Consider the following 144,179-nt stretch of genomic DNA (forward strand, 5'->3'; position numbering starts at 1 on the left):
GAGCGTCTGACTCTTGATTTCAGCTCAGGTCATGGTCTCGTGGTTCGCACTGACAGCACAGGGCCTGCTTGTGATTCTCTCTCTCTGCCCCTCCCCACTTTCTCTCTAAATTGTATCAGCAAGGAAAAACAAGACCCCATTACACACCTACTAGAATGGCTGGAAAAAAATTGACAATATCAATTTTTGGTAAGGATACAGAGCGACAAGTAACTCTCATTCATTGCTACTGGAATGCAAAATGGTACAGCCACGTTGGGAAACAGTTTCTCCACACAGCCAAACTGGTCTTATCATATGATCCGGGAATCATGTTCCTAAGTACTTATCAAACTGATTTATGTAGATACTCCATCCATGGGGTGCAGTATAAATCTCCCCTCCTTAAGCCTGGGCAGCACGTAGTGACTTCCTTCCAAAGAACACAGCAGGAAATGGGGCTGGGGAAGACTAACTTTCACAGAGAAACTTGACAAAACACCTCAGCCACGTAACAGAAGTCAACATCCGTAGTCGGGCATGTTGAGAGTAGGTACCCTTCATACAACGTGATGGAAATGGCTCCTGACCTCCGTGATCTTCCTCCCCTAAACCCGTAACTTCAGTCTCGTGAGAAGAGCAAACAAGTCCCAGCAGATGGACATTTTACAAAATCCCTGACCAGCACTCAAAGCTATCGTCAAAAACAAAGTCAGAAACTGTCACGGTCAAGAGATGCCTAAGGAGACATGGTGACTGAATGTAATGTGATATCCAAGAAAAAGGATCTTAGATAAAAACTAAGGGGATCTGAATAAAGCACAGGCTTTAGTTAACACATTCAATTCAGTGAAATGTTCTTTAAGTGTGTGTGGGGGCATGTGTGAGAGTGAGAGAGTGTGAGAAAGTGTGTGTGTGTGTGTGAGAGAGAGAGACAGGGGCAGAGAGAGACAGGGGCAGAGAGAGAGGGAAAGAGAGGCAGAGAGAGGGAGAGAGAATCCCAAGCAGGCTCCGTGCTGTCAGCACAGAGCCGAATGCAGGGCTTGATCTCACGAACCGTGAGATCACGACTTGGGCTGAAATCAAGAGTTGGATGCCTAGCCTACTGAGCCATCTAGATGCTCCTATCTGTTATTTTAAAATAGGATCTTCCTGTTTTATGATTCTTTTGTGTATATTTGCAGATATAGAATTTAATTTTTAAAGATCATATAAAAACATGAATTTTTAATATTGATGGTGTAATGGGTGACCATTAGTATCTTAGTCAGTCTAATAATTTTGTAGTTGATTTTTCCTGGGTTTTCAATGTAGATGATCTTTTCATCTCAATGGTAATTTTATTTCTCATCTATTAGCTTGAACTGGGATCCTCTTATTGTTAATAGTGGTAGCAGCAGGCATCCTTGTCTTATTTTAATGAAAATGTCTACAGTATCTCATCAAGAACAGTGTTGGTTGGGGCACCTGGGCGGCTCAGTCGGTTAAGCGTCCGACTCTTGGTTTCAGTTCAGGTCACGATCTCACTATCTGGGAGTCCGCGCCCCGTGTCAGACTCTGCGTTGACAGCATGGAGCCTGCTTGGCATTCTCCCTCTGCCCCTCCCCCGCGCTGTCTCTCTCTCCAAATAAATAAAATTAAAAAACCAATGTTGGCATTTGAGAGAAGTTAGATCTTTTTTAATGAGTTAATAATGAATCCTATTCTGACAACTTTTTCAAATCAGCAGTAGGTGCTGAATTTTATTGAATGCTTTTTGCTGTCGGTGTTAGCCAAGGTAGCCTAACTGCTGTAACAAACAATCCTCAAAATCTTAGTAGCTTAAGAAACTGTTATTCAGGGGCGCCTGGGTGGCTCAGTCACTTAAGTGTCCGACTTCGGCTCAGGTCATGATCTCACAGTTTGTGGGCTCGAACCCCATGTCTGGCTCTGTGCTGACAGCTCAGAGCCTGGAGCCTGCTTCGGACCCTGCGTCTCCCTCTCTCTCTGCCCCTCCCCTGCTTGTGCTCTGTCTCTCTCTCGTTCTCTCTCAAAAATAAATGTTAAAAAAAGTTTTTTAAACCGTTATTCACGTGACAGGCGCAAATGTTCTTGAGGTATCCTTCCAACGGATTGTTCAAGGACCGACCACTTCCATCTTGTGACACAGCCATCTGTTACGGCTGCAGATGCTTTGCAGGACCGTCTGCACCCAGCCAGTAGGTGGAGGAAGAGAGGGTAACTGGTTGCACAAGAAAATTGTTCTGGATCAGAGCGGAAAGCGGCACGTATCATTTCCAGCTGCATTCCATTTGCCAGAACTCAGGCACGGATGCACACCGACCTGCAAGGGAGGCTGAGAAAGGCAGTCTAAAAAGCGTGTGCCCGGGAGGCGGCAGAAACACCTTGAGTCAGTACCTGGCCAGCAATGTTTCCAGGTACAAAACTAATGTAGTAAAACAAATTTCCTAATATAATTTCATTCTTTGGATAACCCAAGGTGATCATGGTGTAGCATTTAATATACTGCTAGATTTGATTCGCTAGTGATTGAAGATAAAAATGTAGAGCTGTACCTACCTACATTCTAAATGACTTCCCAACCATGAACATATTTGTAATCGGTAAGCTTAAATGTTTTAATCATTCTTTTCTTTTTTTTTTTTTTTTTTTTTTTAATTTTTTTTTTTTTTTTTCAATTTATTTTTGGGACAGAGAGAGACAGAGCATGAACGGGGGAGGGGCAGAGAGAGAGGGAGACACAGAATCGGAAACAGGCTCCAGGCTCCGAGCCATCAGCCCAGAGCCTGACGCGGGGCTCGAACTCACAGACCGCGAGATGGTGACCTGGCTGAAGTCGGACGCTTAACCGACTGCGCCACCCAGGCGCCCCTAATCATTCTTTTCTAACAGCCAACTGCAAGACCATCATCTAATTCAAAAGAAAACAGCAGTTTCTCTTTTTCATGAGACCCGTCTGTGATGCAAAAAGAGTCTGTGGCTTCAGAAGCAGTGATATTAGTTTTATATGAACACGAATTACATGGTGTTTTTTGACCGAGAAAATTGACCTAAATTCCATGGTTTACTCGTACTTAACAGTTACAATATTGGCACGGGCAATGTGCAGCTAACCTCAACAGCAGAAAAGACACGAGAAAGCAGCATTTCACCTTGACTATCAGCCACAAATCCTCAATAGGATTTTATGGAATGCTGTCTTTCAGAAAGACGGTGCGTCTGTTGGGATCCGTCTGCTAGGCTATTTATGGCAGTGGAGGAATCTTTCCTAGACTTTCCTCGAAAAACTAGACCAAAAACAGCTTGTAATTGCCACCTATCATCAAAATCCCAGTTTTAGTGTTTCCTTACTTCTCAGAAATATGCCACTAGTGGGCTCTTCCAGGTACTGCTGGAAAGTTCTAATGTTGCCAAGGCAGGCACTGACCGGTACTCTCAAGAAAGGAAAGATAGAATTTTTAACAACTCCCAGATGCCTTGCTGTTACTTATGGAAAGCATAATCTTTAAAACCTCACTGCCCCCAGCAGGAGTCAAAGACTTAAAGTTCCAGATGCTCAAGGTTTTTAACAGTGGCCACTGTGATCGGTATGTGCAGAAGAATCAGCCTTTCATTAACTCCTAGTAGCCTCGAGTCAATGAAGAGAGCAGACGAGAAAAGATTAAAAGGTTGATCCAAACTTCTCCAAAAACATTGGCACCCGCGACTCAGCAGTAGGGGAAAGTGACCTAGGAGTCATGTGGACACCTCAAGGGGCAGGGGAGCAAAAGGGAGCCGTAGGAAAGGAAGTAGGATGAGAGGAAAAGGAGAAAGGACTGCGAGTGGTAAATACTAGAAATGAAAATATGATGCTAAAATGCATACATTTTAGCAGCCAAATCTGAGACTTTTATTTTCCATCCCTAAATGGAGAAAAGAGACATCCAGAAAACACTTCTAAGAACGGGTTTTTCTAATTGTCCACCAGAGAAGGAGGGGTGAGGGAGAGAGAATCTACTTAAGTTTTTGACAGAAACATCTCAAAGGAAGTTTTTCAGATACATCGTTTACTCCAAACTCGTGCCGTGGTTCATCTTCACTTACGTTATCATTATTACAAATATTCCCTACTTATTTGGTTCTTAGACTAGGGTTTTTTTTAACGTTTATTTATTTTTGAGACGGAGACAGAGCATGAACGGGGGAGGGTCAGAGAGAGGGAGACACAGAGTCTGAAACGGGCTCCAGGCTCTGAGCTGTCAGCACAGAGCCCGACGCGGGGCTCGAACTCATGAGCTGTGAGATCGTGACCTGAGCCGAAGTCGGACGCTTAACCGACTGAGCCACCCAGGCGCCACTCACTTAGACTAGGTTTTGACATTAAGTGCAAAGAGTCCATTAAACTGGACAGTTAACACCTATGTGTATAAATTTACATATGAATTACATTTAGAATATGTTGAGAGAAGAGGCACAAAATCAACAGATTCAGAAAAGTTCCTAACCCCAAAAGAAAATAATAGATCTTAGTATTTTCTTCATCTTATTTTCCAAGGTGCTAACTAAGGTAAAACTGGCTAGTTTGTGGGTTTATTTTCTTGGGGGCCTATTCTAAGATTTAATTCGTTTCACTGCCAGGAAACATGGAAATTTGAATACATAGATTTTAGACGTTATCTGGAACTTCAGCAGTAAAGTACAAGCTCCCCTAGCGGTTTCATTCCTTCCGAATGGCCAGTTCAGTGGTCCCCGTGAAGACTTTCATAAAACAGAAACCTCCAGAGGCGGTAAACAAAGTTGACCACTGGCAAAAACCCTTGCTGGCACATGCAGCCCCGTTCAGGCACCTCTCTTAGCACAGGCTCCAAGTGGAGGAGAATGGACCGCTGTGTTTCTAGAGCTGACCTTGCTGGCAGGCTGCGGGCAAATAAAAACGACAGTAAAACAAAACAGGAGGACTGTGTTTCCTCGACTGACAGTCATCACTGCCTCTTTGTCACTGGTCCTCAGACTCTGGGCAAGGCTCTCCAGGCCCGCCGTGCAGACCCTGAGAGGTCCAACTGCCTTCTTGATGAAGCAAAGACCAGGAAAGGGGTAGGGGACACATCCAAAACTGGGAGGAGGGAGCCTTGGGCGGCAGGGCAGAGTCTGGCTACCCTGGAAGGACGCCTTGAAGACAGCTGAAAAACATAAAAACCTGTTCTTAAGGGCACCTGGGTGGTTCGGTCAGTTAAGCATCCAGCTCTTGATTTCAGCTCAGGTCGTGATCTCACAGTAGTGACGTTGAGCCCTGCACTGGGCTTCGTGCTGAGCATGGCGTCTCCTCGGGATTCCCACTCTTCCTCTCTCTGCCCCTCCCCTGCTTGTGTGTGTGCCCTCTCTCTCAAAACGAAACAAAACCTGTTCTCGCTACTGAGCAAGTGTAAAGAGTGATGGAGGAGGGGCGCCTGGGTGGCTCAGTCGGTTAAGCGTCCGACTTCAGCTCAGGTCATGATCTCGCGGTCCATGGGTTCGAGCCCCCCCCCCCCGTCGGGCTCTGTGCTGACAGCTCAGAGCCTGGAGCCTGTTTTGGATTCTGTGTCTCCCTCTCTCTCTGACCTCCCCCATTCATGCTGTCTCTGTCTCAAAAATAAATAAATGTTAAAAAAAAAAAATTAAAAAAAAAAAGAGTGATGGAGGAGAATGAATCTATGTGGAAGAGAATGAATCCGCGTGTGTAAGAGGCAAGAACACGTTAAGAATTAGCAGTTAAAAGGAATGAAATCCAAACGCCTGGACATGGAAGGCTTTAAAGGCATTGTTATGCCCAAAAAGGATGTCTCAGAACTATACTTACAGAATAATACCGTATATGTAAACAACCCAGACCCCACAGGACAGTCCTATGTTTTCTATTGTTACAAATACATGTATCTAAATGCATAACGATACCATGCGTGTAAACAACCCCACCACACAGAAAAACCCTATAAATGCTACATATACACATATATGTAAATACATCAGAGAAGACTCCAGAAAATGCTGTAAATGAGTCAGCTCTAGGAAAGGGATCAGCATTGCAGGTGATGATCAGAGCAGACTTGAGCCCGGTCAGTAATGTTTACATTTTTATAAAGAGAATCTATTAATACATCATGTCGTATAATTACAAACTAATTTTTTTTTTCAGGACAATTTACTGAGGGCACCTGGGTGGCTCCGTTGGTTAAGCGCCCGATTCTTGATTTCAGCTGGGGTCATGATCCCCCTGGTTTGCGAGGTCGAGCACTGAGCCTGCTTGGGATGGTCTCTCTCTCTGCCCCTCCCCCAGCTCTTTTTTTTTTAAGTTTTTATTTTTATTAATTTTTGAGAGAGAGACAGAGGATAGCGAGCAATGGAGGAGTAGAGAGAGAGAGAATCCCCAGCAGGCTTTGCACTGTCAGTGTAGAACCTGACACAGGGCTCGAACCCATGAAACCGTGAGACCAAGACTCGAGCCAAAATCAAGAGTCGGATGCTCAACTGACTGAGCACCCCAGGTGCCCCCAGTCTTTCTTTCTAAAAACAAACATTTTTTTAAAATAAAAAACATTAACTGAGCACAAATCTAGCTAATGGTGATGCAGTAGGTCCAGCCAATCTGCCTGAGGGGGTCGGAGCCCGAAGGCAGTCAGGGCCTCACTAATGTGAGCTGCACACCCACAGTCCAGGGAGGGGCAGCCCGCTCCGGTGAGACCCACAAAGACCAACGGTTTGTCTACTTCAAACTTCCTTTGGTTCCTCCCTGCTGGGCTTCTCTGTATCCCCCAAACCACTTTCTCCTCAGCGGGCAGTCCCCCGTGTGTTTTGAGAACGTGTGTGCCTACTTTTTGGCCTGAGTCCCTTCCCCAGGCTCTACTCTACCCCCACGAATAAAGCCTCGGCCTGCTTACTTGATCCCAGCACTGGGAGATGGAAGAGGCCAGAAGACTACCCACTCCCCAGATGTGATATTGGGGGGCACAAGGGAAGGCCGAAGTCAGCAGAATAACCACCACAGCAAATTCTTGCCACCCACCACTCCTCCGCCTCCCCCAGCCCAAATAGACCGCTACCATTTCAAGTGCCCCCGGCGGTGGATAATTCATCACTACAGTTTGCTTCTGTACTCACCAACTTCAAAAGTGATTGCAAGAGTCTGAGGTCTGACGGTCAGGGATAGTCCGGGGCGTTGGCGGCTTTCAGCAGAAAGTAGACCTTGTCCTTCTCTAGAGACGCCCCCGGTGTGTTCACCCACGCCCCTGAGAGCAAGGCAGTTGGCCCAGGCTCCTCCTGAGTTCTGGACTGAGGGATGGGAGAGGGATGTTGGCTGTTTGTAATTGGCTCCGTTCTTGCAGCCACGATGAAGTAGTCGGTGGAACAACCCAGTTTTGATCAGCAGCTCCTTCCTGGCTGGGTAGTTCCAAACTTAGGCTGATCTGTGAAGGGAATACGTCTCTTGTCTGTACCTGCCTGCTGCCTAAACTACTAAAAGATTAGGTCTTGAGTTTAGAAAGTGCCCTAGTCCTTTCTCTCCAGAGCACGAGTCAACTTTTCCTCTTAATGTGTTTGCCCAGAGCAAAACTAACGTTCCTACCCATGTGACACTTAAGCCAGAGATTTGTTATTTTTAATCAAGAGGGCATCAGCCAAAGATAAGGCCCAGCTGTATCCTGGGAGACGACGGGAACTTTCCGAGCGATTCCTTTCTTGCTACCGAATCTACCACTCACTTCTAGAATACAGCCAAGAACATGTGAGCTGTATTTTGACAAGATTACATACACACTATAGATCCTGAACTCGGTGACTCCCGAGAGCTATTTTATTTCTACATTTTGGGCAGTTTTACGGTTTCTGCAGAACAAGAAGCTGGTGTCCATATTGAATTGTGTTCCTCTTATGAGTTGAAGTATGTGTTGCCGTCCCCCGCCACTCCCTGCCATCATTTCCTGTGGGATGCAGGCTGATAAAGTCAGCTGTTTGTACTTCAGGCTGCAGGCAAGGTCCTCATGGGGTGGAACTCGAGATATAACAAGTTAAAATCATGTGTCTCGTATAAAGAACAAGGGCCCATGACAACAATACAACCTTAAACTTCTTTTCACATTTTACTGAGATGCCTATTCCATATTGCTCTGGATTTGGAAACAGGGACATTTTCTGGTTCTAAGGACCTTCTACTAAGGCAAACTAAAGGGTGTGCTTAACATTCTAGGTTTTATTTTAATTTTTAAATATTTTTTAAATTTATTTGAGAGTGAGAGTGAATGGGGGAGGGGCAGAGAGTGAAGGAGAGAGAGAATCCCAAGCAGGCTCCCCACTGTCAGCACAAAGCCTGATGTGGGTCCTGAACCCACGAACCATGAGATCATGACCTGAGCTGAAACCAAGAGTTGGTTGCTCAACCGACTAAGTAACCTGGGTGCCCCAGCATTCTAGGTTTTAAAATCAATATCAAATGCGCGTGTTTGGGAGGCTAGTAGGTGGAAGCTGTTTTCCCTTAGGTGGTCTGTTTTAAGGTCTAAACTCGGGGCACCTGGGTGGCTCAGTCGGTTGGGCGTCTGACTGCAGCTCAGGTCATGATCTCGCAGTCCGTGAGTTCGAGCCCTGCGTCAGGCTTTGTGCTGACAGCTCAGAGCCTGGAGCCTGTTTCAGATTCTGTGTCTCCCTCTCTCTCTCTGACCCGCCCCCGTTCATGCTCTGTCTCTGTCTCCAAAATAAATAAACGTTAAAAAAAAAAAAAAAGATTCTTCCTCTCTCCACCCCCCCCAAAATAAAATATATTTAAAAAAAAAAAAAGGTCTAAACTCAGTAGGGTTAGATGGTCAGGAGCCCAAGCAAGCCCATTTGACTCATAATAAGGCACTAGGTGCAAGCTTAACATGAACAAAAGTAGGGTCGTTGTTTTCACCTGCCTGACTCTTGTCAACTTCTTAATTGCTTTTAAACAAAGTATCATTTATTCAGGACCCTCAAACACAAAAATTGGCATACAGTCTCAAAACTTAGGGGAGGTAAAACTCAATGAGGAACAACCCAAAGAAGCCATAGAGATTTTTGGTAAATCTATTGATAAATCAAATGGAAAAGGATAGGTTATACTTTCTTCTCAGTTCTGTGTTTTTAAATTTTTTTTTTCAACATTTTTTTTAAAATTTATTTTTGGGACAGAGAGAGACAGAGCATGAACGGGGGAGGGGCAGAGAGAGAGGGAGACACAGAATCGGAAACAGGCTCCAGGCTCCGAGCCATCAGCCCAGAGCCTGACGCGGGGCTCGAGCTCACGGACCGCGAGATCGTGACCTGGCTGAAGTCGGACGCTTAACCGACCGTGCCACCCAGGCGCCCCTCAGTTCTGTGTTTTTAATCACAGTTGGTTGGGAAAGAAATAAAGATTGAAAGAACTCACTCCAACAATGTTGGAACAACTGGACATTTACATGCAAAAAAAAAAACAAAAACAAAAAACGAGTCTACACAAGACCTTAGACCCTTCACAAAAAGTAACTCAAAATGGATCCTAGACCTAAATATAAAAAGTAACTCAAAATGGATCCTAGACCTAAATATAAAACCTAAATATAAAAATATATATATAAATATAAATAAAAATATTTATAAGATATAAAATTAAAACTCCTAGGAGTTTTAACATTGGAGAAAACCTGGATGACCGTAGGTTTGGTGATGACTTTTTAGATACAACACCAAAGGCACGATCCATGAAAGAAACAATTGATGAGCTGGACTTCATTAAAATTAAAACCTTCTGTTCTGTGAAAAACACTATCAAGAGTATTGAAAAACAAGCCACAGTGTGGAAAACAATATTTGCAAAAATACTTCTGATAAAGGATTGTTATCCAAAATCTACAAAGAGCTCTTAAAACTCAATAACAAAAAGACAGACAACCCAAGCTAAAAAATGGGCAGAAAACCTTAACAGACACCTCACCAAAGAAGATATACAGATGGGTGGTAAATTAGCTATCGGATCCTACCAAGAGCAAAGGGGTCAAAGGATATGAGTGATCGAATGTGTCCTGGCTCCCCACCGACCTCATACAGTCAGATAAGTTGCCAAGAGGAAAGGAGCCTCTTGGCAGTGGAATTTCTGAGATCTGAATGGGTTCCTAATTTTCAAACTGTGAATTTTTCAAGGTTTTAGAGAAACAGAATCTCCACGAGGGCACTGCGTAGGCGGGAAGGAGTTGTAACTGGCTAAGCCAGGCGACTAGGTAGGGAGATGGCCAGAAGTGTCCACCTTATTTCTGGGTTGTCCTCGGATCATGGAAAGGATCTAGAAATATCAATATGTTCCCAGTGATAACAACAACTGATATTATCTGTCAGGTAGTGTCCCAGGTGCTAAGGATATAATTGGGAACAAGGGACAAGGCATTCACAGAGCTTATATTCCTGGGGTGGTCAGACAATGAGCAAGGAACTCAATACTCAAATAAGATAAATTCAGATAGGAATTAGCATTGAACCTATTTTTCAGTGATATTAATTGAAGCATCATTTCAAACTGAAACTTAAGTCTCTATAAATATGCAACTAGTTATAAAATGTATTCCATTCATTAGAATGCTATGAAAATATTATAAAGCATAATGAGGGACTATAAATGTTCAGAGGGAAAGATGTCCAGGAAGTATCATTAGTGAAAAAAGCAGGTTGTAATATGATGTGTTCCACTGTTTGTGTGCTTTTTCAACACCATCCAGCATTTCACACAGTTCTGACACCACCTGCCTAGAGATCCCACTGTAAGGGTTCAGTCCTAGAAGACTGCCCCCACCTCAGATGCTTGTCACCTGGGCTTCCGACCCACTGCTACAGTTGGAGGTTTCCACAACTCTACCTCCATAGTTTCAATTAATTTGCTAGAACCACTTACAGAACTCAGAAACACTTCCCTGTGTTTACCAGTCCATGACCAAGAGTAGTATAAAGGATACGGATGAACTGCCAGATGAAGAGGTACATAGGGCAAGGCTTGGGGGAAATGGGCATAAAGCTTCCACGCTCTCTGAGGGACACTCGGCACCTCCATGAGTTCACCAACCGGGAAGCTCTCCAGACCCCATCTTTTGGGGTTTTTATTGAGGCTTAATTACATAGGCATGCTTGATTAAATCACTGGCCGTTGGTGACCAATTCAACCTCCAGACCCTCTTCTCTCCTTGGAGGGCAGGAGGTAGGACTGAAAGGTCCAACCCTCTAATCACGTGGTCTCTTCCCTGGCAACCAGTATCCATTTTTAGGTGCTTTCCAAAAGTCATCTCCTACGGGAGGGAGAATTGTTGAGCTCTGGACGATCGCCAGTGCCATCTCCCTCGCCCATCCCCCAGCCAAAATCCCAAAGGGAACCAGTTCCTGCCAGGGAACTTGCTCACTCCTCGAAAACACCCAACTGTGTGCTTCTGCGGATCCATCCCTCCGGTGGGTCTGACTCCCTCCAGGTGCCACAGAGCCCCTCCCGAAGCGGACCTCTGAAGGAAAAGCCAGCTGAGCCTGCCCCTCCTGCCCCTGTGCACCTTGCCGATCCACCCCAGCTAATACGCCACATCCCCAGCACCACAAGCCTGGCAGTGTGCAAGTAGCCCAGATGGGCCACGCCACCTCACAGTGAATCCCGCCCCTAGGAGAGGGGAAGAGAAGGCACACACCAGTCTGACTGTGGACTGGGGCAGACATCAGGTCTGACTGCGGCCCCGCCCACCAACGCAAGTTATTCAAGACAGCACAGGGGAAGTGCCCTGCAGTTCTATCCAAAATGATGAAATGGAAGAATTCCCCTCAAAAGAATCTCCAGGAAATAACAACAGCTAATGAACTGATCAAAAACGATTTAAACAATATAACAAAGTGAATTTAGAATAATAGTCATATAATTAATCGCTGGGCTTGAAAACAGTATAAAGGACAGCAGAGAATCTATTGCTACAGAGATCAAGGGACTAAGGAACAGCCAGGAGGAGCTTAAAAATGCTATTAATGAGCTGCAAAATAAAATGGAGACAACCACGGCTCGGATTGAAGAGGCAGAGGAGAGAATAGGTGAACTAGAGGATAAAATTATGGAAAAAGAAGAAGCTGAGAAAAAGAGAGATAAAAAAATCCAGAAGTATGAGGGGAAAATTAGAGAACTAAGTGATGTACTAAAGAGAAATAATGTACGCATAATTGGTATTCTAGAGGAGGAAGAGAGAGGGAAAGGTGCTGAAGGTGTACTTGAAGAAATAATAGCTGAGAACTTCCTTGATCTGGGGAAGGAAAAAGGCATTGAAATCCAACAGGCACAGAGAACTCCCTTCAGACGTAACTTGAATCGGTCTTCTGCACGACATATCATAGTGAAACTGGCAAAGTACAAGGATAAAGAGAAAATTCTGAAAGCAGCTAGGGATAAACATGCTCTAACATATAAAGGGAGACCTATAAGACTCGTGACCGATCTCTCTTCGGAAACTTGGCAGGCCAGAAAGGAATGGCAGGAGATCTTCAATGTGATGAACAGAAAAAAAATGCAGCCGAGAATCCTTTATCCAGCAAGTCTGTCATTTAGAATAGAAGGAGAGATAAAGGTCTTCCCAAACAAACAAAAACTGAAGGAATTCGTCACCACTAAACCAGCCCTACAAGAGATCCTAAGGGGGATCCTGTGAGACAAAGTACCAGAGACATCGCTACAAGCGTGAAACCTACGGACATCACAATGACTCTAAACCCATATCTTTCTATAATAACACTGAATGTAAATGGACTAAATGTGCCAACTAAAAGACAGGGTATCAGAATGGATAAAAAAACAAGACTCATCTATTTGCTGTCTACAAGAGACTCATTTTAGACCTGAGGACACCTTCAGATTGAAAGTGAGGGGATGGAGAACTATTTATCATGCCACTGGAAGTCAAAAGAAAGCTGGAGTAGCCATGCTTATATCAGACAAACTAGACTTTAAATTAAAGGCTGTAAGAAGAGATGAAGAAGGGCATTATATAATAATCACAGGGTCTATCCATCAGGAAGAGCTAACAATTATAAATGTCTATGTGCCGCATACGGGAGCCCCCAAATATATAAAACAATTACTCACAAACATAAGCAACCTTATTGATAAGAATGTGGTAATTGCAGGGGACTTTACCACTCCACTTACAGAAATGGATAGATCATCTAGACACACGGTCAATAAAGACACAAGGGCCCTGAAGGATACATTGGATCAGATGGACTTGACAGATATATTTAGGACTCTGCATCCCAAAGCAACAGGATATACTTTCTTCTCAAGTGCACATGGAACATTCTCCAAGATAGATCACATACTGGGTCACAAAACAGCCCTTCATAAGTGTACAAGAATTGAAATCATACCATGCATACTTGCAGACCACAATGCTATGAAGCTTGAAATCAACCACAGGAAAAAGTCTGGAAAACCTCCAAAAGCATGGAGGTTAAAGAACACCCTACTAAAGAATGAGTGGGTCAACCAGGCAATTAGAGAAGAAATTAAAAAATATATGGAAACAAACGAAAATGAAAATACGACAATCCAAACGCTTTGGGATGCAGTGAAGGCAGTCCTGAGAGGAAAATACATTGCAATCCAGGCCTATCTCAAGAAACAAGAAAAATCCCCAATACAAAATCTAACAGCACACCTAAAGGAAATAGAAGCAGAACAGCAAAGACAGCATAAACCCAGCAGAAGAAGAGAAATGATAAAGATCAGAGCAGAAATAAACAATATAGAATCTAAAGAACTGTAGAGCAGATCAACAAAACCAAGAGTTGGTTTTTTGAAAAAATAAACAAAATTGATAAACCTCTAGGCAGGCTTCTCAAAAAGAAAAGGGAGATGACCCAAATAGATAAAATCATGAATGAAAATGGAATTATTACAACCAATCCCTCAGAGATACAAGTAATTATCAGGGAATACTTTGAAAAATTATATGCCAACAAACTGGACAACATGGAAGAAATGGACAAATTCCTAAACACCCACACGCTTCCAAAACTCAATCAGGAGGAAATAGAAAGCTTGAACAGACCCATAACCAGTGAAGAAACTGAATCAGTCATCAAAAATCTCCCAACAAATAAGAGTCCAGGACCAGATGGCTTCCCAGGGGAGTTCTACCAGATGTTTAAAGCAGAGATAATACCTATCCTTCTCAAGCTATTCCAAAAAATAGAAAGGGAAGGAAAACTTCCAGACTCATTCTATGAAGCCAGTATTACTTTGATTCCCAAACCAGACAGAGACCCAGTAAAAAAAGAAAACTACAGGCCAATATCCCTGATGAATATGGATGCAAAAATTCTCAATAAGATACTAGCAAATCGAATTCAACAGCATATAAAAAGAATTAGTCACCATGATCAAATGGGATTCATTCCTGGGATGCAGGGCTGGTTCAATATTCGCAAATCAATCAACGTGATACATCACATTAATAAAAGAAAAGAACCATATCATCCTGTCAATTGATGCAGAAAAGGCATTTGACAAAATTCAGCAAACTTTCTTAATAAAAACCCTCGAGAAAGTCGGGATAGAAGGAACATACTTAAACATCATAAAAGCCATATATGAAAAGCCCACAGCTAACATCATCCTCAATGGGGAAAAACTGAGAGCTTTTTCCCTGAGATCAGGAACACAACAGGGATGTCCACTCTCACCACTGTTGTTTAACATAGTGTTGGAAGTTCTAGCCTCAGCAATCAGACAACAAAAGGAAATCAAAGGCATCAAAATTGGCAAAGATGAAGTCAAGCTTTCACTTTTTGCAGATGACATGATATTATACAGGGAAAATCTGATAGAGTCCACCAAAAGTCTGCTAGAACTGATACATGAATTCAGCAAAGTCGTAGGATACAAAATCAATGTACAGAAATCAGTTGCATTCTTATACACTAATAATGAAGCAACAGAAAGACAAATAAAGAAACTGATCTCATTCACAATTGCAACAAGAAGCATAAAATACCTAGGAATAAACCTAACCAAAGATGTAAAAGACCTGTACGCTGAAAACTACAGAAAGCTTATGAAGGAAATTGAAGAAGATATAAAGAAATGGAAAAACATTCGGTGCTCATGGGTTGGAAGAATAAATATTGTCAAAATGTCAATACTACCCAAAGCTATCTACACATTCAATGCAATCCCAATCAAAATTCCACCAACATTCTTCTCAAAGCTAGAACAAGCAATCCTAAAATTCATATGGCACCACAAAAGGCCCCGAATAGCCAAAGTAATTTTGAAGAAGAAGACCAAAGCAGGAGGCATCACAATCCCAGACTTTAGCCTCTACTACAAAGCTGTCATCATCAAGACAGCATGGTATTGGCACAAAAACAGACACGGAGACCAATGGAATAGAATAGAAACCCCAGAACTAGACCCACAAAACTATGGCCAGCTAATCTTTGACAAAGCAGGAAAGAATATCCAATGAAAAAAAGACAGTCCCTTTAACAAATGGTGCTAGGAGAACTGGACAGCAACATGCAGAAGAATGAAACTAGACCACTTTCTTACACCTTGCACAGAAATTAACTCAAAATGGATAAAGGACTTGAATGTGAGACAGGAAACCATCAAAACACTAGAGGAGAAAGCAGGAAAAGACCTCTCTGACCTCAGCCGTAGCAATTTCTGACTTGACACATCCCCAAAGACAAGGGAATTAAAAGCAAAAATGAACTACTGGGACCTTATGAAGATAAAAAGCTTCTGCACAGCAAAGGAAACAATCAACAAAACTAAAAGGCAACCAACGGAATGGGAAAAGATATTTGCAAATGACATATCGGACAAAGGGCTAGTATCCAAAATCTATAAAGAGCTCACCAAACTCCACACCCGAAAAACAAATAACCCAGTGAAGAAATGGACAGAAAACATGAATAGACACTTCTCTAAAGAAGACATCCGGATGGCCAACAGGCACATGAAAAGATGCTCAACGTTGCTCCTCATCAGGGAAATACAAATCAAACCCACACTCAGATATCACCTCACACCAGTCAGAGTGGCCAAAATGAACAAATCAGGAGACTATAGATGCTGGAGAGGATGTGGAGAAACGGGAACCCTCTTGCACTGTTGGTGGGAATGCAAACTGGTGCAGCCATCTGGAAAACAGTGTGGAGGTTCCTCAAAAAATTAAAAATAGACCTACCCTATGACCCAGCAATAGCACTGCTAGGAATTTACCCAAGGGATACAGGAGTACTGATGCATAGGGGCACTTGTACCCCAATGTTTATAGCAGCACTCTCAACAATAGCCAAATTATGGAAAGAGCTTAAATGTCCATCAACTGATGAATGGACAAAGAAATTGTGGTTTATATACACAATGGAGTACTACATGGCAATGAGAAAGAATGAAATATGGCCCTTTGTAGCAACGTGGATGGAACTGGAGAGTGTGATGCTAAGTGAAATAAGCCATACAGAGAACGACAGATACCATATGTTGTCACTCTTATGTGGATCCTGAGAAACTTAACAGAAACCCATGGGGGAGGGGAAGGAAAAAAAAGAAAAAAAAGAGGTTAGAGTGGGAGAGAGAGCCAAAGCATAAGAGACTCTTAAAAACTGAGAACAAACTGAGGGTTGATGGGGGGTGGGTGGGAGGGGAGGGTGGGTGATGGGTATTGAGGAGGGCACCTTTTGGGATGAGCACTGGGTGTTGTATGGAAACCAATTTGACAATAAATTTCATATATTGAAAAACAAACAAACAACAACAACAAAAACAAAAGTCATCTCATTAACATAAACTTGGGTGTGGTTGAAATGGATTTGTTATGAATATCAAGACACATTTAAAACTCTTATTATGGGGCACCTGGGTGGCTCAGTTAGTTGAGAGTCTGACTTCAGCCCAGGTCGTGATCCCACAGTTCTTGAGGTTGAGCCATGCATCTGGCTGTCTGCTGTCATCACAGAGCCTGCCTGGGATCCTCTGTCTCCCTCTCTTAATTCTGCAGAAATTCCAAAAGTTTTAGAAACTCTGTGCCAAAATGGGGACCAAGACCAAATAGAGATTTTTTATTATAAGTCACAATATTACACATGTATAAAATAATCCTATTTAACTTGTATTCAAACACTATCTCATGTATATATTTGATGATCAGAGACATGCACTAAGCTATAGACAATAGTTATTTTAGGGAGTGAGATCATGGTGAAGGTTAATAACAAGGAAACCTTGTACTTTCAGATTTATACATTTCAATATTGTTTGACTTCAAAATGAGCATATGCTACCATCCACCTCCAAAATTGGGGGCCATGGGGCATGCTCAAAGTGGTAAGAAAGAACAGCCTTTTGTGCAAACTTTCATTACTTGTTTTATTTCACACTTCAGATAAGTGAAGGTATATTGCAGTTCAAGATATATACATCCATATGAAGATAAGCGGCTTCATGCATTTTGTTGTTATCAATATTACAGTAGAATTTTCAAAATTATTGCTCACCAGATAAATATTTCCTTTTTTTTCAGTTTTGTAAAAGACACAGTATGCTTGTGTTTTACATGCATGAAAATGTCTACATGACATGTAAACTATCATTCATTCCATAGATGATATTAATGTATAAAATACATAGTTGGTTTTACCTCCTACTGTAACTTGGTTTGGAGCTTAACTTTGATGAAGGATCTGTATCTCTGGGTGGAAATCTTAGAAATGTTTAACAAGTTTTAGTCCTATACTGAATTCTAAGTTAAATATTTCAAGATGGCTTTGGTCAGTCAAGCCTGACTGCTGGTATGCAGACATGAGCAAATCACTAAGGAAAACAATTAAAACCCTTACTTTGGATATGCAGCTTGGAAACCAGCATATCTGTTGAATGTATTAACAGTGACTCATAACCACATGAGTTAAATATACTGAGGAATTAAATGTTTAGCTCATAGTCCTGGATGAGCTGAGGTCTAGGATTACCATAATTCCAACAGAAAATTGGAATTGACTTAGGTATACTGGGCTTGACTCCTAACTTCAGGGCCAAGAGTTTGCTAATAATGCACCCTGTTGGGCTCAGACAGAAGGGGAACCTCCCTGTCTCCCTCTGCGTTCTGTTTTCCAAAACTCTGTCAAGTAGGAGGAGAAAAATATCTTAGCAGCTGCCCGTGGTATAACTTGAATTCTTGCTTCTGATGCAAAGTTCAAGAACAACAGGAGCCCTGGGGACAAGTTATAAGGGGAGGGAAACCTGCCTTATTAGGGAATCCCCTAGAGCCCCCAGGATAATCCTACTTGAGTCTGGGCCCCCTCCACCAGTGGAAGCAGCCGGGGGTGCTCACTGGCACACTGTCATCTTCTCTCAGCACATTCTTGGCTCGGGGGTCATCTCTCTGCAGTAGGAGCACCTCAGAGCCCCCGGCTCCAGAGCTCCAGCAGCCAAACCCTGCTGTCTAGAAAGGAGCTGATATACTTGTTCACTCTCAGCTGTAAATGCTGAAGGGGTATAATCTTCCCAGATGACTGGGTAAACAGACTTTGGAATTTTGCTCAGTGATAAAAAGATACTTGCAGTAATGAATCCATCTAAAAACATGCTCACCAAACGAAGCCAGACACAGATAAGTACACAACAAGTAAATAGTCTAGAAGTGGCTGAATGATAAGGCGAGGCCTGCTGAGGGGTCAAAAGGCTGTATAGGCACGTCCAGCATCTCGCCATAGCATGTGTGGGTGTTAGCTGCTCAGCTCTATTCAGAGTTCTAAGGAAGAAGGAACAGTCATCTTGAACATCTGGTTATACATATCTGTATCCTCAACCAGAAGCTGTTGGTTACCAACTCAGCATTCATTCCTCCCTTCCTTTTTCATTACAGAACCCCTGTCTACTCAAGTAGCAATTCTCTTCTACATGGTGTTTCTTCTTAATTGGTTGTTATGGTCATCTCCTCCTGGTTAAGAAATATTTTAGGGTTGGATCTGTGACCCCCTTCTGGCCGATGGGATGTGAAAGGGCAGGGGGCTCCTGGGAAATATTCTCTTCCTCTTAACAAGGAGATACCACAAAACTTGGTCCTCTTCTTCTCTAGATATTACTGCCTCCAGCAGGGGCACATGGACCAGCTGTCTCCCCAGGGGGGAATGATGACATGGGGATAAAAGCCAAAAGCCTAAGAGTTGCAGAACATAAATATTGAAAACATTTGAATTCTTGATGATGTGGTTGGGTCCCTGAATTAACCAACCCTGGAGAAGCCCTCCCTCTGAACATCACGTTAAGTGAGAAAATAAATCTCCTTACTTAAGCTACATTAAGTTGAATTTTCTGTTACTTACTGAGGGAAGCATCTTAACTGATATAACAATCAACTCCTTGGGGGTGGTACATAGCCCCAGTACAGAGTGTCTGTCACATACAAGACACTCAATAAACGTTTGTTGAAATATTATAAGAATGTGTATCTCAGGCTTTTTGAAGACCTCAACTAGAGTTGCATTATTCCATCCAAACCAGCCTAAATACGAGCTTCTTTATACTGTAAAATGAATAGCAAAGTAAGAAGATATTGTAGGATACATGTGGAGTTGTGTACATCTGGGAATCGCTGATGGTCAAGAGTCAGCAGGGAAGGCAACGGTAACCATCTGGCTGGGGAAATGTGATTTATGTCTATAGGGACCTCAACCTTCAGTACAAAATCCTTGAAAATTCTGCTCTAAACATGGGAGAATGATGGCAGCACAGGATAATAAGTGATAAGCCGAAAGATTTTCCCATTCTGGGGTCTGGTAAAGACAATGAAACAGATACTGAGCCTCTAGAACAAAAGGTTTAAAGTTTTTGGTTATGCCCTGAGTTCCTATACTCTTTCGTATTTAAAGAAATGTCACTTCCAGTTGGATTTGCTTTGCACATTGCCACAGCCAAAGTGATTTTTACAGTGGAGAAAACGGCAATTCTGGGAAGCCGTTGTTCAAACAATGACCCAGAACCATCACTTTATGGGGGTCTTGGTCAACTTGTACTAGTCCATCCAATCATACTCATCTTTTTTTTTTTTTAACAGACTCAATTTTTAGAGCAGCTTTAAGTTCACAGCAAAACTAAATGGAAGGTACAGAGCTTTTCCACATACCTCCTACCCCACACATGCACAACCTCCTCCATTATCACCATCACTCAGCAGAGTGGTATACTTGTTACAGTTGATGAACTACATTGACACATCATTAGCACCGCAAGTCTATACTGTATATTATAGTTTATTCTTGGTGTTGTACATTCTATGGGTTGACAAATGTGTAATGACATGTATCTGCCATTATAGTTTCGTACAGAACAGTTTCACTGACCCAAAAATTCTCTGGGTTTTGCCTATTCATCCCTCCCCTATCACCCCTGGCAGCCAGTGGTCTTTTTACTATCTCCACAGTTTTGCCCTTCCCAGAATGTCATATAGTTGGAATCATACTATAATATGCAGGCTTTTTGATTGACTTCTGTCATTTAGTAATATCCATTTAATTTTCATCTGTGTCTTTTCATGGCTTGATAACTCGTTTCTTTTTAGATCTGAATAATATCCCGTCTCCCAATGTACCACAGTTTATTTATCCATCCTCCTACTAAAGGACATCCTTGGTTGCTTCCAAGTTTTGCCAATTGTGTATAAAGCTGCTATAAACAGGTTTTTATGTGGACATTTTCAACTTACTTCAACTCATGTTGAAGAGTGTAATAGCTGGATCACATGGAAGAAGTATGTTTGGTTTTGTAAGAAGTGGCCAACTATCTTCCAGAGTGGCTGTACCATTGCATCCCCATCAGCAGTGAACGAGAGTTCCTGTTGCTCTACATCCTCGTCAGCATTTGGTGATGTCAGTGTTCTGGATTTCGGTCATTCTCATACATGTGCCGTGGTATTTCATTGTTGTTTTAATTTGTAATTCCCTAATGACCTGTGGTGGAGCACCTTTTCATATGCTTATTTGCTATCTATGTATCTTCAGGTCTGTGGCCCATTTTTTAATCAGGTTGTTTGTTTTCTGAGCCAAAAATTGTAGAGCCAAATTTTTAACTTCATTTTGGTGACCTATTTGAAAGACATTGATCCTTTTCCCAACCTGATTCTATCCATTTATTCTCTGAAACTCATATGAAGGCAAGCTGAGAATTTCAGTTCAATGCAATATGCGTTAAACATCACCATGTTATGTGCCCAACACATTGTTTTAAATATTGTGGAAGTTACAAAGAAATGTCAGATACAGTCCCTGGCATCCTGGCAATCTTTGGGGAAACTAAAAATATGGCAGTGAAAACAAATTAACTACTAAATGTGTGTATGCTCTCTAGGTACTTCCAATGAAAATCTTTAACCTAATTAAAACTCAACATTTTTAGGGGAGCCTGGGTGGCTCAGTCAGTTAAGCATCTGACTTCAGCTTAGGTCATGATCTCAAGGTTTGTGAGTTCGAGCCCCCTGTTGGGCTCTGTGCTGACAGCTCAGAGCCTGGAGCCTGCTTCGGGTTCTGGGTCTCCCTCTCTCTCTGCCCCTCCCCTGCTTGTGTTGGTCTCTCTCTCAAAAGTAAATATTAAAAAAATTTTTTTTAGGTCAAATTTTCCAAATACATATATTTAAATGTTGTTTTATGAAAGGTGACAACCAATTGGGGAGGTATTTTACTGAGACCCATTAATCTGTAAAGTTATAAACTGCATACACACCTTATTTTTACTGGTGCACTAAGTACAGCAGGCAGAATAGAAGAGGGAATGGAATAATCATCTTACTCTTCTTTAAATAAATAAATTGGTGGAGAACTCTGTAAATGAAGAAATTTACCACAAGGGTTCATACTTTTTTCTTTAGTGTGGAAATAAATACCACACCAGTGGAAATAAAAACCAGTGTGGAAACAACAAAGTGAGCTAAAGTGTGATAACAATCATCATAACAGAGGTATGGTAGCAATCATTGATAGCAGCTTGGAAACAAATGCCTAATAATTCGGTTTCTGCCGATAGACCAATCCTTCAGGAACCCTAAAACTATAACAAGTCTAGCAGAGAATACAAGCATCATGAGAGAGCCTAAATGTCATTTGCGAAATTATCAAGAGATAACAAAATGCCTGTGGCAAAACGACTAACCTGAAAACCTGGCTTCTCTGTGGTAGTTTCCAGATTTACACAAGGCTCCTCAGTAAGTAGGGTCCCATGAATGATCATCCCAGGAGGGAAAAAAAGCACATTCCATGGAGATTAGATCCCTGGGGAGGCAGGAAGCAAACATTACAGGCAAGACACTGAGTGAGCCAGAAATTTGTGTAAGCTCCTTGGTCTTTGCATAAAACACTCATGAAAATGGATCCTCTCAGGGACATTCTACTGAAACCACACTGAGATGGGGCTACTTCCCTGAAAAACAGAGCTGGGTTCTCTGATTAGCCTTTCCGTACTAGGAAAACTACCGGTGCAAGAAGAGAGTAGAATCCTAGGTTGATATCTGTAAATGGAAATTTGCAACACATCCTTTGAACTTAGAGGCTTACTTTCCCCAGTGTTGTATCCTAAGCCCGTTTCCTGGAGGTCTCCCATTTCCAAAAGGTACCCAGAGCTGAAATCAAGGACAGTAGATTGTATAAACAAACCAAGGGCTTTCCTGTGGGTGACAAGATTGGGAAAACGGTAAGATTATCACCCTGAGGGAGACTGTATTCTGGCCGACACTCTCAGCGGTCTGCTGAATAGTCAGCAGGGCCACTGGCCCTTTTTCTTTGCTAATAGAACCCAAATGTTGCTCACTGTCCTCCAAGCAGCCACGTCCTTCAGGGAAGGCATAGTCTTTTTCTAGCCTCGTGAGCCCAATGTCTCTTGCCAAGTGATTTGTTTTAGGCAACAGGCATGTGCAACAATCCTGGCCAATGAGACAGCAGGGAAATGTGCCAGAAGGACTCTGGAAAAAATTTTCTCATTCTTGAAAAGGGGACACAGCACAGGGTCATTTCATGTCTCTGCCTCTGGAAGAATGCTAATATTTATTTATTTACTTACTTATTTATTTATTCACTCATTCATTCATTCATTCATTCAAGAACTATTTATTGCCCAGTGTGTGTCCTGAAATCCAAAATCCACCTATTCTTGAACTGGAAATGGATGGCTTTAAAATTATAGGTGAGTTTCAAAGGCATATTCCCATGAAGTCCTATACTTTAGAGTATAAGTGTAAGGGAAATAGCAGACCAGAAGAACTAAGGGCTGGCTAAGCAGTTCTGAAGGCCGAGATTGGTATAGAGGTTGGGGAGAAGGAAACGCATGCTGTGGACAAAGGTTAAAGGCAAGCACATAGGAAAGAAAAGAACAGCACTAGGGCTCCAAGAAACTAAACAAACTCCATAGCTGAGGAGATCCCCAAAGAGTCATAGGAGGATGTTGTGCCAAAGTCCTGGGTTGAGGAGCAGGACCTTACAGTCCAAGAATCTGGAAGCCCAATGTATGCTTGAACAGGATGAAACTTCTAAACTTCTACTAAAGATGTTTGCTCTCTGCCGTGATTTTAACTTCTCCACTGCCAAGGCACATGGATGCTCACCCGTGTGCGTGTGGTCAGAGAGACTGAATTCAACCCAGCTGGCTGAATTCTGATCAGAGCACAGACCAAGGTTCTTCTCCTGTTACAAGGCCTCCCTTGGATTTCCTCCTATTTCTCTGGCCTCTTCTTTGGGGCTTTTTTTCTTCTGCCCATCCCATCAATCATCTGTTCTCAAAGCGTGGTCCAGAGACCCTTGGGTGTGCTTGAGACACTTTCAGGGAAAGTGTGACATTGAAATGATTTTCATAATAAGGTGTTATTTGTCTTTTTCACCCTCATTCTGTCACGTGTGCACAGCAGAGTTTTCCAGAGGCCACATGATGCGTGATACAGCAACAGATTGAGTACAGAAGCAAATATGAGAATCTAGCTGCAAAAAGATTTGCAAAGATGCACAGTGGTGCTACTCTCCTTGTTAACTTTTTGTTTTAGAAAATACAGCTATTTTTCAGTAAAATGTTATTTATTCTACCATATAGTGGGGCTAATTATTGCTGTTTGAAAATGAATTGATGAAAATTAAAATCGGACCAAGCAGCCTAAGAGCTTGTTAGAAATGCAGCTTCTCGGGCCCCTCCCCAGACGTCTTGACTCAGAAGGTGTGGAGGTGGGGCCGGCAATGGGCTTTGACGAGTTTCAGGTGATGCTCATGTTCACTGAAGCTTGAGAGCCACTGCTCTAGGACATCGGTCCGCCACCATTTCTCCAAAGTGAGGAGAAGCACGTGCTGAGTCTCCTCCTGAAGCTAAGTGTCGAGAGGTCGTGGCCCCGGTGCTGGGTTATGGACCTTAGTCTGCTTTGGCTACTGTAATAAGATACCAGAGGCGGGGTGGCTTAAACAACAGAAATTTCTTCTCCCACAGCCCCGAAGGATAAAAGTCTGAGACGGAGGCGTCAGCAGCTCTGGGTTCTTCTGAGGCATCTCTCCTTGGCTTGCAGATGGCCTCCTTCTCGCTGTGTGCTCACACGGCCTTTCCTCTGTGCGCCCTGAAAACTGTTTCTTTGGCTGCGCTTATGACTCACCTGGGGGCATCCCAATCCATGAGCTGTCACTAGAAATCCTGGCAGGAGAGGAGATCCCTCCTCACTCTCTCACATCACCTGCTAGGACCACTTAATCACTACATCCTCCGATTGCATCTTCTAGATTTTTCTCATCTTCATCATCCCCTCCTCACCAACCCAGCTATCAGTGTGCAAATCTGGATCCCTGCATGGGGTACACACAAAATAGGCTTCAGGTCCTGGGCAGTCTCGTGGACCCTCGCGGAGCTCGTTCTCACATCGAATCAGGACGCGGTACCATCGCGGAGAGCTGCTGGCCTGAATGATCTTTCACCTACCATCCGGCTCCCTCAAGTCCAGCCCCCACGTGCAGCCCCAAGGTTCTGCCTAAACAATCTAAAACCAGGCCGGTCCTGGTTACAAAGCATCTGAGGCTTCTCACCAGCTACAGAACAAAGCCCGATCTCCTCTGCCAGGAATACCGAGCTCGCTCTAAACCCTGCCGGCCTCTCCAGCTCATGGCGGGTCACTCCCCACCTGACACCACAAGCTGTGGCAACCCCGTGGCTGTAGTTCCCTGAATTGGGGGCTATTCCTTACCTCTGTGCCAGTCCCCAGGCCGTCACCTTGACCAAATGCTCTTCCTTTCAGTACTCTCCGTGCCATACTCTCTCAAACAGCCAGACGTCGTCTCCTCCAGGAAGCCTTCCATGGCAGCGCCTCTTCCCTTCCCCCTCCCCATTTCAGGCAACCTGCACTCACCTCTCCCACGGCATTCATCACCCTGTTCTGCATTCTTATGTTTAGAAGCTGTCCTTCTCAGCAGACTCAGACCTCTTTGAGGACAGAAACTGTGCCTTTTTCTTATTTTTCATTCCAAGGGTCTAGCACAGGGTCCTAATTCATAGTAGGTGCTCCATAAACATTAAATGAGTGACTGAATGACTTCCAGGAATAATGGAGCTAACTCAGGGGGCAGAGTCAATCCAAAGTGAAGGAGAGAGTTGGCAAGTTGTTGGGCAAGGCGGGGCTGGGGGGGCGTGGGTATCTTCAAAATTAAAAGTCCTGAGATACAGTTGAGAGGAAAACGGTGTCTCTGAGCCCTGCTTTATATAAAGCTTGGGGCCTGCCCCCCACACCCTTGTGACTCTTAAACTGGCCGCACCCCAAGACGGTTTCAAGAGCTGGTATCCAATTTCAGTCCCAAGACACTCACTACCTATTAGGCTCAGTTTTGGGGATTTAGACATTGCCAATTTATATCCTATTTCTGGGATGTAGTAATCATTGTCTTCTAGAATCAACCGACTGCCTATGCAAACTCCCCTCAAGTAGAGGCCTTACAAAGCTACCACTGCACATTCGGCCTCTGCTCACCCCCGGGGGGCAACTGGACTATTATTACGATGCAAACAGCACCCTCAATGATCACTTCCACTCAGCACTTCCTGGAACGCTGCAGAAAATCTCAGAGAAGTTTATACCATCCTCCTGAGCGCAGTACATCAAGACTCCCTTTCAAGACAGCCCTTGTCTCCTCCTTGCCACCCTGCTCCGATTTTCCAACTGTGCCTCTCTGGGATGATTTCTGAGCTCCCTCCCGATCAAGCTCACTCTGCTGAGAAGCATCCCATACTGTATTTGCCGAGGTTCCTCTTAAAATGTGTTGTCTGGGACTGAACACCACACTCCAGCAGGGTTCTTGACCATGCAGGATCGTTGATGTCTGTCAATGCCTTTATTTCTTCTTGTGGTTACGGTGTCACTAAGATTGCCTGGGTGTTCAGTAGTGAAGTATAGAGAAATAGGATTACCCTCAAAGCAGGAAGCAGGACTTTGGCTTTGTCGGTGAGCATGAGTATGGGCTGGCAAGGCATGGGGATTGGGACACAGCCCCAGGCTGTAATAGTCCAACTCTACCTTGACATGCCATCAGACACTAACGGATGACCAAGAAGCAGAAGCTCCTGGGGACCTGTCAAGCAGATGCAGAGTATGTGACCTGGCTCTTAGAGGAATTCTACCTAAATGAAAGGGGACGTGGGTGCAAATTTCTTCTCATGCCCAGAGGAGAAATCATCTTAAAAATTGGGTGAAGGGGCTCAAAAGGTACACATTCCCAGTTATAGAATAAGTCCTGGGGAAGTAATGTACCACATGATGACTATAGTTAATAATACTGTGCTGCATATTTCAAAGCTCTGGAGAGAGTAGACCTTAAAAGTGGTGATCACGAGAAAAAAAGTTGTAACTATGGGTGGTGGTGGATATTAACTAGGCTTATTGTGGTGACGGTTTTGCAATATAGGCAAGTATCCGATCATTATGTTGCACACCTGACCGTGATTTCATGTTCTATTATGTCAATATAACCTCAATAACAAAAAATCAGGGCCCATGGCAAGGACTCCAGTTAGCTGATGAGATTTTGCCATAAAACCATGAGGGGATCAAGCTCTAAGATATCTCTTATCACCCCTGGTGTGGGAGTCATATACAACTACATGCTGCGACAATTACCTGGTGAACTTAAGATCCAAGAGAAGATTTCCATATGGTTGGGGTCGGTGGATGTTTATATCTGTTTAATGGATGTGAGAATTTTTATTGTCTCTCATTCAATTTCAGGTGACTTTCTTCTGTATAATAATTATCTGGTTTTCATTTAGCAAGTGGCTAATTCAGTTTTCCCTCTTGTCCCCCACGCCTGAGACCTATCCAGTCAGATCTTTTCCTCAGAAACTGATGCCAAACAGATCTTTTCCATCTGGCTTTAGTGCAAGCAGTTTGACTACCTCTTCTGCCTTTAGGTCATCTATAAATAGCAAATCATGTCTTCTGTAGAATCCGTAAATTTACGAGGAGGTCAACAGTCCATAAAAATAGGAATCACTAATGTAGCCAAGAGTTAGAAGGAAAAGGGATGTTTCTGATAATGCTGATAATTTCGTAATACTGATAACACCACTAAAGTATCTGATAATATCATCAAAGGGTTATTTTCACATCATGGTAAGGAACATGGGAAGAGAACTTGCCATGATACTTTTCTACATGGTGGTTAGCAAATCATATAACTTGTAACTTCTATGCCATAGTAAATAGTGAATTTTGGGGCGCTTGGGTGGCTCAGTCGTTTAAGTGTCCGACTTCGAATCAGGTCATGATCTCGTGGTTCGTGAGTTCCAGCCCTGTTTGGCTCTGTGCTGACAGCTCAGAGCCTGGAACTTGCTTCAAATTCTGTGTCTCCCTCTCTCACTGCCCCTCCCCCACTCACACTCTGTCTCTTTATCAAAAATAAAGAAACATTTAAAAATATTTTAAAAATAGTGAATTATTCCATTAACTCTGTTTTTCCTTTGGACAGTTATTCGTTTCTTGATTTATATCCAAACCTCTCGATCTTCTCCCTCCTGCCACCAGTCAATTCCCATGTTATCACTGTTTAGCATTCTCTATTGGACTGTTTGGGGACAGGTGAAACTGCATTCAGCTTGCTTGGTCATTTACTAAGAACTCTGATAGGAGAGGGAAGGAATTAATATTATGGGCTCATTTCAATTTTCATTCCAATGACCCGACTTTATGTCAACAAAGCAATCTCATCCATGGAACTGTCAGGAGGAACTGGGGAAAAAAAAATAACCAGAAACCTTGGTTTAGCTGATGGGGGTGGAGATCTGTGGAGGGAAACAGGAGACCTGGATGCATTTTGTAAACCTAAATGTTTTAAGATGTAATTCCAAATATCCTGCTTACTTTGGCTTTCTTTTATCATAAAACAGGCAGCTCTTTGTGCCTTGAAAGAGACACACAGGCTGCAAAGAGTCATCTGAACTGCCCAGTGATGTCTTTAATCTTGACCATTTTGAAACACAAATCTCCATCGTGAAACATTTTCTAAGGAATTCTTACAATGCAGCATCTGTTCAGAGGATGCTGATTTCAAAACCTCTGTACACAGGGCATAATGAAGAGGGGAAGAAAGTGCACGGTTTCGGGTAACTTAAGAAAAGGAAGAAAATTCGGCAGGAAATGAACGACTACCCAAGTTGAAAGCATGTCGCATGCTATGATTCAGAATAAACGAACTGTAACTCTTCCAGGTTGAACACAGACTACCAGTGCTTGCCCTCAAGCCCTGCAGAGCATTCCAGCTTCCAGTTGTATAAATTTACACAAATAAAAAAGAATGCATGAAGAATGCACTTACCGTAATCACAGGCAAGAGACTTAATGCTTCTCTCTCATCAATAGTTTAGGTTCTATAATTTTCCATCAACTTTTCTTCTCTTAGAACTATAGAAATTCCAATCACTCATAAACATGCTGTATGCTTAATGTTTATCAGCGCCGGATGTGGAAAGATTAGCCGTTTAAGACCAATCCAAACAGTCTGGTAATCTAGGCATTTCGGATTGCAGAAGAAGCCACTGCAATGTTGGATTTTAGAGCTGCCTGAGTGTACACATGTGAGTATAAGCCAGTGGAGGGGGGAATTCAGCACTCCCTTCAGGACTGATGGGTGCTGTTTGCCCTCAAATCATTCTTCAAGCTTCTCCGGCTCCACTCTCTATTATATGAGGCTGACCTCCGCAGGCTGTTGCCCAGGCTCCCGGTTCAGGGGACCTCTGGCTGGGTTTGAGCAATCAGAGATTGGAGGAGGCAAGAAGGGAAAAGCCAGGATATGCTCATTTTCCTTCTCTGGCAGTGACTTCATCTCTCATGGTTCCAGTTTCCAATGGAGAAACCCAACATGATTCCAGGGACACAGGGGTGGCTCAGTCGGTTGAGCGTCCAACTGCGACTCAGGTCATGATCTCACGGTTCTTGGGTTTGAGCCCCATATGGGGCTCTACTATGACAGGGCAGAGCCTGCTTCAGATCCTCTGTCTCCCTCTCTCTCTGCCCCTCCCGCTCATATTCTCTCTCTCTCTCTCTCTCTCTCTCTCTCGAAAAAAAAAAAAAAAAACAACAAACCATTAAAAAACAAAAAAACGCAACATGATTCCGGCTTTGACTGGTCACCTTGTGTCTCTCCAGCTTAAGGGTGGCAGTAGTTTATGGCTAGGGCCAATTTTGGGTTGCTTCACTGTCCCCTGTTGAGCTTCTAGCCTTTGTAGTCAATTTCCTTCACTAAATCCCTTTCACTTTAAATACTCAGCATGGTTTCTGTTTCCTAACTGGATGCTGAATGATACAACTGACATATAGGTTAAGTGTCATCTGTTGAATCATGGCTTCCTTTAATTTTATATGGGATCTCCAACTTTTATAATAAAAATGATAATAGCCAATATAGAGAGAGCACTCCATAAGTACCCAGTGAAAGTACTTAGTAAGTCACTAAACAGAGGATAGCTACAGCTTTAGCCTCCAGCTTCTTTTGATAGCAGCTATTAAATCTCCTCTGCTTGAAATATGTAGCATGATTTATGTTATTCTGACTAGACCTTGACTGGCACATAGACTCTTCTAAATTAATTCCAGTAAGTGTCCCCTCGATTCTTTTTTTTTAAATGGTACTTTCAGCCCACTTATGTCTGTATTTATTTCAGCCATACTAAATTTATCAGTTCTTATTTACATCACTGCCTTTCTTTTCCCTTTGGCTCTTTTTTAGAAAATAATAAAAACAGATACAAACCATCCAATTGCACGAATACTGTTTACGGAGTTAAGAGATGCTGCTGAAAAGGAATTTTTGACCAGCAGGCCGTGATTACGTGACACTTTGAAGTGTTCATCATCAAGTGATGCATGGAAGATGCACTTGGCCAAAAAGGGTGATTGAGAGGTATGTGAACACTTAACAGTTTAAAACTTGAGGACTTCTGTATTTGCTTTCCTACCAGGGAAATACAGAATTCTGCTGGCTGGCTCCTACCACTAGTGTGATTAGAATACTTTTATTGACCATTTTGATCTTCTTGCCACCTGCCATATCTTCTTACGTTATAAAACATAACTTTTCATGCTATAAGGAAACAAGTGATGAAAATCAAATGCTTCCAGTCACAGCCCATTGACACACGTGTAGACAGCTTTCTAAGACAACCCCGGAAAATTTCTGCCTGTGGTATATAATCCCCTCCCCTTGAGTATGAGCAAAGCTGAAGATGATGGATATCACTCCCACGATCATGTTATATTAGACAGCAGAAGCGATTTTGCAGGTGTAATTAAGTCCCCTAATCAGTTGACTTTGACTTACCCTGGATGGGCCTGCCTTAATCATATCAGACCTTAAAAGGCACTGTCTCCTTCCTGCCACAGATTCAAAGTGTTCCAGGGAGGACCTCTGGAAGGAACCACGTGGTAAAGACATGAGAGGGGCCTCTGGTAACCGAGAACAGCCCCCAGATAACAAACAGCAAAAAAAAAAAAGCAGGGGTCTTAGGCCTACAACCACAAGGAAATGAGTTCTGCCAACAACCTAAGGAAGGTTGGAAGTGCATCTCTCCCTAGTCAAGCTTCCTAATGAGGACTCACCTGGCTGATCCCTTAACTTCAGCTTTGTATGACACTAATCCGAGCTGGATTCCTGACCCACAAAAGTGGGAGGTAATAAATTTGTGTTGTGTTACTTCACTGAGCTTGTGGCAATTTGTTACATAGTAATAGAAAACTAGTATAGTCTATTGGGATAGCAGCAAAATCCATAATAGCCATATAGCCATAATAGCCATATAGCCATATTAAGAAAATTATAAAATTTTACTGATGCATAAAAGAGGATTTGGAAAACTGGGAAGATATAGTATGTGCCTAATGGGAAGATTAAATGTTTTAAAGATGCCAATCTCAAAGTAGTTTTTATAACAGACAAGAAATGCATTAATAGTCCAAATATTTTAGGGAAAAAAAAGGAAAATATTTAAACAGAAAATGCGCAGAACATTTGGAAATCTGTGAGAAAGGTCACTCTGGAAATAACACCCAAGGCACTAATCCATACTCTTTAATTGGAACTAACAGTAGAACAGACCTAAGTTTTGGACCAAGAAAACTCGACTGGACTGAGATAGTAAATTCCAGAGGTGGGAGGATAAATGACTTTGCAAACCAACACAGGTATAAAAGTAAGCACAGAGAGAGTGAGGTTAACCAAACCCATAGTGGGAATAGATTTGTGATAATTTTAGGACACAGGATATGTGAAATCTCTCTGTATGGTGTAAAGGCACTTATACATTATTATAGATTATCTTTGAAATATGATGATATCTGGTTTACTCATCTTACAGTGTACTTTGATTAGTTATGCGAATACGTAGCTTACAAATGCACGGATATGGGCTCAGGTCATGATCTCACAGTTTGTGAGTTTGTGGGACTCTGGGCTGACAGCTCAGAGCCTGGGGCCTGCTTCCGATTCTGTGTCTCCCTCTCCCTGCCCCTCCCCACGCAGGCTTTGTCTTTCTGAAAAATAAATAAATAAACATTCTTTAAAAATTCATGGATGTTAGGTGACAGATGGAGCACAGCATAACGTATAGAGTTGTCAAATCATTATGCTGTACACCTGAAAAAAAAGCATGGCTGTTAATAGAGGATTAGCTGTTTGCTGAAACCTGAATCTGGACCCAAAATTTACAGAGAGGGGCCATTTGAAGTCCCTGGGTGGTAGCAGCAGCAGGAGTTGCCATTGGCTAGAAGCCAGACTCTGGCGGCGCCCTCCCCTCCTCTCCAGCCTGTAGACTGCTACCACCACGGTGGTTTGGCCACAGAAAGGCACCAGCTGGGACCTTGTTCAGCTTCACACAGGGCTGTTTCATGGGTGAGCGATCTGTGTAGCTTTGCTTAAAAGAATCCCACGCTTGGTGTCCGGTTCTGTTAACACTGTCTTGAAATTCTTAATTTTTTTTTTCATCAAAGGACCCTGCATTTTCCTTTTGCACTGACCCTGCAAATTATGTAGCAAGTCCTAGCTTCAGAACCCATTTGGATTTTTGCCTCTTTCTGACAAACAGGAATGAAACTTACTTGTAGTTAGACACTGGCCCACTAGTGAGCATTCCTCCAAATGCCCTGACTTGCTCCCTTTCCACACGGTTCCTTCTCTCTAATATCCATCAGCTGAGTCCACTATAACTTCCAGGAAACTGCCTGGGTCTCTAAAGAGACCTTGCTGAGTTGAATTTCGCCTCCGCAGCATTGCCATTCTATGAATAATCTCCACCTTGTTACAGGTGTGGCAAAACTGTCCTGCCGGATTCCAGCCAGTGGCGTATAAAGGACCCTACCTGGTGGGTGGCCTGGGTCCCCTGGGGATGCTTTCTTCCAGAATGGACAGAGGAGGACAGATGGGGTTAGAAAAAGATAGTATCAGTCAGAAGTCAAGAATGATCACTCAGTAGTGAATTTCTACCACTGCATGTAACTTACCCTCCCTGAACCTCAGTTTCCTCATCTGTGAATGGTGTAAATAGAGGAGGTATCAACCCCCCTAGGATTGTCCAGAGGACACAGAGTATGTGTAAAAGACTTCATGTGGTTCCTGGGGCTTAGTGAGTGTTAGCACTTATGAAACATCAGTTCTTTTTAAATTTTTTATATTTAAAAAAATGTCTGCTGAAGTATAATGACATACAAGGTTATATGAGTTTCAGGTGTACAGCATATTGATTCAAAAATTCTATACATTACTCAGTGCCCACGGCAATAAGTGTAATCACCACCTGTCCCCATACAATGCTATTTCATTGTTGACTATATTCCCTATGCTGTTCCTTTTCACCTCTGTGACTTATTTTATAACTGGAAGTTGGTATCTCTTAATCCCCTTTACTTACTTCACAGATCCCCCCACCCACCTCCCCTTTGGCAACCACGAGTTCTCTGCATTTAAGAGTGGGGTTTTTTTGTTTGTTTGTTTGTTTCTGAAACATCTTGGGGTTTTTTTTAATGTTTGTTTATTTTGAGAGGCGGGAGGGGCAGAGAAAGAGGTGGAGAGAGAATCCCCAGTAGGCTCCCAGCTCTCAGGGCTGAGCCCCAGGCCCCCTGGATCCCAACTGTGAGATCATGGCCTCAGGGGAGATCAAGAGTTGGCTGGCTTAACCCACTGAGCCCAAGCAGGCGGCTCTGAAACACTGAATCTTAGTCATTTGGGTCATGGGCCCCTGGGCGAACCTGATGATACCTATGGTTCTGCGCCTCCCAATGTCACCTCCTAAAAAGAGCTTGCCCGCAGTGCCAGTTTGACAACCCCTGAAGGTGGTTCGTGGACCCAGGTTAGGGCACTTGCCTCTCAGGGGTCACTTAGGCGGTGCCGTCTCCACTCCCGCCCTCCAAGCTTCCACCTGTGGCCGCCGGAACGCCGCCACCGGCCCGGACTCGGCAGGCGGCTTCTCCGCAAGGGTCCGGGCGGGCCGAGCGGCGGCGCCGGAGGGGGCGGGCTCGGCTCTCGGCCCGCCCCGTGTCGGGCTCGGGGTAGGGGCTCTGGCCTATTACAGGATGGAAACTCGGGTGTCCAGAGGGGCGGGAGGGAGAGGGAGTCGGAGGGAGGCGCGCGGGTGAAAGGGGCATTGATGCAGCCTGCGGCGGCCTGGGAGCACGGCGGGGCCAGACTCTGATCAGGTCCCGGCTCCGCGTCTCCTCCTCCTTCTCCTCCTCCTCCTCCTCCTGCTCCGCGCCTCCCCGGGCCGCCGCGCGCGATGCACCCCCACGGCCCCGCCGCGGCCTCCCCGCAGCGGCTCCTCGGCCTCCTGCTGCTGTTGCTGCTGCAGCTGCGGGCGCCGTCGAGCGCCTCCGAGACCCCCAAGGGGAAGCAAAAGGCGCTGCTCCGGCAGAGGGAGGTGGTGGACCTGGTGAGTGCGGCGGCGGGGACAGAGCCGCGGGCCGCACCGGGAGGACGTGAGTCCAGCTGTTGGGGGCGGGGTGGTCTGTACAGCTGTGTAGGTGGGTCGTGCGTGCGACTGGGTGTCCCGCTTTGTCTGCGTCCACGTGTAAGGTAGGACCTGCGCTAGGCGTGCGGTGAGGTCGTGGCACTCGCACGGGAGACCCTAATGGCAGGGCCATCGTGGAACGGAGATGCGACGTGGGTCGGGTGGGACGCCCCAAAATACAGGGAGACGCCCAATAATTTCTGGCCTCTGAGGGCCCTCCACACCCCAGGAAGATGGAGAGGGTTAGGGCGGCAATGAGAGTAGGAGGAGGAGCTTAGGTAGGTTGGAAGGTGGGCCTGGGAGCTGCCTGGGAGACCCTAGACTCGCTGATCCCTTGGGTGGGCCTGGCCCAGAGCCCTGTGACGTGTCCTGTGTTGGGGCTGGTGGCCACGTCTGCCTGCAGGAGAGAATAACAACCCTTACAAAGCATCCGTCCAACTCTTTGTAACTTGAATACTATGAGTCATGTGGGTCATCTTCCTAGGAAGTATGGGCTGCAATTTACTTTGCTGGACGACCACAGCTCAGGACCGGAATGGTTCAGAGGGATTAAGGCCAGAAGGGGAAAATGAAGGGACCCCGCACTAACCCTCCAAGGACCCATTTCATTGTTCTGTTTAGACAGACAGGTAGTCAGTTCTTCCAGATACCCTCAGTCCCCAGCCTGTGGCCACCAAGCTGGAGCATCACAGTGGAGCTAAGGGAGAAGACAGTTTCCAGGACAGCAAATAGCCCAAGTGCTTTCTGAAGGGCTAATCTATGGGAAGGTCTGTTTGCTTAAAGCTCTTTCCCTCCGAAAATCAACAAACCTAGCCCTGTGTCTAGAGCTGTCCTTTCACAAGCTACCATATTCCTTGGCACATAATAAACTTAAGTCCTTAAGCCAATCTTATTTGCAGACAAATACGGTTTACAGGCATTGCAGGGCATAAAGTGGGGGCATTGTTTTGATAAAAACCGTTTTGAATTTGTTAAGTTGCCATTATAAACTGAGCTAATAAACCAAACTCCCTGGCAGCTAGTTCTATGCCAGATTCAAAGGCTCTGGAAAAAAATTCCTGCCATTGCACACTGCACTTTTTGGTGATGTGCTATGTAATTTTGTTCCACAAAGCAGACAATGTGTTCAGGGCTACAGTTCTATTTTAAGTGTCTAAGTTGTTTAAAACTGTACCAAATGGTTGTGGTTCATCTGCAGTTTGCATTTATGAATTTGCAATTATGATACACAAAATACCCCTTTTCTCCATAAAGCTAGCAATTTTTTCTTTTCCTCCATGGATTTTCAGTACCTGCGGTTTCCCACAAATCTCGCCCTGCTTGGAAAAGCTTACTGTGCAGCCAAGCTCAGGTGCATCCTGTAGATTGGATTTGGTTTTGCTGGAGAAAAAAAATGTTCATGTGGTCATTAAGAAGGTTTCAACAGATTCTATAAAGCAGCTTCTTTGTACAGAATCTCTCAAAGCGTTCCTTTCAAGCTTCCAGCAAGCTCTGCCCCCTGGTGGCCATGGAGAGAAATAGGGGCTCATTCTACCGACATTTATAGAACCCCTGCCTAGTACTAAGCATGTGCTGGGATAGCATTTCATTTTATTTTATTTTTTTTTAACTTTTAAAAATTTATTTTTGAGAGAAAGTGAGAGAGAGACAGAGTGTGATTGGGGGAGGGGCAGAGAGAGAGAGGGAGACACAGAATCAGAAGCGGGCTGCAGGCTACAGGCTACAGGCTCTGAGCTGTAAGCACAGAGCCCCGTGCTGGGCTTGAACCCACCAACTGAGAGATCATGACCTGAGCTGAAGTTGGTCACTTAACCAACAGAGCCACCCAGGCGCCCCAAGGGTTAGCATTTTAAAGTGAGAAGACAGATGTAATACCTGTGGAACCAAATTCGATATAATTATGTGGTCACTGAAATGCAGATTATTTCTTTATTTTTTATTTTTTTGAGAGAGAGAGAGAGCACACGAGTGGAAGATGGGCAGAGAGAGAGAATCTTAAGCAGGCTCACTCAGCATGGTGTCCAACTTGGGGTTTGATCTTACCACAGTAAGATCATGACCTGAGCCAAAATCAAGAGTTGGATGCTTAATCAACTGAGCCATCCAGGGACCCCTGTTTTAGAATATTTTGTATTTTAGCGTGTCTTCAAATACTTTTGAAATTTTATTAAATACTTTTCTTACTATTTCCTTGGCAATAAATAAATAGTGCTTTTTTTTTTCTTACATCAGGAAAATGACAGTGGCCAAAGTCATGACATAAATCATTTATGAAAACATAGGGCACCTGGGTGGCTCAGTCAGTTGGGCATCCGACTTTGGCTCAGGTCATGATCTTGCGGTCCGTGGGTTCGAGCTGTGCTTTGGGCTCTGTGCTGACAGCTCAGAGCCTGGAGCCTGCTTTGGATTCTGTGTCTCCCTCTCTCTCTGTTCCTCTCCCACTCATGCTCTGTCTCTCTCTGTCTCAGAAATAAACGCTAAAAAAAAAAAAAAAAAAAAAATTGAAACAAAGATGAGGGGCCCCTGAGTGGCTCCAGCATTTGAGGATCTGACTTTTGATTTTGCCTCAGGTCATAATCCCAAGGTCATGGAATCCAGCCTCCCCTCCCCCCCCCATCAGCATGGAGCCTGCTTAAGATTCTCTCTCTCTTCTCTCTATACCCCTCTGCCCTTCTCCCCTGCTCTCATGCACTCTCTCTCTCTCTCTTTCTAAAATAAATTGTAAAAAAACAAACATAAAGCTGGCGATGGGAAAAGAAATTGATTGGGAAACATTATATACATGAGGATCCTTCCTAGGCAATATCATTACTGGATTTTATAATATGACCATGTCTAATCCCAGATGGCGAAATTGAAAGATAAGCTTTGAAGTTATTTTAATCTATAAGGAATCTTGGGTTTTTTTTTTGTTGTTGTTGTTGTTGTTGTTGTTCTCACTGGACAGGATCTTTATATAGAATGACAGTATAATTTACACAAATAGGGGAATGTTAAAGTAAAAATTTAAGTGGATCGCATTTGTGGTTTGGAGGGCCCTAATAAGTGGACGAATTCAGGAATAGACATGGGAATTAGACGGAGATAAAATATCACCCTTACCATTTATCCAGCTACATTGGTATGAGTGGCTTATGTGTGCTGGCTGGCAGGTTTGCTAATGTTGCCTTTCCCAGCTCTAGACCCTGGCAAGGTCCACCCGAGGGAGTAGACATTCTTGCCCAGTATCACTGCCTCACATGGTCTTGGGGGAATAATAAGAATCCTTACGGCTGACATACACTGCTTACTGTGGCCCGCACTGCTCTAAGCACATTTTATATATTATCTCACTTCAATCTCATACGAACCCTACAAGGTAAGAATCTTTACTATTTTCTTCATTTGACAGGTAAGCAAACGGGCACTGAAACGTTGAGTCAGTTGCCTTATCTCACAGAGCTAATATGTGGTTGAGCCAGGATTAAAATCCAGAGAATCTGGTGCAAGAACTCATGCTCTTAACTTCTACCTGACACCGAGAAATAATCATAGCACTTAAGAGGTTGGATAGATTCCTGCCACCCTAATGAAAACCAGCGGTCACCTGTAACCATGTCATTCACTCCTAAGAAGGAGTGAGGTTGGAGGCCAGACGTGTTACCCTAGTGACACTCCCTTCACATAAAAATAGAAGCAGGAGATGTGCGATCCATTTCAAAGGTTTCGCCCATTTAAGATAATTATTAACTAAGCTTTTTAAATAATTTTATCACTAGGAATATATCTTAGGGAGATAATTCAAAAGATGAAGAAAGCTCTATGTATGAAGATTTTCATTACAATAATATTAATGACAGACAACATAGGAACAGCCTAAGTATCCCCAAATAATGCAATGGTTGCATAAAAATTTTTTAAAGTATCATTCTGAAATCCAAGTCCCTTTACAGCATATAAGGTCAGAAGAAAATGGCAGTGTATTCAATTATGTTCACGCTGAAGTACAGCTATTTAAAAATTGTGTATACTTTTAATAAGCAGTAGAAAAAAGCAGGCAAATGAAAACATTGTGTCATCTTTGACTTGTGTGTGTGCATGCGTGCCTACAGTCTGTGCAATGAAAAGAACAGGAAAGAAATCTTAACATTTTAGAAATCGTTTTAAAATCAGTTCTCTATAACTCATTTAGAACATGAACCAGTAGTATGAAGAGATTCTGCACTCCAGGTGCTCAAAAATAAATGCAATTCTAATCAGAATGAGTCTTGGAATCGTAAGTGGTGAGAGTTTGTCCCTATTTCCTTTTTCTGCTCTAGTATAATGGAATGTGCTTACAAGGACCTGCAGGGGTGCCTGGGCGAGACGGAAGCCCTGGGGCCAATGGCATTCCTGGGACCCCTGGGATCCCCGGTCGGGATGGATTCAAAGGAGAAAAGGGAGAATGCCTGAGGGAAAGCTTTGAGGAGTCCTGGACACCTAACTACAAGCAGTGCTCGTGGAGTTCACTGAATTACGGCATTGATCTTGGCAAAATTGCGGTAAGTGAAGTCTGAATTATTTTAAAGTTGAAGCAAAACTTAAGAGTTTTCATAGTTGAGTGTGAATTTTGGATGAGATTTTATTTTATTTTTACTAAAAGACTTTTTACAAAATTAAGGAGTAGGGACCCTGTAGCTTTTAAGTTAGGATTAATGAAAAAAAAAAGCTAACCTTTCAAAATTGATTTTATAAAGGTATTTCTAAGACAAATCACCATGTTATTTTAGCCCGGATAATATCTAACATAACTTACTCTCCCCTTTTTAAATGCAAACAAAAAGGGAGAGTGTGAGTGTCTGTGTTGGATGGTAAGCAACCTTCCATTCTTGTCCTAAAGTGAATTTAAATTTAAATTAGTGTAAGAAATTCTGCTGTGGCTCCAGACCACGAAAGAGTGGGAAAAAATTTCCAAGAAACTACCCTGTGATAGGAATTATCTCGAAGTGGGAAGTCTATTGGTATTTGTCCTTATTCTGGGTAGCAGGTGTGGCTTAAAATTGCTAAGCTTACGGGAGGTAGAATGGACCAGAGATATACTACAGTGAGCATTTAAAGTTTGTCTGTGAGGGCACCTGGGTGGCTCAGTCGGTTAAGCGTCAGACTGGTTCAGGCCATGAACTCACAGTTCATGAGTTCGAGTCCCGCGTCGGGCTCTGTGTTGACAGCCTGCTTCAGATTCTGTGTCTCCCTTTCTCTCTGCTCCTCCCCAGCTTGCACTCTGTCTCCCTCTCTCAAAAATAAATAAACATTAACAAAATTTTTTTAAAAAAATTGTGAGGCTCCTGGGGTGGCTCAGTCAGCTAAGCATCTGACTCTTGATTTCAGCTCAGGTCATGATCTCACAGTTTGTGAGCTTGGGCTCTGCACTGACAGCGTGGAGCCTGTTTGGGCTTCTCTCTCCCTGTCTTTCTGCCTCTCCTCTGCTCGCTGTCTCAATGAATAAATAAATACATACATACATAAACAAACAAACAAACAAATGAACTTAAATTAAAAAAAAAAATTGTCTGTAACGGTGAGGTGGGGGAAAAGTACTCAAAAGAGCCTGTGTGGCAGAGCATTTTGATTCATGATTCTAGTCACTTTAATTAGTGTTTGCTTCAAAAGCAATTGGCAAGACGATCGGGATGGCACAGAGCTGAAGAAGCTTGGTGCTATTTCTAAGCCTCTTTCTTCTTTTGTTGCCCAGTGCCGTACCTGGTTCTGTATGTACAATGTATTATTCCTTGATAGTAACTACTCCTACCATCAGCCAATGCAAATAGAAGAGACTGTACTTTCGGAACACTCTGAGATGCTCCTCACCGCAGCTTTTTCACGTCTGCTCGATTGCAAACCGTTCAAGACTGTCTGTTCGGACGGACTGGTTACTTACAGTTCATCAAAAGTCGCTGAGTTCTACAACTATCCGTGTGGACTCTACATATTTAATATGTTTTTAAGTTTCTTAGGAGCGGTCAGAATGGGTTTGGGAGTTTTCTGCAAGTGAAAGATAGTAGACCGTGAGCCAGTGGGGAGACAAATTTTGCAAAGAGCAATGAGAGAAAAAGACCCGGGCTTTCTAATTGTGTCAGATAGGTAAAGACTAAAACCCCCACCTGTGCTTCACCCCTGGTACTGTTTGCTGTTGCTCAAAAAAAGAAACTGGTCAAGAATAAGTATATAGAGACAGGGCTAGTCTAGAATATGGACAGGGCTGGTCTAGAATATAAAGTCCACGAGGGCAGAGATTCTGTTTCATTTACTGCTGTGACTGTAACATCCAGCATAAAGGGCTCAGGACATATTTTTTGGAATGGACAAAAAAAGTCAATATATAGATTGGTTTGGTTTAAAATACGGAAGACTAACTGTTTTGAGTAAAACCAAAAGATACCTTCAATGGCGTGAATAATTTTAAGACTGCTGTAATTTGATTTTCTGAGAGTACCTCATATCAGACTTTTATCTATCTTGCAGAGAACCTCTCTCCTTCTGTAAAAGTTAAGCTTTTTAAAATGTAATTTGAGGGGCACCTGGGTGGCTCATTCAGTTAAGCGTCCAACTCTTGGTTTCGGCTCAGGTCATGATGTCACGGTTTTGTGGGTTTGAGCCCCACATGGGGCTCTGTGCTGGCAATGCAGAGCCTGCTTGGGATCCTCTCTCTCCCCCTCTGCAGGGGAGGGGCAGAGAGAGAGGGAGACACAGAATCCAAAACAGGCTCCAGGCTCTGAGCCATCAGCACAGAGCCCGACACGGGAGTCGAACTCATGAACTGTGAGATCGTGACCTGAGCCGAAGGGAGACGCTTAACCGACTGAGGCACCCAGGCAGCCCTGAAAGCATAATTTTAATGAAAGTTGAAAACGCTAACAAAACCTTGTTTCTGTGTTTGTGACAGGAGTGTACGTTTACAAAGATGCGCTCCAACAGTGCTTTACGAGTTTTGTTCAGTGGCTCACTTCGGTTAAAATGCCGAAGTGCATGCTGTCAGCGCTGGTATTTCACATTCAACGGAGCTGAATGTTCAGGACCTCTTCCCATTGAAGCCATAATTTATTTGGACCAAGGAAGCCCTGAACTCAATTCAACAATTAATATTCATCGCACTTCTTCTGGTATGTAGAATAGTGACTGCATGATGTGCCTTACGTCTTTAGAGACCAAAACTGGTTTTGAATCCGCTGGCATGTTGGCTCACTAGCCTCTGAGAAGGAGACCTATAGCAGGTTTTCAGCACATGATTCTTCATCCTGGTTGCATTTCAGAATTCCCTGAAATGGATCTTTTAAAAAAAAACCATGCAGATGCCTGGGTCCCACCTCTGACCAACTGAGTCAGAATCTCTGTGGATCAGACTGTATTTTTTAAAAGATCCCCAAGGTTGAAAATTACTGAGTTAGATGAAATGGCAAAACAGTCTCTAATGCCATAGAGCAGTGGTTTTCAACCACGGCTACGTATTCGGCTCAACTGGGGCACTTTAAAAAAATCCTTGTACCTGAGTACTACCCCTCCAGGGGGTCTGACTTAACGGGTATGGAGGCTGCTGAGGGAATGGATTGCAGAATCTCTTCCAGTTATTTTAATGCTCATGAGATCCACTAGCATAGACTGATAAGGAGATTACTTCTCTGCCTTGTCCTTTAAAAGGATGGATACGGTCTGCTGAACTTGCAGAAGAGAACATGGCCATATTGCATTCTCTGTTTCTGTGAAAGAATGACATTCATTTCAACCAGTGTTTGCTTAAACTGTAAGGGAAAAAACTTGGTTGGTTTGTTTTGTCTTAAGGCTCATTCACGAAAATTTGGACGATACCAAGAAATAGAACTGGGGGGCTGCCGATTAAAGCCATCACCCAGACGTACCACTATCAATATTTGGTTTCTTGAGTTGCAGTGAGATCGCACAGCATGACCGCCCATGCTGGGAGAATCACAAGATGTATATATCACCAGCTCCATTTCCCTGATTTCTTGCAAGGATTTCTCACTAATCTTGCACTTAAAAATGGCAGAGGGAAGAGAAGAGATCCCTCCGCTGTAAACCAGAGGAAATTATATTTCAGCATGCTTTGGGGATTCAAGTCAGATACTGAACCCAGAAACCAGTATCTCACATTTCTTATTCCTAAGAAATTAAGGGCGTCCCTTCCACATTCTTCCTCAGATCCCCGCCATATCTTTCAGATATAAAGAAGATATTTTAATCCCCTCTTTTTGCACATAGAGAAGGTCCAGGGAAATAAAGTGTGTTACCCAGGACAGTAGAGTCAGTGTCCAGGAAAGCAGAAACCAGCTCCTTGCCTGCCCTCTTGTCTCCCCAACCCGCTCTTTGGTCCGGTTAAAAAGCTTCATCACTAAGTCCTTAGATACATGTGCTGGAAAGGATGATATGTTTTGCATCTTGAGAAGCAGTCTCTAAAAGAAGAAAAATCTGGATATAAAATTAAGATTTGATTAGGAAGTGATATGTGTTAAATAGTCGTTGGAATGAGTAACTTACTTTCTATTGTATTACCTTTAAGGTGTTTGAGCTAATATCTTGCTATGATATGGGCCCTCAGGCCCATGAACTGTGACCTATACGTGCATATGCCTTATAAATTATTTAATATAGCATTTCCCAACCATGTTGTGGAAACTCATTTGGTGTGATCCGTTGGGTGGAATGTCAGAAGTAATTTGTTACTCATAACAGTTTCTGTGTTAAGGTTATGGAAGGTTACCCCTATAATAAAGTCACTTTCCCTCTCACACTGTTACTCTTTCTTGAGAGAAAGGAGACCTACTTAGCACATTGAGGTTGACTGAAAGTCTTGGACATATCCATGGGAGTTTGAAAACATTTGAATGCTACTTTGTTACCTGGGTCTAGGAGGAAAATAGGTCTAGAACTCCCAATTCCAACATATTTTAGATGCTTAATAAATTGCAATAGTATATTATCATTGCAAAAATGTTCATTCATTCAAAAAACATTATGTTATATGTTAAAGACCATGAAGTGACCCTTTGACTCCTCCTGCAAGACTGATGCTAGACCCCAACTTGTCTTATTACAAGTGTGAGGTGAGCAAGCTTCTAGGCCGTGGATCTGCAGAACTTGGGAGAACACGAGTATTATTTCTGGGCATTTTCACCAAGTGTGGCCCTAGGTTAAATGGAATTGTGGCCACACTGCTTAGTTCTCCCCGCTTTGAAAGGGGCCTGAACCACAGTCATATCACTGGATTCTGAGGGACTTACCTTAGATTCACTGATGTGTCCGCTAAAAGAAGGAGATAGCTTCAGATCTACATTACTGAGGCTCAGCTGGATTGTACTAACCTACCAAATGGGAAATCTGACCAGTCGCATGATGGCATCCCTCCACTACTCATATATCGGGACCCATTTTCTTAAAGAATCTGGCAACCTTTGGTGCCTTTTCCTCCTTACACAGACACATATCTTTTTGTCTGTTAAAATGACCTTGGGGATTTTTTTTTTTTTTTAATATAGAAGAACCATGGTAAGATGGAATGCAAGTTGTATATTAGCATGTGAAAGTCCAGAGACCCTGAGAAAATTTGTATATTTATAAAGCAGAAGAACACAGAGGAAAAACAAGGCTGCTTGTTTTTTCACCGTGAGGAAATTCTATGAAAAATGGGATTCCCAGATTGGAGGACTGGTATAATGATTATGCTAGAATTTCTTTTAATGTTTTAAAAGTCCTTTCTTCTCCGTGAATGCCGTCAAGTGTATAGGTAAGTGTTGGAAAAGACTTCCTTTAAAAAAGACCTGCATATCAAATAAAACTCTTGGCTTTCAAAAGTGTAGGCTTCCTTTGTTTAGTCAAATAAATTGCTTTTTTTGTTTTCAGTCACCTAAACAGTAACTTTCAGGAACTAAACAGACTCTGCTTTTATGGTCAAAACCTGTAAGAAAACTATCTGTTAAGCTTATATCATCGAATGGATAGGTATACATCTCTTAAAAATATTTACTTGGTAAGAAAAAGAGAACTTATCTTTATGAAGTCCTGATTAAGTGTTAGAATTTTTAATTCATCATACATTAAATAGATTCGTTATCCAGCTTGCTAAAGCACTAAAATTTAGATGAAGATTTTTGCTTTTCGTTCTAAAGAAAGATGTACCTTTCATCTCTGTTCTGCAGTGGAAGGACTTTGTGAAGGAATTGGTGCCGGACTAGTGGATGTTGCTATCTGGGTTGGGACTTGTTCGGATTACCCGAAAGGAGATGCCTCTACTGGATGGAATTCAGTGTCTCGCATTATTATTGAAGAACTACCAAAATAGATTCTTTAATTTTCATTCCCTACCTCTTTTTTATTAAACCTTTGAAGGGTTCATTTTAGTGGCGTTTTATAGAATGTTTAATGTATACATCTGAATAAAAAACAAAGCTAAATGTGTTTACAGACCAAAGTGTGATTTCACACTGTTTGAAAATCCAGTATTATTCATTTTCCTTCAATCAAAACTGGTTTCAGGATTTTGTAGTTGATTAGAATACTTTCTTCGTATTCCCCATTCCCTGAACCCGTAATTTGGGACGTCATCACAGTCTTGAACTTTTCCTGTTGTCTTAGGATAGCACCTTTTAAAACATAAGGCTACCAGTTTTTGTATAAGTTGTAAATGTTCAGAACTGTTTTATATCTGTGAAATAAAACTTGTTTCAGACTATTTTAATATCTTTAACCTAATTGCTACTAAAGTTAGAGTCCTTAGTACTTTATATCTGAAAAGTTGGGTTCAATTAATAATCATATATATATTAAATTTTAGTACATGTATTGCTTCATATTTTGAGGCGTATAAAGGAAAGGGGGGTATTTACGTGTCAGGAAATACATTAACGAGTACTTTAGGAATTTTATCTCTAACAAAGAATAAAAAGATGTGAATTCTGCCCTCCCAACTGCTTACTTCCAATTGATAGGGAGGATAAAATATATACACAATTAACATTAAATCAAAGATCAATATGTTGATTGTCATAAAAGTTGTTGAAGGGGTTGGCATAATTCAAAGGATGTTGTATTACCTGTAGCTGAGGTCATCAGAAAGAATTCATGATGAAGGAAGTACAGGTATCAGACTGATAAAATTAAGTGAATCCTGGTTCACTAAAGTACTTTATCTTAAATAAGGCTATAAAACAATAACAACAGGGGCACCGGGACGGCTCAATTGGTTAACCACTCGACTTTTGATTTGGGCTCAGGTCATGATCTCATGGTTGTGAGATCGAGCCCTGAGTTGGGCTCCACACTGAGCATGGAGCCTGCTTAAGATTTTCTGCCCCTCCCTCACCTATGTGCACACGCACGTGCTCTCTCTCTCTTTCTCTCTTAAAAACAAAAACCAAAAAAACAAAACAAACAAAAAACAATAACAAAGTCTCCTAGTTTTTGGCCTGCAAACAATGGCCTAGAAATGATGACCAGTCTAGTAACACATTCCATTTCCTACTAAAAGGAACTAAGGCTGCTTGGAGAAATGGGTGATTTCAGCTCTGGGGCAGGAAATGTGCAGTATGAGTCTGGAACATCTTGGCATAGTGGAAAACAAGGCAACTATGAAAGATAACTGAAAAGGAGCCAAGAGCCAACTTGAATTGATTCCCACTGGCAAAGATAATACAATTTAAGGATCAGTAAAGATAATAATGGCAATGGTTTGGGGCGCCTGGGTGGCTCAGTCGATTGAACGTCCGACTTCCACTCAGGTCATGATCTCACGGTTCGTGAGCTCGAGCCCCGCGTTGGGGTCTGTGCGGACAACTTGGAGCCTGGAGCCCGCTTCGGATTCTGTGTCTCCCTCTCTGTCTCTGCCCCTCCCCAGCTTGCACTCTGTCTTTCCCTCTCTCAAAAATAAATAAACATTAAAAAAAGGGTTTTTTTTTAAAATAAAAAAAATAAATGCCAATTGTTTGCAACACATCAAATGTGTTTTAATGCAGGAGTTCATAATGAGATGAACATAAAATTCATTGGTCAACTTGGAGGATGCCAGGAAACCAACTTGTCACTGTGAAAATTGGCAAATAGGAAAAAACCAAGCATTTATTCTGCTTTCTCTATATGAACTGTATTTCTGGGTAACCAAACTGTTGATGAAGGGACATTTCCCCTTATAGAAGTGTGTGTGTGTTTTATAGTATTTTATAGGGTGTATTGGCATAGGTAACAAATGAAGAGTGATAGAATTAGAATATCAAATTTTTAACCCCTCATGTATTAAGAGATCTGGCAACGATCATCAATGACTGATAACATTCCAAAAAGTGAGGCACCAGACTATGTATCTCTTAATGAAAATACATAACACCACTCAAGAAGTAGTTTTGCCAAGAAACAATCAAACTTGGATTGATTTAGTCTCCAGATATAGCCGTTAGATTTTAGGAAATACAAGGGATAGAAGAACATGCTAATTGACATGACAGAATCATAGCAAATCTAGACTATGGGAAACTTGAAAGACAACTTGGTTTCTTCAACAAATAAACTGCAAGAAAAGAGAAAGAAAAAACATGTATTAAAAGAGATTTACTATCATCTCAATCCATTTAGATGTTTTTACTTTATTTGGATGCTTGAGATAGTTGAAGACATTTGAACACTAACTGGATATTTGATATCAAATAATTACATATTTTTTAGCTGTGATAAAAGTATTGTGGCTATTTTTTAACTTCTTTTTTAAAATGTTTATTCATTTTTGAGAGAAAGAGCATGAGTGGTGGAGGGGCAGAGAGGGGGTCAGAACAGAGGATCTGAAGCAGGCTCTGCACTGACAGCAGAGAACCTAATGTGGGTCTTGAACTCACGAACCTGAGCTGAGATAGGACACCCAACCGATTAAGCCACCCAGGTGCCCCTTTAAATTCTTTTTTTCTTTTCTTTTATTTTAAAGTAATTTCTATGCCCAAGGTGGGGCTCGAACTCACAACGCTGAGATCAAGAGTCCCATGCTCCACTGACTGAGCCCACCAGGTGCCCCATATTGTGGTTATTTTTAAATAGTGCTTATCTTTTAAAGATAATAATACTGGAATATTTGAGGTAAAGTGATATGATGTCTGGAATTTGCTTCAGAATAATCTGGAAAGGAAAAGAGGGTGAGAAGGAATCCCGATAAAATAATGTTGAAGACAGACGTTAACCAAGATGGGTAAACATTTTGAGAAATGGGACTGGGATTACGGACATTTTGGGTGGGGACAAGAACATTAGTTCAGACGTCTTTGAATTGGCAAAGGTTGTGAAGATATTTATGTCCCATGTGAATGCCTATCAAAGGATGTCCATTGCAGAGGAGGCTCTTAATACTGAGACGGACAAAATAACACACTGTCAATGTCAGCTTCTTTCCCCAGCCACTCCAGTGCTGGTTCAATGGACCCACGAACAAAGAAGCCATGGTGGCAAAGATGGAGGCTATGTTCAACAACACAGAATCTTAAAGGCTAGCCTGATGGAGTACCTGGGTGGTTTAGTCGGTTGAGCGTCTGACTCCTGATTTTGGCTCAGGTCGTGATCTCAAGGTCGTGGGATCAGACCCCTCACCAGCCTCCATGTTGGGCTCCGTGTTTCTCGAGGAGCCTGTTAAGGATTCTCTTTCCCTCTCTCTCTGCCCCTTCCCCACACTCTTATGCACTTGAGCACTCTCTCTCTCTCTTTCTTAAAAAAAAAAAAAAAAAAATGCTGGACTGGCTAGTGTTACTGCTGAGTAGAGACTAGCATTGAGTATGTAACACTGGCACCATTCCCTGAGGGGACAAGTGAGCCACTTAGTGGACCTCTTCTACCCTAGAGGGGAGAGATTCATTCTCATGGAAATAGACATATATACAGGATATAGATTGCTCTCTGTGCCCATGATACCATTCATGGACTCACAGAATGCCTTAACCACTCTCATGACGTTCTACCCAGCACTGCTTCGGATCCAGAAACCGCATTTTACAACAGAGAAGTGCAACAATCGGGCTCACCCCATGGAATTAACTGGCATTACCACATAGCTCATACATTAGACTATCAGTCTAGTCTAAATGAAAGGTGAAATGGCTGACTGAGGACTCATCATGGTACCAGTTGGCAGACAATATCCTAAAAGGATGGGGCTCTGTCTTACAAGTTGCAGTACATGCTTGGACCAGAAATCATTACGTGCTGTTCTCTCTCCTGTAGCCAGAATGCAAGCACTCGAAATGAGAATAGCTTCTCTCACTATTATACCTAATAACTCATTTGCAGAATTTTTGCTTCCCTTGCTGACAATGTTGAACTCTGCCGTTTTGGAGATCTTATTCTCCCTGCGGGGAATTCCAGCCGGGGACACAATAGTTCCACTGAATTGGAAGATGAGACTGTACTAGTTTTCTGTTGGCTGCACAACTAATGTAGTAGATTGAAACAGCACAAATTTATCTGTCTCATGGTTTCTGTGGGTCAAGGGTCGAGGTACAGATTAGTTGAGTCCTCTGCTCACAGTGTCACCAGGCTGAAATGAAAGTGTTGGCTCAGTCATCTCATCTGAGGCTCAGGATCCTCTTCTCAGCTATATGATTGTTAGCAGAATCTGATTCCCTACAGTTGTGTTAAGAAAACCTTGTTTTCTTGCTGTCAGCTGAGGACTCCTTTCATCTCCTAAAGGTCCCTCCCAGGTGCTGGATATGTGGCCCCTCCTCTTACAACATGGCTGTTTTTCTTCCAGACCAGCAAGAGAGTGCTTCTGCTTTTAAGGGTTGCCTATTAGGTAGGTTGGACCCACCCAGAATAATCTCCTTTTGGATTACAGCCAACTGATTACAGACCCTAATTACACTTATAAAATTCCTTTTGCCATATAACATAGTCATGGGAATTTATATCCAGATATATTTACTGGTCCCAAAGATACATAAGCAGAAATAGGTTGTTTACATCAGGGGGCAGGGATCATGGAGTCCGTGTTAGAAGCCTACGTATACACAGACTGCCACCTGACCATTTTGCACTCTTTAGACCACTGAACCAACAGGTGAAAAACAGGTTAATCTATTGACTTTACTGACGGCTCCCAATTACCAAGGGAAATTGTTTGCTGCTTTGGTGGAAGCAAGGACTATGTTTGGAACGCAGGAGACTTTCCCAGGTTCTCCTCCATGCCCACGATTAATGGAAAGCTACAGGAACCAAAAAAGTCAGAGTGATTGAGGACCCAGACCTTTTGGGAAGGAGGATTTGGATCTACTTCACCAGGTAAAGAACCCAGAGCTGTGAGCTCTGGCTGTGGTCAAGGAAAACGTGGAATGGGTAGTTAAAGGCAGAAGCTATAGATCTCGACTATGACCTTGTGAACAATGACAGAAACCAAGACTGTGGTAACTTTGGATGTTTTCTCTTTGTTCTATGCATGTTTATTTATATGGGCTAATCCTTTTCTCCCTTTCTCCCCTTCCCATTTTTATTTTATATAAAAGTTGGTGGAGGTCAACTTTACAATGTAATCTTCAGTTAAGAAAATATTCAGTGGGGCCATGACTGAATTTGAGGAGGAATTAATATATCCAGCAATGGATTCACTGACTGTTGTGCTTTGTGTTTTCTCATTTGGGGGAAGAGCAAGCACTTCACCTATCAGGATAGCTCTATCATGCTAGGCTAAAATACAGAGTTAGTTGCTTTGTTGTTGGGCAGGAATTAGATTGTGTGTAAAAGGGTGCAAATGGAAGCCAAATACTCAAAAGGGTCAATTAAGCTACTTATCCATTTATTACTTCGGAGCTCTAAATTCATTCTTCAGTACCTACTCTGTGACAATGGACTGGACTCTCTTTCTCCTTTAGAATGAGCCTATCAATGGGGCACCTGGGTGCTCAGTCAGTTGAACGTCCAACCCTTGATTTCGGCTCAGGTTGTGATCCCAGGGTTGTGGGATCGAGTCCTATGTTGGGCTCTGCGCTGAGTGTGGAGCCAGGTTGGGAATCTCTCTCCCTCTCTCTCCCTCTCTCTCTCTCTCCCTCTCCCCTGCTTGCACTCTCAAAAAAGAAAAGAAAAAAAAAATAACCCCGTTAAGTAGAGCATACTAGAGGAACATCGCAGAAGAAGGAAGCTGGTCTTCCTGGTTTCAGAGTGCTGCCATTTGCATTTTCTTGCTCGTGTCAGTAGGGTGTGTGTCTATCTGGTGGTGCCTCGCTCCAGTTGCATATCCAGAATGCAGTCCTTTAACTACCTTGCAGCCCCACCTCAAGAGGCCTAATTATCTTGCTGCTGTTGAGAGGGTCACCACAGAGTCCTGGCTTCTGCCGTGGCAGCGCCCCTGACTCCCCAGTGCGCCCATCCACAAGTCTTGGCTTGCTTGCCCCTACAGAGTTGTTCCTGTAGACTTTCCAATGTGAACAAAGTCTGCCCTGGTTTTGCACCTGCAAAAATGTCCCAACTCCCCTGGCAACCTGCTCACTAGCCTTGGCTTGCTTGTGTCCTTGGGGATCCTTTCCTGTTTGTCAGGTAATTCTAAACCAGCTCAGGCCCAGGAAACCCAGCAGAGTTTCTCATCATCCAGTGCTTTGCAAGTGCACCTTCTTCAAGAAGTCTGAATGTCAGAGGGGACCCTCTTCCAAGCTTGTCCTTCCTTGGCTACTCTCTCTCGGCCTTCGGGTACTGTTTAGAGTTCCCATAATGCATTTACTTAATCTTCTCCTGGTTAAATTTGCGGTCTGTTCTGTCTCCGGGTTGGACTTAGACTTGACAGGTGTGACTTACCTGGTTGGAGTTGGGGACAAGGAAGGGAGCATGAGTGGTGCTTTCTCTCTCTCCTCTTGGGGGACAAGCTGCTCACAGAGAGCATGACTTCAGCCCCATTTCTCCTTTCTGTGTTGTACAAGGACAGGCTGTAAGAGAGTCTCGGTTCAGTGCTGTCTGTGGCTGGATAGGTATATCTGTATGCCTCTGAGGCTTGGTTTAAGGAAGGCCTCTTTCCCACAGACACAGAAGTCTCATTCTCTAATTTCAGCCTTACTACTACTAAGGATAATATTTCATGCTCCGCTTACCTTGTATATTTATGAATTAGTTTAAATCCTGGGTGGGAAAGAGGTTAATGTGAATCACTTTAACAAAAGCATCTTGTTGCTTTTTTGACATGCCGGGTGTGAATTAGTTTTAATATTTTCTAGCCTTGAATAGAACAAGCCTAACATCACAATTAACATATAGTGAAACTCAATATAAACACAAAATCTTGTAATATCTGATGTCAGAAAATATACTGGGGACAACTTTCAAATCATCTATCTTTTGTACAGTTGGGCCTTCTACTGTAAGCAGATTTTATCTAAGTCTCCTGGTCAGTCTTCCTCTTTTATGCTTTTCAGAGTGAGTTGAATACTTTTTTTTATAAATATTAAGTAACAATGTTTTCTATTAAAGATATAAACATTTTCAAGAACCTATACAACATATGGAAGGACCACAAAGTGCTTTTTCCTAAAGGTGACATCAATTTCCATAGAAACAAGATTTCAACATCATGATAGCTGATGGGCAAATGACCTATAGACTTCAGGGACTGGATCACAGATTCTGTGTCATCGGGGAAGTTTTCAGTTGCAGTGAGTAACAGACCTTAGAGTGGCTTAAAAAATAAAGGAAATTTATTGGTTCACTCAATGGGAAACTATAGAGGTACATGTAGCTAGGGGTCGGAACGGATCTAGAATCTCCTATAACATGACTTATGACCTAGTTTCTTTTCTTTCAATTCTTATTGTCCTCTCTTTGGTGTTGGCTCCATTTTGGACAAACTTCCTTTCCCCAACTTATGATCTTAAATTGGCTTTGAGGAGGGCTGTGAATTACACAAATCCTAAGTTGTGAAACAGCAGAGAGAGAATCTTTGTCACTATACACAGAAAAAAAAAAAATAGCTTTTAAGAGTGACTCTGACTGGACCAGTTTAGGTAATTGTGTCAATTCCAAACATTCATTATGAACAGAGATTGCACATTGAGATTGGCTCTGCTCATCAGGGCCATCTTCTGGGGCAGGTGAGGCCAATTCCGTCTAAATCTCAAAGGTGAGAACGGAGGGAGTGGAGAGGTTCTGACAAGAAATTCCAGCTACTAGTCTCAGAAGGAAGAAAAACAGATGCCAAGCAGCCAATAAGAGGTATTCATGACAGGTACTTTCACAGTCTGTTTCTTATTCACTCATTTGAAAAGAAATTCAAGACTCAACCCAAAGTAACCCAAAACCTCATATTTTCTGCATGTTAAATAACACATTTTTACAAAAGACAAAGGTTAAATAAATCATTTCACGGTATTTTATTTCTGTAAGCAATTTTATAATCACCAAAGAGGCCTTGCTATTGAAGGGGTAATCATACTCTACCTGGAGGATTTTACATTCGGTGACATGTCCACATTCAAAAGACAAACCTTGCTCTGGTGCCTCATGAACTCGAACATATTTTTTAGTCGGTACCCTTTTTCTAGTATGGTGTTTAAAAAACATGACTTTCTAAAATTGCCATATTACAAAAGCACATAAGGAAACATAATATAACCTTTTCACAAGGCATGGCACCCAACACAATCTTGGGTTCACATTCTACCATATGTTCGTTCTCTGATGCAGAGCTCCGACAAGCTTTCTTTTGGTCCGTATCTTAATCTTCAAGCATTCTTACAATCATGTTCTGGTTTTCCCTTGGCCAACCTCCCCCCCCCCCCCCCCCACCTGCACCCCTTCCTAGACTCCCAGCACTTTCTTTCAAGCTAAAGTTCTCTACCTTTCCTTTATCTGCTGAAATCCAAGAGCGAGCCTAGAGTGAAATGGATACTTGCAATCTGCCCCACCCGGATTAGCTGCTTGCAATCTGTCTTCAGCCTCTACAGTTTGAATCTGCTGAAAGTTATCAGTGACACTCATCTTCAACCCACTAGAATATTTACACCGTTGATAACCCCTTCCCTCAGAGTTTGCTCCTCTTATCTGATTGGTCTTCTTCTGTCACCCCTAGATGTAGCCGGGTCTCTCTGTTCTGAGACTCACTTCTCTTTTATCCATCACCTAAAACCCAAACACATTTAGCGAGACTCTGAAAGTTCTCATGTTCTGGTCCCGATCTTTCAGCTGTCTCTTCCATTTCTTCCTTTTATTACCACATTGACAACACACTGCTCAAGACAGGTCACCTATGCTTTCTTTTTTCCCCCGTGGTTCCCTTTGAAATCTCTACCTTCAAGGCCAAGCTTCAAGTTTTCCCTTCCATGAAGCCTGCTCTAGTCTCCCCCCCCCCCCCCGCCCCCACCCCCAAGCTATAAACTACCTCCAACTCCCATCAACCAGGTCCACGCTACCCACCAGGTCTTGACTAGGTATTTGTGAAAGCTTCCTAACTAGTTAGTAACCCTGTTTCTTGTCTGTCTCCTAATCGTTTCTTTAAAAAAAAATTTTTTTAATGTTTATTTTTGAGAGAGAGAGAGAGAGAGAGAGAGAGAACCAGCGGGGGAGGGGCAGAGAGAGAGAGAGAGGGGGAGACACAGAATCTGAAGCAGGATCTGAGCTGTCAGCACAGAGCCTGACGCGGGGCTCGAACCCATGAGCTGTGAGATGATGACCTGAGCTGAAGTCGGATGCTCAACCGACTGAGCCACCCAGGCGCCCCTCCTAATTGTTTCTTCATACAATCACTAGAATGATCTCCCCCACAATCTAAACCCCTGACCATGGGCTAGAAGATCTGGCCCATGCTAATGTTTTTTGGCCCAGGGACACTGCTAAACACTTTACATGGATTAATCCATTTAATCTGATCAATAATCCTATGAGCTACATACTTTTAATAGCCTCATTTGTAGATGCTGTTGACCCACCAAATTCCTTTTACAGGGTTGGTGCACCCATATCCCAGCTGTTAACAGCTGTCCCCTCCCCTTCACCTTATTTTGGAGGATTGCTCTCGACTGAGGAAAGGGACCTAGCCTTCCCTCTTCTGCCTGATGTAAGAACATAATAGCCCAGGCTCTCACCTCAGGGCAGGACAACCTCTGTGGTCCAACACATAGTGCATTGTCCCATAGGGTCAGGGTGATGATAAACTTCTTCCTCATCTTCTAGAGTCTCCTAAGAGCACTCCCTCAATAAATCACTAGCCCAAGCATCCTCATATCCTCCTTATCCACAAAGAACAAATCAAATCACCATTTTACATATGAGAAAACTTGAGACAGAGAGGTGAACTATTGGCCTGAGGCCAAACAGCAAAGGGGAAAGCTGAAATTTGAAGCCAATCCTGCATTTCTTTTCCACCACACAGTATGGGCCACCCTAACCTCACTCCTTCCCTCTAGCCAAATTAATTCCTGCCTCAGGGCCTCTGTATTTCCTATTTTCTCTGCCTAGAAGACTGTGTTTCCTCTATCCCATAGTGGTTTGCTTTCCTCACTTCTTTCAACATGTTTCAAACACTACCCCTTCAAAAGAGATCTTTCCTTACTCTAACCATCCTAAGATAGCAACACTATTCCCAACTGTTTTAGTTCTATTTATAGCATTTAATATCTGAAACTGTACTATGCATATATTTGTTTTCTGTCACTCACACTAAAATGAAAATTCCCTGAGGGCAGGAATGATGTCTGGGTTATTCCCTGCTGTATCTTCAGTGCTTGGTAACATACCTGGCACAGAGCAAGAACTCAGTTACGATTTGTTGTTGAATGAGTTCTCTTTTCTCAGAACCCTTAGAGGCCTTGTAGAAATCTTCTTGCCCGTTCATCTAGGGTTGGAGTTATTTAACACTTATTTATTTATTTATTCTGCAAACTTATATGCTCTTAGAAGACAGAAATTATGTTTTATTAATTTGGGGGTACACAAGAAGCATTCAAATAATGGCACTACCTCTAAAATTCCAAACAGCAACTGCAGCCAGTATTTTGTATAGGGACTAACGTCAGGGATTCAGATGAATTATAGTAGTAAACCCAGAAGGATGAAAAAATACATCACATTTAATTTATAAAGTATTTCTGTGCATGTTACAAGAGATTATAGTAAATACAATTACTTACTGTTCCACATTTTTAGAACAATGCCATTTTCAAAATATAAAAAATAGACCTATCTTCAAAGAACCATTTAAATATGGCTTTGAAAACCACAATGTTTTATTTACAACTAGATGGAAGTGCAACAGCATTCATAGAAGTTTATGATAAATAAAAATATTATTCTGGCATCCTTTGGGGACAGGCTTTTATAGATATTTATAATGACTCATAAAAGTTAAATCAATAATGGCCATTAGTGTAACCTGTATTTAAACCTGAATATGAGCAACTAATCTAGACTAATCGTTTATTTGGGATCTGGACCCATACATCTCATAGTTGAAATAAGAAGTTAAAGTTTCCCATTTCCACACAGTTTCTCAACATACAGATCCCAATCATTCCAGTATGTGTGTGAGGTGATCTATTTGTGATTTATAGCCAATTAGTGACTTATAGCCAAATATTCTAAATAAGGGCAGACACAGCTGCATCTGAGTTCAGATTCTGTTAAGAAATACCAAGTATCAATGTCAAAAAATATAATAATTGGATCCACAATTACATTTTAAATTATGGAAGAGCCCCCAGGGAAAAAATTAATGACAGAATGACAACAAATATATTTCTCAAATGAAGAGAAGTATATACGTCTCAAATTTCCCTAGTTAGCACGTTCCAACTGAATTTAAACTAACGCACATTTACGGTGTTGTTGTTTTTTTTTCCCCTCACCAAAATTTCCCAACTCAAAAATGGTCTGGATTTAAGCAACAATTTTTCCAGCAAATCCTTAAAGTTTAATTTACTCTTGAAACAACGACAATTCTTTTCAGAAGCCATTTTCTTGCTATTGCACACAGACTGATTTTAAAGCCGATCCAGGCAAATGAGTTCACAAAAAGAAGCACATTCATCTAATCCATTTAGCAAATGCTGTGATCAGCTTCTACTTGAACACTAAAATAGAGAAATTTGTGAAATTCTCCACTTGACGTCAGTTTTACTGTCATGTGGATGGGAGCCATTTCTGGCAGAGGTAGCCAAGTCCCAAACATATGGGGAAGGCAAAGAGCAAAACAACATTGCAAAGTCTTAGCAGTTCTTTGACTTCTAATGATGATACACCAATTTCCATTATGAACCATGTTGCTGTGCAGCATTCTTCTGAGGTTTATACCTCAAACACAAAGGAGCAACTGCCGCGTTAAGCAGACGAATTGAGATGATCTTCTTCTAGCTTACTTTTTTTTCCTCTCTGAGGTCAAGTAGAAAATGTGAGACATTTTCATATACCACAAAAGTAATACAGCAGGCTGGGGTCACTCTAATCAAATTGGGGGCAATTCCTTTGTAAAATCCACCGATGCCTTCTTTCCTTTAAAAGGAAACATAGATAAATGCTTAATTTCCTACATAGCTGGTCTGAAGACACAAACGCTTAATTGACATATGGCATGGAACCAGCAGTCAAACTTCCTTGTGACTGTAGTCCATGTTTTCAACATCCTGAAGCAAGGTAGTTTATGAGCCATTTTACATTCCTTCCGTGGACTGACTCGGGAAGAGAGGGTAGGGACACTTCAAAACTGAGTAGTGCTTTAATGATAATCTTTCAAATGTCTCTAAATGTATAAACATGCAAGAGTATTAACTGATCTAATATAGGCATTAACAATCTTACAGCTTAGATAAATGGCAGACAACACTAAATATAGCACCCATAAAATAAAACTTTATTTCCTTAATGCCTAGAGTAGGAACTTGTCACTTGGGTTCTCGATAAATATTCAGTGAACTAAATTTAAACATTCTAAATATTCTGCTCTGGCCTTTTAAAGAGAAACATGGGGATATCTACCTATAAACGTTTATCTACATGCTGAAGAACAAGAACCTCCTTAATACACAGAGACAAGTATTTGCAAGTTATTGTGCAAGTAGCAGCTTAACTGCATTCAACTACGTTTTTTTATGACTTCCTATATTCATTCAATGCCATTCAAGTATTTTATAACCACTAAATTTTATTAATTTGTACAGATCTCATTTGGTTCTTATAGCAACCCTGTCAGCCTAGATATTCTAAATTTACAAACGAAGAAATCAAGCCTCAGAGAGATTAAGTCTGTCTTTCTATATGTAGTAAATGGGAAATGGAAAAGCAGGGGCCACCAGCCGTGTTTTCACCACAGCACGCCGGCCTTTACTATAAAACTAATGGCAACAAGACATTCTGAGATATGCAAGGTACCTCCTAAGAGCCATTCTGATATACCGCATGCTCTCACCTCCATGTCTTTGTGATTACATCCAACATGCCCTTGTAAAACATGTGTTGATCCTGAAGACGAGCTCTCACAACTTGATATGGGTATGTTGCCGCTACGGCAAATATTTTCGATAGTGCTGCAACAGATATATATTCTACTGTGCTCTAAAATGACAACACAAAACATTTGTTTTTCCTTAAAACAGGATTTCTTTAAAAATACAGAAATAAAAACTATATAGGAAAACATGTAAATGGATCTTTAAGTGAAAAATATGGTTTCCCCCCTTAACACAAGCTCTGTGCAAATAAGGGGTTTTATTATTAATATCTGTGTGTCATTTGCCTATAAAATATTTAACCATAAATTAAATTAGTGGTAGTCATCATCATAGCAACATTACCAAAGTAAACGTGATAAAATTGCATCTATTAAATACTCACAAAAGTAAATGATATCTTTTTTTTTTTTAAATTTTTTTTTAACGTTTTTCATTTTGAGAGAGAGAGAGCGTTAGCGGGGGAAGGGCAGAGAGAGAGGGAGACACAGAATCCAAAGCAGGTTCCGGGCTCTGAGCTGTCAGCACAGAGGCTGACGTGGGGCTCGAACTCACAAACCATGAGATCACGATCTGAGCTGAAGTCAGATGATTAACCGACTGAGCCACGCAGACACCCCAATGATATCCTTTTTTTTAAAAGAACCATCTTACCAACTGGGCTTCTGGTAATCTATTGATATGCTGGTTGTATTTCAACTTCAACAATTCATATGCCATAAATTGAAGGGCACCATGTGATGTTCCAAACAGCCCAGGAATAAATCCCTAAAGGGAATGATGAAGGAGTATGAGGCAAGCTGAGGGCAAAGTACAAGTTAGTACCCGCCCCACCCCCCATCCCCCGTTCCAGGTGGGACATGTGTGATATTCCTTGGACACTCCAGGCTTTCCAAAAACAAGAAAGGACAAACAACAAATGGTTAAACTGGTAAGAATCTCCACCAGTTTACCAGAAAAAGGCAATCCCATCAAAAGCCTAAAGTCCAAGAACTCCCTACTGTCTTAATGTTAATGCCTTGCTGGAGGGAAATATAACCTTAGCTAGACAAGTCTTCAACATGTGAAAGTCTCTTTGGAAACTCCCTCTTGACTTTATCTCCCTGAACTCCATAAAATGGTCACCCCCCACAACCCCAATGCAGCTCTTCCTGCCCATGGGTCCTGTCCCCACACTTTAATAAAATCACCTTTTTGCACCAAAGACTTCTTGAAGAATTCTTTCTTGGCCATCAGCTCCGGACCACATACACATACACACACACACACACACACACACACACACACACACACACACACACACACCAACTAAGCACCAAGCAAGTTCCCAAGGGACCACAGTTTCTAGGGAGGGTAGTAAGGAATGAGTGACTGTGATGTGTGACTTAGTGAATGGTTACTGTCCAAATTTTAGACAGGCCTTCTTGCACCCACCAGGGTCATGATGACATACCTTACGGTAAGGAGGATAAACAGATGAAAGTACAATTTCCATATTATATAAACCAGAATTTCAGTTTTCATTCAATTGCTTCTTGCCTGGGTCTGGTCTCTTTTCGGGACTGACTACAGGTTTTTCAGAACTCAGACAATAGAGCCAAGGGAAGTTACAGTGTTCGGTTATCCAAAATACATTGATAAGTCATTACCTTATACAATCCTCGCACACCTTCATACTTATATATTTTCAGAAGTGTATCAAACATTCCTTTATATTGTCGTTGTGAGGAGTTAACAACACCATTGTACTGTAACATAAGGCGAGTTTTTGTTACCCATAATGGGTTTGTAATGCAGAGGGTCATGGCTCCTAAAACCAAATTTAAATAAGATTACTCAGCATACAGGTAATTTGCCACTTGTGACAATCCAGATTAATGACAGTCCAGTAATATAAACAATGGGGTTGCTCAGGGGCTGTACCTACAACAGTGAGAGCAAGTCTCTGAGGCACAGTCTTAGGGTTAAAGCGTAGCCATAGTTTTGGTGGTCAGAAAAAGTTCCTCAGTTAGTGGGAAGTAGATTAAAAGGGAGCTGGAAATGTGAAATGCTTTCCTTTTGAGGTGTTGAGGACAGCAGAGACATCCTGGCTCTTAACCAATACAGCCTGGAGTAGAGAAACAATGAAGTCCTGGGAAGCAGACTCTGACAGCAGATATAAACATTTAGGAGAAGGATATGGTATGACCCAGATGGGCTGATGATCAGGAGAAAAGGACCAGGAATCCAACACCTCAATAATCTCTGCATGTGCACGCATATCCACCCCGACTTTCCCACAGCCCTCCTCAAATCCATTCAAAGTAGCTACGCATCTCAAAAATTAAAGAACTATAAAATAAATTTTACATTCTTTACAGAAAGTGACAATTTTGTATATGTTAAGTTTTCCATTTGCTGAGTTTCCTCAATAGTCTGTTATTCATCAAACATTTATTAAGTCCCATGGTAATTCAGGTCTGTGCTAGCAGCTAGGTATTCAAAATGAGATTTTTTTCGGACGAGAGCTATCAGTAAATAAGGTGTCAAAGTATGAGTTATAAAGACATGAGTCCTACTTTGCTTCTCTCTTTGAAATATTACACATCCATGAGGCAGTTAAACAAGAGTACTAAACTGTCTAATTTAAAAACTGAAATTATACTTTAATTGAAGAAAATATACCAAATTATCTTAAACTATTAGGAAGTTGTAACTTTTCTAAATTTTACTTCCTTTGTGATAACTAAAATTCTTGCAGTCTGTCCAGAGTAACCAATAAGAACAGTTGCTTTCTAAGATATTCCATGTGATAACTGATTAGATAGATAAGCATAATTAAACTCTACCGTTCAAAGGGGGGAAAAGGCAAATAAAACAAAAACCCAAAGTGAAAATCAAGTTAGAAGTTAATGTTTTAGGGGCACCTGGGTGGCTCAGTTGGTTAAGAGTCTGACTTTGGCTCAGGTCATGATCTTGCAGTTTGTGGGTGTGAGCCCCACATCGGGCTCTGTACTGACAGCTCGGAGAGTGGAGCCTGCTTCGGATTCTGTGTCTCCCTCTCTCTCTGCCTGTCCTCTGCATGCACTCTCTCTCTCAAAAATAAAAAAGTTGATGTTTTATATTTCACACACTGCCTTACCAGCTTCAGCAGCCGAGACGAGGTATTCTGTTGCCTCTAAACGATCAGCTCTTCCTTCTGTCTTGTATGATTTGATGGCATTGTAACTAAAAGAATTAAAGATGAGCAGTTTGATAAATATTTGAATAGGTATCACAAAGCAGTAAAGTCTGTTTGAAAATGTGTGTAATTTAACAGCAGTACCCCAAAAGTAAACGTCCATGCCCAAGGCAAGAACAGTTTCAAGAGTGGATTTGCTGGAAATGGTTTACCGTAAGAGTTTGCCACCCCTTCCTGCAAATGTACATGGGTAGCACTACACATGCAAAATATTTTCATCACGTACTCATCACTTAAGAAAAACAATAGGAAAACTGGGAGGCGGAAGGCTGTAGCAGTGGTGAGGCAATTGGGCACACAAGACAAAACGATATGTTCAGGGACTATGGAGCAGACTACAAGGACCATAAGCAGCACACAAGTAATCATAATAAAGACAACACAGACGGTGTCATAAGAGATTGAGAAACTACGGCTGAGATCACAGAAGGCTTGTGTAGGAGGTGGCACTGGCCGGGCATGGAGACGGGTAGTTTCAACAGGGAAACAGATGAACATGAGCAAAGGTTGTAATAAGGGTGGAGGGAGAAGATGGAAAATTGAATCACACTTGAGTGGCACACTGACATTTGGGCTTTACTTGGCAGAAAATCGAGAGGCCACCCAATGTTTCTCAGCAGAGAAGTCGAATCAGCCTATTCTCTCTAGCTCCAATTTCCATTTTCCTCTGGGAAGAAGACTTCAGCTACAAAAAGCCTTCCAAACTCTACCAATACCATTCTAACATGAAGCAAGCATACTTTTATAAGAAATTCTCATTACACACACCTTGCGTTCATAGGGCTTGTCCTTAGAAACTCTCTTTGGAGAGCCTACACAACTCCAAATTCATAAAAGAAGAAATTTTATATGTATAGTTTCACATCTAGGTTTGTCTTAGAACTGCAGAAAAATACATTTTTTAACCATACGAAGGTTAAATGTTACTTTGCATTCACTTAAAAACATCTTCAGGTCGTGGTTTGCATACTGCCATAAAATTATTGGAGGGCAAGTCGAATATGTAACACAAAAGAGAAAAAGGCCGATAGACCAGGTATTGATGTTCTCTTAAAAATGCCATGTATTAAAACAAAGAAAAGCCTCTCCATTCCTGGATTCAGTTTCAAATTATTAGAGGCATCTGTGGAATGCCCACACTCGGGCACACTCACTAAGCTCAATGTACCTGTCACAGGTGCTTTCAGTGGCTTCTGCAATGGACATGAGGACGGTGAGGAGACCTGACAGGTGAGGGAGGAAGGAAATGATGAAGGAGGGAAGATGACGGTGCAGGTCAAGTTAAGAGGCAAGATGGGACGTGCCTCAAACTCTTTTAGCCAGGCACTGGCTTTTTACTTTCTGTTCCCAAGAGGGAGCTCCCTTGGTATGTGTTCTTATGGGGACCCCAAGGCCTGTCCTCCTCGGCTTTCTTACTTCATCAGGAATCCGAAGTATTTTGGTAAGGCATCTTCCTGAACTCAACTCACAGAAGTGGCTTCTGTAGGTAAGAGCATTTCTCCATCTCACCCTTTCACCTTCTTCCTATTAAGAACTTTCTTCCAGACCAAATGCCTCTGATAATAGCTGACAGAGAATGAAATAAACACTGTGCTCTTTCTGACCCTTCCCATTCAAAGAAACTGATTAAAGGACTCATCTTGCTTCATCAACTGAAATGTAAAATCACTAAAAACAAAGTTTCTTTTTAATACTGTAAAATCTCCCAGATCTACTCACAAGAAAAAGTAGAGTCCCCAGGATAAACCTGCACCCCACACATTTGGGGTTACTCCTTGGTAAAGTCCCCGTAGTCCATCAAGTTTCCAAATGGTAGTCAAGCAATGCACAATTCCTTTATATTTTGGTCTCAGTTCCAATCCATCACTCACTGCAGTAAAGGCACAAAATTAGGTGAGAGGAAAGTTCTAGCCCCGAATCACATATAAACATAGACATCACACAGTCATATTAAGGAGGTAAATTTAGAAGAAAACTCTTTTTAACGTTTATTTATTTATTTAGACAGAGGGGGCAGGAGAGAATCCCAAGCAGGCTCTGCGTTCTCTGCGCAGAGCCCCATGAGGGGCTCGACCTCCCGAACTGTGAGATCATGACCTAAGACAAAATCAAGAGTCAAATTCAAGACGCATAACCAACTGAGCCACCCAGGCACCCCTGGACTGAACTTCTCTACTGACAGTCACGGCTCCTCTCAAGGTGGCCCTCTCTCAATGACTTTCTCCCTTTGACCTTTGGCCCTTCAGGTGGCAAGAGCCCAAGCTCTTTCTAGCTCCAGAATATTGCAGTATTCCCAGTGGTTCTGCTATAATCTCATATCTTTGTAAATAGTCTTTTCAAGCACCCCCCATGCCCCAGAATTATCTTATTTTGATTGTGCCTTCTGTTTCCTACACAGAAATGGAATGAAAGACAATGTCAAATTTATAATCTAGATAATATTTTTATAAAACTGATATTTTACTATATATAGTTTTGCATACTTTTTTATTCACTCAAGAGTATATTGTGAGAGTTCCTGTTATTAAATAGGCCTCCAAAAGATTTTTAAAAATGATATGATGGTTTTCCCTCTCATAGATACCCTATCATTTGGTTAATCATTCTCCTAGTTGACCTGAAAGTTGTTCTCACTTTTTTACTATTAAGAGGTCTCTAGTGAATATGCTGTATAACATTTCATACAAATTGCTATATCCTTAGAATTAACTATTAGAATGGGCACTAATATGGGTCAAAGGTTATACATACATACTGAAACTGCCCTCTATAAAGCTTATACAAATAACAGTCCTCTAGCCATGTAAAAGTATGCCCAGTTCACTGTCCCCTTTGCTGCTACTTCATTGTGCATAATGGAGTCTGGCTGAGAATCACTGTTTACCATTACCAGGGAAAGGGAGAAAAGCCAATTTCTTTCATCATTAACCTGATAATGTTACACCATGAAATGAGATTAAAGTACATGAGGCTTTGTCAGGAGACCTGGGTTTGAGATCTAACTTCCCTAATTAGCTACACGATTTTAATCTTTCTGAGTTATAGCATCCTCATTAAAAAAAAAAAAAAAAAGGGGGATAAATATCCCCTAACTCACAGGTTGTTGGGAAGTTTATACAAATTTAAAAGCAAGTAACAGAGGGACTAGCTCTCAGGAAATGTCTGGCTGTGTATTTCATAATCTTTCTGATGCTTCCCTTGAATTTCACTTCTTTTAGTCTTCTGATAATTTTTTTCCTAAGTACCTTTCCACTTCCTTTAAATAATAAAATCACAACATAATCTCTCTCTTGAGGTAAAAAACAAAACCATAAAAAAACCATCTTTGCCTTTTCATAGGTATGAACCACTGATTTCTTCATTATTTTGACAAGTCACTTAATTTGTAAGACTTTTTAGTCTCAGTAATAGGCAACACTATTCTGTACCTTATACTTACCCCGATACTATAATCTTATCTACCCTAGTTAGGGACAAATCTTTAAACATGAAAAACATTCATTTGTACGCATATTATTTTATTTAAAAAAACTATTTATTGACTCCTTATATTGCCAGGCAAAGGGGCAATATAAACTTAAGTAGGACACAAATCCTGACCGTGAAGTCAGATACAGTCTTCAAGACAAAACAGAGCAGCAACAACACGGCAAAGTTATGAGCACTATGGTAAATGAAGTGCTACAGGATTACAGAAGAAACACAAATAAATGTTCTGTACAGAAGGAACTGGGGACATGCAGTCGAGTGACGGGGAAAATGAGAGAGAAGACGTTAGCATAGAGCCTTGAAGATTGATGAGAAACTTGTCTTTGGGGAAAGGAGAGAAAGGTTTATCTCTAGACAAGCTCAAGAGCTGGTGTAAATCCAAGGAAGCACCGCAGTGCCTGGCACTGTTCGGGAGAACATTAGGGACTTGGTATAGCTACAGTATACAGCTGGTGGAGAGAAGGGATGGTAGGAAATTTGGCTGGAAAGAAGGGCAAGAACCTGTTACAGTCTGAACTGTGTCCCTCCCAATCCACTGAAATCTGATTTGGGTCTCCACCCCACTACTGCAAGTGCCCCAAAGACCCCAAAGAGCACTTTGGGAGTCCTCTCTTTCTCACCAACCATTTAGTAGCACCTACGACTGTCTACCTCCTAAACATACTTTTGTTGGCTACTTTTACACCACACTCTGCTGATTTTCCTCTCTTTTTTCTCGGGCCACCAAATTTCCTTTGCAGCCCCCTTCCACTGCAACACTTAACGCTGTGACCCTGAGTCAGTTACTTGATTCCTCTGTGGCTGAGTTAGCTCATCCACAAAATGGGAAAAATAACAGAACCTAACTCTAAAAATTACAATGGGTTAATAAATATAAAGCCATTAAAATCATGCCTAGCAAACATTCAGGAAGTATTAGTTTAAGCCACTGGGTCTTGCAATACTATATATACATAGGCAAATCAACTATTTTGATTCATCTTCCTAAATTTTCCTTTTCTATCACCACTTCACACTTTATTTATTTATTTTTTTTTTCAACGTTTTTTATTTATTTTGGGGACAGAGAGAGACAGAGCATGAACGGGGGAGGGGCAGAGAGAGAGGGAGACACAGAATCGGAAACAGGCTCCAGGCTCCGAGCCATCGGCCCAGAGCCCGACGCGGGGCTCGAACTCACGGACCGCGAGATCGCGACCTGGCTGAAGTCGGCCGCTTAACCGACTGCGCCACCCAGGCGCCCCACCACTTCACACTTTATTATGACAAAGTCCTTTGACTCCTAGATCTTTAATTTTGTCTTCCCATCTAATCTCAATTATCTTACCTGCCAATCTTGGCCACACTGGTCTCCTAAGACTTTCCCCGAAATGGGAAGGTTACCGATCTTTTCAGACACCATGAATCCCCTTTCTTCATGCACAATCTTCTTCATAGCACAATCTTAAACTCACCAAGCCAACACTATTCCTCCATGATCATTTCAACTGTCACCTCTTCTCCTAGACAAAACCCTAGAGACACCGAGTCATACAAGCCTACAGCCATGTCCAAAATTCTTCTCTTCGTGTTCAAGCCACTGTCTACTTGGAATTCTTAGAGGTAGAATGGTGAATGGTTAAGAGTCAAAGGGTTCTAGAATTAGACTGCCTGGGCTCAAATCCCACAGCTACCAGTATAAACTTGTGACTTCAGCAAGTTAGTCAACTTCTATTATTTTCATTTGTATAACAGGGATAATAAATTCACAGGGTTGTTCAGAGTAGTAAATCAGAGAATTTACTAAAAACTTTAAGTTCATTGCCTTGCTCTTAGTAAATGCTCAATGAATGTTACTTGTTATAATTTTTATTTGTGCACACTTCACAAACTCCACGGAAGTTACATGCCTTTCTGGGTTTTCTTCTAGGGAGTATACTTCATAATTTTCACTGACTGTCCTTCATAGAATGGCTTGTCTTCTTTCCAACTATCAAATTATCAGTCTTTCTACGTGGAACTTCAAGATCTAATGCGACCCATACAGATGGTCATCAGCAATCTATAATTTTCTTGATAGTCTACTCGTATTTGGATTTATTCCATTTTGCTCTTGATTTCATGTTGTCTAGAATTATCTTTTATGTGACTAAGACTCAAGCCTATAATTTACACTGTAAGTTCCCTGAGGACAAGAACTTTAAGTACTTTGTATTCCATACAGCGGTCGACAAATATTGAGAACAATACGTATTATTGTTCTGACTCTTGAAGATGGACCACTTCTGCAGACCTAATTCTCAAGGCAGAACTTGTGGTAGTAAGAAAACCAAACGTCAGAAAACAGTTTCCCAGTAGTTATCAAGACCTTCTCTGAAACTATCTCCTCCAGAATTTACTGTTGAGTTTAACTTCTAAAGTACTTTGCAAAAACTCAGATTCACTTAACTCAATGCACTTAATTCAAGAAACGTAAATTTAAAACACAGTATTTGGATTCGAGCTAACTATTCCTTCATAGGATCTTGTACCACACTATAAAACACCAAAAACCTTCAAGAGAATCCTATCCCAAACCTATCCCTAAGCACCTGCTGAAGATTACGCCCTACTCTAAGCAACGGTTCCGCAACTGCCAAACACGTGGCTACCTTAAGATTTCAAAGTACCTCCAAGGGTGAATGATTTGCACGTGTGAGGGCTAAGCCCTAAAACGTGACAATCTTTTTCTTATTTTACAAATCAGGCGTGGAGTCCCGCATCGTACCCAATATGAACTTGTCTCAGGCTTTTCTACCCCTGCTCTCCATCCTTTAGATTCGGGGAGCGGGACGACGGCGGCCCGATCCCTTTCCCACGCTCCCCTTCCTCAAACCTAGTTCCAGGTGAGCCAGAACAGCATTTTCTTTAACGCTCGCTTGGTAGTATGAAGGAGGCAGGGGGGAGCAAGGCTTCCTTTTGCGCTTTTATCACCCAGTTCGGGATACCAGCAAGGATAAGGAGCCCGGGGTCTGAGTGGCCTCTTACCGGCGAAGCGGATCTTCACGAGGTCGAGCGGGTGCAGCGCGAGGTTGGACAGAACCCCGCCGCTCACGCCCGCTACCAGATTCTCGTACCGGACGTGGCGGAATATCGTGCTCCCCACCGACGACCCTGATCCCGACTGGCCCTGACCCGTCATAGTCCCAGGGCTCGCTGATACCACGCCCAGGGCGGCGGAGGTGGGCCGGGATGCAGTGACCGCCACCTTGGCGACGGTCGCCCCTTAGGAGCAGAAACCTCAGGGGGAGGCCAGCCCACTTCCGGGACGGGCGCAAGTACGTGGTAACTAAGCGGAGAGACCCCAACGCAGAGCTAGCGTGAGAGGGGCAGGGCAGCACGTCACGCCAGCGGAGAGAGCGAAGGAGGCGGGGCGCCGTCCTCCGCCAAGTCCCCGCCCCGCCCCCGTCCGCTGCCGTTTCTGGCCGAAGGAGGCGGACGCGAGAGTACGGCAGAGAAACGGCCTCAGACCAACCTTTGTCAGCAAAACTACGGCGCGCCGCAGAGTGCTGCGGAGGGGGCTGGCTTCCACTCCGTGGAAGTCACATGACAGGAAGTAGTCTAGAAGAAGCGGAAGTAGCATGTGCCGGAGGAGGCGGGGGTAACCCAAACTTGGAGGAAAGGCTCGGAGTCGGGCACACCTAGCAGCCAAAATGAAGGTGAAGATGCTGAGCCGGAACCCGGACAACTATGTCCGCGAAACCAAGCTGGACTTACAAAGAGGTGAGACAACTTAGGGAGTCACCAGCCTTCAGTCTGGACTCGGCTTCCACCGAGTAAAGCTGGGTGAAGACTGACGCTCCAGTCTCTTTCTTTCCCTGTTCCCTTTTGCCAAGGCAGACTTAGTGCAGATAAGGCCGTTGCGGGACTGGGTAGCAGGTAATTTCTCCTCAAGGCTCTTTTTGAAGAACTTTTTCTAGTGGTACGTGGGAAAGTTGGTTATGTCTGGAATACTTCCGCCTTCCCCCTTCCAGCGGCTGCTCTCCGATGTTTCTGGCTCCAGTTGTTGAGAAGTGGAACTTGAAAGCCAAACTCGTAGATTCAAGGGTTTGATAGGCTTCTTTAAATCTCTTTCGTCAAAATTACATACTTCTAAATGTGGAAGAGACAAAGGTGAAACTTAAAGCCATCAAGTTTTCTTAATGCTTGTGAAGAAGTTTGATGCGTGAATGGCTAAAATGAAATTAATAAGGCTTCTTTATTGATCTTATTTACTGGTCTGTTCCCCCATTAACATTCTGAATTATAGCGGATCGTATCTAAATGACAAGGGACCAACCACGTGTAAAGAGAATACCAGGTGCAAAGGCCTTCAGGCGGGAATAAAGATAAAGCATACGAGAAGGGCCGTGTCATCAGTTTGAGTAAGGGGGATAAACCATAGAAGATGAGGCTGGGACGATACTTTGTTATTTTGATTGAATAGTAGAGATTATCCAGCGTATACATGAATAATGCTGAGAGGGGAATATGTGGTCTCTTCTCACAAGATGTTTATGGGTTAAGTATCAAGGTAGTAATATTTCTAAAATGCAAATTAGGTTATGTCACCTGGACAAGACATCCTCCCTATTCCTTGAACGTCTGGTTCCATCTTCCTTTCACTAGTCACTACTTTTCTTGCAAGTAGCTTACATTTACTCTTGCAGATCTGAGTGCATTTCCGACATTTCTCTTTCAGGCTTCCTGTGGCACACACGCTTTCTCGGTCTACACTAGCTCCTTTCTCTGAACAACAGTCTTTCCATATTTATCTCCCGTGGTAGACCCTTCCATTTAAAGCACCCTTCTGTGCTTTTTATCACATATTTTCCTGCTGACATCAGAGTGTGTACGTATCACATTGTCTCATGATGATTATTTTGGTTATCTTTTTCATCACACTGAGTTTGCATAGAAGGGAAGAATCCGATTTGTTTCTATACCCACTGTGCCTAGACAGCACCTGGCACATAGTGGTTGCTTTGTAAGTTTATAAATGGAGGAATGAGTAAGTGATTGGCTGGTCATAGACTCTCCACATGAGGAGATTTTTAGTCATCTGATGTTATTAAGGGTCTTACTTTCTATAGTATCTTCCTATTTCTTTATAGTTTCTGATGGAAGTTTTAATAGCAAAATGGAAAAATAGAAGTATTGGAGCTTTGTGAAACATAAATCAAGGAAGACGTTTGTTACCTTTTTTTTTATTATTTCATTCTTATTTAGGTGTTATTTCCTTGTAAATTTTGACTGAATGTTAGATATAGTACCATTAACAGGGAGTCAGAAAAAAATGACAAGGTGAAGTTGTGGGGTAAGAAGATGCATTTACTTTTTTAATTTTTTATTATTTTTTAAATGTTTATTATTGAGAGACAGAGCATGAGCATGGGAGGGGCAGAGAGAGAGGGAGGCACAGAATCTGAAGCAGGCTCCAGGCTCTGAGCTGTCAGCGCAGAGCCCGACGCGGGACTCGAACTCACAAACTGCGAGATCATGACCTGAGCCAAAGCCGGACTCTTAACCCACTGAGCCGCCCAGGTGCCCCAAAGATGCACTTACTTTTAAACATTAAGCGTTTTTTAGACATGTGGGCTTAGAATTATTTCCTAAGCACAATTATTAACTGAGAACCTGTTTGGCAGCATAGCATAATAGTTAAGAACACCAATTCTGAAATCAGCCTGCTTTGGTTTGAATCCTGGCTTCATCATTTCATAGGCAAGTTACTTCTCTATGCCTCAATTTACCCATCAGTAAAATAAGAAATAGTAATAGGACTTAACCCATAGGGTCTGGATATTAAGTGAGTTAATATACAGTATTTGGAACTGTGCCTTGTACATCATAAACTGTTTTTTAAGTAAGTAAACACATGTGGGAAGTGTTCAGTAAATAGTAACTACAATCATAATCATAACACTGTGTGCCTATCAGAGTGATTAGCACTGGAGATGAGTTGTGTTTCCTGCCTCAAAAGGAACGTAGAGCTCAGTTGGGCAAACATTTATCATGCGTTTGTTTTGTGCCAGGCACTGTGCAACACATAAGGAGTAAAGTGAGGAATGTAGTGGAATCCCTATCCATGAAAGGTTTACAACGCAGTTAAAGAATGTAGTAAGACTTGTAAAAGGAAAAGCTGAGGGTATCTATAGGGTCTAATTATTCTGCAAGATGTATGCCTTCCATGTTTTTCCCGTAGTTTTTTACTGAAAGGTTTCTGAGTGAAAGGTCATCTATTTTTGTATTTTTCACAGTGCTAGGTATAGAACAGTGTTCCTAACAAAGGCTTATTGAATAGCAAATTGAATGATTACTTGAGGAAGGCCATAGGAAATATTAAAAGTGAACTGTTTTATTAAGAGGAGTCATTTTTATTTCAGTTCCAAGAAACTATGATCCTACCTTACATCCTTTTGAAGTCCCGCGAGAGTATGTAAGAGCTTTAAATGCTACCAAATTGGAACGGGTATTTGCAAAACCATTCCTTGCTTCCCTGGATGGTCACCGAGATGGAGTCAATTGCTTGGCAAAGCACCCAAAGAGCCTGGCTACTGTCCTTTCTGGGGCATGTGATGGAGAGGCAAGTGTCATTTCAAACACTGATATTTTAAATTAAAAATAGTTATGTTACAGATGTTCTTCAGTTTCGTGTTATGGTGGATTTTAATTGGTTCGATTTCATTTTTTTGTCCTATTTTCTGTTAATTCTCAAGAATGAATTATGTTTGAATTACTACAGTGGTTTCTCATCTAAACCTCAGAAATTAGAAGTGTAGCAGCCGAATGCTCAGTTTGACAGTAAACAATAAAGCATGTTTACAGTAGTAAACGTTTTGTGAGGGTTGTTTTTTTTTTTTCTCACAGAGGATGTTATTAATGATTCAACACTTATTTCCACTTTGGCAAGAAGAGAAAGCTTTGAAACACTTTAAATTAGAATCAACAAGAGTACTTAACAGATTGAATTTTCTGCTTGTTGATATACTTATCCATATGCACTGCAGTATTTTAAACTGGAGGATTTTGTTTTTAGCAGTCTGGTGGAGTGAGTCATAGCTTTTTCAGTGTTGAATTTATTTTTCTTGGAATGTAGTATGCCTCTGCCTGAACATTTTATGTTTATAGTTCACGGAAATTTCCTGGTATGCTCTATCATAGGTTAGAATTTGGAACTTGACTAAACGAAAATGTATCCGTACGATACAAGCCCATGAGGGTTTTGTACGAGGAATATGTACTCGCTTTTGTGGGACTTCTTTCTTTACTGTAAGTATGATGCAATTAAGTCATTAACTCTTTTCAACACGTGTAAGACTGATTTAATGTTTCCTGAGTTCCTTTATTCCATGAGGCGTTTGAAGTTTCACAACCCAAAATAAATTTTAAAACTTTGAAAAGTCCTCTTTTCTTTATGTATACTCCAGTCTTCTCCAAAGTTTTTGATCTTTTTAATAAATGATTACTTAACATGTTATTTAACTAACATTCCATAGAACATTGAGAAGTGGGATTAATGTAAGGTGAGGCTAGAAATATAGTTTGGTTTTCTCTGGAAGATTTTTAGGGTTGGGAATCAGTAATTTCTATTTTGTCAGATAGTAAATTATTGAAGGATTTGTGCGTGTGGTTAAGATACACATGAGGTACAGTTTATATTCTAATCATTTTTAAGGGTACATTTCAGTGGCATTAAGTACATTCACATTACTAAGCAACCGTCACCACTTTTTCATCTTCCGAAAACTGAAACTCTGTACTTACAAAGCAGTAACTCCTTATTCCCCTCTGCCTCCAGCCTTTGGTAACCACTATCATACTTTCTGTCTCTATGACTATTTTAAGTACCTCACATAAGTGGAATTAAATAATAGCTGCCCTTTTGTGTCTGGCTTATTTCACTTACCATAATGTCTTCATCCATGTTGTAGCAGGTATCAGAATTTCTTTCTTTTTTAAGATGGAATAACATTCTATTATACATATATACCACATTTTGTTTATCCACCTGTCAGTGGACATTTAGGTTGTCTCCACCTTTTGGCTTTTATGAATAATGATACTATAAACATTGGCCTACAAATATCTGCTCAATTTCACTGAAAGTTTTATAATAGGAATGACAGAATCTAAGCTGTGCTTTGAGATAATTAATTTGACAGCAGTAAGTGATCAGTTTACAGGCTGTTTTAATAATTTGAGTAAGCAATAAGGAATCCGTGCTGGGGAGGGAAAATCATAGAAAGTAGTTGTTAGGTTTAAAAACATTTTGGAGGTTTGACAGACTTGACAACTGAGGGGTGCTTAGGAAGATTGCTCTTCCTTCCAGAAATGGAGAAGTCAGGAGTGTCAGAAACTTTAGAGGAGGAGAGTGGGAATGGGAAGGATATGGTATGATGGATGAACTGGACTGCAGTGGCCTATTTGAGTGAAGAGGTCTGTCAGACCCTTCTAGATAAAGGTCTGGAGTTCAGGAAGGAAGTCAGAACTAAACTTGGTCTCATCAATACAGGAATAATGATTAAGGCCATGGAATGGTATTATTAGGGAAAAGTGGCAGGGAAAATACAGACATACAGAAATGTCAGAGAAATAGCCTTGGGGAAAGCCTGCCTCTAGGAAGTGGGAGAACTCTGGGAGTAGCCAGAAAGCTAGAAGAGCCTGGAAATGAGCTTAATGTCCCAGGAGGAAAGGGTCGTTGGTTGTGTGAACTACTACAAAGAATGATGAGGATGAAGGCAAAGAAATGTTTTAGAAACATGAACCTATAAAAAATAGTTAAAGGTCCCGTAATTCTAATCTTTCAGTTTTCACACTGTCGGCAATTTGGTGTCTATGCTTTCAGAAGTTCTGACATGTGTATATGTATATGTATGGCACTTGATGTATATATACACACTAACCAGCCCTGTAAATCTTGAGTAGCATGCTGGCTGCCAGGGCCAGATGGAAAGGAGTAGTGAAGGGAAGAGATGACTTCTGGGAAAGCTTTAAATATTTGAAAGTGTTGTGTGAAAGAAGAAGTGGACTTTGTGTTGTTCTATGTAGCAGCATTAAGAATAGGTGTTAATGTTAAAAGTTTTGGTTTTGGTGTAGGGAGAAACTTACTTGCTGTCAAAAACCAAAATAAGCTACTTCGCAGGAAATTCAGGTGCTTTTCACTAAAGGGCTTTACACAAGCTTTATGACCCTGTATACCATATGTTGTAGAAGGAATTGCATGGGAAGTTGGAGCAAACTGACCACAGCTACCATCCAGTTAGTTATTCTTCTGAATATATCGATTAGTTTAATATCCCAGAGGATTTACTGGCTGGGTTTTTTTTGTGTTTTTTTTCTTTTTTTTTTTTTTTTGAGTGCCTAAAATGAGTAAAGGGTGAAAGATGTTTCATATTCATTATTTACTCCCTTTCTTCAGATATCTTAAAGTAATGTTTGCTTAGGGATAAGACCTGTGAAAACTGCTTGCTGGCAGAATTTCAGCACTTAGTGTTTCAAAAAATGTTTATGTTGCAAAAGGTAAATCTTTATTACCTAAATTTCATAATATCTACTATACCCCAATTTGTAGCACCAATAGGTCTTTCTTTAGCTTACTCAGCCTTGAGATAAGATATTCTGGCCAGGCACATATTGTTTGGCTCCTCATTTCTACAAAATGTTATTAAACCTTTCTCAGGATTGATGATTTGCTAAGACTTGTACTCAATAGATTGTATAGAGTAGCTTAGTCAATTACAAGGAAATTCGGTCTTGAGCTTGTGGACGCTGTGAGAAGCTTGGTTGAAAGAAACAGTTTTTAGAGTGGGAATTCTCAATAACAGTTTATCTTGTCTTCCATAAATACTAATATTCCATTGGGTCAAGCCAGATTAGCCAAGACCCCGGTGCCTAAATTACATTTTACTAGCTCTCGGTAGAATTGGCTTTCCAGAATTAAGGTTTTGGTCTGATGCCAGTAGCTCAGATTCAGGTTGTTAAATAAGATACTGCCTTATTAAATACTTTTTTCTATTATAAGGATGTTAAGGATTCTGTTAGCATCCTCAACAAAAGAAATTCCTATTTGACCTTAGTACCAAAACTTCTCTCCTAATTACCCTTCTATTCTGATATCATGGGCACTATGAATTGTTTTGCAGGAAGGGTTTCCCTTTTGAATTTGCTGTAAGGAAAGAGCTAAATTTATATTCTCTCATACTTAAATACATATTTTTGTTAATATTTTTATTTAAGAAGTAGATGTAGATTGCATATAACATAAACGTAAAAAATGAGAAAGTTAACGTATCCTGTATTTCTGCTTTTTGGGAAAACTAGTGGTTTGGTGTATATATACAATTGTTTATACCCTACGTATGATTATTTTATGTTTTTAATCCCAAATTAAGTTATATTGTGCATTCTGTTTTGCAGATTAGTTTTTACTTAATATCTTGAATATATCTACCACATACCCAAGTCTAAGTTACCATTGTTACCTTGCTGTGATTGGGCTAAGACACCAACGCCCTACTCCTCATGGCTTTTTCACCATCTGCGTAACTGTCAGTTCAGTGAAAAGGCAAACGATGTCTTTACAATATCATGAAAATAGTTTTGACCTTGTGGACCCCTGAAAAATTCTCAAGCTCCTTCAGAGGTCTGCATTTCATGGCTTGAAAACCAGTGAGTTGATGGTTTTTGGAATCTTATGTCATGCAAAGAAGTACTTTACCCATGCCAAGGTTAAAAAAATGACTTCTCTTTAGTATCTTTATATTTTGTATTTAATTTTTTACATTTAAAATTATGTGGAATTTTATTTTTATTTCTTTAAGGCTTTTTAAAACTTTTTTTTAAATGGTTTTAGAGAGAGAGAGTGCACACGCACGCTTGTGAGTGTGAACAAGCAGGGGAGGGGCAGAGAGAGAGGGAGAGAGAGAATCCCAAGCACTGTCAGCACAGAACCTGATGCAGGGTTGAACTCCTGAACCGTGAGATCATGATCTGAACTGAAATCATGAATCAGAAACTTAACCAACTGAGCCACCCAGGCACCCCTGGAATTTTATGTTTATGTCACGTATCAGATTGGTTCAAACTTTTTAATGAGTAACATGATATCAAAATACCATTTTATTATAATTCATTTTTCTTCCTAATTTGAAATGCCATCTTTTTTACAGTATGCTTTTTTTTTTTTTTGCCAAACTTATGACCTTTGTTCGTGCTCTCCTTCTGCTCTACTCACACTGTCTTATTTTAATTTTATGTACTGTATGTATTTGTCACAAATCTTTACTATAACATTTTGGGATATTAACGTATAGGTAAATACAATACTGGAAGTATACGGGATGTGCATTTTTTAAAATAGAGATGTTTATCATTTGATGTATATGTTAGCATGTTTACAGTTTATAACAGTTGTCCATTATCATCTTAATAATAAATGTTTCTAGGTTGGTGATGACAAAACTGTGAAGCAGTGGAAAATGGATGGACCAGGCTATGGAGAAGAGGAGGAACCGTTGCATACAATATTAGGAAAGGTACAAAAAAAAAATTGACTTATATTTGCTTATTAAAATTCTTCTCTTTTACTAAAATTATTTCAGAATTTTAATTTGAAAAAAAGATGTAAATGAGACTTGAGCCTGCAGTAATTGACCTATTTTAAGCAATATTTAATGCAGTTTAAGGTCCTTTGTAGCTGAAGAATTTGAATGGTTCTTTGGTGTTCATTGTATTGGGTTCAGTTTCTGTGTTTAGCTAAAGGATGCGGTGAAACATTTTCTGTGGCAAGTCCATGGGAGAAAATCTATACGAAAAATAATGCTTCAGATTCTCTCTGATTTATGTTGTAGATCTTATACAAAACTCAGAATGTCTTACTTGAAAGAACCCCTTAGGCAGTGAAGAGGTATTATAATGTGGTGCTTTTCTTATAAATCTCATTGATATTTCTTACAACATTATTCTGCAAATCAGGCGATATGGTTTAGTTATAGCTTAAGTGTAATTCAGATCATATGGCCTACCTGTGTTTTATAATGTTTACATTTTGATACTAAGCAAACTTCTAAAGTTCGATTTAATCTTGAAATATATGCATTTTAAAAATCAGTTTGCCGGGGCGCCTGGGTGGCGCAGTCGGTTAAGCGTCCGACTTCAGCCAGGTCACGATCTCGCGGTCCGTGAGTTTGAGCCCCGCGTCAGGCTCTGGGCTGATGGCTCGGAGCCTGGACCCTGTTTCCGATTCTGTGTCTCCCTCTCTCTCTGCCCCTCCCCCGTTCATGCTCTGTCTCTCTCTGTCCCAAAAATAAATAAAAAACGTTGAAAAAAAAAATTAAAAAAAAAAAAAAAATCAGTTTGCCATTTCAGTATCATGTTGGTATATATTTAAGTTTTGCTCTTCAGATTGTTTTTAAAGGCACATAGAGGTGGGACATGAGTATACGATGGAAATAATTGGCAAATCAGTAATTCCTAAAACAAAATTGGTTTCCCTCTTGTAAAATGTCTTTTCTCCAGGAGTTCCAAATATTTTTGAAATATTTCATCTTAACCTCTATATTTGTGGTAGTGGGGATTAAATCTTACTATGGAAAAGTTTGTCAGACTTGCCTTCATAAATAACAATTGGAAGCCTGCAGATGCTGCTAAGAGTTCTTAAAAGCCTAAAGTATTGGCTAAATATTTCCCTCTTATTTGCTTTGCAAACATTTTTTTACCACATAGTACAAAGACAAATTTTAATCTGGCCCTGAATAGATCTTTTAAGTGGATATCAAAATTTATGACATTTTATTGATTTTAACAATATTAGCATCCACCCTTGCCAGCTTTATTCCTCCCCCTAAATTTTAATCCAGTTGTTGGTTTCTGTTTTTCTGCCTGGGAATCAGTACTTCACGTGTTAAATGTGGAACTAAGTGTATTAGACCTTACCTTTGCATTTCATTAATTGGTTCCAGCCAAGGTCCTTCAAATACCCAGTGATGATTTAAGGATTACTTCGGTGATAAGTATTTAAATTTAAATACATCCCCTGTTAATGTTTTTTCCAGAAGGTATGATAAGAATCCTCACCTTTTATGGTACTGTTTCCTCCTTTAAGGAAAGGCTTCGAAGAAGTTTCTTTGTAAATAGGGACTTTTTCTTAAAAAAAAAAAAAAAAAATGAGAGTATTATTTAAAATATGTAGATTTGAAATGTTAATGATAAATCCATTTATAACAACATCTTTGCTTTTAAAGACAGTATATACAGGGATTGATCATCACTGGAAGGAAGCTGTTTTTGCCACATGTGGACAGCAAGTAGACATTTGGGATGAACAAAGAACAAGTCCTATATGTTCAATGACCTGGGGATTCGACAGTATAAGCAGTGTTAAATTTAACCCGATTGAGGTAATGCTTCTTTTTGAAATATGTTCTGCTTACTCTTTCCTTATTTAATAATTTTAGCTCTGTTTAGGAAACTTTTGAGTGTGTGTTATAAGAATTTTTTTTTTTTTTTTTTAATCTTAATGGGCTTCTGGCATTTGGTTAGTTCTCCAGATTGTACCTGAGTTCTGATACCTTTGGTCAGATCTTGACGTGTTTGCCCACTTTATACACCATTACACCAGTGTTATACTCCGTTACAGGAGGGTGTGTGCATGTGCTCATAAGCAAGTTCTGGTGAAACTTCAGTTTTACTCATGCCTTCAAAACTCATGTTCCACAGATTACATCATTGTACCTTTGGGAAAATGTTCATTTCTTAATTCTCTTCAAGGTCAGAAGAAGCATTTGGCATTGTTTTCTCTTGTAAGTGACGAGGGCACTAATGGTTTATAGTAATGATTACTATCCTGCATGATGATAGTTCATTTTTCTTTGCTCAGAAGTCTCATATGATGATTCCTAAGTCCTTCCAGGTCTAAGGAAAGAGTTGGAGATTAACCACTACTTATTGGTTATTCAGGTCTGAATTTAGGAAAGGAGGCTGCCCTAAAGCCTAGATTAATCTAGCCTTTGGACTTCAGACCTTTCCATGAGCTATTTCTGAATACGTAACAATAGGTAAACTCATTGTCCAGAAGACTCAGTAAAGATGCCTTTTCCCCCGCAGAAAAAAAAGGAAATTGCTTCATGTATAGCTAATCTTAGAATTTAGTAGGAAATTAGCACATTAGATGGTATGTTAGATGGTATTAAAGAATAAATAACCTGATATGTAAGTTTTCTACTCTCAGACACCCGAGCTGGTAAAGTGGAAGAAAGAAGTCAAAGTAGCAGGGTATAAAATTGTTTGTATGAAGTCTTGGAACGTGAGATGCTGTAGTTTGATGAGAGTTTGGCCTTGTGGTGCTGCTGAGAAGTCATACCGTCAGAGGACACCCTTCCTGCCCTGAGCATATACCTTTCTGCACACTTCTGAGAGAGTCTACAGGTGTAGAGCAGGGGTTGGCAAACTATGGTTCGTGAGCCCACTGTCTGTTTTTATAAATCAAGTTTTGTTAGAACACAGCCATACCCTTTTGTTTACATATTGCTTGTAGCTGCCTTTCTGCTATGACAGCAGAATGACCCGTGAGGTCTAAAGTATTTGCTGTCTGGTCCTTTACAGAAAACGTTTGCTGATCGTTAGTCCAGAGTATTTATCAGTACTATATCTTTTTCACTCCATCGTCTTTTGGTTGTAGAAGTGAGATATGGCCTGAAGTGCAAGTCAGCTTTGCAGAGCCAGGCCAAGGTGACAATAGACAGAAGCAGGTGGCGACAAACACAAGCCATTTTTAGGAACATTTTGTGTCCTACTTGGTGTGGAGCTAAACTGGAAATGTATTTGGTGCTGGTGTACCTTGGCATTGACCTTATACAAGTCACACTCCTTCTCTATATTTGTTTCTTTATTTTTAAAATGAGATTAATTAGATCTTTCAGTATACATTTTAGGTTTGTCATGAGGGTAAAACGTGATAAAAATGTGAATATTTTTTAAAGATGCTACCCAAATTTAAGATGATGTTACTACTATTAAAAAAATAAACAGAACAGAGATATTGATTTCTACTTCTGCGAGGGATAAACAGTATCTTGCTTGTCTATTTTGGTGAACACCTGTGTCAGAAGAGCTGATGATTAATTCCAAAATCATAATTAGTTATTAGTGATGACATAGTGACCATGTTTTTCAAACTTGCCTGTATAACAGCTATATTTGTTCAGCCATGCGGTTTTATTTATTTTTTCTTTAAATTACCCTTATGAACTGACTTAGTGGTAGAAACAAATGGTATGCTTGTCTCTCATCCTATACTAAACTTAATGGGAAGGGGATGTGGCTGTAAACAAATGGAGTATATTTGTCTCCTCTAATCATTAATAATTAATTTCCTGTTAAAATATTGAAGCCTAGCATTTTGATAAAGCCAAAAATTTTATGCTGAGTATTACCACATTTTATAGTGTAAAAGTCGACTTTCAGTCTAGGTAGAATTTTTTGCTTTGCTCAGATTAAGGTCTCATAAACTTTTAGAAATGGAACCTAGTCAGACCTTGGTTTCTTGAGAAACCAAGAAAAGTTGAAAGGAGTCACTAACTAGGGGAAAGTCTCTGAGGAAGTGATTTAAAAAGGAAGGTTTTGGAAAGGACTGAGTTCATGGTTGTAGCATTAGCTTTACGATGTTTTATTTGAGCTGTGTACACACACAGAGTAGGAGTTAGCTGGTCATGCGACTGTGCAGTAAATAACTCTTCTTGTTCCTCCTACACTTATAGTAGGAAGTGATAGGCAGAAGCCAAGAGTTATGTCAGGAACCATGGGTAAGGAGGCCTGGTGGGACTCAGGCCCTGCTGGTAGGTAGGGGACTTGATTTCATATAATGCCAAGGGTCAGTTATATCAGCACCTTCAATACTACTATGACTGACTTATAAACGTTTGAAACATCTTGAAACAATTGGACAAAGAATAGGCCTAGTTTATACAAAGTTAATGAACATGAGGAAATGTTTACTGAAAAGCACTAGTCTATATAATTAGGAAATATTGCCATACAGAAATGAACTTCTAAATGCCACTACTTAATGCTTCCAGTTGCAGTGAAATGGACATATTTCCACACTGCAGTGTATATTGATACAGCTCTTTGGAAAACAATTAGTCCTAAACATCAAAAGCCATAAAATTATTCATGCTTTTGTTTAAAAATTTTTTTAGGTGTATTTATTTATTTATATTTTATTTTATTTTTGAGAGAGAGAGAAAATGAGCAGGGGAGGGACAGAGAGAGAGGGGTGGGTAGAGAATCCAAAGCAGGCTCTGCACTGACAGCAGAGAGCCCAGTGTGGGGATCAAACTCCAAACCGGAAGATCATGACCTGAGTTGAAGTAGGACATTTAACCCACTGAACCACCCAGGTGCCCTATATTTATTTATTTTTTGAGAGAGAGAGAACAGGTAAGCAAGTGGGGGAGGGGGGGCAGTGAGAGAGGAAGAGAGAGAGAAACCCAGGAATTCTCCACACTGTCAGTACAGAGCCTGATGCAAGGCTCAGACTCAGAAACCTTGATACCATGACCTGACCCAAGATCAAGAGTCGGATGTTTAACCAACTGAGCCACCCAGGCACCCCTGTTCATACTTTTTTTTTTTTTTAAGGTTTATTTATTTTTGAGAGAGGGAGTGTGAGTGGGGGAGGAGCAGAGAAAGACGGAGACAGAATCAGAAGCAGGCTCCAAGCTCTGAGCTGTCAGCACAGAGCCCAGCGTAGGGCTCAAACTCACGGTGAGATCATGACCTGAGCCAGTCGGACACTCAACCGACTGAGCCACCCAGGCACCCCAATACTTTTTGATTCAGTAATCCACTACTGAAATTTTAACCTTATAAAAAGAAGAATTGGCGTTTATGAAAATGTTATCTGAAGTGTTATTGGTAATACTGAAAAATAGGAAATAGGTCTAAGTTGAAGAATGGATAAATAAAATGTGTTCAGTTGTAAAAAAGAACACAGATTTATCTGTACACTGCAACACTACCTTGTAAAATATACACAGGGGCATTTAGCAGTGAAAATACTTGACTTGGGGTGCCTGGGTGGCTCAAGTCGGTTAAGCAACCAACTTCGGCTAAGGTCATGATCACATGATTCATGAGTTTGAGTCCCGCTTTGGGCTCTGTACTGATAGCTCAGAGCCTGGAGCCTGCTTCGGATTCCATGTCTCCCTCTCTGTCTTCCCCTCTCCCCCAACTCACACTCTCTCTTTCTCAAAACTAAAATAAATAAAAAGAAGGTACTTAACTAAGGTTGCTGAGATTGAGTGATTCATTGTACTCTCTTAAAATGGACTTTAATGTTATAAATTTGTATCTTAAACATTAAGGGTAATTGAATCATTTGTTCATTGAATGGACATGGTTTGCTGCCAAGCTTGGCTTTTAACTGGAGATGGTTGTACTTATTTTTCAGACATTTCTCTTGGGAAGTTGTGCTTCTGATAGGAATATAGTACTATATGACATGAGGCAAGCTACTCCCCTGAAAAAGGTGAGTTTCAGTTTCTTTTCTGCTTTTACAATTGTTAATGTGTTCTTCTATGGAGTGAGTAACAAAAAATATGGAACAAATGTTTTTCTCTTAATTAAATTTTTTTTCATATGTTTTTAGAAGCCAAAGTGATCATAATGGCATTCTCTCAGGTGCCTGTTCCTTTTTAGAGACCCTTACATTTTCACTAGGTATTGTATCCTAGTTATCTTTGTATTTTCTTTAATGCCAGGAAGTTTTAGGTATCTAATTCAGACTTAACAGAGTTCAAAGTTCTTTTTAAAAAAATTTTTTTTAGTGTTCATTCATTTTTGAGAGACAGAGCCAGAGCGTGAGTGGGGGAGAGGCAGAGAGAGGGAGGCACAGAATCCAAAGCAGGCTCCAGGCTCTGATCTGTCAGCACAGAGCCTGATGCTGGGCTCGAACTCACAAACTGCGAGATCATGACCTGAGTTGGATGCTTAACCGATTCAGCCACTCAGGTGCCCCACTGAGTTCAAACTTTTTAAGTGTTGCATCCCATTACTTCACACACCATGATTATCATATGATACGTATAGTATTCTGTTCCAGAACATTTTGCAACTGACTCACATAACCAGCTTTATTTGTTTAATTACATGCTGTTTTATTTAGATAAATAATATCTTGTCCAAGGTGGCAGATTTCCCAGCAGTCATTCTAGGACTTAGATATCAAAGCTAATACAACCTTAAACTGATTATCGACAGAGAAATGTATTGTCAGTAAAGAGAAGAGTGCCATTGTAAGTACGTATAAAGTTGATTTCAGGTGCTCCAAATCTGAGGGTGCAGAAGGGCCTAGACACCATTCATGTGCCATGAGGCCATTGTGATAATCCACATGGAAAAGAAATGCTTTTAATATTTTTGTTGTTCCTAAACCATTTTCACAACATGTAATAAATTCCAAAATATTAGAAGTGGAGTACATTCCTTAAAGTTTCAACTATATAAATATGATCATCTTTCCAAATTACCGCTTTAATCATTTCACTCCTTCATGATGATCTAGTGGGCACATCTCACGTGAACTTTGAGACCTTTAGACCTTGAGCAGGTAGCTTAATCTTTGTTTCTCCTATAAAATGATGATATTAATAATTACTTTCCAGCACATTGGTGAAAATAAGACATGGTATTTTAAACATTTAACAGAATGCTAAGATGAAATCTAGTGTGATAAGTAGTAGTTTCTGCCTCCTCTGCCCTTCATTCTCTGTTTTTTAATGGCGTTCCATAACTTTAGGTTGAAGAAAAGAACTATAGCCTGGTTTTCAAGGCCTTCCAAATCTGGTCCCTATTTGCATTCTATTTGTTTGTTTCAGTCAGTAAGAGAACATTTAAATAGGGGTTGTCATAGGCAGGTCACCTTGATGGATGCAGAGATGCTATTTTTTATTCTTTGTTCTGTATACTAGGCTATCATTGTTTCTTCTATTTTTTCCTCTCCTCAATGTACTAGATCTCAACCAGGGGTGTCTTTTTAAAAATGTGGGAGAGGCATTATAGAGACTGGCATTTAGTGGACAGGTGCCTGAGAGGCTAAACATCTACAGTGGACAGTTACACACAACACACGATCATCCTGCTCAGAATGCTAGCAGTGTTCTTGTTGAGAAACACTAATATACTGTTCCTTCACAGGTCAGCTCAAGTCGTGCTTCTCTTTTGAAACCTTTCTTCTCCTCTTAAACCCTAAAGTCATTAATTTTGCCCCCAATTTGATACTTGATCATTTACTGTTTCTTTGTTAATATTTTAGTATTTCTTATGTATATCTCCTTTTCCTGACTAAACTCAATAATAAGTTATTTGAGGTTGAGGGACCATTAAGTAGTTTTATATTTTTCAGTATCTACTACTCTGTGTACTCAGGAAACAATTATTGATTGATTTCCTTTCCTATTGCATGGAGCTGAGTACTGTGCACATGATGGGTGTTTGCTAAATATGTGCTTAAATCAGTGAAAAAGAAGGAAAAGAAATGAAGTGGGAGATTTATCCATTTGAGAGGGAATTGATTTCATAGTAATGGGTTACTGTATTCTTCCCTTCCAGGTCATCTTAGATATGAGAACAAACACAATTTGTTGGAACCCTATGGAAGCTTTCATTTTTACTGCAGCAAATGAAGATTACAAGTAAGTTTTCTTCTTTTTATAACTTGCTTATTTCTATCAGAAATGGCTCAGTTGGATAAATCATACTAATGAAATATGTTTTCATAGGTAGTAGTTCTTGATATACAGGTAGAAAATGGTCATTTGTTTCGCTCAAAAGTATATATATTTCCCAAATTGGGGAAGAACTTGTTAGAAAAAAAAATTGAGTTTTCAAAATGATACAGACCAGGAACAGAAAACTGATCTGAAGACCAAATCCTGTCTGCTGCCTGTTTTCGTAAATACTTTTATTGGAATATAACTGTGTTCATTTATGTATTGAATATGGGTCCTTTTGTGCCATAGTGCCTTAGTTGAGTGGTTGCAGAAGCAGCCATGTGGCTCACAAAGTTGAAAATATGTATAATCTGGCCCTTTCTAGAAAAAATTGGCTGCTTTCTGCTTTACACCATGCAAATAATGACTGAACCATACATGTTTTAATAGAAACTAAAAATATTTGCCTACAGGGGTACCTGGGTGATTCCGTTGGTTAATAAGCATTTGACTCTTGGTTTCAGCTCAGGTCATGGTTTGTGGGATCCAGCCCCACATCAAGCTCTGAGATGACAGCATAGAACCTGCTTCGGATTCTCTCTTTGTCTGTGTGTCTGTGTGTCTGTCTCTCTCTCTCTCTCTCTCTCTCTCTCTCTCTCTCTCTCTCTCTGTCCCTCCCTGTCCCTCCCTGTCCCTCCCCTGCTCTTCCTCCCTCTTTCTGTTTCTCTCTTTCTCTCAAAATAAACATTAAAAAAAATATTTACCTATAAAATCTGTAGCTCTTCACAAAGTTGATGCTCATGTAGTCATGTATCAGCATCACTATTACTTCAGCAAGACAAAAGGAAAAATACAGTTTCAATTTTTACCCTAACATTTACAGATAGGCTATTCTATGACTCCACGTAAAGGTGACTTAGCCTTACGTTTTTGACCTAGATGGAATTTTATGATCCCTATGTATCGCCTTAAAACTTATCAAGGCATTTCACATTGGCTGTCTTATGTTATCTTTTCAGTATCCCTGTAAGGGAGGTAGGACATGTATGTTATCCCCTTTTTAGAGATGAAGATGTTAAAGCTGGGAGTTTAATCTTAGGGAGGAAAAAGTGTCTTTTCTTTTCTTTCTTTTTTTTTTTTTTTTTAAATCCAAAGCGTGTGTTGTAGTGTAATGCTTGTGGTAGATTCTTAACACATGTTTTTTTGAGAAGTTGGAAGTTTCTCATTGGATTGAACTTTAGATCTTCTATATTTAAGTTCTTTGTTCTTTCCACTATTATTATTTGTGAAAACATAAATTAGCTCAGAAATAGGATTTATTACACGATGTTTTAGTGGTACCAACTAAAAACATCTATTATGGTTTTCTGTACTCAAACTCAGTGGAATTCTCATTAGCAAGGAATATCAAACCAAATTAATTGAAGCTCTTTTAGCCTTTATCAACATTTTGAAATTAAATGGCCTCATTCCAGTTAAAAGAAATAATATAATATTTTGCTGACCAGCCTTATTAAGGTTTCTGAAGTTTGTTCTAATTAGCTATTTTGGCAAGATACCTTTTTTACAGACCCCTGGACTTTCTCCATTCTTGCCTTGGAAAGAATTTCATATAGCACCTGAAACAAAGAGCACATCGCTTATAAGGGGTGACTGTTTGACTACTATAATTGCTCTTACTTGAAAGTGATCTTGCCATAGTATATATTTTTTATATTTTCTTTCTTTTATTGCCTGCTAAATAGTCTAATGATTCTGAATTCGAAACGCAAGTTGAAGTCTAGACCCAACCAGTAACTGCTGTAGAAATTTGGAGTAGGCATGTAAACTAACTTGTGCCATAGTCTCATCATCTATAAGATAATAGAGTTGAAATAGATGATCCCTAAAGAATCCTATAACACCAAACTTTGTGTATGTAAACATTGTCTATCCAAATGGATTCATTTGCTTAGATTTTGAATAAGTTCTTAACATTTTTCTTGGGTAGAGATTAAAACAGAATTTACTAAAAAAACAGAATATGCTGAAACAAAGCAAAGCTGGTTGACAACCACTGCTCCAGAGAAGGAAAATAAACAAAGCAGTTGTCAACTCAGAAGTGTAACCTCAGAGATCAGTATGACATTGGCTGACAATCCTGTGGTATGTTAGGGTATTTAAAGTTTATTTGAGAGAGAGGGGGAGAGAGAGAGAGGGAGAGAGAGAGAGAGAGAGAGAGAGAGAGAGAGAATATCCCAAGTAGGTATTGGGATACTCAAGAGGCTGACAGCATGGAGCCCAATGCAGAGCTAGACCTGTGAGATCATGACCTGAGCTGAACTCAAGAGTAGGCCATTAAACTGACTGAGCCACCTGGCACTATGGTTGAGAGATTTAAAAAAGAACAATGACTTGTCTCTTGAGAATTTTATGTTATTGGGGATATTTTGTCAGTAGCATGAGTGACTTCTCGCAACAATTGTGTTAAAAAAATATTCTTTTTGAAGTGTTACATCAATTTTTTTTTTTAAATTTTTATTTAACCTTTATTTATTTTTGAGACAGAGAGAGACAGAGCATGAACGGGGGAGGGTCAGAGAGAGAGAGAGACACAGAATCTGAAACAGGCTCCAGGCTCTGAGCTGTGAGCACAGAGCCCGACGCGGGGCTCGAACTCATGGACCACAAGATCACGACCTGAGCTGAAGTCGGACGCTTAACCGACTGAGCCACCCAGGCGCCCCATTGAAGTGTTACATCAATTTTTTAAACATTTTGATATAATATTGGGCTTATTTAAAAGTTGGAAAAATGGTATGTGGTAGCCAGCTTCCCTTAATGTTAACATCTTATGTAACCATAATGGAATTAGGAAAACCAAGAAATTAATATTGGTACAATACTATAAACACAGACTTTATTCCATCACTAGTCATTCCATTAATATTCTTTGTCCATTCTAGGATCCAGTGCAGGATCCCACACTGCATTTGATTGTCATGTCTCCTTTGCTCAGTTTGTGACTGTTCTCAATCCCCCCCATCTTTTATGACCTTAGTACTTTTGAAAAGGATTTACTTGTCAATTATCTTGTAGACTGTCCTTAATTTGGGCTTACTGATGTTTTCTCATTATTTAGATTGAGATTTTGCATGTTTTGCAAGAATACTACAAAACTGATGTGTCCTTCTTGGTTCATCACTTTGGGGTACATGATGTCACTCTAATTACCGGTGGTGTTAATCTTGATCACTTAGGGTGGTATCTGCCAAGTTTCTGCATTGTAAAGTTACTATGTTTTTCCTTCTGTAATTCACATTTATCTTTGGGGAGATACTTTGAAATTATGTAGATATCCTGTTTCTCCTCATACTTTTGCTCAGTAATCTTAGCATCTTGAAGTGTTTTGATATTTGGAACTTGACTACAGTAATGCTCTGTTATTATTGTCTGTTGTGCATGTTGGCTCATTTGAAGCATTATTCTTTTAGCTATTGATTAAGGGTGTTTAAATCTTGAAAATCATGATTTTTTTTTTCTAACCAACCGTGCATATAGTTTTCTAATTTTAGTATGCCCTTTGGAAAAGCCATGGTCACTCTTACATATCACTAATAAAAGCAGAACTTTATTGGAAATGTTTTGTCAACTTAAAAATCTTAAAAGTGCTCTTGATTTTGGATTTAGTAATTTACTTATAGGAATTTGTCCAGATTTAATTAAGTCTGTTCCACTCAAAGACTGAATTTCAAAAATTCAAATACTGGTATTTCATTGAAATATTATTTAAAATTGAAAGTTGGAAATTTTTTATTAACAAATTATAAGCAAATGTATTTAAATAAATTTTTAAATAATTATGTTCTTTTAGCTTATTTAAATAATATGTGACCATAAGTGCTTATAATATGCTACATGAAATATGAGACTACAGAGCTTTATACAATATTATCAATTTTGTTAAAAGTATGTGTTTAAATATTAGCATGGTGAAAAGCTTAGACGTAATTACATGGCACTAACTGATATTCTCTGGGCGGTAGAATTAAAGGTAGGTTTTGTACTCTGTACTTTTTTGAAAGTTTCACATTTTCTACAATGAGATTTATGTTTATGAAGATAAAAGTGTTTAAGTGTAATCTTAAGGAATAAGAAGAACTGGTAGTATTTTTCCCAATCCCTTAGCTTCCATGTAAAGAGGCTGTATATTTAGATGTGCGTAACTTGGCTAATGGTCTTAGTTTCATTAGTACCACATATGCTTCTTTGTAGACACTTGTATGAAATAATTTAAAAATTCTTTTACAGCTTGTATACTTTCGATATGCGTGCACTGGACACTCCTGTAATGGTACATATGGATCATGTATCTGCGGTGCTTGATGTGGATTATTCTCCCACTGGGAAAGAGTTTGTGTCTGCTAGTTTTGATAAATCTATTCGAATCTTTCCTGTGGACAAAAGTAGAAGCAGGTATGTGACTACCAATAAGCCATTTGTTTGATTTTTTTCTTGTCTTCATCATCAGTCCTTTATCTTTTTTGAAAGGTTATTTGGTTATGTGTATAGGGTAGAATTCAACCCAGGTATTGTGACTTGGGATACCAGCTTGCACTGTGTCATCTATGGGCAAAAAGCCTACTGGGCAATTTCTTTCATGGAATAGAAAACCTAATTTCCTGTGTAAGATAATAGCCTCTTGTATAGTGTGCTGTGGTTTACAAAGCACTTTCATGCATATTCTTGTTCTTTGGTAATGCTTTATATGTGTTGGGGAAGCATATGCAAAGCAAAACCCAATTAAGCTGGAGGAAATTTCCCCATAAAAAATGGTAATTAGGGAGCCTAGCTGGCTCCACGCAACTCATGATCTCAGGGTCATGAGTTTGGGCCTCATGTTGGGCATAGAGATTACTTAAAAATTGTTTTGTTTTAAATGATAATTAAGATGCACCTAGGTAGCTCAGTCAGTGTCCTGCTCTTGATTTTGGCTTAGGTCATGTTCCCATGGTTCATGGGATCGAGCCCCGCATCAGGCTGCACAATGACTGCACGGAGCCTGCTTGGGATTCTATCACCCTCCCTCCCTCCCTCCGTCTCTCTCTTTCTCTCTCACCCCCCTCCCCCACTCACACACACATGCATGCTTTCTAAAATAAAGTTGTAAAAAAATGATAAAGTAGTATAGTGGTGTTGCTCACATGTGAAGGTATGACTGTCTGCATTTTGATACAATAATAATATTGATACTAAGATTTAAAATTAATCCAAGTGAACGTTCTCTCCAAAATAGCATATAAATATATATATACAGCACATGCATACATAGACATCTATACGTATACTTGATTGAGTGTCCTACTCTTGCTTAGTGGAATTCAAGCTCAGTAGGGAGAAGATGGACTTGCTGAAAGATAACAGAGTGATTGGAGGTAGGAAAGGAAAGGAGAGGAGTGATGGAATCTGGGAGAGGAAAGAAGACAGAACGTGTGTAATGAGGGTGGGAGCTGATGGTTTGTGCCAGGGGACAGCAACGTGGAGCTGGCAGAGCAGTTTACCCAGCTTCGTAAAGATTGATGGTAGCAGAGTTGTTCGGGGATCCTTCCTTGACTTAAAAAAAAAATCTAGAGACTATTCACTTTGGTGTTGTAATGACACAGTCTGGAGAAGTCTCACCATTTTAGTGCAGTGATGAGAATTTTGATCACTACTTCCGCTGATAACTAGCCTAGCTTCTACAGTGCTGAAGCTTTTGGAGTCTTTTGAAAGAATGACGTTCATTTTCAGAGGCATGTTGTGTCCTTCTCCTGATTCACCGTTGTTCTGTTCCAGCAGGGTCAGCACTAGGACGCATCTGAGTGAGGTGCCTCGGTGCAGAATTCAAGGAGGTACTGGTTGTTAGGGGTGTGCAGGTGCCAGCCCCACATCTGTACTGCACCTGCTTCACCTTAGTCCCGGCCTTGTTTCCGAAACAAAAGATCTTTCAGATAGCGCCTCCTGACAGTCCCGCAACTCATCCACACCTTTTTCGGTGATAGCCAGCCTGCTTTGTTTAACTCTTTGGTGTTTTTACTTGTGATAGTTGCATCTTTCTACCCTGTAATTTGTGGGGTCCATACTGATTCCTCACCCTTTTGGTATCGTTGATTACTAGCGTATCATTGTCATCATCATTGTGTACCTGATTAAAAAGGTGCTTGGGGGCGCCTGGGTGGCTCAGTTGGTTGAGTGTCAGACTCTCGATTTTGGCTTAGGTCATGATTCCCCAGGATCGTGCAGCCCGGCGCTGGGCTCAGCGCTGAGGTGTGGAGCCTGCTTAGGATTCTCTCTCCCCACCTCTGCCCCTCTCCCCTGTTTGCTTGCTCTCTCTCTCTCTCTCTCTCTCTCTCTCTTTAAAAAAAAAAAAAAAAAAAAAAAATTAAAAAAAGATGCCTGAATCAAAAGCATATCGACTAGAGTGTTGTGATGATTTTGATCTTCACTCCATCCTCTCCACTGTAGAACTCCTGGTGTTGGTTTCCGTATGGCTGTTGCCTCATTTACAACTTGATATTCTGCAGACTGTCATGAATGGTTTGTTGGGATTATTCAGTCAGGCCCAAGGCAGGGCCGATAGTTTCTATTCTTACATCCCTAGAAGATACCAAGAAGCAAGGGAATGTGGCCTTCCATTATTTTCTTTGCATCAGAACCTCCAAAGGTGGTAGGACAATACTTTTCTAACATGATGAATAAGCAGGCACAAAGAATGGGAAAAGAACAAGAAAGACAAAGAGCATTGAGGATGTTTAGACACCTATGATCTCAAGGCCCTTGCAGATGAGTTCAAGCTGAATTATTGCAAAGCCACTGTGGGCAGCCAAATGTAGGTCTGTCTAAAAAGCTCAAGTAATTCCAAACTTGTATGGAGTAAGGAATTATGCCCCATTTCCAGGGAATTGTCTGTCTGCTGATGTCGTTTGGAGATTTTTGTAATCACAGTGGTAGTATATGCTACTTGATGGATTTAGATGTACGTGGTATTTCCCCTGACCTTTGTCTTCATCTGCTTAAAAGCTAGTTTGAGTTAATTCTGCGGTCTGCTCTATCTGGTTCATTACAAACCCTCAAATAACATAGCTAGTGCTTTGAAGAATCTTTATTTTTAAAATGTTTTTCTTTGAAAGACCTTAAAATGGTTAAAGTGTATTTTTAAAGTAAACTTTTAATAGATTATTAAAAGCTACAGGTAAGTCAGTATTTGAAATCAGGCTTTTTCCCCCCCAAAGTTTATTTTACTTATTTTGAGAGAGAGAGCAAGTAGGGGAGGGGCAGAGAGAGAGAGAGGGAGAGAGAGAATCCCAAACAGGCTCCGTGCCGTTGGCACAGCGCCCAACACGGGACTTGGGGCTTGATCTCATGAACTGTGAGATCATAACCTGGGCCCAAACCGAGAGTCGGATGCTTAACTGACTGAGCCACCCAGGTGCCCTAAAATTAGGCTTCTGTTGGGATTTCATTCAATATTTACTAAGCAAACAAGTAAATGACTGGCATTCACATGGATTTTTTTTTTTTTTTTTTTTTTTTTTGAGAGAGAGAGGGAGACGCAGAACTTGAAGCAGGCTCCAGGCTCTGCATTTATCAGCATGCGGTGCTTGAACTCACAAACTGTGAGATCATGACCTGAGCTGAAGTTGGATGCTTAACTGACTGAGCCACCCAGGCACCCCTCACATGGCATAATTTGACTGTATACTAAAGAATATAAGTTTTTAAAATGTATTTATCTCCTAACAGTATCACATTTAGTGAGCTTCGTAAACATGCATAAACAAATCTAGAAAAGCTCTGCATAGTTTACCATTAAAGAGGATCTATTTTGGTTAAGTAATTAATCACTAGATTTGACTGGTCTAATACATGAAGAGATTATTTTTAATGGTTACTGAAGCCTGATTGAATTTTCTATCGTTTAAATTCATTATATTGCTAATGAAAAAAGGAGCCTCTTAAATAGGTGAGATTATGAGAACTGAATCTTATAAAAGCAGAGCATTGGAAGGAGAAGAAAAAGTCTATCTCCTCTAGTTTTCATTTTCATAGGATATTCTTTCTAACCGTCTTTCCCCTTTCAGAAATAGATTTCTTAGGGTTTCTGTATATGTTCACTCAAGTGCTTAAAACATTTCCGTTAGAAACAGTGTAAAAAACTAGTTTTGTGAGTGTATTTCAGATATTTTTTATAAATCTGGATTCTGTTTAGTCTGGTCATCATGTATGAGTATTCTTTTTTTGTGCAGAGTATGCTGAGTTTGTTTCCTTTCTCACTCATCTGCGTTTTGAATCATCTAACCCAGATGTGGAAAATTCATTTCTTCAAAAGCCTCTATTTTTCCTGACCTTGTCTTTTACTTGTTTTTTAATGCTCTCTCAACACTTCCCAATATAGTGTCTTCTGTGAATTCACTTAGCGTGTTTCACAGCCTTTCCAGATAGGTATGATATTTTACATCTCCATTTATTAAATGATTCTTAACTCATCAGACACTTCTGTAACCCTCCCTTTCTGTTCACACATGGAAATCATCTACTCTTACTTCATTTAAGTGAGGTTTTTAAACAATTTAACCAAAACAGAAATCAGACATTAGGCTCAGCGTATAAGGATGTGCTCTTTGAATGCCATTGCATTTATTTTATTTTGCAGTAAAATGGGGGGGAAAAGTGATTGTTTACCCGCATTGATTTGGAAGGAGGGAGATAATTGATTTCTTATTTAAAAAAAAAATTTTTTTTTAATGTTTGTTTTTGAGAGAGAGAGAGAGAGAGAGAGATACAGAGCTCGAGAGGGGGAGGGCCAGAGAGAGAGACACAGAATCTGAAGCAGGCTCCAGGCTCCGAGCTGTCAGCACAGAGCCTGATGCGGGGCTTGAACTCACCAACCGCGAGATCATGACCTGAGGTGAAGTCGGACGCTTAACCAACTGAGCCATGCAGGCGCCCCTGATTTCTTATTTTTAAAAAGCTGTAGCTCAGCATATTTTACTTGTGTTATCAGTCTTCAGTAATTTTGTGAACTTCTCCAGGCATCTAGTTTTGCTTAGTTTATATTTATTTTTCTTATTGGATTGTAATTTCTCTGAGGACAAGAATTTTTTTTCTAACTCCTTAGCACAGAACCTTGTTATATTAGTTCAATAAAGGTACATAAAAATTAATTTGAATTTCCCTTTTATATTCTCTTCAGACTCAAAAATGCTACCCAGATACTTGATGGGCAGTGGTTAAAGAAACTCTGTATCACAATCCTAATTTTACCTTAATTCCTCTTCTGTAGGGAAGTCTATCACACAAAGAGAATGCAACATGTTATCTGTGTAAAATGGACTTCTGACAGCAAATATATTATGTGTGGATCTGATGAAATGAACATTCGTCTGTGGAAAGCTAATGCTTCTGAAAAGTTGGGTGTGGTAAGAGATCCCATTTTCTTTCATTGTCGTAAAGCTAGTTTCTAATTTAGTGGGTATGATTATATTGTAAGAATTTATTTGAAGTACTTTATTTTGATCAAACTGGCATAGTTGTGATAAAAAGAAGTGTTAGCAACAAAACAGACAAGGCTGCATTGAGATTTACTTTTTTCATGTTACAGGCACCTCAAAGACCTTTGTTAATTCAAATGTTTGGTAATATTTGAGCCTTCTTGATTCTTTGTTTTTTCCTTGAAATGAGGAGAGAAGGTGTAGAGACTTAGAAGGTTAGAACTGAGAATGCCTATTCTGTTAAAGGAATAGTAATCAGGCGCATCAAATGCTTCAAGTCCCTGTGAGGTCTTTTAATATCAAAGACAGTGAAATGCTAACTTCAAAAAAAATACAGAAAGCTTCAGACTATAAAAAAAAAGATTGAAAGAAGCAATAACAAATATTATCATTGGCTAGCTGTCTCTGGGTTATGGGGTTATGGTTGGCTTTTGTTTTGTTTTTGATGTTTTTCTAAATGTTTCATGTTTAATATTAGAAACATTCAGAGTGTTTATATCAGCAACAAATACTGAGTTTAAAAAGGAAAGTTTAAGCGTGAGTTATTTTCTCCGTAGCTCCAACAGGAAAATCACGATATGATAAACGGCTCTTAAAGACAATTTTATTTTAGGTTTAATGATTGGGAAGTATTATACTATGCCTAGTTTTCAATTCATTGTAAGTTCCTTTAAATCATATCATCCTTAACATTGTTAAATGAAGCCTTATTATTATAGAATTGAATGCTTTTTTTTTTCCTGTGTTCAGAAGTTATTTTCACCCCCCCAGAATGTTGAGCGATTAACTTAGGTGCTTTTTCTATGTTATTCATGTCTAGAGAAGGTCCAATTCAGTGGTCCACACAGCCCTATTTCCTCAGCACTGATGTTGTCACTTGGTGGCATCTGTCTACATTGTACATACTGCCCAAAAGGAAATTCAGTGTTAGCAGAGATGATATTTCTAACCTGACCTCGTAAAGGGTAGAATTACATTGGCAATTTCGGTTGCCTGTCCTAGAAGTTTAATTTTTGTAGGAAAGGGTGCTTCCTAGGTTTGTTATTTGAAGAAAAACAACACGGCATTCATTGAATTATCAAAATACATTTTTCCAGCTTACATCACGAGAAAAAGCAGCCAAAGATTATAACCAGAAATTGAAAGAGAAATTTCAACATCATCCTCATATAAAACGCATTGCTCGTCACCGACATCTACCAAAATCCATCTACAGTCAGATTCAGGAACAGCGCATCATGAAGGAAGCTCGTCGACGAAAGTATGATTTGGGGCATTTGATTCTATTTCAGTACCCTTTTCTAACTTCCTCCTCTCGTCTCACCGAAAATAAACCAAACCCTGCCTTTCGAGGGAATAGTTGATGTTATGCATTAGAGATGTTTTTGAACACTTCCCTGAGCTTTTATTTTTATTTTTTTTCTTTTTCCTGGTAGAAGGAAGAAGCAATGATTATCAGAGAATTTTCATTACCTAGTTTTGAAATTATGTTGAAAGGGCAACCAGTAAAACTGAATTCCATCAAAATAAGAAAGCATTTCTGCTCATACTAGAGACACTTGTAAATCATGTTTTAAAAAATGATTTCTAATGAAGCTGTAATTAAGAGGTATTATATATTTTCCAAGTTAAAGAATGCAGAGAACTCATAGCACCATTTCTTAAATAAAAATTTTCTAATATGCTTCATTATAGAATTGTGGATCTAAAGCAGAGCTCCCACCACCAATTTCCTCGTAGAATTATAGAAAGGACACTGTTATATAATAAGAGAAGCAATTAAATAAGTTAACAGAAGTTGATATCTAGGTACTTTTTACCCAGTCTGATTGTGAAAACATTTTTTTTCAGCAGGGATTTTTTTAGTGAAAGAAAAGACTGATTTTTCTGAGACAGTTTTTTTTGGTTAAGGTGATTTCTCATAAGCTTGCTTACATATGTATATTTTGTTTATTTCTAGGGAAGTGAATCGTCTCAAACATAGCAAGCCTGGATCTGTATCGATTGTGTCGGAGAAGAAGAAACACATAGTGGCAGTTGTGAAATAACACTTGGTATTCCTACGTTCCTGATACATGATGATTTGTTACACTTTGATTTGCAAATGTAAATAAAAATACTGGCTCTAGAATAATAACGAACAGTTCAGTTACATGTGTAGAGGAAGTAAAAACTGTCCTGAAAGGTGGCCTGGTTGATAAGACTGTCCGACATTTTATTCTTGATCTACTTTCTTATGTCATTGAAGAATACAGTATTTGCAAACTAACTTATTCCTTTTAGAAAATGCGGATATAGGGGCACCTGGGTGGCTCAGTCGGTTGAGCGTCCGACTTCAGCTCAGGTCATGATCTCACAGTTCGTGAGTTCGAGCCCCGCATCAGGCTCTGTGCTGACAGCTCGGAGCCTGGAGCCTGCTTCAGATTCTGTGTCTCCCTCTCTTTCTCTGCCCCTCCCCTGCTCATGCTCTGTCTCTCTCTGTCTCAAAAATAAATAAAAACATTAAAAAAAAAAAAAAGAAAATGCGGATATACTTTCACTTTGACCTATTATTATAGATATACTCTATGTTTGAATTTACATTCAAGACCAGACATCTCTTTGGTTACCTTTAATATTACTTTGGATAATTAGTGCAATGATTCTTCCTATGATTACACATAACATGGGGAAGAATTATGTCAGAACTTTTTTCAGTTCAATTAATTTTCTGTGTTTTATTTGTATTTGGCTTTTTGAGACCTTAAAGATGATCAGCTTGAATTTATATAACTTTTTAAATAATAATTACAGTTTATGGTCAAGATAATGAAACATCCTTTATCTCAGCATTATAACTTTGATCCACTTCTGCTAAATGATTTCTCTTCAATCTTACTAAATCATAAATAGTTCTTTGTGCCATATGTTGTTTTTTTAAAAATTGTAGTTTAATAAACTATTATGAATATATATCACCTCAATTTTAGGAAATTTTAAGTAGAGATTTATTTTAAATACACAAAAATAGGGACACTTGCGTGGCTCATTTGGTTGAGTGTCTGGCTCTTGATTTTGGTCCAGGTCATGATCTCACAGTCGTGAGAGCAAGCCCCATGTCTGGCTCCATGCTGAGCATGGAGCCTGCTTGGGATTCTTTCTCTGTCCCTCTGCCTCCCCCTCCTCATGCTCGCTCTTTCTCGCTCTCTAAAATAAGAAAAAAATTTAAAAAATAAAAACACAAAAATATACGTTCAGGAATGCATATATATGGGGGGGCCTGGGTGGCTTAGCCGGTTAAGTGTACGACTGTTGGTTTTGGCTCAGGTCCTGATCTCACAGTTGGTGACTTTGAACCCCACGTTGGGCTCTGTGCTGACAGCACAGAGCCTGCTGGGGATTCTTTCTCTCTCCCTCTCTCTCTGCCCTTCTCCCGCTCCTGCTCTCTCTGCCTCTCAAAATAAACTTAAAAAAAAAAAAAAGAATGCATACATTTGTAGTAAAAATGTAAACGCACGGGGATGATAAAGATCAATATCCGAGCGTGGGAGGAGGACACAGTCAGGGTGAGATACACAGGGGACTTCAGCCCTTTTACTGAGGTCATCTCTTAAGTTGTGTGCTCATTCTATTTTTTAATGCTTTCTTGGATATCTTGAATATTTTACTATATTTTTCTTAAAGCTGAGAAGAGATCAACTATCTACCTTTTAATCCGTGTGATCTGTTGTAGGCCTTAATGACTTGATTTTCAGATGAACCAAGTTATCTTGTGCACCTACACTGCTATTAGTTCAGGTGTTAGTTTCAAAGAAATATGCAAATACTGATCCAAAAACACGAGCTGTGGTTAGTTTGAAGTAGTTCAAGAAGCAGATGCCTAAATGGAATGAGATGTGCAAGAGATTTATGGGCGGGGACTGTCTGTAAAGGATAAAAAGGAGGGAGCAGTACACAGGGAGAGCCTTGTGTCTGGACTGTAGGCTTGACACCTGTGACAGAGGAGGAGGAAGAAAGGAGGCCTGGGTGGGAGGAGCCTCAGGCTGCCGTGTGGTTCTAAGAAAGGTCGTGCCAGGCTGAATGGGTGGTCCTGGAACCAAAGTTGCTTGTCAGAGGAGTCCTGTATTCAAGAATGGGCCAGCACTAGTACCCTCACTGTGCTCAGTCAGTGGCAGGGAGCGGCCGTGGGGAAGCATGACCTTAACAGCAAATGCAGTGGTGGCAGCCATACTTCCTGCAGCCAGCTCTTGAAGGAGTTGTGAGCAGAGCATTTCTATTGCTGCACCTCTTGTGCCACACGGACCCAGTTCTTACAGGTTTGGGGAGGAACTCCTCTGTGATTTCCATGCACCTCTTTTAGAAGAAGGAGTCTGGTTGAATGGTGAGTAACCCCTGCCTCTGAAGAGCCATGACTAGTATTCATCTTCTCCGTCTTCTGTCATCCGTTTTAAAATGTCCTCACTCACAGCGATATCACCTTGGCAAGTTTTGGTGGCTAATCTAATAGTGTGACGTAAACCTTTATTCCTGAGGAGCCTGAACCTTTGGTAATCGTATCCTTCTCAGACTGGGGTTGCTGCACATATCCATTAACAGCTGCTGTGAATCAAGGGAATACCAGCAGGCACCAGAGGGGTTGCCTGCGTTCTGCATATATTTCTTCTCTCTCCCCCCGGCTGCCTCTGGTCAAAGTCAATTATTTCTTCCAGCAGGCTGACCACTCTTCTAGCCTGCTGGACAGAAGTCCAAAATACTTTGATGATAGTCATAACTTAAGAGTTCAGTGGGAGTTTTGCTGTGTTCAGTAGCAAGAGTGTGTACCCCTTTGATAAGCAGTTCTAACCCTGCAGAGCCAGAGTTTTAGGAATGGTAAGCACTAGGTCACCAGGAATGATGGAGCTGTTCCTTTTCTCCCTTGGTCCTCAGATACATGTAAAGGTTTGTGATTTGATGGGTTTACTGCATTCAGAAGGTGGTACTCCAACTATATTGTATCTGAGCTGGTGCTTACATTATGTCATTAGTAGGCCATTCCACTGATCTATGAGATTGCATTTAAAAAAAATTTTTTTTAACGTTTATTTATTTTTTTTAGAGAGAGCACGGGACAGGGAGGGTCAGAGAGAGAGGGAGACAGAATCCAAAGTAGGCTCCAGGCTGAGCTGTCAGCACAGAGCCCGATGCGGGGCTTGAACTCACAAACTGAGATCATGACCTTAGCCGAAGTCAGACACTCAACTGACTGAGCCACCCAGGCGCCCCGAGATTGCATATTTCTCTACTGTGTGTGTTACTTGACCAGTTGGGGTCCTTTGGTTGGGCCCAGTCTTTTACCTGCTTTGCTTTGAAGTAGATTTCCTGGATGAATACCATGTGAGTGGGACTCATGCCTGTGAATTAGGCATTCTGTTAATGCTCAGATTGTGGTGCTGACTGACGCTTTATGACTGATATCTGGGGATGCCGGCATAGGTGTCTCTGTGAAGATGACTTGGTGGCCCTTCTAAGGATCAAAGGGATCCACTGTAGTCTTGTTGACACCCAATGGTTGTTTGTTATTCTCAAGGAATAAATAGTGCCATATCAGCACAATACTGGTCTCTGGCACAGTTTGGACAGTCGGAGACACAACAGCTAGATCAGCTTTGGTAAGTGGGAATTCATCTGTTGAGCTCATTCAGAGCCTCTATCTCTGCCATAAGTCATTCCATCCATATGCCCCTTGTGCCTCTTCCAGGCTGGCTGATACCAACTAACAAGAGTTATTTTGTCTACTTGGTGGTTCAGAGCCTCTTCCATTGTGGATTTTTTTGATGGGCATTAATGGGTTATACAAAATATCTACTCTTGACTCCCTCTTGTTCATCTATATATACCTCTACTCCAGACCTCCTTATCAGATCTCCTGGCCCTCTTCCTTCCACAACCTGACCAGTCATTGACCACTGCCCAGGAATCTCACCTAAGGCCACTTCTGCATAAAATGATAACCAGGTACATTGCTTATAGATCTACCCATTGGGAAAGTCTTCCCACTGTTTTTCAAGGCCATCCCTTCATGTGCCTTTAGCGTAGCCATGGTCCATTTGTGCCTTGTGCCCACATACTGAGCCAAGCCAACCTATCAGTTAACTCGGTCATTATCCACCTCCTTCAGCTGGTTTAACCCCCATGGCTGTCGGTACAAATGGGGGGAATGACCCTGATGCAACTGTGGCGGGTGATGCGGATGGAGGTCCATGCTACCTGCTCATATGGCTTCCTTGTGCCCTGTGGTCCTGCTTGGTCCTCTCAGATGTAGCGTTCTAGTCTTTTGATGGACTGCCTCTGACTTCATATAATTTTATGTTTTGGTGGTTCTGACTAAATTCAGCTCCAAAATGGGCAGTTGTGAACAAATGGTGTATTTGGTGTTCATCGTCAAGCATCCTGTGTCTATCAGAGCTCAATAAACGTGCCAGGAGCTACTTCCCAAAATGCGTAATTTTGCACTGCAGATAGCATGGCCTTGCTCTGGAATCCTAAGGTCTTCTGATTCTCCCACTGGGGCTTACCATAAACTTCACACTACATCTTTTTACACCAGTGATGCTTCCGATCCTGTACTTCGGGGCTGCCTGTACCATAGCCTAGACCTGTAGCCTTCTGTATTACCCAGCAGATGAGCCAAAGCAGTAAGTATTCCTAGGTGTGAAATGTGTTGCCTGCAGAACTCAGATGTATCTACTAGGCACAGTGCTTCCTTTCAATGCAGCAGTTGCATTTTGGAAGAGAAACTGTGGCACGCCCCCGATCACTGGACCCCTAAAAGGTCACTAACGCGGCAGGTGCTGAACCTTGATAGGATTAATTTCTCGTCCTTCTGACCACATGTACCTTACCAACACTTCTAGCATGTCAGCCATCTCCTGCTTGTCCTGTCCGGTCAGCAGGAAGTCATCAATGCAATGTATAAATGCTCTGTGGGATGTCCAGTCAGCCTCGATCTTGTTGGACCATGAGAGAGCACAGGACAGTTAAAAACCCTAGGATAAAATTAAGTGAATATTGCTCATTCCATGTGAGTGTGCACTTTGATCATTTTTTCTAACTGGAATAGAAAACACATTTGCCAAATCAACAGCTGCATACCGTGTACCTGAGGCCTACCAACAAATTCCAACTGGGATCAGCACTATAATTTTTGACTGATTGCAGTGGTGCACATTACAGTGTTCCCCACATACCATCTGGTTTGTGCAGAGGTCAGACTGGCAAATTAAATGGAGATATGAAGAGACCATACCTGCTCCTTGCCTGTCCACCCACCCCCAGTGTAATAAATACTGCTTTCGATATACTATCTTGGTTGGGGGGATGAGGTGGCATTTAAGGCTCTTTTTACTTGTTTTTCTTTTCACAGCTCTTATCCTATGGTCAAGGACCCAATAGGGTAGTTATTCCAACTACAGGTATATCATTTTTTTAATGTTTTTTTGAGATAGGCAGAGATAGTGCAAGTTGGGGGAGGGGCAGGAAGAGAAGGAGAGAGAGAATCCCAAGCAGGCTCCATGCTGTCAGTGCAGAGCCGGACACAGGGCTCAAACTCACGAACTGCAAGACCATGACCTGAGCCAAAGTCAGATACTTAACTGACTGAGCCACACAGTTTCCCCCCCACCCCTCCGCCGACTATATAATTTCTAATTATACACTGGTGAACTGAGGAAATGACAACTGGATAAGTCTGTGGACTCAGTAGACCTACTATAAGTTAGACTTTTCCATTTATAAGATTCCCCAGAACTTGTCATTCTAACAGGGTCATGATGACCCTCAGGTCTTTGAGAATAAAATGTTAGACCCTGGGTCCAATAATCCTTGCCATATCGTGGTATTCCCCTTTCTCCAGTGCACAGTTACAATAAGTAAATGACTGTAGGTCCTTTTGAGAAACCATTATAGCATATACTTGTGGTTTTGCAAGGTCCCTCCCCTCAGGGACCCAGCTACCTCTTCGGATCAGCAGTTCCAGCTCGAGTCTGGTAACTGAGCAAGAGATTGGACCTTTTTTTGTGTGATGACACTCAGTCTCCTCCATTCTTGCCTTCTTCTGGCTGTAGATGTCAAAGAGTACCATTAATGAATATCCATCTGTTTGCCTCAAGGACACCATACTTTAATGATTTCCCAACCTCCCTGCAGATTAAGGCTATTTGGCTGCCCCTCTACCCTTGCTGGTCATTACTGCCTCCTAGCTTTTAATGGTTAAACACCACCACTTGACCTCTCATACTGGTGTGTTTGGGGCGCAAGGACATGATCGTGATGGATTTTAATGAGCTCACTGCCCTGAGGACTCTTCCTACCATCAGCTCTGGGCTGCAGAGGAGAACCAGCACTGAACTATTTGGTGATGTTAGTGTTCCTCTCACCAGCACATTCCTGGGGACTTTGTGTGTCCACACCTGGTGTGTCTTTTAGGCTTTCCCATGAACATAATCCGGTCGTCTCTGGCCTTACATAATATATCCATCCATCATGCCAACTTCCCTCAGCTCTTTATTTCTTCCTCCACAGGCTACCAGGGCAGCACAGTGTTTCCACTTGGCTCAACATTGGCCAGCACTTTCTCCAGGCTTCTAGGAGCCATCCTAACAGTGAGTGTCCCCCTTTCCCTAGGGTCCTTGCCAAGGTGCTAAATCCCATGGCAAAAGGAATGATTCATCCTCTTTCAGTATTAAACTCCCGCCCCCTTGAAATTCAATCCCAGCAGTACTCCCTTGGCTCCCGCCAGTAGATGCTGGTTCTTGCAGCTCCTTTGGTGTGTAATCTATTTCTTTTCTTGTCAGGCTCAACATATCCCTAACCAAGAAGTGCTGGAATTTAACTCCAGTTATTGGCCTAGCAGTCCAGAGTGTAGACAGGGAGTGCTCCGTACCGTTGCCTTGTGGGGAAGATGCCTCTGTGGTATCATCCCGTACAGGAGAAGTGCTAGCTCTTACAGGGAAGGGCTGGACCACCTCTCCAAGCTCTAGGGGTTCAGGGAGGTTTGCATTGCCCAAATCATCGGAATATCCCTGGAGTTCTCCCACCTCATGTTTCAGTGTTCTGTGTTTTCCCTACCAGAGCCCTTTCTTTAGCAAAACAGACCTTCATTGGCTGAGGATTTAAATGTCTCAGGAGCTCTGCGACTCCCACTGTCAAGTCCTATGTCTGCTCCCCAGCTTTGTCCACACCTTCACTGCAGGAGGTAAGGGCTGCTTTGTAAACTAGCAGAGTCCAGACTCTGGTTCTCACATTTAGCCTTTAATTAATGGCCCTCAGTTTCTCATTATTCTTTGGCCGGGCACCAGTACCACTTTAATAAGTAGCAACTCTGTTGTCCTTGGAGATATTGTGCCCTCGTCACTTTCAAATGGTTGAATTATCGGGGTGCCTGGGTGGCTCAGTCAGTTGAGTGTCCGGCTCTTAATTTCGGCTCAGGTCATGATGTCACGGTTCGAGGGATCGAGCCCCAAGTTGGGCTCTGTTCTGTCAGCTGTCAGCTCGAAGCCTACTTGGGATTCTCTCTCTGTCTGCCCCTCCCTTGTTCATTCTCTCTCTCTCTCTGTCTCTCTCTCCCCCCCCCCCCCCACCAAATAAATAAATAAACTTAAACAAAAATGCTGGTATCGTCATACCTGCAAGGGTAGTTCTTCCCATCTGGACATTTTCCTAGGTCTTCACCCTGAAATCTTCAGCAGTTGGGCCACTCAGTTGGGCCATTTTATCAGCCAGGCAGTGAGTGAGCCTGTCTCCAAACTCCATCTGACCTCTTATTTTCTAGCACCCCTCCTACTACCAGGTTCCATTCAGGTTCTCTGACAAACAGATGCCAAGACAGGGTTAGACAAGCCAAAGATTTATTGGAAGGAAGTATCTGTGAAGGTTAGAAGGCAGGAGCAGAAGTACACAGGGAGAACCTTCTGTCTTGGGCTCTACGCTTGACACCTGTGACAGGAGAGCCCCCGGCGGGGGCAGTGCAGTTCTAAGAAAGCTTTAGCGGAGCCACTGGGGAGTTCTTGAGCCAAAGTTGCCTATTAAAGCATTCCTTAATCCCTCGGGAATGGGCCAGGACTAAGACCCGCTACGTGCTCAGTCTTGGCTGGGAACAGCTGAGGAAAGCCTAGCCTTGAGGTGGATCTGGGGCTGCAGCTGGCTTCTTGGTCAACCACGTTCCCCACTGCTAGTCCTCTTGAAGGAGACCTGAGTGGCCCAGTTCCGTGGCTGCCCCAGCTACCGGCTCTCATACCCATTGTCATTCTTATTTAGTGTCTGTTGATATTTCTGCAGAGGAAGTCTCAGATCATTTAATAAGTACACAGTAATTTTTTACTTACCTTGAACTTAATGTGAGTGAAAGTGCAATTCGTTGCAAAGTGCTATTTAAATATTGGTCTTAAGTGATATGAACTGTCACGGAATTGGAAGTGACCATGGCAGAGAAAGAAGCCAACCTCAACATTTAGCACTTGACGCATAGTGGGTGCTCATTAAATGTTTGTTGACATGAAATAAGACCCAGACTTGGGGTCTTGGTAGAATGTTTGCTGATGATTTTAGTTACATATTTTCATGACTTAACACTTTTCTCCTAATTCCTTTGTCCTCCATATGCCTGAGAATGCAGAATGTCTCTATTTACAAGTGCCTCTTTAAAACATATTTTGTCCTGAAATATTAAAAAGTGTATTGTTCATGTGCATGAATAAAAACATGTAACTCAATTTTTGATGGTGTTGACATCAAAAAATTTATTTGATAAAATAAAAAATTGATTAAATTCATGCCATGGAACTTTATGACATAACTGCTTAAGTTCACCTTTATGAAAATATGCAAGCTATTTTTGTCATTCATACCACACCTCAGTTTGAATCAGTTAATTGAAATAATTGATTCAAATCATGAATTTATGTGCATACACAGAAATACAGTCAAATATTTAAAGTTAGGGCAAATAGATAATATAAAATCCCTTTCTGATTTTATTGTTTCATTGAAAAGTAATCAGTATAACCAAGCAGGTCCCAACCATGATTCTTAAGGCATGGGGAAAGGGGACCGTGGGTGGCCCAATCAGTTAAGGGTTCAACTCTTGTTTTCTGCTCAGTTCATGATCTTGCAGTTTGTGAGTTTGAGCCCTGGATCTTGGGATTCTCTCTCTTCCCCTCTCTCTGCCCCTCCCCTGCTCACACCTGCTCACCCTCTCTCTCAAAATAAATAAATAAACTAAAAAAAAAAAGTTTCAAAAAAAGGAATGGGGATGAGTGCACATATATCAAATCATGCTATTAAGAAACAAAGCCTCAGTTTTTCCTGTTGGTTGATTTCTTTTTAACTGTGATATGTTTCTTCTTCAATTTTATAAAACACAAAAAGAACACAGATTTTTCTACTTATTGAAGGGGATAGACAAGAGTTTTCAGTGGTGAAAAAGATACCATTTCATGGTTCTGGCCTATCCACAAACCATCTGACCACTTTTGAAAGTTTAGATATTCAGGGGCTCCTGGGTGGCTCAGTCGGTTAAGCGTCCGACTTTGGCTCAGGTCATGATCTCACGGCCCGTGAGTTCGAGCCCCGTGTCAGGCTCTGTGCTGACAGCTCAGAGCCTGGAGCCCGTTTCGGATTCTGTGTCTCCCTCTCTCTCTGCCCCTCCCCCATTCATGCTCTGTCTCTCTCTGTCTCAAAAATAAATAAACGTTAAAAAAAAATTAAAAAAAAAAAGAAAGTTTAGATATTCACCCTTATCTTTTTCCATTTTTACTTGGAGGGAATACAGAAGGGAGTGATGGAAGTTGAAAGATCACAGAGCTCATTATCACTTATGACCACTGAGTTATCAACTCAGATAAAGATGTTGATGAAATGAATGTATAGGTTAAAACTTTTTTTGACATATAATTGACATGTAACAGTTTCAGATGTACAACATATGGTTCAATATTTGTGTATACTGTGAAATGATCGTCATACATAATTACAGTCTTTTTTCTTGTAATGAGAAGTTTTAAGATCTAGTCTTTTAGCAGCTTTAAAACACACAGCACAGTATTATTAACTATAGTAACCATGTTGTACATTACATCCCCAGGACTTATTACTTTATAACTGGAAGTTTCTACCTTTTGACCTCCTTCACCCATATCGCTTACCTGCCACTCCCCCCAACCCTGCCTCTGGCAACCAACAATCTGTTGTCTGTGTCTATGAGTTTAGTTTTTTGCTTGTTTTTGTTTTATTTTTTTATCATTTTTTAAAAAATGTTTATTTATTTTTGAGAGAGCGAGAGAGAGTGTGTGAGCAGGGAAGGGGCAGAGACAGAATCCAAAGCAGGCCCCAGGCTCCGATCTGTCAGCACAGAGCCCGACATGGGGCTCGAACCCACAAGCTGTGAGATCACGACCCGAACCGAAGTCGGGTGCTTAACCGACTGAGGTACCCAGGCACCCCTGTTTTTGTTTTATTTTAGATTCTACATACAAGTGAGATCATATGATATTTGTCTTTTTCTGTCTGACTTATTTCACTTAGCATAAGTCCCTGTAGTATAAGCCCTGATCTTTGGGTTTTGTTTTTTTAATGTTTATTTATTTATTTTGAGAGAGAGAAAGAGAGCATGCACATGAGTGGAGGAAGAGCAGAGAGAGAGAGAATCCCAAGCAGTCTTCGGGCTGCATAGCCCAATGCTAGGCTGGAGCCCAGGAACCCTGAGATTATGACCTGAGCTGAAGTCAAGAGTCAGATGCTTAACTGACTGAGCCACCCAGGCGCCCCAAAGCCCTGACCTTTGGCTTTACTTTTTGTAGTGCAAGTGCCAGCTTTGATTGCTGGGGCATCTACTTCAAAGGTGGCTATCTTGAATAAAGCCCTTGCCCACCATAGGACTTGATAAAGAGGCCATAACGCCCCTCCCCTATCAGTCGTCTTTATTTTAGAGATCTTGGTTGATTTTGAGAATTGACTGCTTGGGCCACTTGTTTGTTTCTCTTTCCACACTTTAAATTTCCTCTCTTCTGCTTTAAATTCACCAATAAAGAGTGAGCCTGAATACTAGGCCTTCATCCTCGACCCTATTAAAAAGCAGAACCCTAGGCCCATACATGCCTTCTCTCTTTTTCTCTGTAAAATTTCTCTGTGTAGCCACAGATGGTCCTATAAGTAATTAACCTTGTTTCTTTCAAAGTTTCCTTATGGTTATTGATGAGGGCATCTTGCAATCATAATAAGAACCACACGGGCTGGCTTAGCTACAACATTGGTTATTGATAAGCTGAGATTGGCACACATGCCCTCAAAGCGCATCCATTTTGTCACAGATGGCAAGATTTCCTTCACTGTGTGTGTATGTGGGGTTTTTTTTAATCCTTTTATCTGTTGATAGACAGTAAAGTTGCCTTCATGTCTTGGCTATTGTGAATAATGCTGCAGTGAGCAAGAGAGTGCAGGTATCTCTTTGAGATCTTGATTTTAATGCTTTTAAACATATATCCAGAAGTGGGATTGCCGGATCATATGGTAGTTCTATTTTTAATCTTTTAAGAAACCTCCATACAGTTCCATAAAGTTTCCATAATGGCCTTGCCAATTTAAATACCCACCAAAGGTGTACAAGGGTTCCCTTTACTCCACATCCTTGCCAGCACTTGTTTTCTTTCTGGTTTTGTTGTTGTTGTTGTTGTTGTTGTTGTTGTTTGTTTGTTTTTTTAAGTAATAGCCTTTCTTGGGGTGCCTTGGTGGCTCAGTTGGTTAAGTGTTCAACTCTTGATTTCGGCTTAGGTCATAATCTCATGGTTCTTGAGATTGAGCCTCACGTCAGGCTCTGCACAGACAGTGTAGAGTCTGCTTGGGATTCTCTTTCTCCTTCTCTCTGCCCTTCCCCCACTTACACTCTCTGACTTTGTCTCTCAAAATAAATAAACATTAAAAAATAGTAATAATAATAGCCATGCTAAAAGGTGTGTAGTGATATCTCATTGTGTTTTTTTTTAATTTTTTTTTTAACATTTATTTATTATTGAGAAACAGAGAGAGACAGAGCATGAGCATGGGAGGGGCAGAGAGAAGGGGAGACAGAATGTGAAGCAGGCTCCAGGCTCTGAGCCGTCAGCACAGAGCCCGACGTGGAGCCTGAACTCACAAACTGCAAGACCATGACCTGAGCCAAAGTCAGACGCTCAACCAACTGAGCCACCCAGGTGCCCCTCATTGTGGTTTTTATTTGCATTTCTCTAATGATTAGTGATTTGAGTGCCTTTTCACACACCTGTTGGCCATCTTTGTCTTCTTTGGAAAAATGTGTATTCAGATCCTCTGCCCATTTTTTAATTGGAATGTTTGTTTTTTTGCTATTGAGTTGCATGGGTTCTTTATATATTTTGGATATTAACCCCTTATCAGATATATGATTTGCTAATATTTTCTCCCATTTGGTAGGTTGCTTTTTTGTTTTGTTGATGGTTGCCTTTGCAGTGTAGTCATTTGGTGTAGTCCCACTTGTTTGTTTTTGCTTTTGGTGTCAGATCCAAAAAGTCATCACCAAGACCAATGTCAATGAGTTTATTGCCTGTTTTTCTTCCAGGAGTTTTATGGTTTCAGGTCTTACATTCAAGTCTTTAACCCATTTTTAGTTCATCATTGGGTATGATTTAAGATAGTGGTTTATTTTCAGTTTTTTGCATGTGTGTGTCCAGTTTTCCCAACACCATTTATTGAAGAGATGGTTCTTTCTCTGTTGTATTTTCTGGGTTCTTTTGTCATCACTACTTGACTCCATAAGTGTGGGTTATTTCTGAGTTCTCTCTTCTGTTTCATTCATCTGTGTGTCTGCTTTTATGCCAATGCCACACTGTTTTAATTACTATAGCTCTGTAATATAGTTGAAAATCAGGAAACATGATGCCTCTGGCTTTGTCCTTCTTTCTAAAGATTACTTTGGCTATTTCGAGTTTTTTCTGATTCCATACAAATTTGAGAATTATTTGTTCTAGTTTTGTGAAAAATGCCTTTGGAGGTTGATGGAGATTGCAATGAATCTATAGATTGCTCTGAGCAGTATGGACATTTTAACAATATTTGTACTTCCAATCCATGGGCATAGCGTATCTTTCCATTCATTTGTGTCATCTTCAGTTTCTTTCATCAATGTTTTATAGCTTTCAATGTACAGGTCTTTTACCTCCATGGTTAAATTTATTCCTAGGTACTTTATTCTTTTTGATTTAATTGTAAATGAGATTGTTTTCTTAATTTCTCTTTCTGAAAGTTCATTATTAGTATATGGAAACATAACAGATTTTTTAATGTTGATTTTGTATCCTGCAGCTTTACTGAATTTATTTTAATAGTTTTTTGGTGGAGTTCCTAGTAATATCATGTCATCTAGGCTTTTTAAAAAAATAGTATTTAAAAAAAACCCAAACACTTGGCACATATTGCAAATATTCAGGGACGGGACCCACTTCTCAAATGAATCTTAATGCTCTAGAATTGAAGTTTAAGAGTTTAATTTAAAACCTTTTTTTTTTTTTTTTTCTTAAAAATGTTTAAGAAGAGTCTGGATTCTGAGCTCCCAGTTACCTCAGAGCAGGGCTTTTTTACTTTTAGCCCTGTGGTCTCAACTGGGGCCAGTTTTGTCCCTTTGGGGGCATTTGACAATGTCTGGAGGATTTTTTTAAAAAATTATTATACCCAGTGGGGAAAAGGTTGTTACTGGCATCTAGTGGGTAGAAGCCAGGGAGGGCTGCTGCTAAATGTCCTACAGTGCAGAGGGCAGCACCCCCACCATGAAGAATGATCTGGTACAAAATGTTAATAGTGCCATTGTTGGGAAATCTTGCTTTGGTCAAATTTAGCCAAGCCGATAGAGAAATAATAACAGGAATCCTCCTCTTTTTTTAAAAACAAAATTCAAAACTGTAAATTTTAAGCAGTTTATACTTCATTAAGAAAAGAAAGAAAACAGGTTAGGAAAACTGTTTCATTATCTAGCAACATCTTACACTTATAGCCAATAAGAACGAGGCTAACAGGAAAGGACATCCGTCCCTTGCAGCCTCCTCTGAGTAATCAGTTCCAGTCACTGAGGCCAGCATTCACTGATTTACAAAGTTGAGTAGAATGGAAGTTTACTTCTGTTTTTCTTTCTCTTCCATCATTTGACTGATCTTTCTCTTGCTGTTTTTCCTGCTCATGTTTTGGCTGATCTGAAGTCTGATTTGCACCTTAGCCCAGGGAACGTCAATGTATATACCGTGTAAAAAATGAAACAGCCAGAGTATGGTGTTTGCCTGGCATCTTGTCAGGGCATTGGGTACTACTGACTTGAGAGGAAGTAACACCTGCTGAGTCACTGGTACTACTGTGGTTTCCATAGTGATGTCTCAGTGAATTGCAGTCAACAGAACCTGACTGGATAAAGACATGAGCGATTAACTTGTAATTCAAGCTTTTTATTAATCTGGACATGGGAACATGATTTTGATCACTTTGAAATGTAACTTTTTCAGTCAAAATTTTTTCAAATAAATCGCAAAGATATGTTTTAAGAAATGAGGTTGTTAGGGTAAACCCTGAGGAATGAAACATGGATGGAGGTGATGTGAATGAGTTGGTTAAGGAGTTAGAGAAATGCTAGTGAATACAAAAGATTGATAGTAACCTTCAGGAAAGAAAAGTTGCATCAAATGCCTTGTAATTAAGTCTTGCCATTTGGTCACTGCTACAGCCCTTATCTTTGATGGAACCAGAGAAAGCAGATTGTTAGTCAACCTTTTTTTTTTTTTTTTTTTTATAATCCCCATTCATCATCTTATTTTAAAAAAAGAGGAAGGGGGTGCCCGGCTGGGTCAGTTGGTATAGCATGAGACTCTTAATCTCAGGGTTGTGAGTTCGAGCCCCATGTTGGGTGTAGAGATTACTTTATTTATTTTTTATTTTTTTTAACATTTATTCATTTTTGAAAGGCAGAGAGAGACAGAGCACGAATGGGGGAGAGGCAGAGAGAGAGGGAGACACAGAAACAGAAGCAGGCTCCAGGCTCCCAGCTATCAGCACAGAGCCCGACGCGGGGCTCGAACTCACGGACCACAAGGTCATGACCTGAGCCGAAGTCGGCCGTTCAACCGACTGAGCCACCCGGGCGCCCCTAGAGATTACTTTAAAATAAAAATCTTAAAAAAGAAAAAAGGAGAATACACCTGAAACTAATATAACACTGTATGTTAACTCTAGTAGAATTAAAATAAAAATAATTTTTTTAAAGTAAAAAGGAAGGGAAAGAGCAAGTGATTTCCCCCTACTTGCTACCCATTTAGTGATGTGGATGTAGAACAGTCTTTCTGTCCTGTCTTCCTTCTTTCCTTCCTACCTCCCTTCCTTCCTTTGTCCCTCCGCCCTTTGTTTTCTTCTTTCATTCCTTCCTCCTCCATCTCCTCCACCTTCATTATCTTTTATATTTTTACAATTCCCGAATAGATTAGGGAGATTTTTTAAAAGTTGGTATGACATCTCAATACTAGAGAGACTTAAGGACTGTGTCATAGGAAAAAAGGCAATCAGGCACCTTAAGTCTTTAGAGGACATTCATGGTTAGCTTGGATGTTTGAGCAGTGAATCCAAAATTAGTTGCAACCCAGTGAACATTGGTGATTTTTTTTTTAACGTTTATTTATTTATTTATTTATTTATTTATTTTTTTAACGTTTATTTATTTTTGAGACAGAGAGAGACAGAGCATGAATGGGGGAGGGTCAGAGAGAGGGAGACACAGAATCCGAAACAGGCTCCAGGCTCTGAGCTGTCAGCACAGAGCCCGTCGCGGGGCTCAAACTCACGGGCCGTGAGATCATGACCTGAGCTAGTCGGCCGCTTAACCGACTGAGCCACCCAGGCGCCCCTGAACATTGGTGATTTATACAGGGCCTTAAGGCCCCAGAATAGAAGGAACTAAATAAGCATTTGATTATTTGGTGAAAGAAGTTAAAAAAAAAAGGTTTTTTTTAATGTTTATTTAATTTTGACAGAGACAGAGTGCGAATGGGGGAGAGGCAGAGAGAGAGAGGGAGACATAGAATCTGAAGCAGGCTCTAGGCTCTGAGCTGCCAACACAGAGCCTGATGTGGGGCTTGAACCCTAAAACAGTGAGATCATGACCTGAGCCAAAGTCCAACACTTAACGGACTGAACCACCCAGGTGCCCCATAGTGAAGGAAGTTTTAAAACATAATGGATCAGTGTTTTCCAGGTGTTTAGTATTATGACACATAATGGTGCAAACGGTGCATACATTTTATTATTTATTTATTTATTTTAATGTTTATTTATTTTTGAGAGAGAGAGAGAGAGAGAGAGAGAGAGAAACAGAGTGTGAACAGGGGAGGGGCAGAGAGAGAGGGAGACACAGAATCCGAAGCAGGCTCCAGTCTCTGAGCTGTCAGCACAGAGCCCGACACGGAACTCAAATCCATAAACCGCAAGATCATGACCTGAGCTGAAGTCAATGCTTCGCTGACTGAGCCACCCAGGCGCCCCAATGGGACATACGTTTTAAAGTAAACATTAAGTTTGTTTTGATCCCTTTCTTCAAAGTTATTAGATAGCTAGGGTTAAGTCAGGTACAAGAACTCTTTCACTGATTGAATGGATGAGTGAATGAATGAATGATTTATTGAATGAACTTTTTTTCATTTAGTTGACATTTGAGTCTCAGCTATGGGTGTGTGTCTTAAGTCAGCTGTATGCCTGGTTTCTTCACAGGCAGTGAAGGTAATGTCCAAAAATGAACTCATTATTTTGCTCCAACTCCCAGATTTCATCTCCTGTACATTACCTATTTCTGAATGGCACATCACCCACAAAGATACCCAGACAGAAACCTGGGTATAAGGAGGCAAATTTTATTATTAATAATAGTAATAATAACAATGGCTGCTCATGTTTATTGAACACTCATAATACTGCAAATGCTTTACATGTGCTTAATTTAAGCTGATTTAATTCTCTTAAGAACCCCAAAGGTTCTATTATAATAGAACCTTTATAGGCCCTATTATAATCCATATTTAGTCTCTGTACTCTGCATTCAATCTGTAAAAGCTTCTGCAAGGATCTCAGTCTCCGAGGAGTTAGACATGAAAACAAGTAATCGCAATCCATTGTGATGCCTTAGCAGGACACCATAGCAGCAGCCATGCGGAAAACCCTATCTTCCTGCTGGGAAAGGAAGAAGTCTTCCGGAGGTGAATGATGTTTATCAAATGCCAGCTAGTTCTGGTATATTGCATGGGTGAGCAGAAATATAGCAGGGCTGTTTTCAAAATAAATCTGTGATCCCTCATTCAGATATGTCACTATTAATGAAAGAAACTGTTGCAGGAATGCTATATTATCAGAACTTGATTACCCTAGGACAAATAATACATAAAGTTTGGGCTTCTATTCTCCAGAGAGATAAAAGAATTATAGAAATCTTATTAGGTACTAAGGATGAATGGTTCCGAAAGAACAAAAAACATTTTTAGGAGTCTAGGGCACAGGACAGAAAGAGTGACTGTTAGGAAAGATGAAAGTTGGTGGGGTGCCTGAGTGGCTCAGTCGGTTGAGCATCTGACTCTTGATTTCAGCTCAGGTCATGATCTCACAGTTCGTGGGTTCGAGCCCTGCATTGGGCTCTGTGCTGATAGCTCGGAGCCTGGAGCCTGCTTCGGAGTCTATGACTGACTTCCTCTTTCTTTCCTCCCTCACTTGTGCTCTATCTCTCTCTGTCTCTGTCAAAAGTAAATGTTAAAAAAAGTTATTAAAAGAAAAGATTCTCTCTCCCTCTGCCCCTCTTCCCCACTTGTGTGCTCTCTTTCTCTCAAAACAAAAACAAAAGAAAAAAGATGAAGGTTGGTGTGAGAATTGGAGGCACTGAGGCAGAGCAGGGTGTGCTAGAGATCTGGGTGGACAGGCCCATGACAAGATCAGCCACCAGCAACAAAATAAACTGCCAGCAAGTGCACACGCATGTGCCTATGTAAGCGCGAAGGAGCAGAAGAAAAGATGACACCAGCAAAAAGGGAAGACATCTCCTCTGATCTTTACTCCCAAGTTCACCCAACCAAAGGAGGAAATTATATATATATTTTAGGGCCAGCTTTAAAGCTAGTCCTGAATGATTTTGTGATTCCCTCTCTCCTGCCCCCACTAAATAAAATCTCTCTTTACTGCAACTAAACACAAAGATTAATATGTAATGATTGGTTGGGTTAATACATTGATTGAAACACAGTATAGCTTTGTTGTAGATTGGGGATCATTTTGTTGCAAGGAACATTTTCCTCAGGGCGGTTAAAGAAATATATGGGGAAGAGTCTCAGAAACCCAGGGACAAGAACCCCAGTACCTCTGAGCCAGATATTCAGGGCTCTGGAGCTGGGCATTGGAAGATCACAAGGAAATGAGACTCCTTCTACATCTGCTTTGTGGGTTCTCTACCCACTGGCTTCTTTTCCTTGCTCATAATTTCTATTCTTCTATAATGTCAGCTCTTTCTGTCCCCAAACAACTGCCCCAGCCTGACTGGACATGACTTTTCAGTTCCAGTGCTCTCTCATTTGGCTACTTACCTCTGTGTCTTTCAATTTCCATTTCCCAGAGAGAAAAAACCCCTTCTTATTTGGGATCAGCTGTTTGAGGGCAGAGTCCTTTGTGTCAGAGGCACTTGGAGGCCCAGGTTAACAGGTCTGCTCTTGACTACTTGCATAGCGTGAGCTAGAGGTGGGAGTTTTCAAAATGAGCTGTGGGTACTAAGCCACTAATTGTTCAGTACATTTCAATTAATCATCAAAATAAATAGCAGAATTCTCTCAGCATTTTGATATGGGCAAGGAAGTGAAGAAAACAGGGGCTTGGGAATCTGAAGTAGGGGATAGGTCGCTCTGAGTTGATAAAATGCACAGAAAGAGGAGGCTGATTTCAACCTTAACTCACTTTGACTCCTCTGTTTTCCTAGCTGCTCAACAGCAGGTCTCCTGATGATCACCCCAAATACCCTCCCAGGCTCAGTCTTGCCTCTGTTCTCCTGAAATGGGAAGTATAAAGGGGGCTTGGAACTTCATTAGGATCCCTAGACCCTCAGTGTTTCCTTGGATCTGGATGTAGATCTTAATTGTCATCCTTTCTCCATGTGTCTCTACCCTGAGTCCTCTGTGGTGAGTAGTGCCATGGAACCCTAACTATCTCCTACCAAATTGGTTTCCCCATGCTGGATCTTACTAAGCCCATGCCCTGCTTACTGAGATAATGGAATTTGGTAAGTTCTTTGGCTTCTAAACTTCCACACTCAGAAACCTTCCCTCCATGCCCTGACTAGCCAGTGATGAGCCCCGGAATTCTGCCAGGCTCACGAAACCACAGCCATGACCAGCAACTGCGGCCCCCATTTTGCAGAGCCTGAGCTTCTGTCTTGCGCCGAGATCCCAGCATGCCTTGCACCCGAGAAGAACACAAACTTTGCAGACTTTGTAATTACCTCAAAAGGAATTTTATCACCTTAGCAGGGATAAAATAGAGGCTATGTACAGAGGTGTTGTTGTCCTGCTAACACGTTCAGGAAGCCTTGCCTCGCATGCTTTATGAAGCTTTTTATTGGCTTTAACACCTTGAACTTCCTCATGAAGAAACTTATTTCCCCAAAGCTTCCTTAATCAAAACATCACAACATTAGATTTGTGAGAAAATTCCCTTAACCAATTAGAATTGGTAGGGAATATAAACCCAAATATTGAGTTTGGTATGATGGTAATACATGCTCCACAAAGCTATTGTTCTCAATATTTGTAATTTAATTTAAAAATTCATTTGGACTTACATGTGTTATCACAGTACATAGAATCCCAAATATAAAAATTTCAAGCTCAAATATAACAAGTAACTAGAACAAAGTATTTGGGTCCAGGTGCAATGCAATAAGGAAATAGGTCAGAAAATTAAATTATAAAAAGCAATCTTGTTAATTAGATTCTTTCCAGGTGAAATGGGAACCTTTGAATAGCATTATCCTTTCCGATTTATAATTAATGAACTCAATCTTTATTGTAACAAAATTTCCTATTCATCCATCGGGGATTTTCGAGTCACTATCATTCATTTTATGAGGAAAAAATGTGAACTATTCCTAGAGGAAATACATATTTTAAAATAATTTTTACTAATCATGTTTTGCTTAAATTGGAGTAAATAAGGTAGAAGAAATTATTTACTCCAAATCTATATTACATAATAACCAGTCATGCCTATAGTGTGTGACTGTATGCCAAACACTTACCTGTTTAGACTCAGTCATTTCATATGGAAAATGGGTCTATTAAAGTTGTCATATGCACACCTCCACAGGGCTGAGGGTTTCTAATGAGACAAGGACACACCCGAGCCAAAGAGCAAGATGCTTGCTTAAAGACCTAAAAATCAAAGTCAAGGATGGACGTAGATGGAGTCTGTAATTTGAATCAGCCATTGGAGGTTACCCTTGAGCAGACTTTCTTTGCTGCCCTTACAAACATGTCTGAAATTCTTGGCTGAAATTCTACCCCTTCATTAAAGTAACACTTTAGTAAATTATCATAAGCAGTATGCAATGGACATTTGTCCTTTTTGTGGTTGCCCAGTATCTACGTTGATGGAATCTGCACTATGTGATTCTTGGAAGTGATGGAGCCAGACGCTCCCTCTCCCTATTCCCTTACGGGCAAAGCCAATTAGATGCTTCTGCCCAGTGCTTTGAATCTGGGGTAAGTGAAACCATTATGTAGGCACAGTTCTGAACTGACACATGGAGGTGCATCCAGCAGCAATGGAAAGCAGCAGTGGCAGTTGTATCCATCAATACATCCCAAACAGACCATTCCTGCAGTGGGACTTTGGCCTGTTTCCAGTTCCCCAAACTTCCTGGCTACTATCGAATTTCTGGCCTTGGACTCCAGCCTTCATATCCAATCTGTGATCTATCCTATACCTTTCCAACAAATTATGTTTCTGCTGAAGCTAGCAATAGTCAGTTTCTGTCTGTTTTCAAGAACAAGTATATAGCTCTTGGCCAACGAATTCATTAGGAAATTACCTTTCGGTAGTTGTATGAGAAAAGAGTCTAATTGATTAGCTTTTTGTAAGTAAACCTTGATTTTCTGAGAATTATTTTTCTTTAAAAAAAAAAAAAAAGGTGAGTGGAAGCCCTACAAAGAATAGTAAACCCTGTACAATCTATTGATCTGAGTATCTTGCATATGAATTGCTGCTTCTTCTTATCACTACTTCTGACGCTCAGCCTCTTATTTCCAACTGGACTGCAAGGGACTGTTTACTGCTGTTGTTTATTGCTTGATTTCTCAACACATAAACAGAGTCTATCAGATCATAGGTACTCAACTGAGTTTGTTGGATAAATGTGATGAATCTCTTCAACATGATTTATAGAGAGTCTTATTCTAGCTCTATTAAGCCTTCAAATAAATTCTTATGAGCTAGTTTGGGAACTTATTCACAATTTGTAACTTGTTATACTAGAAATTATATTGCAAGAGTCCTATACAATTAAGCTTTCATAAGACAAGAGTCCTTACAATTAAGCTTTCATAAGACAATTTCAGGTAGGTTAGGGACTGCCTTTCTAGTGGAAGAGAGCTAATGTTAGCAGTGATGACTTAAGATCGATTTGAGTTGATAAAATATCACTGGGCTGTTAATGTGTGAATTGACTAGTAACTGTTCTCCATTTTAAAATGTTTTCTCAAATTCTCTCTTCAGCCGTAACTAAGCACCAGATAGCTAAAGCAAATTAGTAAAAAAAGAAATTATTTTTGAAAGTGCCAAAGAGGCTTCAGGAACCACCCTCCCCAGCTTGAAGACTGACCATACCCACTAACATTTCTCCTCCTACTGTCATCCTAGGCATCAATGCCTGTTTTCCAGCTGCCATACCATCATCCTATATCCCACTCCTCAGCTCCTTCTACCTGCCCTACAACATGCTAGCATTGCTCTATTAATTAATATGATAATTACCCAGAGACTAGACGTCTACCTCTGGATGTCCTTGGTTCCTTTCTTGCTTTCCATCAGTCATCAAGTCCTATATACCTCCTAATTATCTTGGGATCTACCCTGTCCTCTGCATCCCCACTGTCATCACCCTAATCTAGCCCACCATCAAACCTCACTCAGATCACAGCAATGGCCTCCTAATGGCTTTTTTTTTTTTCAAGTTTTTGTTTAAATTCCAGTTAATTAACATACAGAGTAATAATAGTTTCAGGAGCAGAGTCCATTGATTTGTAGATTTTAACTCAGTGCTCATCACAACTAGTGCCCTCCTCAATACCTAGCACCTATTTAATTCATCTCCCGACCGCCTCCTCTCCAGCAACCCTCAGTCTGTTCTCTGTGGTTAAGAGTCTGTTTTATGGTTCACTCCTCTCTCTTTTTTCCCTCATGTTCATCTGTTTTGTTTCTTAAATTCCACATATGACTGAAATCATTTGGTATTTGTCTTTCTCTGACTGACTTACTTTGCTTAGCATAATATACTCTAGTTCCAGCCATGCCCCTGCAAATGGCAAGATTTCATTCTTTTTTATGGCTGAGTAATATTCTACTGTTAAAATGTCTGTATTACCCAAAGCAATCCACACATTTAAGGCAATCCCTGTCAAAATAGCAACAGCATTTTTCACAGAACTAGAACAACCCACAGTGTATATATACCAATTCCTTATCCATTCATCAGTTGATAAGCATTTGGGCTCTTTACATAATTTAGCTATTATAGATAATGCTGTTAAAAACATTGAGGTGCCTATGTCTCTTTGAATCAGTATTTTTGTATCCTTTGGGTAAATACCTAGTAATGCAATTGCTGGATTGTAGGTTAGTTCTGTTTTTCTTTTTTTAGTGTTTATTTCTTGAGAGAGAGGGAGCAGGGGAGGGGCAGAGAGAGAGAGAGAGGATCACAAGCAGGCTCTGCACTGTCAGCACAGACTGATGTGGGCTCTCGAGTCGGATGCTTAACTGACTGAGCCCCAGGTGCCCCAGGTAGCTCTATTCTTAACTTTTTGAGGAAACTCCATACTGTTTTCCACAGTAGCTGCACCAGTTTGCAGTGTAAGAGCGTTCCCCTTTTTCCATATCCTCATCAATACCTGTCATTTCCTATGTTAATTTTAGCCATTCTGACTGGTGTGAGGTGGTATCTCATTGTAGTTTTGATTTGTATTCCCCTGGTGATGAGTGATGTTGTGCATCTTTTCATGTGTCTGTTAGCCATCTGTATGTCTTCTTTGGAAAAATGTCTATTCATGTCTTCTGTGCATTTCTTAACTGGATTATTTGTTTTTTTTGGGGTATTGGTATGATAAGTTCTTCATAGATTTTGGATACTAACCCGTCATTTGCAAATATCTTCTCCCATTTTGAAGGCTGTCCTTTCATTTTGTTGATTGTTTCCTTTGCTGTGCAGAAATTTTTCTTTAAAATTTTTCTTTTTTCAATTTTTTTTATTAAAAAAATCTTTTTTAATGTTTTTATTTATTTTTGAGACAGAGAAAGACAGAGCGTGAACAGGGGAGGGGCAGAGAGAGAAGGAGACACAGAATCTGAAGCAGGCTCCAGGCCCAGAGCAGTCAGCACAGAGCCCAATGCAGGGCTTGAACCACGAACTGTGAGATCATGACCTGAGCCAAAGTCGGACGCTTAACCGACTGAGCCACCCAGGCGGCCCTTAAATTTTTCTTAAATGTTTATTTATTTATTTATTTTTTGAGAGAGAGAGAGAAAACATGAATGTGGGAGGGTCAGAGAGAGAGGGAGACACAGATTCCAAAGCAGACTCCAGGCTCCAAGCTGTCAGCACAAAGCCCAACGTGGGGCTAGAACTCATGAACCATGAGATCATGACCTGAGTCGAAGTCGGACACTTAATCGACTGAGCCACCCAGGTGCCCCTGCAGAAGCTTTTTATCTTGCTTTTGTTTCCCTTGCGTCTGGAGACATATCTAGTAAGAAGTTGCTATGGCTGATATCGGAGAGGTTGCTGCCTGTTTTCTCCTCTAGGATTTTGATGGTTTCCTATCTCACATTAGGTCTTTTCATCCATTTCGAATTTGTTTTTGTGTGTAGTGTAAGAAAGTCGTCCAGTTTCATTCTTTTGCATGTTGCTGTCCCATTTGCCCAACACCATTTGTTGAAGAGACTGTCTTTTCTCCATTAGATAGTCTTTCCTGCTTTGTTGAAGATTAGTTGACCATATAGTTGTGGTTTCATTGCTGGGTTTTCTATTTTGTTCCATTGATTTCTCTGTTTTTATGCCAGTACCATACTGTCATGATCACTACAGTTTTGTAATACAACTTGAAGTCTGGAACTGTGATACCATATTGCTTTGGCTATTTGGGGTCTTTTATGGTTCCAAACAAATTTTTGGATTGTTTGGTCTAGTTCTGTGAAAAATGCTGTTGGTATTTTGACAGGGATTACATTAAATGTGTAGATTGCTTTGGGTAATATAGACATTTTCTTCCAATCCATGAGAATGGGATGTTTTTCCATTTTTGTGTGTCGTCTTCAATTTCTTTCATCAGTGTTTTATAGCTTTCAGAGTACAGATCTTTTGCCTCTTTGGTTAGGTTTATTCCTAGGTATCTTATGGTTGTTGGTGCAGTTGTTAATGGGATTAACTCCTTGATTTCTCTTTATGCTGCTTCATTATTGGTGTGTAGAAATACAACAGATTACTGTACATTGATTTTTGTATCCTGTGACTTTACTGAATTTGTGTGTAAGTTATAGCAATTTTTTAGTAGAGTCTTTCAGGTTTTCTACATAGAGTATCATGCAAATAGTGAAAGTTTGACTTCTTCCTTGCTGATTTGGATGCCTTTTATTTCTCTTTGTTGTGTGAATGTTGAGGCTAGGACTTCCAGTACTGTGTTAAATAACAGTGGTAAGAGTGGACACGGCTTCTTGTTTCTGACTGTAAAGGAAAACTCTGTTTTTCCATAGTGAGGATTATATTAGCTGTGGGTCTTTCATATATGGCCTTTATGATGTTGAGATATATGTTGCCTCTATCCCTACTTTGTTGATGGTTTTTATCAAGAATGGACGCTATACTTTGTTAAATGCTTTTTATCTATTGAGAAGATCATCTGGTTCTGATCCTTTCTTTTATTAATGTGGTGTATAACATTGATTGATTTGCAAATATTGAACCACACTTTCAGCCCAGGAATAAATTCCACTTGATCATGGTGAATCATTCTTTTTGCTAGCATTTGATTTGCTGGTATCTTGTTGAGAATTTTTGCATCTATGTTCAACAGGGATATTGACCTCTAATTACCTTTTTTAGTAGGGTCTTTGTCTGGCTTTGGAATCAAGGTAATGCTGACATAATAGAATAAGTTTAAAAGTTTTCCTTCCATTTCTATGTTTTGGAACAGTTTGAGAAAAATAGGTATTAACTCTTCTTTAAATGTTTGGTAGAATTCCCCTGGGAAGCTATCTGGCCTTGGACTTTTGTTTATTAGGAGATTTTTGATTTCTGATTCAATTTATTTGCTAGTTATTGTTTTATTCAAGTTTTCTATTTCTTCCTGTTTCACTTTTGATAGTTTATATATTTCTAGGAACTTTTTAAATGTTTGTTTGTTTATTTATTTGTTTATTTATTGAGAGAGAGAGAGAGAGAGAGAGAGAGAGAGAGAGAGAGAGAGTGTGTGTGTGTGTGTGTGTGTGTGTGTGTGTGTGTGTGTGTGTGTTCACATGAGCAGATGAGGGGCAGAGAGAGAGGGAGATAGAGAATCCCAACCAGGCTCCATGCTCAGTGTGGAGCCCAACATGAGGTTTGATCTTACAACTGTGAGATCATGACCTAAGCAGAAATCAAGAGTCAGATGCCCCATCGACTGAGCCACCCAAGTGCTTCACATTTCTAGGAATTTATCCATTTCTTCCAGATTGCCCAATTTGGTGGCATATAATTTTTCATAATATTCTCTTATAATTGTTTGTATTTCTCTGGTGTTGGTTGTGATCTCTCCTCTTTCATTTGTGATTTTATTTATTTGAGTCTTTTTTCTTTTTGATAAATCTGGCTACAGGTCTATCAATTTTATTAATTTTTCCAAAGAAGCAGCTCCTGGTTTCATTGGTCTGTTCTGTTTTTTGGGTTTTTTTCTATATCATTTATTTCTCCTCTAATCTTTATTATTTCCTTTCTTCTGCTGGCTTTTTTAGGCTTCATTTGTTATTCTTTTTCTAGCTATATAAGGTCAGGTTTTTTATTTGAGATTTTTCTTGCTTTTTGAGGTAAGTCTGTCTTGCTATATACTTCCCTCTTATGACTACTTTTGCTGCATCCAAAGATTTTGTTTGGACTGTCATGTTTTCATTTTTGGTTATTTCCATGTATTTTTTTAATTTCTTCTTTAATTTCCTGGTTGACCTCTTCTTTCTTTAGTAGGATATTCTTTACCTCCACATATTTGTGGTCTTTCCAATTTTTTTCTTGTGGTTAACTTCAAGATTCATAGCTTGTGGTTGGAAAATATGCATGGTATCATCTCAATCATTTGTACTTATTGAGGCCTGATGTGTGACCCCATTTGTGATCTAGTTTGGAGAATGTCCCATGTGAACTTGAAAAGAATATGTATTCTGCTGCTCTAGGATGAAATTCTCTGAATATCTCTGTTAAGTCTGTCTGGCCCAGTGTGTCATTCAAAGCTATTGTTTCCTTGTTGATTTTCTGCTTAGATTATCTATCCATTGATGTAAATGGGGTGTTAAAGTCCCCTACTATAATTGTATTATTATCAATGAGTTCCTTTATGTTTGTTGTTAGTTGTTTTATATATTTGGGTGCTTTCAAATTGGGGAGCATAAGTATTTACAATTGTAAGAGATATCTTCTTAGATAGAACCCTTCAGTATGATATAGTGCCCCTCTTCATCTCTTGTTACAGTCTTTGGTTTAATATCTAGTTTGTCTGAAAAAAAAATCTAGTTTGTCTGGGAATGCCTGAGTGGCTCAGTCAGTTAAGTGACCAGCTCTTGATTTCAGTTCATGACATGATCTCATGGTTTGTGAGATCGAGCCCCACATCAGGCTCATGCTGACAACTATTTCTCAAAATAGCTGACAGCTATCCTCAAAATAAATAAATAAAACTTAAAAAAAATCTAGTTTATCTGGTAGAATTATATCTTCTCTGGCTTTCTTTTGACATCCATTAACATCCTAAATGGTTCTCCATCCCCTCATGTTAAATCTGCAGGTGTCTTTAGGTCTAAAATGAGTCATTTGTAGGCAGTGTATAGATGGGTCTTGTATTTTATCCATTCTGACACCCTATGTCTTTTGATTGGAGCATTTAGTCCATTTACACTTGGGGTGATTATTGATAAATATGAATTTAGCGCTCTCTATTATGTCTTAAGTCATTTCTGGAGATTTTCTCTGTTCCTTTCTAGTGTTTGCCACTTTTGGTCTTTCTCTCCCACTCAAAGAGTTGCCTTTAATATTTCTTGCAGGACTGGTTTAGTAGTCACAAACTCCTTTAGTTTTTTGTCTGGGAAGCTCTTCTTCTCTCCTTCTATTCTGAGTGATAGCCTTGCTGGATAGAGTATTCTTGATTGCACATTTTTTTACATTCAGCACATTGAATACATCTTGCCCCTCTCTTTGGCCTGCCAAATTTTTGTGGAGAGATCTGCTGCTAACCTTATTTATCTTCCCTTGTAAGTTAGGGATTTCTTTTCTCTTACTGCTTTTAGGATTTTTTTTCTTTATCTTTAATTTTGCAAATTTATGTCTTGGGGTTGGCCTGTTTTTGATGGAAATTCTCTGTGCCTCCTGGATTTGGATGTCTGTTTCCTTCCCCAGATTAGGGAAGTTTTCAGCTATAATATTTTCCAATAAACCTTCTGCCCATTTTCCCCTCTCTTCTTCTGGGCCTCCTATGATATGAAAGTTATTATACTTTATGGAGTCACTGAGCTCCTAAGTCTACATTTATGATTCAGTATTTTTCTTTCCCTATTATTTTTAGCTTCATTAATTTTCAATAATTTTATCTGCTATGTCACTTATTTGTTCTTCTGATTCTTCCATCCTTGTGGTCATTACATCCAGTTTTCACATTTTGATTATATTTTTATTTTGGCCTAATTTTTAGGTCTTTTATACCTATGTCAAGGGACTCCCTGGTGCTTTCTATGCTTTTCTCAAGCGCAGCTAGTATCCTTATGAGTGTTGCTTTAAATTCTGTATCAAGCATGTCCAAATTATGGAAAGCGCCTAAATGTCCATCAACTGATGAATGGATAAAGAAATTGTGGTTTATATACACAATGGAATACTACTTGGCAATGAGAAAAAATGAAATCTCATCTTTTGTAGCAACATGGATGGAACTGGAGAGTGTTATGCTAAGTGAAATAAGTCATACAGAGAAAGACAGATACCATATGTTTTCACTCTTATGTGGATCCTGAGAAACTTAACAGAAGACCATGGGTGAGGGGAAGGAAAAAAAAAAAGTTAGAGAGGGAGGGAGCCAAACCATAAGAGACTCTTAAAAACTGAGAATAAACTGAGGGTTGATGGGGGGTGGGAGGGAGGGGAAAGTGGGTGATGGGCATTGAGGAGGGCACCTATTGGGATGAGCACTGGGTGTTGTATGGAAACCAATTTGACAATAAATTTCATATTAAAAAAATAAATTCTGCATCAAGCATATTACTTATATCTCTTTCAGTTAGATCCCTGGCCGAGACCTTTTCTTGTTCTTCCTTTTGGGATGAATTCCTCCATCTTGGCATTTTGTCTAGATATCTATCTTCTTCTCTGTGTTAGGAAAGCCTGTTATGTTTCCTGCTCTTAAGAGTAATGGCTTTATGAAGAAGAGGTCATATAATATCCAGGGCCTGAAGCCTCAAGAAGTGTCTCTGGTGTATGCTGTGTGTAGTCTGCTGCTGTGTTTTGGCTGCTCTTTCCCTCAGTCAGTCTTCTGCAGAGTTTCTCCTTGCCTGCACAGAGTAGTGTTTGGACCTTGGCAAGAGTTTGATGAGTTTTAGCTAGGTGTGCTTTGGTCTGCTTGTTAAAAGAGGTCTGATATATTTCCACTAGAGCTGAAGCTTTGCAGAACTCTATGGTCAGTAGACATGGTGCACATGGAGTATTTGTGCTGGTGTTCTGGGAGAGGGACCCACCGTTCTGGTTCTCAGGCATGCTTCCTCTAGAAAAGCAGCACCTGCAGAGTGCAGGGATGAGGGACTTGGTGTAAGCAGTTTAGGCTGCCATTGTTGGCCCTGTGCTGCTTACTGAAGTTTGTTTACGCTGAGGGCTGGGGAAGAGAAATGACACCAACCCTCTTCTTGTCCTTGAAGAGGGAAGTTCATGCCCTCCACTGTCTGGGAAGCCCTCCCAGAAGAAAGAACAATCTCCCCTCCTGTGTCCCAGGTGTCTCTCAGATTCCTGCTTTCACTCTATCTATGCCCAGGCTGTCTGTCTGCCTGGCAGTGCAATGCACCTGTGTTCTATCCCAGGCAGGCTGGCTGAGTTTTAAAGCTCTAAACCTCTGGTGGAGAGTGTTGCTGCACTGAGACTGATGCCAGTTTGTCCCAGAAGGGCAGTAGCACCAAAGTGAAGGGGCATGGAGTTTGGAGGAAAGCTTAGCAAAGAGCCAGTGTTCAGGTTAGCCACCCTCAGCAGGTGTCTCTGCATGTATGTTGAGTGGGGAGGGGATGGTAATGGCACCGGCTCTTTTGTCCCCAGAAAGACGATGCCACCTCTTCCAGATGCATCCAAGAAGGGGAAGCCATCTCTCCCATTGTGTCCCAGGGAAATCCTCAGATCACACCCACTACTAGTGAGCTATCTGAACTCCTTCTCCACAAGAGCACTGCAGCACCCACTGCCCCAAACCTCTAAAACTCCAGTCTTTGAGCTCCACTGGTTATAAAACTCACAAAAATCAGCCCCTCTCATTTTCCCAGTCGGTGTCTTTGGAGAAGTGTTTTCCTTGTGTGATCCCCTGTGCGCTCCTATCTCTCTCTCACTCTCTCTGTCTCTGTCTGTCTCTGTCTCTCTCCTCTCTCTTAAACAGGGCTTCCTCACCTCCACAGCACGCTTGATCCTTTTCTCCCCCAAAGTATGTCTCCACACCTCCTACCTTCCATGAGGTGGCCTCTTCTCTCCTTCTACTTGTGCATTTTGTTCTGTCAGTCCTTAGATCGATTTCTTGGGTATTTAGAATGATTTGATATTTATTTAGTTGTTTTCAAGGGAGGAGGCAGGCCTAGGGTCCTCTGCCATCTTAGCTCTTCCTCTAATGTCTCTTTTTACGTAAATTTTTCCCCCTTTAATTTGTCCTCTACTCTTTGGCAAAGTGATCTTTTCAAAAATCAGATTTGCCATGGTGACTATCCTGTGTTTAAAAACCTTTCAGGGGCACCTGGATGGATCAGTTGGTTGAGCATCTGACTTTCGATTTTGGCTCAGGTCATGATCTGGGATTCATGGGATTGAGTCCTGTGTCAGGCTCTGTGCTTACCGTGGAGGCTTCTTAGGATTTTCATATTCTCTCTCTCTCCCTTTGTCCCTCTCCCCCGCTTGCATTCTCTCTCTCTCTCTCAAGTTAAAAAAAGGAAAAAAAGCCTTTCAGTTGCCATTACTCTTGCCATTAGAATAAAACCCAAAGCCTCAAGATGGCTTACACGGTTCTGTATAGTCTGCTCTCTCCATCACCATCACATTTCTTTCTCATGCCACACTCCTCCTCCATCTCTGTGTTCAGCCAACTGGACTTCTCTCAATTCTTTGATTACATGGTACTTTCTTCTGCCCCAAACTTCCACATATGGTTCCCTCTGCCTTTGTCCCAAATTCTTCAGGTCACCTCAAACATCATTTCTTCAGAGAATGCTTTCCTGTCCCCATAGGGCAGATAAGTCCCTTGTGATGTAATCCCAGAGGACTTCTCTGCCAGCTGTGGGCTCTAAGAGGATATGGACCATATCTGTTTTATCCTTGGGTGTATTCGCAATTCCTCTCTGCTTTATTATATCCTCCAAAGCTCTCCACCCCCCCCCACCTTTTTTTATTTTTTTAATAACCTAAGAAGCAGGCGTTATTTCTATCTTTCTTTTCTTATTTTGAACTCTCTCTTAGAGAAATACATCCCTCATTTAAAATCCTGCAGGCCTGGGAATCAGTGAGAGAGGGCTCCAATCAAACTATTTCAATAAGCAATTTTAGAAAGAAAGAAAGAATAGTAGATTAGTTGAGATCATGGTCCCTCAAGTTAGACCACTTGGGTTCAAGTCCTGACTTTGTCAATCTCAAAGAATGTAACTCTAGGTAAATTACTCAACCTCTAGTCTTGACTGAGTTTCCTCATCTGTGAAGTGGTGGTAATACTTACATTATAGGGTTGTTACGAAAAGTAATTGAATTAATATATGTCAAACACTTAGAACAGGACCTGATATTATACATTCTATGAAAATATTAGCTATTATCATTTCTTGAACATGGACTCTGTGCAACATTAGACTAGCAAAGTTAACCCTGTGAGGGTAGGGCTTATGTTGGTCTTCTTTATTTTGGTATTCTCAATGATTAGCACTTTATCCTAGCACTAAGTAGTTGTACACTAAATACTTGTAGCATGAAATCAAAGATGACTGAATGAATGCTCATCATATGTTAGACATCATCATAATGGAGAATAGCAGAGAAAGACCTAACTTTTTTTTTTTTTTTAAGTAAGCTCTATCCCTAATGTGGGGCTTGAACTCACAACCCCGAGATCAAGAGTAGCATGTTCTACCAACTGGACCAGACCAGGCACCCCAGAAAACCTAAATTTTATTGAGCAATTTCCACAAACCTCCTTTCCTTATCTGAAAATGGTAGTAATATCTCACAGGGTTGTTGTGCAATTTCAGTGACAATAAGTGATGCAAAATACTTATCCCAGTGCCTAGCACACTAAGCTCACCAATTATGAGCTAGTGTTACTCTCCAAGCTTGGAAGCTAGTAGGTCTAGAAGGTCTCTTTTTTTCTCTGGGTTCCAACATTAGGTTCTCAGTTCTGCCTCCTTTTCTGCCCAACTTTGTTAAGGAATTTCCAACAAGATAATTTTCTGTCTTCTCAACTTCTGATTGCTCTTATCAAATCTCTATGAAAGGCCGACAGACTCCTCAGTCTTCAATATTCACCAACACTTTCCCCGTCCAGAACTTACCCCATCATAACGGATATTGAGAAGATAAACAGAAATGATTAGAATGTACTTTCCAAATATAAAACATTGTACTATAGGAGTTTGCCAAAGGGGATTAATATAACCAGATATCTGTAGAAGAACTTTATGAAGACTCTGTGTATCTCTCAAACTTAATGTCTAAGATTGTGGGTATGATAGAAATCTGTAAATAGCACGGAAAAGCAAATTTATTAAAGTCTAGGACAACTGCATTACCTAGCTGTACACAGGGTGTTCTTTCTTCAGATGCTGCAATAAAAAAAAAAAGGTTGCCATAGAGATAAACTATGCCCTTTGGCTAGCAGATTAAAAGTCCATTTCAACCTAGGAGAAGAGAACGTGTTTTGAACTCACAACCCCGAGATCAAGAGTGATTAAAGAGATTCTTTATTATGCAAAAATCAGTTATTTTTTTTCTTCATCTAAGAATCTCTTTAATATCTAAGTGATATTTACAGATTACTTCTATCACAGTTGCAACCTAAGTTATTAAAGTTCAAATGTTAAACTATAAACATTGCACTTTATGAAGACTTTTGTTCTTTTGATAAAACTTATTTTAACATTTATGTGCAAAACCTTAAAAGCTGCTATCTTTTTGCCTTGGAAAATGTATTTTTAAATTCTTCCTCCTAAGATATTATAAAAATCGTCCTTGAAATCTATTTTATTATATAGTTGGCTTTATTTTCTTTGAAGTTCATATTTTATTTTTGATTCATTTGTCAGAGGTGATATGTAGTATTGCAAAGGATAGACCAGTGCAGGAAATGCTTACGAAACGTGGAAAATTCATTCAATAATAACTCATAGTAATCAGTTAGCAGACAGATTTGCGGATGGTAATATTCGGATCCTTATGTAGTCATTTAATCTGCTTTTCAAAATTCAGAAAGTAATTACAAATCCACCGCCGGGAAAATCTGCCAGTTGATGCAAACGTTTGCTGCAGGAAGAAAATTTGTCAAGGTTAAGCTTATTTTGCCTGGTTGGGTAAGATAGGTTCTGTGGATAACAAAGAGGTAGCTGTATTTTTTTTTTTCTGTAAAATTGAGTGAATTTTATGTCATCATAAATCTGACTACTGTTCCCTGAAATATTGCTGCATAAATTCATTTTTCAGATGTGATAACTTAAAAGAGATTTGTATTCCCTAGGAAAACAATAATTTCCCTCTTTTCCTGAGCACTGGAGATTCAGTCACGACCTTCCTTTGCTCATGCCAACATTTAGATAATTGCTTCCTTACTTTGTGCTGGTGGCAACTATTTATATCAGTGTGTGTGTGTGTGTGTGTGTGTGTGTGTGTGTGTGTGTGAAGTATATGTGTTTAACTGGGCATTTAAAGGGAGGAAGAATAGTAGAGGAAAGTATCTTGCCAAATATCCTGAACTTCAAATCAGGAACCTTAAAGTTCTAAATTTGGGTGAGTAAGTGATCACATAGCTCGTTTCCTATCTTTCCCTCATCTCCAACCCCAATGTCCTTCCCTTATGTGTAGTAAAACCACATTAGTCAATATGCATGAAGGTGTTTTGGGACCTGAAGGCCACAAATCATTAGGTAGATTTAGGTAGCATATCAGTTTTCTTTTTTGTATCAGTTTTTTTTTCCTGAATTTAAGTTAAAACTTAAGGAATTACATACTTCATAGGTTAAGAGAGTTGAAATAGGAGTCATGCAGTATTCATATTCTTTATTATGCAAAAATCAGTTATTTTATTTCTTCATCTAAGAATCTCTTTAATGTTTGTACAAGGAAAAGCATGGCAAACAGTGAAATTTCACTAGCCTAAAACATATTCCCCTCCCTCTTCTCCATTCTCAGTCTTCCACTAGAGAGTCTAGAAATGCTAAATATCTTCTTTCCACCTCCCTATGGCTGGGACTGGCCATGTGAATCTGTTCTGGTCAATACGGCATAAGCAGAGGTTTACTATGAGGTTTCAGGGAAAACTTTTCTTAATGAAGGGACAGATGTGGTTGGTGCTACCCTATCCCCCCCCCCCCCCCCTCACCAACTTCTTTATGCCTTATATGTAAAAGTGATGTCTGGTATTGTGGTGGCATATTTTGACCATGAGTCCAAGATATGAGGCTAAAGGTGATGGAATAGGAAGATAGAAAAGTCCAGGGTCTTTGATGATGTCGTTCATAAAGGAGATACAACTTCCTATTTCCTATCTTCTAATTATAATGAGAGAAATAAATCCCTATTGACTCAAGCCATTGTTTTAGTTTGATTTTCTGAATGCTTATAACCAAGAAAAGATCCTAACTGATACAAGGTTTGGTTTGAGTTTCAATCTGAGAACCACCCTCACCTGAACAATGTTACTACTTTGCATTTTATCTCTAGTCTGTTTTAAGTGAGATTGTTTCATTAATCATTATAAGCTGTTTTCAATTCAGTTAGTAAGCTGTACACTTCCAAAGGGGATAGTCTGGTGTTATGCAAACAGCATATCATCAAGACGTGTATGTAACACACTTCAAGAATCATCCTTAGGGTGATAACTTTTAAGGAGTTTGGGAAATGAGGCCAATTACAGACCAAGAAGGAGAATGTTTAATCTCTTTGTGTCAGAGGTTCAGATAGCTCATATCAAGGAATTTTCTGTGAAAGTTAATGAAACTGACTTCCATAAAGTAGAATGCACATCTTCTCTGTAAGTATTCTTAGTTTTTCTACCCCAATTTTGTATCCCCAGTGATCGGACATGCTCTCTTGGCAGACTCATCTGTTTTTGTTGGAATGATGTAAAGCTCTTCCGAAGCACTTCTTCTGTCTACTCCCCTGGTTCTAATTAGTACTCCCCAGAATGACAGATGTACTTCTATAGTTTCTAAGCTGCCAGCTGCAATGCCATGTATCTATCCGCATCATCATTTGACACTATCAAGTTTCCCACGATCTCCCGTCACTTCAGATAGTCATGTTCAAGTTAATGTCACTTGTTCTGATCCAATTCTCTATCAGTTATGGGGGACAAAGCTAAATAATTTATACTGCTATTTAACGGACGTCAGCTCAACTTCGAGCATACACAGTCATAAAAAGGATTCCCTTGAAAAGATAGCCTTTTATGATTCTTTGGAAAATTATTTCAATTCAGTGGGCTATATACGTCATCAAAAGTCATAGGTGTAAACAGCAATGTGGCATTTTGTTGTTTCTGGCTCCAGATTTGCATGTTAGATCATTCAGTAGCAATCATCAACTGCTTTTTGTTATAAATTGAGGTTAAATTCACATACCATGAAATTAACCAGTTTTAAGTGCACAGTTCAGTGGCATTTAGTGAATTCACAATGTTGTGCAACCACCATCTCTATCAAGTTCCAAACATTTTTACCAGTCCAAAAGAAAATCCCATACCCATTAAGCATTCACTGACCATTCTCTCTCTCCAGCCTGGGACAACCACCAATCTGCTTTTTGTTTTTATGGATTTACCTCTTCTGTATGTTTCATATAAATGGGGTCATATAATATGTGACCTTTTGTCTCTGACTTCTTCATTTAGCATAATGTTTCATCTACATCACAGCATGCATCAGTACTTTCTTTCTTTTTATGGCTGAATAATATTCCATTGTATTGATGTACCACGTTTTGTTTATCCATGTATTTATGGATGAACGTTTGGGTTGTTTCTATCTTTGGACTCTTGGGAGTAGTGCTGCTATTGAAATTTATGTGCAAGTATTTGAGTACCTGTTTAAAATTCTGCTGGCTACGTACCTGGGAGTGGAATTGCTGGGTCGTACGGTAAGTTTATGTTTAGCATTTTGAGGAAGCACCACACTGTCTTCCACAGTAGCTGTACCACTTTATGTATATATACCTATCAGCAACATACAGGAGATTCAGTGTGTTCACACCTTTATTGGCAGTTGCTTTCCCTTTGTTTTTTTTTTTTTATCATGGCCATCCTTTTTTTTTTTTTAATATGAAATTTATTGTCAAATTGGTTTCCATACAACACCCAGTGCTCATCCCAACAGGTGCCCTCCTCAATGCCCATCACCCACTTTCCCCTCCCTCCCACCCCCCATCAACTCTCAGTTTATTCTCAGTTTTTAAGAGTCTCTTATGGTTTGGCTCCCTCTCTCTCTAACGTTTTTTTTTTTCCTTCCCCTCACCCATGGTCTTCTGTTAAGTTTCTCAGGATCCACATAAGAGTGAAAACATATGGTATCTGTCTTTCTCTGTATGACTTATTTCACTTAGCATAACACTCTCCAGTTCCATGCACGTTGCTACAAAAGGCCTATCATGGCCATCCTTGTGGGTATCAAGTGGCATCTCATTGTGGTTTGGGCTCGCATTTCCCTAAAGATTAATTACGTTGAGCATCTTTTCATGGGATTGTTGGCTGTTTGCATATCTTCTTTGCAGAAATGTCTTTACAGGTTCTTTGCCCATTTTTAAATTGGGTTGTTTGTCTTTGTTGTTGAGTCGTAAGAGTTCTTTATATATTCTGGGAACTGGTTCCCTCTTAGATACGTGATTTGCAAATATTCTTTTCAATCATGTGGTTTGGTTTGTTTTTTCAGTTTTTTGATGGACCAAAGTGTTTAATTTTGATGAAGTCTAGTTTATCTGTTTTTCCTTGTGTTGGCTCATGTTTTTAGTGCCATATCTAGGAATCCATTGCCAAATCCAAGGTCATGAAGATTTACCACACTGTTTTCTTCTAAGAGTTTTATAGCATCAAATGCTTTTGTGAAGTTAGCACAGCGTGACTGCTGAAAAGAAAAGTAAAAAGGAATAAAGTTTATGTACTAACCTGCTCCAGAGTAGTGCTGCTGTAGCTTATCTAACACTCAAGACTTTTTGTTTTCAGTACTATATAATTAGAAGTTGGTCCTGGATTCTGCTACCTAGACATCACATTGTCCTCTTAGCATCTAATTAACGGAGATTGTTAATTGATGAGCTAAGTGAGAAAAAGACAATTTAATAAGAAGGTCAGCACTGCCCTTGGAAGACAGGTGGACGGTTCTGTGACATGATGCCATGCTTCTTACAAAATGAAGGCTTATAGCACAAACCAATCTTTGCTGTGTTTCAAAATATTTTAGCTACCACATAAACTCATTTCAGTTCTCAAGCAGCTCCATTAGCAAATAACTTTCACTGAATATCAGGGCAGAGTGGTCATCAGTAAGATGTTAGACACAACATTGAAATGAGTAATAGGATGCCCTCCTAATGCTATGCAACAGCAGGGCCAGCCTTTGGAAAACTGGACTTGAGATTAAATTTGTACCTATCATACCTACTAAGGTTTCAAAGACAGTAGGACAACTTTCTGACCAGCCTATGCCCCAAATGTGAATGATTTTCTTGGACAGTCTCCAGAGATTTTTAGCTTTACAGGTTGAGAAATTATTTTTTATGTATTAAGAAAGTGGTTAAGGGGCGCCTGGGTGGCTCAGTTGGTTAAGTTTCTGACTCTTGATTGAGGTTCCAGTCATGATTTCATGATTCGTGAGTTTGAGCCCTGCATCGGGGTCTGTGCTGACAGCATGGAACCTGTTTGGGATTCTCTCTCTTCCTCTGTCTCTGGCCCTCCCCTGCTTGTGCTTGCTCTCTCTCTCTCTCTCTCTCTCTCTCTAAAAATAAATAAATAAACTTAAATTAAAAAAAATTTTCAAGCTTAGGAGGAATTCATATCATTCTTTTTTTTTTAATGTTTATTTTAAAAAAAAATTTTTTTTTTTAACATTTTATTTTTTTTTGAGACAGAGAGAGAGAGAGCATGAACAGGGGAGGGTCAGAGAAAGAGGGAGACACAGAATCCGAAACAGGCTCCAGGCTCTGAGCTGTCAGCACAGAGCCCGATGCGGGGCTCGAACCCACAGACTGTGAGATCATGACCTGAGCCGAAGTCGGACGCTCAACCGACTGAGCCACCCAGGCGCCCCTTAATGTTTATTTTTGAGAGAGAGAGCATGGCTGGGGAGGGTTGGAGAGAGAGGGAGACGGAGAATTCCAAGCAGTCTCCTCATATCAGTGCAGAGCCCCACGTGGGGCTCAATCTCGTGAACCCTGAGATCATGACCTGAACTGAAATCGAGAGTTGGACGCTTACATGACTGAGCCCCTAGGCGCCCCAGAATTCATTTCATTCTAACTTAACTCACAAGAGGCTGCTTTATCAGTTAGGGTGCCAGTTGTAGGATTTACAGAAATTAAATCTGCCCAGAGACCAACATTGGCTTTTTGCTTCACCTTTGCTATCTTAGTGGTAAATCCACTTGGGAGAAGAAATTTTTGGCACTGTATGTTGGTAGAAATACAGTAAAAGTGCATGTGACAGTTCCAGGTCGTTTGGATCTTCGCCTGGCCCTCTCTACTCATCATAGGAGAGTACTTGCATATAAGTATCAGGTGATCTGCCCCAAAGAGGTTCTGTCTTTCAGTGGGTACAGCTTTTCTCTATGGTGGGTTGCAGCCTGGACAAAGCATGCTCAGAGTATCCAGGAGCATCACTCTATCTATACATACCTCTGCTTACACTTCCTTCTTACTAGGGAAGATCTTACTCTCCTATTAATCTAATTTTTTTTTTCAACGTTTTTTATTTATTTTTGGGACAGAGAGAGACAAAGCATGAACGGGGGAGGGGCAGAGAGAGAGGGAGACAGAATCGGAAACAGGCTCCAGGCTCCGAGCCATCAGCCCAGAGCCGGACGCGGGGCTCGAACTCACGGACCGCGAGATCGTGACCTGGCTGAAGTCGGACGCTTAACTGACTACGCCACCCAGGCGCCCCACTCTCCTATTAATCTAAAGCCCAGAGGCCAATGCCGAATCACACTTTGAGTAATTCAGGAGTTTAGCAACCTCAAACTTAGCCTTTGAGTCACCCCAACTAGGAGGGACTTAATGGTGTTTTATTTTCTCTTGTTTTTTTTTTCTTTCAAAAAGCAAGAAGGAGCCTGAAAAAAAAAAAAAAAAAAGCTAAGTGCATTTAACACTTCCCTTCTTGCACGCCAAACCACAGCATTACTGTGGACAAACAATATATATCTTAAGATTTTTCAGATTGGGATCTGTGTATCACCAGGAGTACAGATGTTGACTTCAGCTGTTACCCAGATGGAGAGTTTTAATTTTTAAGGTTATACATTTACAACAATGTGTGTTCGAAAAATATCTAGCTAGCCTACCAAACTCATGGTATCATAGATACCATTGCTTAGGGTGAAGCTGAGGTATGAAAAATATTGTAATGAACGGTTTCAAAGAATTTGTGAGCTACCTTAAAGAAATTCACAAAAGAGTATAGGTGGTATGAGAATATAGCAAAGATGATGAAGGTAAGTAAACAAAGAGCAAAATTTGGGAAACACTAAATTTATCTGTCTTACATTAAGTGACAAAACTTTAGCAGCATTTATGCAGAATGCCTTGATAGCTGATTTAATAAATCCAACTAATCACCTTCTATTCCCTCTCTCCTACTCTGACTGGTTATAAATGCTTACCCCTCAATTGTTTGACTTTACAAAGTATCAACTTCATTTGGAAAAAAATGCTTACTATGGCAAGCTCTACATGATGTCTTCTCCCAATTTTCCTCTTCATTCAAGCATTCAGATTCGGCATTTATCTGTAAACACACTCTTGTGATTATGCCTCATCCTAACTTCCTCTTATCAGTAAGTCAGCCTTGCCTTTCTCCTAGTGTTCCTTTCTCTTCACCCACTCCTGAGTTGCATTCCTCTTGAAACTTCCATTTAGCAATTTATTTTCCTATCTGGCACTAAATGTACATTATTCTCCTCACCCATGACATTCCTATCCACTCCTCTTCCTAGTTCTTTCTGCCTACTGCAACGCTTGGTGAAAATCATGACAACAAAAATAGTGAGATGTAATTACTGGCTATTTTTATAAAATTAAGTGTAGCTTGCCCCTGTTCTATTAAAGGTATATTTTAACTAAATAATTGACATTGGCCCTCTGAAGTCAAAGTGCCCCTTCCATCTGCACAGGCTGGATAAAACGAATATCAGCTTGTTCTTCTGCCTTCCTCTTCCTTCGGTCTAAGGGACATTTCCAATCCACCTTCTGTTCTGACAGCACAACAAAAATCGGAGGCATTTGGCAATATCTCTGAAGAGTCTATACGTCTTTTTTGAGAAATCCAGTGACTTTCTCAACTGGACTAAGAGACAATGGTTCTGTTTGGGACATGTTTATAAATGACTTAGATTGAGTCATTTCTGCAGATGCAGAATTTAATTTCCATCAGTTTTTATACCAGAAGCTAACTTTACCGTGACCTCATCGCCCAATTTTGGAGCTATATCCTATTTGGAAACTTAATGAATTACTATACTCTTCCATGCAATTTTTCAGCATCTCTGTGTCCAGGCCCTAATCTATGACCTGAGACGGGGCCTTCCTGTCTCGGTCTCATGCCCAGATGTAAAGTGATCTTTGCTAACAGGGTTTTCATTGATTAAAAGTTGTGACTATAAAAGATAACCCAAGATGCCTGGCTGGCTCAGTCAGTAGAGCTGCAACTCTTGATCTCAGGGTTGTAAGTTCGAGCCCCACGTTGGGCATAGAGATTACTTAAAAAAATAAAATCTTAAAGAAATTAAAAAGATAACCCTTTCCCAATGAATGTGTGGATTTAAGAGTGTAGCGTTCCTGCCCATATGGAGGTAAGAATAACTGAAATGTAAGTGAGGTTTATGTTGCTCCGAGAGGGAAAGGATGAAGTCTCTGGAGGTGTAACTGTGAGAGAAGAAGATGGACAAAATGAAATGTAGAAGTTACTTAACGAGACAGTTGGGGAAATTTCCAGAAAAATGGGAAACCCACAGGGATAGGAGGTTGGAAGGATGCTAGCGGAGTCCAGTGGGAGAAGTACATTAGCTTTATATAGACAAATATCCAGAAAAAGCTTGGAAAGAGGAAGCAGCAGCTTAAATCACTTCGTCTGAACAGACCGAAGGGCTCCTGAGATGAGAAATTTGATGAAGAGAGTTCGGATGGAATCCAAAGACAACTGCTCAAGCAGCATCTGGAGGGTGCAGAGAGAAAGTGGTCTTCAGCTGGGACCAAGGACAGTACTTGGTGGCTAGAACTGAGCTTCATGACCACTAAACCTGACAGTGAATTTTGAGTCACAGTCCGTTAAAATTGGGTTTAATGAGTTAAAAATCATGAAGCTGTTTTTTGTTTTTATTTTTAAATTAAAAAACATTTTTTAAAATGTTTATTTATTTTGAGAGAGATAGAGAGAAAGAGAGAGAGAGAGAGTGTCAGAGTGCGAGCTAGGGAGGGGCAGAGAGAGGGAGACAGAGAATCTAAAGTAGGCTCCAGGCTCCAAGCTCACGAGCCATGGAATCATGACCTGAGCCAAAGTTGGACGCTTTAACTGACTGAGCCACCAGAGCGCCCTTAAATTTTTTTATTTATGCTTAGTTATTTTTGAGAGAGAGAGACAGAGCATAAGCGGGGTAGGGACAGAGAGAGAGGGAGACACAGATCAGAAGCAGGCTTCAAGCTCTGAGCTGTCAGCACAGAGCCCAATGTGGAGCTTTAACTCACAAACGGCAAGATCATGACCTGAGCCGAAGACAGATGCTTAACAGACTGAGCCACCCAGGAGCCCCAAGTTACCTTTAAGTTCTTTTGTTTTGGATGGATAAAACTCAGAACACACTTTTCTTAGAGCTCCTCCCCTCAAAGACCAATTCTGTGTTAAAATAGTTTTTTGTTCTTGGTGGTGGTGGTGATGGTGTCTTTTTATTTATTTATTTTTAAAATTTTTTTTCAATATATGAAATTTATTGTCAAATTAGTTTCCATACAACACCCAGTGCTCATCCCAAAAGGTGCCCTCCTCAGTACCCATCACCCACCCTCCCGTCCCTCCCACCCCCCATCAACCCTCAGTTTGTTCTCAGTTTTTAAGAGTCTCTTATGCTTTGGCTCTCTCCCACTCTAACCTTGCTTTTTTTTTTTTTTTTCCTTCCCCTCCCCCATGGGTTCCTGTTAAGTTTCTCAGGATCCACATAAGAGTGAGATGGTGTCTTTTTAAAAGAAAGCTGCTGGGGTGCCTGATTGGCTCAGTCAGGTAAGCTTCTGACTCTTGATTTCGGCTCAGGTCATGATGTCAGGGTTCCTGAGATTGAGCTCTGGGCCTGCTTGGGATTCTGTCTCTCCTCTCTCTCTGCCCCTACCTCCAGCTCGCACATACCCTCTCTCTCTCTCTCAAAATAAATAAACACGTGGAAAAAAAAAAAAGCTGCTAATTGAAACCGGTGGCAGCACATAATCATATCATAGGCAGCACAAAATTTTGATTTGGGGATATGGAAAAGATCTGGAGGTTTACTGAAATGAAAGGACGTGGTGGTAGAATCGGACGTCTGAGTGACAAAGGGAACACAGGGCGTATGACACTGTGCTATCTCAGAAATGGGAGACTGATGTTAAGTGTCAGTAATAGACGGCACCTTGCTCAGGGACAGTCATCAACCAGATAAGACAAACCCGGGGATACTCTCCCGCCTCTTTGTCCAGTGCCCTACCTGCCCCCCGGGCTCTTGGTTTAGTGCAGTAAGTAGGCTGAAAACTCAGGGGGGCATTTGGATAAGGGGAGAAAAAGATGATCCATTATCGCAGGTAATAAGGTGAGAATTTCCTCAACATATACTTGCCACTAGAAATGTAGGCAGAATTTGACATTTGCACATATAAGCCTCAGGGAGCAGGTGGGGTGGTGTGGGTGATGGATAAGGCTTTTTCTGAGAAAGGAACAGCCGCGTAAGAGGCTGTCAAACTTCGTCTTCCTTCTCTACCGTTTCTCAGTCTTGATTTCACATGGCTTCCTCTCCATCTTCCCATCATGGCATTAGCAAGTACCACGTCATCATTCCACCGCCAAGGAAATTGTGGGAAGGGAGCCACGCTATGGTCGATGCCTAAAACCCTTGGTCTCTGAGGCAAATTAAGTGAGAATTCATGTCCCCCTCCTGCCCCTTCTATCTTCCTTCCCAGGTTGTTTGTAGTTCTCTGAGGCTTTTTTCCCATCAAGGTGTCTCTGATGTTTATTTCTAAATGTGTCCTGTCTCTGTGGAATGGCCTGGTTCAGACACCATATTCTCTGCACTACACATACATGAAGCACCTATGATGCACGCTCAGTGGATATTCGTGGAGAAAGACCGTAAGTGGATGTGATCTCCCTTTGTGTCTGCAGTTTCCAGGGATTCTAAACACTCTCACCGGCCCACACTCACTTTAGCAATTCATTTAAAAATTAGTTGTATTCCAGGGTGTCTGGCTGGCTCAGTTGGTGGGGCATGTGACTCTTGATCTTGGGATCATAAGTTGGAGCCCCACACTGGGCATTAAAGAAACATTAGTTGTATTCTTTTCTTACTCGCTTGTATGACACCTGGAGTTTCTTCCTCCTAAGCTCTGCCACAAGTGAGCCAATGTTCTCAACCTCTCTCTCCTTGGAAGTTTCTGTCTTTCCTTGGGTTTCAGTGTACTTTGCTGCCTGTGATATCAGCTCTTTGACAGGTTTAAGAAAAGGTATGATCATGTTGATTATCCTGTTTTTTTTCTCTTTTATTAGGGTGCAAACAATATTATTTCCAGCTTCCTACATCCTCGATAGAACTGGAATTGTGTTTACTTTTAATTTGGGCTTGTGGCGGGATAAGTATTCAGATATTTCTAAGAAGTAGTAACAAATGTGAAACAAAAGACATGAAAATTCAGGTGTTATCTGTAGATGTGATCATCAAAGCTGATGGAATATAATATTTTAGGGGAAAAATAAACTGGAAAAAAAAGAGCTGATGGTTGGAGACACAGAATGAAATCATTGAACTTACTGTAAAAAAGATGTTTGGGGCCCCCAGGTGGCTCAGTCGGTTGAGTGTCTGACTTCAGCTCAGGTCATAATCTCACGCTTGTGAGTTCAAGCCCCATGTCAGGCTCTGTACTGACAGCTCAGAGCCTGGAGCCTGTTTCAGATTCTGTGTCTCCCTCTCCCTCAGCCCTCCACCTGCTCAAGCTCTCTCTAAAATGAATTAATGTTAAAAAAAAATACAAATAAAATGAATAAATGTTAATTTAAAAAAATTTTAAAAAGATAATGTATATATGTCTGTGTTTGATGGGAAGCGGATGGTGGGACAAAATAATACATTTTCTTTGTAGTCTATCATTCCAATTTTTTTAAATTAAAGCTTATTTATTTATTTATTTCTGAGAGAGATGGGGGAGGGGCAGAGACACAGAGAGGGAGAGAGAGAATCCCATGCAGGCTGTGTGCTGTCAGCACAGAGCCCAATGTGGGGCTCGAACCCACAAAACCACAAGATCATGACCTGAGCCGAAATCAAGACTTGGACATCCAACTGACTGAGCCACCCAGGCGCCCCTATTATTCCAGTCTTTAATCTGATTTCCTGCTATCTGTGCCTTTTAGTTAAGCAGAACTGTTTGTAGAGAATCATCGGAAAGTTTTTCCTCTCTCCTTTCTCACCTAGTCAATACATTCTGGCTTTATCAGCAAAGAAAGAAATCACTATTTCTTTTATTTTTTTTTCCTTTGGATTCCTTTAATTATATAAAGTGCTGCTGTTCCAAATAGCTAAAGACTAATAAAAAAAAAAACAAAAAAAAAAACAAATGATGATTCATTCATTTCCTCCACCAGAGCCATATCTCAGCCCAAGGGCTCAGGATGGCAGCAGCATGAGGTTAATTCTGGAATCACAGTCTGCTTGCTTGAGAACTGTTAGTTTCACTGATCATCTCTTCTGGGTGGGGAGCTCCCACTGACTAAATATACAGAATGACAGATAAGTATTAGGCTTTCTATTTGTGAGGTGGGTATTTTGAGCAAAATTAAGGATGGTATAGGTAGGGTGGATTGGGTTGAAATGAACCCCACTCTGAAAGAGCCCTTGAAATATACACACACACATAGGCTGGATAACAAAGGCAGTATCCACCCTCAAGAACAAGGTAGCTCTTTTCTGGCAATAGCAGCGTGGCATGATAATTAAAGTAATTAAGGCATGGACTCTGAGCTTAAATCCTGGCTGCATCCGCCCCTAGCTGTGCAACCTTGAAAAGTTAATTAATCTTCCCAAGTTTTGGTTTCCTCTAATGTTATATAGGGGTTAATTGTCACAGCTAACATATGTCAAGTATATGCTATGCACAGAGTATTTTTCACTTATTTTTTTTTTCAGAGTGCATGAAATTGTTCATTTAGAACAGTAAGGTACATGTCCGTATTTATTTTTGATATAACAAACTGGAAGAAGAGTTAGAAGAAACTATTCAAATTTCGGAACAAAATGGGATGGAAAACACAGAGAAGAGAGTAAATGGGATAAATGGGACACAGTGACTCGGTTTAACACATGTAGCTGGAGTCCCAGGAGAAGAGAGAGAGAATGGGGAGAAGCTTATTATTTGCCAGACACTGCTCTAAGCGCTTTACAGATACAATGCATTTAATCCTCATAAAAACTCTGAGGTGTAGGTACTGTTCTTTCCACACTCATTGCACAGTGGAGGAAACGCAGGCCCTGGTAAGTTAGGTAACTTGCCCAGGGCCACATAGCTCATAGGTGGTGAAGCTGGGGTGTAAATGCAGTCTGGCTTCACAGTGCGCGTTCTAGACCAGTCCTATTCTGAGAACTTTATACATACGTATTAACTCATAAATTGCTCACCAAAACACCCTAGGAGATAAGGACTACTATTATCCTCTTTCTACAGGTGGCAGAGGTTAGGTAATTCTGAGATTACATGGCCAGCTAAGGGTCGAGCCGGATGCAATCCCAGGCAAGTCTGGCTCTAAAGCCACAGTCATAATCATTTTATTCTATCCTCCTTCAGGAATAGTACCTACACTGAGGTTCTTGTGGGAATTAAGGAGGATACTGTATTTGAAGTACTTAGCCCAGTGCCTGGCACACACACTCAGATGGCATTATCCTCTACTACAGTTGTTACTACTGCTGCTGCTGTTACTGCTACTGTTACTCTTGCTAGTTGTACAAGCTATCAATCTCTGATGGCATGTGGCTTCCTAAGTACCAGTTGCAGTGAGGTGGGAACAGCAGGAAGGTATAGGACAATACCTGAACCATGACACCCTTGTCTTTTGTTCTCTCTCCCTTAGGAAGAGAGTGTTTGCTGCCCATGAGTTTGGGAAATGCTTTAATCAATATATTACATAGCAGCATAGTTTGTTCAATCCAGTTCCACCAAGTAGCAAACAAGCAAAATGTGATGATGATGTAGAGCCCTCAGGACAGTCTCTTACAGGAAGAAGGCAGAAGCCTCCTAGACCTTTGTTCTCCTGAGAAGCAGATGGGATTAGAAAACCATGATTATGGTCTACTGTTATTTAGCAAGGTACATTACATTTTTCTGTGCCCCTTCCAAACAAAAAATAAGCTGTATATGCACCAAGGAAGAATATGTAAGACCTGTAAATCCCCTAAATCTCATTTGTTTACAAATCCTGCTTGCCTGGTATTTTGAGATACTATATATAGAGAGAGAGATACTATCTATATCTGTATCTATATCTATATCTATATATCTATATCTATACACACACACACACACACACACACACGTATATTCATTCTATTCCTAGACTCTTTTTGCTTTTAAAATAAACTTTTATTTCTATCAGAGTAATTTTAAAAAGCAAAATAGTACTGAACCAGTAGGAGAGAGGCTAAGGTATTGTGACAAAGATATCCCCAAATACACTGGCTCAAGTATTAGCTATTGTATATGACAGCCCCAGAAATCCTTGATTGTTTCAGATGGTTCCCAGCAATCCTTGACTTGTAGCTACATCACTCTAGTCTCTGCCTCTGTCTTCACATGACCTTCTCTCTGTGTGTCTCTGTGTGCCCTCTCCTCTTCTAAGGACACTGATAATTGGATGTAGAGCCCACTCTAATCCAGTATGATGTCTTCTTATTTTAATTACATCTATAGGGATCCTATTTTCAAATAAGGTCACATTCTAAGGTTCTGGGTGGACGTGAATTTTTGGAGGACACTTTTTAATCAACTATAACAGGTATTGGTGCCTGTGTCCTGGAACCAGGGTAGGAGAGAGGGTCCATTAGATCTTCTTAATTTCTTATGTTAGCCCTTTGTCTTCTTACCTCCCCCCCCCCCCCAAGGCTGGGAACTTTAGTCCAGAGCCTCTTTGGTTTGGGGCCCCCATATATCTATGTATCTCAATGACAGGGTTTGGGTACATGGTTGGGTGGAGGATGGTGTGAGCGGATGTGCAGTCACAAATTTTATGAGGGTGATAAGGGAACCTAGGGAGTCTAATCATTTCCTGTCCAGATGTTTCAACCAATTCTTTCAGCCCCAAACCTCACCTCTGTTAGTTGCTTCATCTTGGGCCTTCAGGTTGAAGCCTTTCTATGGTTTTAGGGTTCATTCCACTTCATGCTCTTTAATATCCTCCCTCCCTGCCCACCCCACCCCACCCCCAACTTCACCCCTAGCAAGCACCTAGTGTTTTGACCTAATCCACTCTGCTAAATCTGTTGCCACTTCCCCACACTTCACTATGGTTAGACACAGATGTCAAAGAATAGGAGAAAAGTTCAGTTTCATATAGGCTCATGAGAATCACATGAGATATTGTGTCTGGAAGCATACTAGGCATACTAGGTAATTGTTGTATAGTAAGAATTTGAAAGATATTACTTGAATCTGAATTTATTATGAAAGGCGTTTCTTTTACAGAACAAATTATCCTAATTTTTCTGTAAATCTAGATGTTCACATGTTGAATTGGCAACAAGCAGGCTAATATTTAAAAAATGCTCCTCTTTGGGGCGCCTGGGTGGCTTAGTTGGTTAAGAGTCTGACTTCAGCTTGGGTCATGATCTCACTGTGCTGACAGTGGGAGCCTGCTTCAGATTCTCTGTCCCCCTCTCTCTTTGTTCCTCCCCCACTCACTCTCTCTCAAAAATAAACTTAAAAAAAATCCCCCTGTTTCACTTAGAAATATCCTCTTATGA

General features: G+C 40.8%; 3 protein-coding genes and 1 long non-coding RNA gene across 7 annotated transcripts; 3 read left to right on the top strand and 1 right to left on the bottom strand.

Moving 5' to 3' along the window:
* Nucleotides 1-34,063: 34,063 nt before the first annotated feature.
* CTHRC1 (collagen triple helix repeat containing 1) lies at nt 34,064-45,173 on the top strand. Its single transcript, XM_058698753.1, has 4 exons — nt 34,064-34,396; nt 38,773-38,994; nt 41,376-41,592; nt 44,641-45,173. The coding sequence occupies exons 1-4, from the start codon at nt 34,244-34,246 to the stop codon at nt 44,781-44,783; spliced, it is 735 nt and encodes a 244-aa protein (XP_058554736.1). The 5' UTR covers nt 34,064-34,243; the 3' UTR covers nt 44,784-45,173.
* Nucleotides 45,174-46,831: 1,658 nt separating this feature from the next.
* Nucleotides 46,832-67,869, bottom strand: SLC25A32 (solute carrier family 25 member 32). 3 transcript variants are annotated; one of them, XM_058698750.1, is made up of 7 exons: nt 67,586-67,869; nt 62,810-62,960; nt 60,992-61,077; nt 59,520-59,680; nt 58,525-58,638; nt 57,831-57,976; nt 46,832-47,000 (listed from the first exon to the last, which is right to left on the bottom strand). In XM_058698750.1, exons 1-7 carry the CDS (start codon nt 67,737-67,739, stop codon nt 46,952-46,954), a joined length of 861 nt encoding a protein of 286 aa, XP_058554733.1. In that variant the 5' UTR covers nt 67,740-67,869; the 3' UTR covers nt 46,832-46,951. The 3 variants fall into 3 exon arrangements, with proteins under 3 accessions (XP_058554733.1, XP_058554732.1, XP_058554734.1); XM_058698749.1 differs by lacking the exon at nt 46,832-47,000 and adding an exon at nt 52,792-56,917; XM_058698751.1 differs by lacking the exon at nt 46,832-47,000 and adding an exon at nt 56,932-57,164.
* Nucleotides 67,870-67,997: 128 nt separating this feature from the next.
* Nucleotides 67,998-95,985, top strand: DCAF13 (DDB1 and CUL4 associated factor 13). Of its 2 annotated transcripts, XM_058698748.1 has the most exons (11): nt 67,999-68,320; nt 70,963-71,162; nt 71,741-71,848; nt 76,024-76,113; nt 77,821-77,976; nt 82,029-82,106; nt 84,188-84,270; nt 88,579-88,743; nt 93,590-93,725; nt 94,895-95,058; nt 95,758-95,985. In XM_058698748.1, the coding sequence occupies exons 1-11, from the start codon at nt 68,251-68,253 to the stop codon at nt 95,843-95,845; spliced, it is 1,338 nt and encodes a 445-aa protein (XP_058554731.1). In that variant the 5' UTR covers nt 67,999-68,250; the 3' UTR covers nt 95,846-95,985. The 2 variants fall into 2 exon arrangements, with proteins under 2 accessions (XP_058554730.1, XP_058554731.1); XM_058698747.1 differs by lacking the exons at nt 70,963-71,162; nt 71,741-71,848 and having other exon boundaries at nt 67,998-68,320.
* Nucleotides 95,986-96,337: 352 nt separating this feature from the next.
* On the top strand, nt 96,338-103,008 carry LOC131494411 (uncharacterized). Its single transcript, XR_009253389.1, has 2 exons — nt 96,338-102,415; nt 102,885-103,008. It is a non-coding gene; the product is annotated as an uncharacterized LOC131494411 (long non-coding RNA).
* Nucleotides 103,009-144,179: the final 41,171 nt, after the last annotated feature.

The sequence above is a fragment of the Neofelis nebulosa genome, chromosome 14 (assembly GCF_028018385.1).
Source record: "Neofelis nebulosa isolate mNeoNeb1 chromosome 14, mNeoNeb1.pri, whole genome shotgun sequence".
Taxonomy (NCBI): domain Eukaryota; kingdom Metazoa; phylum Chordata; class Mammalia; order Carnivora; family Felidae; genus Neofelis; species Neofelis nebulosa.

Bases quoted from the DNA above. Each gene is read 5' to 3' on its own strand.
- CTHRC1 (XM_058698753.1), top strand. From the start codon at position 34,244: ATGCACCCCCACGGCCCCGCCGCGGCCTCCCCGCAGCGGCTCCTCGGC. The intron at 34,397-38,772 runs GTGAGTGCGGCG...TTTCTGCTCTAG, and splicing joins AGAGGGAGGTGGTGGACCTG to TATAATGGAATGTGCTTACA. The intron at 41,593-44,640 runs GTATGTAGAATA...TCTGTTCTGCAG, and splicing joins TATTCATCGCACTTCTTCTG to TGGAAGGACTTTGTGAAGGA.
- SLC25A32 (XM_058698749.1), bottom strand. From the start codon at position 67,739: ATGACGGGTCAGGGCCAGTCGGGATCAGGGTCGTCGGTGGGGAGCACG. The intron at 62,961-67,585 runs GTAAGAGGCCAC...CCTTTACTGCAG, and splicing joins CGTGAAGATCCGCTTCGCCG to TGAGTGATGGATTGGAACTG. The intron at 56,918-57,830 runs GTGAGAGCATGC...TTCCTTTTAAAG, and splicing joins GTAATCACAAAGACATGGAG to GAAAGAAGGCATCGGTGGAT.
- DCAF13 (XM_058698748.1), top strand. From the start codon at position 68,251: ATGAAGGTGAAGATGCTGAGCCGGAACCCGGACAACTATGTCCGCGAA. The intron at 71,163-71,740 runs GCAAGTGTCATT...GCTCTATCATAG, and splicing joins CTGGGGCATGTGATGGAGAG to GTTAGAATTTGGAACTTGAC. The intron at 76,114-77,820 runs GTACAAAAAAAA...TTGCTTTTAAAG, and splicing joins TGCATACAATATTAGGAAAG to ACAGTATATACAGGGATTGA.